Here is a 144,179-nt window from a genome sequence, read left to right as displayed (position 1 = left end):
GGGGAGGGAAGAAGATTTCTAAAAATACCTTTTGGCCAGTCTATGGGTCAGAAGAAGATTGGGTAAGACAGCAATTAAACCTCTGGGTCAATAATAAAAAACCCCTTAACCCGGAGGAGAGTCAGTATGCGGAAGTATGGATAAAAAGACCGGGAGCTAAACTTTACCCACTGAATGAAGTAAAAACTAAACAAAAGAAAAAGCAGGAAGAGTTAGACGAAACCCTTCTAACCCCCCCTCCTTACATTCCTCCTCCTGCTCCCGTAGCCCCTCCCGAGGTCCCCAGAGCTCCCACTCCCCCACCGGAGTCGGAACAAGGGTCTTCCCCTCCTCCTAGACACATGACTAGAAGTCAAAAAGGGGCAGCTCAGATGTATCCTCTAAGGGAAATGCCCATGGGGGGACCTCAGCCTATGATTGTATATATTTCTGTACCCCTAAACTCGGCTGACCTACGAGATTTTAAAAGAACCGAGATGGGAAACTTGATTGAGGACCCACTTGGAGTGGCAGAAAGATTAGATCAATTTTTGGGACCAAACCTTTATACTTGGGATGAGATGCAATCTATCCTTGGTCAATTATTTACTACCGAGGAAAGAGATATGATTAGACGAGCAGGAATGAGACTGTGGGATGTTCAGCATGCCCAGCGACCCCAAGCAGATATCAAATGGCCACTCCAAAGACCTAACTGGGATAATCAGGATCCGGTGCATAGAACTCATATGCAAGATCTGAGAACTATAGTAATTCAGGGGATTAGAGAAGCAGTACCCCGTGGCCAGAATATCAATAAAGCATTTAATGAAATGCAAAAGAAAGATGAGAGCCCTACTGAGTGGCTGGAACGACTGAGGAAAGTCCTTCAACTGTACTCTGGGGTAAATCCAGACGACCCTTTAGGGCAAGCGCTCCTAAAAACTCAGTTTGTAGCAAAATCATGGGAAGATATCAGAAAAAAGATTGAAAAGCTAGAAGACTGGCAAAATAGAGGGTTGGATGAATTATTGAGGGAAGCTCAGAAAGTCTACGTAAGGCGGGAAGAAGAGAGCAGCAAGCGACAAGTAAAAATGATGGTAGCAGCTGTCAGAGAGGATCGCAACGGGCGGACTGGTGAACACAGATCTGCTGGAATAAAACAAGGGAACGCAGTAGTAAAGAAGGAACAGAGATGTTGTTTTTACTGTGGAAAGAAGGGACACATAAAGAAGAATTGCAGAGAAAGGATCAGAGATGAGGAAATATTGAAAGCAGAATAGGAGAGTCAGGGGCTCTATATTTTAGGGGACCGGAGTCATCATGAGCCCTTGATAAAGTTAAAAATAGGTCCCCATAAACAAGAGTTCACCTTTTTAGTAGACACAGGGGCTGAGAAATCGACTATTAGGCAAATACCTGAGGGATGTAAAGCTTCCCCTGAAAAAGTACAAGTAATAGGGGCAAAAGGAGAACCCTTTAAAGTAAGCAAAATCAAAAATGTGATATTCGAAACTGAAAATAAATTTGGAATGGGTGAACTCTTGCTCGTCCCTGAAGCAGAATTTAATCTGTTGGGACGGGATTTAATTGTTGAACTACAATTAGAAATCAAAGTAGAAAATCAAGAGCTAACGGTGTCTGCTTATCCCTTGACCATGGATGATCAAAACCAAATCAACCCCGATGTCTGGTACTCTCCGGATACAATAAGTAAATTAGAAATCCCACCGATTAAAATTCAAATTTCCGAACCCCACATACCTGTAAGGGTAAAGCAATATCATATATCCTTAGAAGGACGGAGGGGATTAAAACCAGAAATTGATCGATTGTTAACACAAGGAATCTTAGAACCTTGTATGTCACCCTTTAACACTCCTATTTTGCCTGTAAGGAAGCCAAATGGAAAATATCGGCTTGTACATGACTTAAGGGAAATAAACAAAAGAACTATCACCCGGTTCCCTGTAGTAGCAAATCCATACACACTGTTAAGCAAGCTAGGACCCCATAACTCCTGGTATAGTGTGGCTGATTTAAAAGATGCTTTTTGGGCCTGTCCATTGGCAGAAGAATGCCGTGATTATTTTGCCTTTGAATGGGAAGACATAGAGACAGGCCGAAGGCAGCAATTGAGATGGACCGTGCTCCCCCAAGGGTTCACTGAGTCCCCTAATCTGTTTGGACAGGCCCTGGAAGAACTCTTAAAAGAATACCAGGTACAAACGGGAAACGTGCTGTTACAGTATGTAGATGATCTGCTCATAGCAGGGAACAATAAGGAGGATGTAAGAAAAGAAAGCATTCGACTCCTAAACTTTCTTGCACAAAAGGGACTACGGGTATCACAAGAAAAGTTACAATTTGTGGAGGAAAAAGTGAAATATTTGGGACATTATTTGTTTAATGGCAAAAAAAATATTGGACCCAGAGCGCATTAAAGGAATTCTAGAATTACCTATGCCTGTCACTAAGAGGCAAATTCGGCAGGCATTAGGGCTATTTGGGTATTGTAGACAATGGATAGAGAACTACAGCTTTAAAGTTAAATTTTTATATGAACAATTGTCTAAAGACAAAATACTCAAGTGGACCCCTCGGGATCAAGAGCAGTTTGCTAATCTCAAAAGGGAGCTAAGTCAAGCACCGGTTTTAAGCCTCCCAGATTTAAAGCGGCCATTCCATTTATTCGTTAACATACATGAAGGAACGGCATTCGGAGTATTAACTCAGGAATGGGCCGGACAAAAGAAGCCGGTGGCATACTTATTGAAGCTGTTGTATCCTGTGAGCAGGGGTTGGCCAAGTTGTTTACAAATCATTGTCGCTGCTGCCTTATTACTTGAGGAAACGAATCGCATTACCTTTAATGGAGAAGTTGTCTTATATGCACCTCATAACATCAGGGGAGTGTTACAACAAAAAGCGGAAAAATGGCTTACAGATAACCGACTATTGAAGTATGAAGGAATACTCATAGAATCCCCTAAACTTTCTTTAAAAACTATTGGAGCAGTTAACCCCGCTGAATTTTTGTACCCAGGAGAAGGTAATGAACTATTACACAATTGTTTTCAAACAATTGAACAACAGACACGCATTAGGCCAGACTTAGAAGAAGAAGAACTACAATGTGGGGAAGTATTATTTATAGATGGGTCATCACGAATAGTGGAAGGTAAACGATTGTCCGGATATGCCATCGTTAAGTTGGAAAAAGGAGAATTTAAGACAATAGAATCAGGCCCCCTGAGTGACAGCTGGTCAGCTCAAGCCTGTGAGCTGTATGCATTGTGGAAAGCATTAGTGTCACTGAAGGGAAAGGATGGAACTATATATACAGACTCACGCTATGCGTTTGGAGTGGTACATACCTTTGGAAAAATATGGGAGGAAAGAGGATTTATTAACTCACAAGGAAAAGAATTGATACACCCGGAATTAATTCGGCGAGTTCTGGGGGCATTGAAAGTGCCGAATAAAATAGCAGTTGTACATATAAAGGGACACCAGCGAGGTACAAATTATCAAGTCAGGGGAAATAACGCAGCTGATATAGAAGCAAAACGAGTGGCAGGCAATTATAATACGATTTTGACTATACAACCAGTACCTGTTAGTAAAAATTTGAGTTTTGAGTCTGCAGAAAAGGAAAAACTAGAACAAATGGGAGCTAAGGAACGGGATAGTAAGTACATATTACCAGATGGGAGAGAAGTCTTGCCGAAGGGCATAGCACTCGAAATATTTTCAAAAATACACAGTAAAACCCACTGGGGAACCCAGGCGTTAGTTGATCATTTCAATCAACAGTTTGCCTGTATAGGCGTATATAATATAGCAAAGACAGTCACAGCAGCCTGCGAGACCTGTCAAAAGGTTAATCGAAACAACACGAGACAAAAACCTCTTGGAGGACGTTCCCCAGCATACAGACCTTTCTCACACATACAAGTGGATTTTACTGAACTACCCAGAGTAGGGCGTTACAAATATTTATTAGTAATGGTGGATCATTTAACACATTATGTTGAGGCTTTTCCTACCTCCAAGGCAACTGCTAACCAGGTTACTAAGGTATTACTTGAACACATTATACCTAGATATGGAGTACCTGATGTAATCGACTCAGACAGAGGAACACATTTTGTGTCAAAAATTGTTAGAGATCTAGCAGAAAACCTGGGAATTAAGTGGGAATACCATACGCCATGGCATCCACAAAGTTCGGGAAAAGTTGAAAGGATGAATGGAGAAATCAAAACTATTTTGACTAAATTAATGATAGAAACCAAACTATCATGGATCAAGTGCCTACCCATGGCACTATTAATACTCAGAACCAGACCCCGAGCAGATATAGGAATATCAGCGTTTGAGATGGTATATGGAATGTCCTATAGAATTGAAAGTCCACAAACAAATGTTTTAATTCGAGATCGTGTAATTAATGAATATGTTTCACAATTAGCAGAGCATCGTAACAAACTTTGGGAACATGGGCTGATTGTGCAAGGACCTCCATTGGACTTAAAAATTCACACTTTCAAACCGGGGGACTGGATATTAGTTAAAACATGGAAAGAAGAAACCCTAAAACCCAATTGGAAGGGACCTTATCTTGTTTTGCTTACAACAGAAACAGCTGTCCGGACTGCTGAGCGTGGATGGACTCATGCCAGTCGCGTTAAAGGCCCAGTGACAAGACCCCACTGGAAAGTAATCAGTACTCCAGGTGACACCAAGATAACCCTGAAAAGATAAAGTAATGATAAAAACTTTGCTTGATCATTTTGTCGCATTACCTTTTGGTATAAAGTGTGTATTGTTGTTTATATTCGCAATAATTATTTCTCTCTTCGTATATTATATATGGAAGCATACAAAATGTACTAAAGGAAATTGTTAAACTCATGCAACCACACAATATTGAATATAGAAAATATGTTGATATAAACACTCTAGATATACGAATTAAGTATAATAATTTGAACCGCAATTGTTATCCGTTTGCTTGTTCCAAGTGTATGGTATGCCAGGATAAATGGTGGACTCACTGTGAATGTGGATACCCTTCAATAGGGGTTTGCACACAGTGTTGGAAAATCCAAAGAACTCTCACTGAGTGAAAATCAAAGCAATTAGAGTCTAAACAAGAAATTATTTAAGAATCCCATGAGTGGTGGGAAATTTTTACCAAAGGAATAAACCCTCAATATTATTGTTACTATTCCAACGAACCAATCCCCTTTGTAACTGAAATCTTGGCTATAAAGTGTAAGAAGGGAAGTACCAACTGTGCCTTGCCTCATCCCATTAGTTAAAGCTGTAAAGTGGGAAGCCTATATAAACAGGCAGAAAGCCCAAAACAGCTGTTCTCCTGAAGAATTCCCTTGCTGCCGAGAAGATGGTACACCCCGTGGCTCGAAGCAACCGAGTCGACGGGCGAGGCAGAGGAGGAACAAACTGTGGAGAAAAGAATCAGAACAATGGGACACAAAAGCAACAATGGCCAAACTTCCCCAGGGATGATAAAAATATACTTAAATTGGCAAAATTGACAGACACCTTTTTTTCTGGTGTACCGCTAGTTTTGTTATTGATAATAACCCAAGCAAATGGAAACCCCCATGAACCAATGCTCTGGAAACTATATAACTTACAGGAATCTAGACTAATACAAAATCAGACCTCTCCGGGAAATTGGAATTTTACTGTCCAATTAGTCTCAATGATTCCGGTCGATATCCAGAGAGGCTGGGAGGCGACGGAAGCCAACTCCAAAGCCTTCTATGTGTGTCCAGCTTCCAATCCTGGAAAGAGTTATTGCAACTATCCAGGCCATTTTTATTGCGGTTATTGGGGTTGCGAGACAATAGCCTCAGACTGGCCAACAAAAGGAGACAAATATATAAGTATCACTTGGGGACCTCCAGGTTGCATTCCACCACAACATGGATCTGACGGCTCCGGGGTCTGGGGATCTGTAAGGGGGGTGAAATCATCTCCATCAGAATGCGACAGAATAGAAATTGAAGTTAAACAACCAGAAGATGACACATGGTTAATTGGCTGTACCTGGGGAATTAGATATTGGGAACCTGGAGCAGATAGAGGAAGCTTTTTCAAAATAATAAAAGAAAGGATACCCCACGATCCTTTACCAGTAGGACCAAATCTGGTCCTGAATCCACCCACTTTTTCTAAAAAAAAGGTTGTCCCCGTGAACATCGCAACCCCTTCCCCAGACTCCTTCTTGAAAACAGCTAATGGTACCATGACTGAATTCTCCTTATCCAGGGATTTAAAGTTGTTAGAATCCAAAGACCCTTTATGGAATCTAATGCAAGCCTCTTATCGTACCCTTAATGAAAGCAAACCAAATTTAACTGAAGAATGCTGGTTATGTTATAATATTAGACCACCATATTTTGAGGCAATTGGAAAACCAGGAAGGATTCGCTGGTCTAACGGTTCAAACCCACGAGAATGTCCATGGGATGGCCGGAGGAATCATACGCAAGGAATTACTATTCAATTAGTAACGGGTCAAGGAAAATGTATAGGTACAGTGCCCGAAAAGTATCAGCCTTTATGCAACCGAACAGTCACTAATACCAATATAGAGAAACACAAAAATCAAAAGGACAAATGGGCTATCCCGACACCAGGAGCTAAATGGGTTTGTTCAGACATCGGAATAACGCCTTGTCTATCTCTAAATGTGTTTGATCAATCTCAGTTTTGCGTGCAGGTAATTATTGTTCCTCGTCTAATCCATCACACCTCGGAAGAAATATTGCATCACTTTGAGGGAGACCGGAATAGACAAAAACGAGAACCAATTACAGCAGTAACCCTAGCTACACTACTGATAGCGGGTGGAGTTGGAGCAGGCACAGGTATAGCCTCTCTAGTACAAGGTCAGGAATTACAAGGTTTGCAAATGGCTGTAGATGAGGATTTAGCGAAAATAGAACAATCTATCCAAAATTTAGCCACTTCAGTAAAGTCTTTATCAGAAGTAGTACTACAAAATAGAAGAGGATTAGACCTATTATTTTTGAAGGAAGGAGGGTTATGTGTAGCTCTCAGTGAAGAATGTTGTTCTTTTGCTGACCATACGGGAGTCGTCCAAGACACCATGTCCGAACTTCGGAAAAGGTTAGACCAACGTAGAAAGGATCGTGAAGCGGGCAGGTCATGGTATGAAAACTGGTTTAATGTTTCACCTTGGCTAACCACTTTGTTGTCGGCTTTAGCAGGACCGCTTATTATGTTGATCCTGGGACTTATATTTGGGCCTTGTATATTACGCTATATTTTTCATTTTATTAAAGAACGGTTTGACACAGCTAAATTGCTTATTTTAACCTCGAGAGTAGAATATGAAAGTGTATCTAATAATGAAGATGAAAATTATTGTGAATGTATTATGCCACGCGAAAATCATTATTGTGAGTGCTATAATAAATGTCGAAATTGTGAAAAAGAAATTGTTTACAAGAATGAAGATGAAAGTAGCACCTAATAAACAATAGGATAAAAAGAAAAAGGGGGGATTGTGAGAAACTGTGGACTAAGGTATTGTTTATTAAGATTTATGTTAAGCTCAATGTAAAATTAGACGACAGAAACCACTCATGCAAACAACCACTGGACGCCGCCTGTGTGAGATAAGATAACTGTAATCGCTCACACAAACTGAACCAGATACTGCTCATGCAAGATAACCACCAGATTTCCAGGAAGCGACAAGAAACAGGACAAGACAGCCCATATAAGGATATATGAGTGAAAGATCAACTATGAGACAAAGAGGGAAGACTTCTTACTTCAGCCTCAACAAATACCAGGAGGCAGGAAACGACCCCCCTAACAACAACTGAAGCATGCGCGGAGTACCTCCACTACCTCATGAGCACGGAAGTAAAGATGTATAAAAAGGGGACTATTTGAACTACTCAGCACGGCAGTTGGCGGAGCGCAGACTCCCCTGCCGTCCAGCGCTGTCTTTGCTCATATTCTACTTGCTATAATTAATAAAGAGTGAATTATAGTCCATTGTGGTCTCAATTTATAACAAAACTAAGATGTAATTATTTACATATTTGTGGTTTGACAGACTGTCCATTGTAATTAAAGTAAGATAAAACCACAGCATTACAGTATCATTCCTACAAAGGAGGATATCATTCTTCCAGATGTCATAAGCAAATGCCAGACTGACTAATATCAGTTCATATGGTAAGGATCAATATTTGCATCCTGCTTTTCTAGTAGTGTGAAATTATGCTAGCTGGTTATATTGCAGTGCTTCTTCTAAATGGCTGAAGAAAAGTATATATGTGTTCTGAAATTGTAATTCACTTTTAGTAGAGTATAAACAAAATAAAGAATAATTTTTAATGATGTGCCATAATCTACTAAACTAATGTCTGTGTGATAGATTGGGTGGGTTTGTTCACTAAAATGTCAGCAGGATAAAGTGCTTGTTTGCTTGGCAGGATATGCTGGGGGCCTCTTGGTGGGTGAGACCCAGATACCGTTAGGCCTGCTTAATCAGCCCCCACAGGTCTGGTCTCCACCCAGATGTCGTTTGGCCTGCTTAATCAGCCCCCACAGGTCTGGTCTCCACCCAGATGCCGTTAGGCCTGCTTAATCAGCCCCCACAGGTCTGGTCTCCACCCAGATGCCGTTAGGCTTGCTTAATCAGCCCCCACAGGTCAAGTCTCCACCCAGATATTGAGAGGATCGAATAAGGAAGATTGAGAACCTCCATCCCTGCGACCCCCTAGTAGCAAAACGAACATGCGCAGAGCATATCGAAAGAAACTACGTCAACCGGGAAGAAGACTGTATATAAAAAGGGACTGTAAAAAGGGAAGAGGGCCGCCGTTGATGGAGCGGAGACTCCCCGGCTGCCCAGCGCTGATTTTTGCTCACTAACTTTGCTTGCTGAAATTATAATAAATTCTGGTTGGGTTGGAAACTTTTGGTCTCGGTTTCTCAACATATAACAATTTGGTGCCGTGACTCGGATGGAAATATAGTGGCTGGACTTGGGCAGCAGGGAAGGCGCCCCACCATCCTTTGGTGGTCCTAGCTGTTCCCAAAGTCTCCACACTTTCCACTGACGAACCCAAAATCTAAAGTAGTGAGCAAAAGGAACCGGTCGACCCTGTAATCTTTGTGCACAAAAAGTCCGGACGAAGACACAGGACGTGTAAGTATATTTGGAAATCCGTTCGGTTGGGGTTGGTGATCCTGAAGCGTTGCATGTGAGTGGTTCCAGTGGAACCAAGCGAGTGCGGACCCTCAGTAGTGCGGTTCCCATAGCCCGCGAGGGCGTGGGCCACGAACCAGGGGAACGTGTGTGAGTGAGAAAGAGTGCGCTTCGGAAGATGGGACAGGGGAAAAGCAAGCCCCCTGGTCCCATGGGTGGAGGGCCCCCTGTGCGGTTGCCCCCTATCCCGCCTGATAGTCCCTTAGGATTAATGTTGAAAAATTGGAGGGATTTTTCAAAAAGCAAAGGAAAGAATAAAGCAAAAATGATCCATTTCTGTATGGAAATTTGGGGAGGTCAGAATATTAAGGAAGAACATGTCTGCTGGCCAATCTTTGGGTCTTTTGAAAATTGGGTATGTGAGGCCCTAAACACATATGTCAATTCTAAGGAACCGGTTAATCCGGAGGAGAGTGATTATGCTAACATGTGGATGGGATCAGGAGCCAAAAGCTATCTGTTTGCCCTAAAAGAAAAGGGGGGTGGGAAAAACGGTAAGAAAAAACGAGACAAAGAAGAGGTTCCCTTATTACCCCCACCTTATATACCACCCCCACCACCTATTGCCAATCCACCACCCTCAGCCCCTGAGGAAACTGAGAGCGACTCTGGAACTTCCTCAGACACCCCCAGAAGTTCCAGAAGGGCAACTAGAAGTCAGGCAAAACAACAAAAATTATATCCACTCCGGGAGACACCAATGGGGGGACCACAACCAGGGATAGGATTTGTATCTATACCCCTTAACTCAGGGGATGTTAGGGAATTCAAAAAAGAAATGGGAAACTTGATAGAAGATCCTTTGGGGGTTGCTGAAAGGATTGATCAATTCCTAGGTCCTAACACCTATACCTGGGATGAAATGCAGTCTATTTTGAGTATACTATTTACTGCAGAAGAAAGAAATATGATCAGAAGGGCCGGAATGAGAATATGGGATGCCCAGCATGTACAAGGTCCTTTTGCAGATGAAAAATGGCCCATACAGCGACCAAATTGGGACCACCAAAACCCAAACCACAGAACTCATATGCAGGACCTAAGGACTATTATTATTCAAGGCATCCGAGAATCTGTGCCCAGGGGGCAAAATATAAACAAAGCCTTTAATGAGAGGCAGAAAAAAGAGGAAAGCCCCACCGATTGGTTAGAGAGGCTGAGAAAAAGCCTCCAGATGTATTCAGGATTGGATCCGGACACCCAAGTGGGACAGGCATTGCTGAAAACTCAATTTGTAGCCAAATCTTGGGATGACATAAGAAAAAAATTAGAAAAGATGGACAACTGGCAGGACCGGGGGTTAGATGAGTTATTGCGAGAGGCTCAGAAAGTGTACGTCCGGAGGGATGACGAAAATCATAAGAAGCAAGTCAGGATGATGGTGGCAGCTGTCCGGGAGGGACAAAAAGGCCCAAGGAATCAGACACCTCCTCGTACACTAGGAAAATATGGGGATTTCCTAAAAGAAAACCCCAGATTCAGGACAGAAAAAACTGAAGAAATGATAAGACGAAGAGAACAGGGCACCTGTTTCTATTGTGGTGCCCGAGGACACATAAAAAGGGAATGCAGGAAGCGGCTGCGGGACGAAAGAATGTTCAAGGAAGATTAGGGGTGTCAGGGGCTCTATTTGCTGGGGACCCAAAAACATAAGGAGCCCTTGATAAAAGTTAAGGTAGGTCCCCAGCAACAGGAATTCGAGTTCCTGGTAGATTCAGGGGCTGAAAGATCCACTATCCAGATAATGCCCCAGGGCTGTAAAGTATCATCTGAAACGGCCCAAGTTATAGGAGCCAAGGGAGAACCCTTTGAAGTACCCATTATCAAAAATATAGTATTTGAAACACATTCCAAATTTGGGATGGGATCATTATTATTAGTCCCTGAGGCTGATTACAATTTATTGGGTAGAGATCTAATAATAGAATTAGGAATTAATTTGGAAGTAAAAAATAAAGAACTAAAGATTAGGTTATGCCCCCTTCGAGTGGAAGATGAAAAGGAAGTTAACCCAGAGGTATGGTATACCCCAGAAACGATTGGTAAGCTACAGATACCTCCATTTTCAGTAACCATTATTAATCCGGAGGTACCTATACGAATCAAACAATATCCAATTCCACCAGAAGGAAAGTGGGAGTTAAAGCCTGAGATTGAAAGGTTACTTGAAAAAGGCCTTTTAGAACCATGTATGTCCCCCTTTAACACTCCCATCCTACCCGTAAAGAAATCAGATGGGTCTTATAGATTAGTGCATGATTTAAGGGAAATTAACAAAAGAACCGTAACTCGATTCCCCATAGTGGCTAATCCTTATACCTTGCTTAGTAGGATAGGGCCAGAAAATCACTGGTATAGTGTAATTGATTTAAAAGATGCCTTCTGGGCTTGCCCCTTGAGTGAGGAAAGCCGAAATTATTTTGCCTTTGAATGGGAAGATCCTGAAACCCACCGTCGACAGCAATTAAGGTGGACGGTCTTACCTCAAGGATTTACCGAGTCACCGAATTTATTCGGGCAAGCATTGGAGAAAATTCTCCAAGAATATGTGGTAAATGAAAATACCATCTTGATCCAGTATGTGGATGATCTTTTAATTGCAGGAAAGGAGGAAGCAATAGTAAGGCAAGAAAGCATTAAATTATTAAACTTCCTGGCTCTAAAGGGATTGAAGGTATCACGATCCAAGCTACAATTTGTGGAAGAAGAAGTTAAATATCTGGGGCATTATTTATCAAAAGGAGAAAAGAGAATAGATCCCGAACGAATAAAAGGGATATTGTCAATACCCCCTCCTACAAATAAAAAGCAGATAAGACAATTATTGGGTCTGGTCGGGTATTGCAGACAATGGATTGAAAATTATAGCAGCAAAGTAAAATTTTTGTATAATAAATTGAGCCAGGATAACCTGCTAAAATGGACTATGGAAGATGAACAACATTTGGAACAACTGCGAAAAGATCTTATAACTGCCCCAGTACTAAGCTTACCTGACCTAAAAAGACCCTTTTCCCTCTTTGTTAATACTGATGAGGGAACTGCCTATGGAGTCCTTACCCAGGACTGGGCAGGGAAAAAGAAACCAGTAGGATATCTGTCTAAGTTACTAGACCCGGTTAGCAAGGGTTGGCCCACCTGCCTACAAGCAGTAGTAGCAGCTGCACTCCTGGTAGAAGAAGCAAATAAAATAACTTTTAATGGAGAATTAAGGGTTTTATCGCCTCATAACATTCGGGGCATCTTGCAACAAAAGGCAGAAAAATGGGTCACAGATTCCAGGCTTTTAAAATATGAAGGAATATTGATTGATTCCCCAAAACTATCCCTGGAAGTCACAACCCTCCAGAATCCAGCCCAGTTCCTGTACGGAGAACCCTGGGACTCACAGTTGATACATGATTGTTTCATAACCATAGAAAGTCAAACTAAAATTAGACCAGATTTGGAAGAGGAAGAACTAGGAGAAGGAGAAAAATTATTTGTGGATGGCTCGTCACGAGTAGTGAATGGGAAAAGAAAATCAGGATATGCAATTATTAAAGGACCAAATCTCAAAGTATTGGAATCAGGACCATTAAATCATTCCTGGTCAGCCCAGGCGTGTGAATTATATGCAGTGCTAAGAGCTTTGGAATATCTAAGAAATAAAGTAGGAACTATATTTACCGACTCTAAGTATGCATATGGAGTAGTGCATACCTTTGGGAAAATATGGGAAGAAAGAGGATTAATAAATTCACAGGGAAAGGACATAATCCATCAGGAATTAATAGTGCAGATATTAAAAGCTCTAAGGGGTCCAAAAGGAATTGCAGTGGTACATCTAAAGGGACATCAAAAAGGAGTGGATATCCGAAATAGGGGAAACAATGTAGCTGACCGAGAAGCAAAAAGAGCAGCCCTAAAAGACTGGACCCCAGTTGATACTCTTAGCCACGATACCTCAGAGGTAAAGAAATACAGATTGTATAGCTTCACCCTGCAGGAGAAAGCTAAATTAAAGGAGATGGGCGTAAAAGAAAACCAGGGGGGACATTGGAATCTCCCCGATGGGAGAACTATTCTACCAAAAACACTTGCATTAGAAACTTTGCAAAGGTTTCACGATCAGACTCATTGGGGAGTACAAGCATTAGTAGACCAATTTGCTACTAAATATATGAGCATTGGAATATATAATTTGGCAAAACGAGTAGTAGAAGACTGCCTAATTTGCAAAAGGGTCAATAAAACCCAAGTTAGAGAAAGACCACTGGGTGGCAGACAGCTTGCCCACAGACCATTTGCTAACATTCAGATAGATTTTACTGAGCTACCAAAAGTGGGAAGATATAAATATTTGCTAGTGATAGTAGACCATCTAACTCATTTTGTAGAGGCTTTCCCCACTGTTAGAGCAACTGCTCACACAGTAGTAAAAATACTGTTGGAAAACATAATACCAAGATATGGAATGAGTGAAGTTATTGACTCAGATCGAGGTCCCCACTTTGTGTCTAAAATAATACAAGAGGTTTTGGTAGCAATGGGAACAAAATGGGAACATCATACACCATGGCATCCCCAAAGTTCGGGGAAAGTAGAGAGGATGAATGCAGAAATTAAGAAACAGCTCACCAAACTAATGATGGAAACCCGGTTATCCTGGGTGAAGTGTTTACCACTCGCACTACTTAATTTGAGAACTAGACCAAGGGCTGATCTTGGGATTTCACCTTTTGAGATGCTATACGGAATGCCTTATGATTTAGAGGAACCCCAAGACCATCCTAGAGTAAGAGACCAGAAATTAAACTCCTATATTATAAACTTAATGAAATATCGAAATGAATTATGGAAAAAGGGAATGGTGGTGCAAAGACCTCCTCTGGACTTGGCTATTCATAAAATCCAGCCAGGAGACTGGGTATTAATTAAATCATGGAAGGAATCATCATTAACCCCTCAATGGGACAGACCTTACCTTGTATTGCTTACCACAGAGACTGCTGTCCGAACTGCTGAACGAGGTTGGACCCATGCCCGCTTAATAAAAGGACCTATCACTAACTCTTCGTGGAAAATCACCAGCCCGGTTGGAGACTTGAAATTAAAATTCCAGAGGACTTAATGGACTTGGACCCTTACAGGATTGAGTATTTACCTAACCCTTATTACTTAGATGATGGACTTATAAGTAATGATGATGTTAGAATAAGGTGTGGAAATAAGTACTGTAATTGTCATCCCTTTGTATGTTATACCTGTAAGGTATGCAAGGAAAGGTGGTGGACTCATTGTGTTAAAGGATACCCTCCCCGAGGGGTTTGCATTTCCTGTTATAAATCGCAAAGGGAAATCACTAATTGGACATTAACCTGCAAAATATCTAAAGGAGAATTAACCTCAGGCTCAAAAGAATGGTGGGATATATTTACAAAAGGAATTGAACCAAATTTTTATTGTTATCACCCGAATGAACCAAAGCCTTTTGTAGCGGAAATCACTGAGAGCCTCTGTCGTAAGCTCATCAGTAAAGTCCGTTGTGACGTTCCTGAAATTAAACATACAAATTGGAGATCCTATTTTACGAGACAGGATCTTAGACGGCGAGCGTTTCCTCCTGAAGAGCATCCTTGCTGCCGAGAAGATGGTACACCTCGTGGCTCGAAGCACCCGAGTCGACGAGCGAGGCAGAGGGAAAGACGACTGTGGAGGAAGGAGCCGTCCAACTGGAGCGTTGCTGAGATGCTGGCAGAATTACCACGGGATTGGTAAAGAAAAATGGGTGAATAACATACTTTTAACCCTGTCTGCATTTCACAGGAATCAACGCAGAGGGAATCTGGTATACAGGGGAACATCATCTCAAACCTTGCATATCATAATTGTAATATTGTTATGGTTAAAATTAAGTTATTGTACTGCAGAACTGGAAACACACCAACCTTTTAAATGGTCCCTAACCAGATTAGATGGTAAAATCTTACGTACATCAACTGTACCAGGGGCTCCAAGCTTCATTGTGGGATTGTGTGATCTAACGGGAATAGACCACTGTGGTAAAATTTTGAATTTAACAGGATTTTACATGTGTCCTAGTTCCAACCGAGGGAAACCATATTGTAATTACCCTGGCCATTATTTTTGTGCCTATTGGGGCTGTGAAACTATCGCTTCTGATTGGGCTCCAGGAGGGGGACCAGATCAGTATCTTAAAGTAGGATTTGGTCCAGCTGGGTGTACACCACCTTGGAAAGGTCCCTCAGGAGAAATGCTCTCTAAAGGAACATGTTCATATATATATATTAATATAAAAAAACCAGAAGACCCAGGGTGGATCCTGGGAAGAACCTGGGGAATTAGACATTGGGAACCTGGAGCAGATCGGGGAAATCTTATAACAATTAAGAAAGAAATTGCACCTAATGAAACCCCAGAACCCATTGGACCAAATCTGGCAATTTCTACTATTAATGTTAAAAACAATACCACTAATTACCAGAGAAAGTATACCCAACCCACTAATTTGACCTCTGAAATCAATATATATGGATATAGTACTCTATGGAAAATTATGCAAGCTAGTTATGGGATATTAAACAAAACCAAACCTGAGTTAACGAAAGACTGTTGGTTATGTTATAATATTAGACCACCTTTTTATGAGGCTGTAGGAATGACTGCTAAAGCTAAAAGAGTAAATGGAACTAACCCTGCACGGTACATATGGAAAAAAGGAAAGGACCAGACACAGGGACTCACTTTGTCCCAAGTAACAGGTAAAGGGAGATGCATTGGAAAGGTCCCCACCCATAAAATGCATCTCTGTGGAGCAAAAATATCAAAAAACGAGAGACCTGCACAGTGGCTGATTCCCGCCGCTAATACGAAATGGATATGTTCAAACATTGGGATCACCCCGTGTATATCTCTTATTGCATTTAACGAAAGCAGTGAATACTGCATTCAGGTATCAATAATACCACGTATTACTTACCATCCTAGCGAATATATTTATGATCAGCATATAACCCCTGAACATCATTTAGTAAAACGAGAACCAATCACTGTCCTTACCATTGCTACTCTTCTCACTATCAGTGGTATAGGCGCAGGAACAGGAATCGCCTCCTTAGTAAACAATCAAAAAGAAATGAAGGCACTCCGAGTAACAGTAGACGAAGATCTCGGTAAAATCGAGCTAGCGATTGATGGATTGGTAAAGTCATTAAGATCCTTATCTGAGGTAGTAATGCAAAATAGAAGGGGATTAGATCTCTTATTACTACAACAAGGAGGATTATGTGTAGCACTCAAGGAAGAATGTTGTACTTATGCAGACCATACAGGGGTAACAATTGATACAATGACTGAGTTACGAAAGAGGTTAGAACAACGAAAACGGGAAAGAGAGGCTCAACAGAGCTGGTATGAATCCTGGTTCAATTATTCCCCTTGGCTAACAACTTTGCTTTCGACTATAGCTGGCCCTCTGCTGTTGCTTATTTTGGGATTAACTTTTGGACCATGCATTTTTAACAAACTAATTACAATTGTAAAAAGTCGCTTGGAAGCTGCACACTTAATGCTTGTTAGAGCTAAATACGAACCACTCCGAGGAGATATGGAAATGGAAGAAAGCTTGAATTTGAGTCAACAAGAATTAAAAAGGTTTAGTGAACAAAATTAAGAAATAGAAAAGGGGGGATTGTGATAGATTGGGTGGGTTTGTTCACTAAAATGTCAGCAGGATAAAGTGCTTGTTTGCTTGGCAGGATATGCTGGGGGCCTCTTGGTGGGTGAGACCCAGATACCGTTAGGCCTGCTTAATCAGCCCCCACAGGTCTGGTCTCCACCCAGATGTCGTTTGGCCTGCTTAATCAGCCCCCACAGGTCTGGTCTCCACCCAGATGCCGTTAGGCTTGCTTAATCAGCCCCCACAGGTCAAGTCTCCACCCAGATATTGAGAGGATCGAATAAGGAAGATTGAGAACCTCCATCCCTGCGACCCCCTAGTAGCAAAACGAACATGCGCAGAGCATATCGAAAGAAACTACGTCAACCGGGAAGAAGACTGTATATAAAAAGGGACTGTAAAAAGGGAAGAGGGCCGCCGTTGATGGAGCGGAGACTCCCCGGCTGCCCAGCGCTGATTTTTGCTCACTAACTTTGCTTGCTGAAATTATAATAAATTCTGATTGGGTTGGAAACTTTTGGTCTCGGTTTCTCAATATATAACATCTGGAAAACAAAAATTCATCTTCTGGGCTGCCAGCCTAACCACAAATTCTTTGTAAAATACCTGGCTCAGCATGTACTGTTTACTTTGTGAGGGCAGGGAATGCCCAGTGGCATTTTTTGTTGTTGTTGTTCTTTTAATAAGAAGGAGACTGAGAATATAAGAGGGTGAGTTTTCCTTGAGCCATATTCTTCTGTGAGTGCAGGTACATACCGGGAGGTTCCTAGCAGGCTGAGACAGGGCAGAATTCCTTTCTTTTTCTCTAATTTTTTAGTGCTGTTATGGTTTAGCCCCTGTCGGGGTCTGAGACCACGCGGCCGCTGCCCCTCCCCCACAAAGGGAGTGAAATACAAAGCCCCGATCTGAGATAAGGACGGGTTTAATACAGCAGTGCAATAGCAACACAACCAACAACAACAATAACAATAAGAATAATAGTAATAACAATGAACAGGGCAAAATAGCTACCAATAAACCAGTGAGAGAAAACCCGGCTGCGCCAACCCCACGTGATCACCGATTCTTCCCGCTCTGGCGCCTGGACGTTGACTTGACGTCAGCATGGCATATGAATAACCCGGCTAGAGCTTCCTCCCCACTGCTGGGGAAACTTAACCCTATCCTGGCTAAACCAGGACAAGTGCAAGCTTATCACAAAGAACTTCTTAGTACTTTTCTGGATGAAGAATCTAAATCTTTTAAAAGGTGTTTGGTTTATGTAACTTTAAATCTGTGCTGTCTTCTTATTCTGTGAATTACATTTTCACCTTCAAAAGCACATTCTTGTGTGCAGACAACAGCCATTTTTCTTTGAGTAAGGCTAGAAGACAAAACACACCAGTTTCTCACATGGCGATGTCTTTTTCATTACTCTCATTTTGCATCTTTCATTGTGCAGGAGAGCTCAACACAGGTTCAGATTCTGGCTTGGAGTTAACACAGACATGCTGAACCATAACTTAAGCAGGTATAAATCACTAATAGGTGCCCTGAAAGTGAGTGGCACAGTATCTCATGTCAGAGAAGGGTCTGGTCAAAAGTTTCTCTGTTGTTTCTTTTAGAACCGAAACCAAATGTAAATTTACTAAAAAACATCCAAACATGAAACAAATCCCAACACTTTTTATTCTGGTAGTTAGGATGGATTCAGCAGGAGGGGCTAACAGGACTGTAGACACCATGAACATGGTCTTGTGTTGTGCACACCACACATCTCCAGATGGTGGGAGAAGATGTGCTTCTGAATTGCCAACAGCAATTTTGTGGCTATGTACAGTCTTGGTAGTAATAAGAAAATTAAATAGAGAATGGCAGGAATGGTTGTTTTTCTGAAGTTCTTGCAATGAGACAAATGTCAGTATTTTTAAATCAAGCTGGCAAAACTAAAATGCTGTCAATATAGTTAAACTGTGTCTGGTAAGAAAAAATGTTGGCCCCTTCCTCCATGTGTGACTCAGAAGTTAGCAGTATTGAGTCTAATAATAACTCAGTAGCACATTTCTTCCAGAGTAGCAATAAAAATGGTTGTTTATTAAACACAGTGTTTGAGCTGTAATACTGTCTGTAGCACTCAGGAAAAGTAAAGTCACTATTTGTTAAGATACATTCATACTATTGAAAGTACAGCATTATCAAGCTTTGCAGGATCCATGTGGAATTATCATATTACAGATTTACTTTCCTAATAAAATTCAATCATAAAACTAAGAAAATCAAATATTTTCCAGAATTTCTTTTAGTATCTCCAGGGACCTTTAAATCAGACCCTGGACTAGTCTTTTTCAGAAAGTCAGGGAATACACTGTACACTGGCATGCTACAGTGTAGGTAGTAACAATTTTTAGAAGGTGCTTACTGTCCCAAATCTTTTTCTTATGTTGATATATAAAATTATTCTTGCAAAAGCTACTAAAGCAGCAGATTACTGTCAGCTGGTAAGTTTTTGCTCTTGTTGCAATATGACTCTGCTAAACTAGTTTTATTTCTTGTTAGAACATTTTTTCAGGATGTGAAATAAATGGAATATGGTTTCTGCATACAAGTTTGGTCAATATTAGCTTGGTGAGGATAAAGCAGTGGACTTTGAGTGTACCACTAAGTAGAAAATAGGAAGGTTTGACCATCAGATCATGTCGTCTTTTTTTTTTTTTTTTTCTGAAGAACTTTCAGCCCAGCATTTCCAGCAGTTTCATGTTAGGATGTAGTCTCAGTGGACCACAACCTTAAATGTCCTACTGTTGCTATCTCTGCACCCTGCCTTTCCTTTTATAGGGTTCTTTCCATCACTGATCCTGTTTCCAGATCTAGGTATTGTGCAGTGCAGCAGAAAATCCTTTGGTGTTGTTTGAAACTTACGGACCCGGAGCCAACATGGTAAAAAATTGGAATTTTTTGGAACATCTCTCTGGAGTTATTTCTCAGGTGTCACAAATGAAACCACTTTCCATACAGTTATTAATTGAAAATTATTTTAAAGTAAACAAAGAACTCAAGGAAGAATAATTGTATTAGCAAAATTAGAACATCTTGAAATTGTATTCTAAGATGCAAAGCCTGTACCTCTACTGAAAAGTAGTTCCTAAAATTAACTACAGTAAATAAGTGCTTTGTGCCTTTGTGTTCTTTGTGATACATTTTAAGAATCCAGGGGTACCATAATTAAGTGCCACTTGCCAATATTTCCCAGCACTGTGTAAAGCTAACTGCACATATAAAACATGTTCTTCTGCTGCTGACTTTTTATTGTCCTGCGTCTGTAATAAATGCTGGACTGGTATGCTTAAGAATATAATTTTGTGCAGGAATCCACAATAAGGTCTAGGAATAATTGCAACACAAGATCAAGATGAAAAGAGAATTTTTCAAAAATCATTTGACATTTTTATCAAAAAGGTTTATCTAAATACAGTGATTCTAATGATCAGTTCATGTATAAAGATAAATGTTAGTGAGATTAGCTGACATTTAATATTGCCACACACCAAAACAGTTATATAAGTCTTGATCAAGGCATGACGTTACCTTGTCATCTGGTTCAACACTCAGCTTGAAAACTATTTTGTTATAATATTTTACAATCTTTCTAGCCATGAACAGTTTGGTTTTAAAGAGTATGTGTTAGATATGGAATTTGGCTCAGTCTTCCACTGATGATGGTAAAGCTGTTCTTGAGGACAATTGCCAGCCCTGGAGATCTATACAAGACATGGTTGAATATAGTCTGTCTTCCATTTTAGGTTGTTACAATGGAGATTTTCTTTCTGATATATGAAGTCAGGAGAAAAAAGTTGTTTTATTCAGAAGGCTTCCTCTTTGTTTTATTCAGAAGGCTTCCTCTCCTTGATACAAAGTGGAAGGTTACCCTAGCCTCCCTGACCCTTGCAATTTTTCACAAAATTCCCTTTGAAATATTTTTTCTTTTCTTTGAGAGGGAGAAGAATTGATTTATGGTTCCAATGTTTCACAGACAATTCAAACCAAGTTCACAGCAACAGAACAAGCAACACTGTGATCCATACAGCATGTGCCATCTGTAGAGGATATAATTGCAATAGTGTTATAACCTCTTCTCTGTGGGACAAACACGTGGAACATTCTCTAGACATTATGTTTGGCAGAAAATGTTTAATATCATGGTATTTTGAATTGGGATGAACATCCAGTAACAATATACTGTTCCTACACATTGAACAACTGTATCAAACACAGCATTTGAAGAGGGGCTTGTAAAACACAGGGGCTTATAAAATCCATACAGACCTCCTTGGGGTCAGAATGGAGGAGCTGCACTTTAGAGCTTTGGTATAAGATTCATGAATTGTGCTTGATTATGTTTAGTTAAACTAATCTCATCTTGATCTGAAGACTGAATTCATACTAGCGGGTCCAGTTGGACCAAAAAAATAAAAAATGAGCAGCTACTTTCTATAGTGGACAAAGAGTAGAAAATATCCATTAGTGCTTTTTGCTATTAAAATGCATTGCTTAAAATAATGGATAAATCAAGAGAAGTCATAATTTTTAATAAGAACACCTTAATTGCTATTTGTTGCCACAGAAGCTCCTGTCAAGATTATGGATGTTTTGTGGAAGGATGTGGTGCATAATAAAGACAGTACTTTTCTTATATAGATTTAATATGGGTTTTCTCCTGTTCTCCCCAGCTTAGGCTGAAAAGAGAATTTCATTGCATCAGAGCCAAATAAAATAGAGGTTTCATATTACTTAACCTGATTTCCTCAATTGAGGTTCCTTAGCGCTTCAGTGATCATATGACTCTAAGAACATGCTGAAAACCAGTTGAAAAACACACTTGTTTGAGGCCCTAAATTCAGCATTAAATAATTGCAAAGCTAAATAGTCATTTTGTAATTAGATACATTTAAATCACATCAGGACACCAGCCTTGGCATCTTAGTTTCAGCATCAAGCAGGTTTCAGTAAGGCATTGTTTATATTCAGAAACCTGCTTTTAGCATGCACCATAATATCAGACCCTCTGTACATTTCTAGTCTCAAAGATAAGCTAATCTTCATACTGCTTCTTCATCACTTCCAGTCCCTCCTGCTCCCCTGTATCATGAGCATCTTAACCTTTTGCTTTACTGGAACAGTGGCAGAGAAAACACCCCAAATGATATGTAGTGGAAATGTTAGCAGATATATTTACAATGTTTTCTAAAACACATCTTGCAGCTGATGATTTGCTTATTCAATAGGCTAACTGAATCTCCCAAGTCTATCACTAAACAACAGAAAATGAAAAAAAACATTTTTGTTAGAAATAGCATTTCTTTTATTTGTTTCTGTGAATAATGTGAACAGATAATGATACTCTGCATATGGAGGATTGACGCTAGAGGCGCAGGTGTAGAAGTGTATGGGGCTGAGATTAAAGAAAAGAAAGCTGAGTAATACATGATTTATAAGACTTACTTGGTGACTTACATAGTGACCAGTTCTGGAGAACAGGTAAACAGGATGGTTTCTTGGCACTTAGCTTTGCAAGTATAGTTCAAAACCTGAATGAAGGATATGAATTCCCTAAAAATTAAGGGGAAGAATTTGGGATGCAGTGGGATTCTTGATGGCCTGCACATCAGTCTGGTGGAGCCCAAGCTGACTCAAGGAAGAGGTGTCCCAGATCCCATTGGTCTCCTGGCCATACATACATATCCTCTGCTTTCAATGTGTGTGTGAGAGTAGGGTTCACAGGGCAGAACCAGTCCCTTATAGATAGAGTCAGAGTTTGACTAAGTGCTTTATACCTCAAATGCCATTGACTTTGCATATACTTTTTCTTTTAAAACCTAGCCAGGGAAGAAAATAGCCCCACCAGTCACCTTTCGTATAATCTGAGGGCATTTACCATCCTCTGGCTCCTAAGAAAATGCCCTAAGCATCAGTTTAGAAGGTATGTAGGAGATGGCAATTTTCCCACCTCTCACCATGAGGATTGCTACTGTAGAGCCAAGGGATCAAATTAGTGTGGCTAGAGAGGAAGGAAGCAAGTGGAAACTTGTATCCATTTCAAGGATGAGGATGTGTTCAGGGACAGAAAGAGTCCTAGGTTCTGCTCCTTGGTTCCAGGACATTCTTTGCATTAGAAAGCAGCTTGATGTAGGCATAAATAGCAGCTATAAATTGGCCCAAGTTGAACATATCTTCATAGGGAGAATGACAGAATGAAATTCAAACTTCTTGCCAACCTTCAAATCCCTTCTTCAAAGCATAACAGTACTAAAGTTGCTCAAAGTAAGCTACTGTAATGTCTTTTTAAGACAGCATGTTTTTACTGAGGAATGTTGTCTGAACAATGTTTTTTCACTTCTGACATTTGTCTTCTTGTTTACTAAGTCTAATGAAAGGTAATTTGCATTTTGATTAAAAAATTTAGCAGAAAAAGATGTTCTCAAACAAAACTTTTGGATGGAATGCAGTGATGAAAACTCTTTTCATTTCTCTTCTCTGTTGAGTTCAAGATAATTATCCTGAAATGTGACACTAATTTTCTATAAAAAGCTTCCAGAAGAACCTACAATTATACTGGCAAATAGGACTAGTAGATACAAGGAAAATAAGAGTGGAGGAGAACAACATGGATACTGTAGAGGGAAAGTTGTGCCTTTATGACAAACCTATGAATAATGAGATTTCATTGATGCACAGTACCTGTGTGGTATGATGTACCTATGTTTCCAAAAAGAAGGACTGTTTTGTTTGACCATGTATGGCTGTATCTTTGCTCTTGTGTTATTTTATTCCATCTTGAAATTTCTGTTTCTTTGAGGAGATCAATATGGAATTATTGCTGGAGTTTTGAGTCCTGTGATTTGTGTTTTCTTATTAAACATAAGAACAACCATGGGCATACTCACGAGCTGTACAGGGTGCATTTCACAGATGTAGTGCATCCTGATCACTCCTGTCCTAAGGCAGAGAGGCAAAAACTAAATGGCTTTCTAGTGCTGACCTCAAGTAATTAACTGCTCATAACTATGACAGATGTTCCTGGTTTTTCTGTATTATATAATATTGGGGATAATGTTCAGAAAATGGCCTGTTACTACAGACAGGCTAACTAGTTATTTCCAGATATTTAAAACATGGTACCTGGGATATGTAGGATTCCTTTAGATTATTATAGATGCAGTTAGCTGTCTGTTAAACACTCAGACTTGGTGAATGTTAGTAAAGTAAGCATGTTACATGTTACATGTTAGAATAAACTAACTAAACACTTGCCTATATGGGTTTTATATGAAAACCCATACAATTTAGCTTGACTCTTACTTTCTGGACCTCAAGAAGCAAACCTGTGAACTAAATTGTTAGAGCAGGAATAGGAGTGGGTAGATAGGAGTCTGTAGACAGTAAGGTTGGTGGGCAGAGAGAGGAGATTCTTAGTTTATATGAATTTTGTCTCTGGATAGGAATTATCAGAGTCTGGGTTAATATTTATCTGCAGTGGTTGGATGCTTTCCATGCAGTCCTCCATTCCATGTTCAAGCAAACTAGGGACACGTGGTCTCAGTGAAACTAATATAAAGTGAGGGCATAGCTAGTCAAAACCCATCTTGCCTATCATTCACTGACTACATGAATGCATATAGGAAATGGGCAAGGACTGGCTTGGCAAATGCAGTAAACAAGATGGGGACACAGATGCAAGTGAATGTTCATTTATAGAAGAGGCAAATGTCATTCCAGAAAGTTATTAAAAGCATATCATTTGATAGAATGAGGATGTGTTTATTTCATGCTACCTGGTATTGGTGAGCACTTCTGGGGGAGGGGACACATTTTTTGAAAGACACAGAAATTGGACATAACTTATAAATAATACGGATGATAAGCAGTTTAGAAAACATGACCTCCAAAGCAAGTATGAAAGAATGTAGCTTGTTTAGTCTGGAAAAGAGAAGAATGAAGAAGGGATATGATAACAGGCTTCAAATGCATAAAAGGTTATTATAAAGAAGATGGTGATCAAGTGTTTTCATCCCTGCAGAAGATAGAACACGAATTAGTTAGATTAATTTGTAGCAAGGACAATTTATATTAGATATTAGGAAAAACTTTCACATCAAAAGGCCAGTTCAAAACCCAAGCAGGCAACTTGAGGAAGAAGCATAATTTCCATAAATAGATATTTTAAAACTGTTGGATGAAATTCTGTCAGAGATAGTCTAGACAAAAGGACTGCAATAGAAAATTTCGTGATCAGTTTTATATAGCCAGCTCACTGATAAAAGTAATAAGTACTAGGCAAATAGAAAATTAACTGTAAATTTTCAGAGAGATTCAGTAATTCATTGCTTGGTTGTTTTACTGGATAAACTGCCAAATTTTGTGACACATTATTAATGATTCATAATCAACAAAACCAACATGGATTTCCTTATTTCTTATGTTGCTACAGCAAGCTATTGTCTTAATGATTAGACAAATAATTTTCAGCCAATTTGCAGATTCAATGGAAATGGAGATGTGAATTTATGTTCAGCAAATTGGGCATATTGATGATAAATTTTTCTTAATCCCTTGGATTCTTTGTGAACTATCTACACAGAATACATTCAAAATTATTGAATTAAATCAGAGTCCTTATATGTAGCATACAAAATTGTAATTCTCATCAGAAAGGCATGTGGGATAATTAAGGGGTATATAAGCCAGACAGCATTAGATAATTCCTGCTACAGGATTTGTGAACCAGAGAATGAAAGCATAGTAATAGATAATAGGCCTCAAAGGAAATTTAGACTTTCTGAAGTAAATTAGACTTTCTTTAATAAGATAACAAGTTTGATAGATAAAAGTGATTGTATAGATATACTAGGTTTTATAAACTTTCCATTTAGCATCATATCATATTGCAGTTCCAAAAATCAACATTACGAAATAGCAGCAAAACACATGCTAAATGATATACCAATTGGCAAAAAGTAGCAATTGGAGAAACTGAATAGAGGGTTTAGACAGTGTCACGTCCTGCTCAGATGAGGGAGACAAGTGACTTAGATTTGTAAATCCCCAATGGAGTGGACAACGGTGAGACAAGTCTCATAGTCCAGACATTTATTAACTTCCCATAATGTACTAATTGGATACATGATAACTGGCTAATGTGGTGGCTTGACCTTGGCTAAATGCCAGGTACCCACCAAGTCGCTCTATCACTTCCCCCCCTTTCCCCTTTTTTTCTCAACAGGGCAAAGAGGGGAAAGAAAATAAGATAGGAAAAAAACCCAACCCTTGTGGGTAAAACAAAAGCCGTTTTAATATAAGCAAAGCAAAGCAAAGGTCCGCGCGCAGAAGCAAAAAAAAAGAAAACAGATTTATTCTCTACTTCCCATGAACAGGCGATGTCGGGCCTTCTCAGGAAGCAGGGCTCCAATACGCGTAGTGGTTGCCTCGGAGGACCAAGGGTGACCCCACCCCCTTCCTCCTTTCTCCCAGCTTTATACTGAGCAGACGTCATATGGTCTGGAATATCCCTTTGGTCAGTTCGGGTCAGCTGTCCTGGTTGTGTCCCCTCCCAAGATCTTGCCCACCCCGTCCCACTGTGGGGGGGGGGAAATGTCAGAAAGAGCCTTGGTGCTGTGTAAGCACTACTCAGCAGTAGCCACAACACCAGTGTGCTATCAACACCCTGCCAGCTCCCAACATAAAACACAGCACCATGAGGGCTGCTACAGGGGAAAACCAATTCCGGCTCAGCCAGACCCAGTACAGCTAAGTATAGAACGAGTTATGGCAAGCAATACACTGTGCCTTGCATTACTTAATGGTAATAAGGGAAAAGTGGAAAAAGGAAAGGAGGGAGATAGAATAGAGAAATAGAGATCACCTATCCTGCGTTGGTCCTGTCCGAGTTCGTCAGGGATGCATCCGTCTTCTTCACTTCTTCATGTCTTCTTTTTCCTTTCTCCCTCCCACTCCTCACCACCCCCCCTCAATTTATACCCACTTTCCTTGGGTCCGTCCCCTAGATCAACCCACATACCTACGTATCCCATGTATGGGGAGGGGTAAGGTGCTTCATGGGATGATGCAATTAGTATGATCTTGTTAATCTTTATTAGCATATTCAGGGGTGTCAACTTTAATATACATTTCCTGGATAATGAAGCGAAGGTCATTCACCGGACAGATGGCCCCTGAAACTTTACAAGATGCACCAGAGCAGAACTGTCCTGCCTTCACAGGGCTCCCTCCTCCAGCCCATCCTGTGCTGTCCAGGCAGCCTTATCAGCTCCAAACTCTACACTATCCACCCTGTGACTATAGTTTCTCTACTTGCGAGTGTTTGAGACATTCCTTGGCTCAGAGGGCCTCCACTTCCCCCCATCCCTTATCTCTCTCAGGCTGTTTTTTTCTCACAGGCCTGTTTCTTTCAGGCCCTGTTTTTGGGGAGTTACAAGTCGTGTCTCACAGACAAGAGTTCCAGAAATGAGTATATTAGGCCTGATGCTATTCAGGATTGTAATCAATGACCTGGAAATAAACATATACTTCCTACATATCCAAACAAAGTTCATAAAAAAGCATTCTTTGGCAAAAGATGGACTAGTCTTATCCTCAGACTTAAGTAAGAGTGATAAAACTAGAAAGTTTTGGTTTGCTTCTGCATAGTAGGATACTGTAGACTCTGTAGATGCTGCTGCACAAAAAAATGCCTTAAATATTATCAGAGGAAGAGTGATGTGCCTTATGCTCAGCAGCTGAAAGAATTCTGTCAATTCAGAAATGTTGAGAGTGACTTGATTCTGGTCCTTCACAGAGAGTAAAACACTGGCTATCACTGCATTTTAGCTCCAGTGGAAAAAAGGTAGAATTGAAACAAAGATTTGCGTTAAAGCCAGACAAACACAAATTTTAAATAAAGTACGTATCTGGGACAAAACTGGACTCACTCTCTCTTCAGGTACTCCTGTCAAGACAAGATCATTAAGAGTGAAACACAAATTAGGCTGTAGTCAGTTACAAACTGATTGAGCTAAATATAGCTACAACTAAGAAATTTGTGAAGGTGAAGTGATATTCCCTTCTAGTTTCGTGCTCTTTGGGTACACAAGAGAAAGATGAACAAGATAATTGTCTTGTTTGCAAGAGCAATTACTGAAAAATTATATATCTGAATATGTGTGTAAAACTATTGGTCAAATAATTATTCATGATTGAAGGCACAACAGTCATGGGAATGTGGAAGCCATGGCTCATTAAACAGTGTCAAGTGTTTGCAGTGAATTATTAGATTGTTTCTTGTACTGATGGAATTCTCTTGGTTACTGCAGACAGTATGTTAAAATACAGATAATTGCACCAACCCAGGTCTGCCAGTCCACTGTGCAGCCAGCTTCCTGCATTTTCTACTTCAGCCTTTTTCCTCTTGTGTCTTGACCTCGTTTGTTTTTTCTGATCTTTTCTCTCCTCTTGCTTATATTGGTCTTTGTAGGAAGCAATATTTATAGCAGAGTGGAGTCCTTACCTGAACATGTCATATAAAACACTGACTGCATCAGCTCTATTTGCCCTTTTTCCACTGTGTAAACTACTTCCATTCTTCCAAAGAGTGAAATCTGATGTTCTGTTAGCTGAGAACAGCTGCCAAAGTGAAAAACTTCTTCCCTAATGGATTTAGTGGTCTTATGATACTAGCTCTGATTATTGCCTCTGCCTTCAGTATGTCTGCAGGTTTTTTTTCATGTTCCTTCCAGTAGACTTAGGAAAAAAAATCCTCCATGTGAAAATCTGTATATTTTTTACTTTATTTTCTTATCAATCACTCCCTGAAGTCCACCTTTTCAGTAAGGACCACAACCCCATCTTCCCTGAAATGGATTAGAGGTATGCATAATGATACTTTCATGATAAAACTCTCATCTATTTATTTTTATCTTTGGCATATTTCACCATTTCAGACAACAGAGGTGTAATTGTACTGGTGTAGCAACATGTCTTCTCTCTTACTTTTATTGTTTGGCACCTAAAACAATGGAGTTCTGATAACAGCAGTAGCTGTAGCTAGCAATTGTACTTTTGCTATGAATAGTAAATTGATAGCTGCTAAATATACAGAGAAATGGGAACACCTGCCTCAGTGACTTTGAAGTACAAGGTTTTGTTGTATAGATTTGTAAGAGCTGTGAACTTTAGAGGTGGACGTTATCTTTGAAGGATGCTGATTAAGTGAACTGCCTACCTAAGTTATAGAAAGTAAGAGCAAGGGATAACATCAGTGCTCCTATGAGGTGAAAAAAATGAAAACAATGTAGTGAGTTTGGCAGGAAACTGCCAGCGGTATAAGTCTGTGTGTGGTATTTAAGACTACAGGGTATAAATATTGTTATATGTTATATACATTACAGTAGAATTAATTTAAGAAAATGGAGTTTAGGATGTGTAACATTATATATTTTATGATATATCCATATCTTGTTAGAGCTACAATTAACTGGAAGAATAATTTTACCCTCTTCACCATGTCTTTTAATTATGCTGAATCCTTGCCACACTTGTGGAGTCTAAGCAGTAACGGAATAGTCATGAACACTGTATATTTTCCCTCTTCCCTAGAACAGTCCTTTTCAGGGCTTGTATAAAATGGTGACACAGAGTGTGAGAAGAAGAAACTGTGAGTGGCTGAGTTGTCCCCAGTATAAATAGAGGGCTCTATATAATGCAGGGTCAGTCTGTCATTTGATCAACTGCCATGCTTATTTTAAAAATGAACAAAAGAAAAGAAACATGAAATGAGCATTACAAATTACTAAGCTGCCAACAGATCAAAGACTTGTATTAAATAGAGCAAATTTATTTGCTGGTTAATTTACAGTGCTGTTAGTGATAGCTGAAATAAGTAAAGGTTCTTGGACAGTATCCACAAGTCAACTGATATTGGAACATAGCCCATTTTGAGGAGGAGTGGGTTAAAGGAGAAATTTATTCACTGTGGGCATTATTCTTTTAAGGACCACTGAAAAATATAGCAATTATCTATGAAAAATATTTGTTGCTTTAACAAGTTACTAAATTTCAAAAGGAGGTAGATACTGACCTTTACATATCTTAACTGTCTGGGTCAGTCTCATTTCCTGTAATCAGTGTGCAATGGAAGCTTGAGTCAGACCCAGATTGCATCTCTTTCTATAATGGTTAGCAAAAAGGGACCAAATATCATCTTGCTGACATATCCTGGACAAGTTTGTGCTCTGCTGAAAAAACTTACACTTGGGCTGCTTTTAGTCACTCTGATTTCTTTTAGTTAGAAAGATTTTAGCTACTTATGTTTCCTTCCTATTCAGCACTGCAACACACTCATGTAAAGTAATTGGTGAGGGGGAAAATGAATGGGACTGGATGTCTCTTTTTTTTTTTTTTTTAATAGGGTCTTTACATGTTACTGGCTTGAGCTTGAGCCTGATGGTAATAATTGAAAGTTATGACTGCAGCTGACTGCCTAGTGTTTTATATAGATGGTTCATAGAATCATAGAAAATATTGCTATAAGGGACCTTTGAAGAGAGCTAGTCCATCCTCCTGTCTGTGGCAGAATCAGCAACCTAAACCATTCCTGATGGCTATTACACACGTAAAACTCTGAAAGGAAGTTGTACAATCTTCCTAATCAATTTACTTCAGAGCCCTTAGTGTTAAGGTTTATCCAGATATTTAAACTTAGGTTTCCCTTACTTCAGTTTGATAATTTTGTTCTTAAACTATCTGTGGTGAAAATAGGGAGCCTTTTCTATTTGCAGAATCTTTTTACATATGTATATATTTCAGGATAGTTACCATGGCTCCTCTCAAGCATTGAGCATTCTTCAACATAACAGAATAGCCCAACTGAACAGGTATCAAAATCAACACCAAGTTTTGACTGGTCTCAACATAGTTGAAGAACTAATCTGATGGTTCTGGAAATAGAACAGCTTTCTCAGTAGTAGGTGTTCTACCTCAAAGTCAGATGAGGCCAGCTATACAGGGTGATATGGAAATGCTATCTGATGGTCACAAGCATTGTGGCTTTTGAGAAGAGCTCAGCCTCTAGAAATATCAATCCAGGATTATTTTGCAGAATTTGTTACTGGATACCTCTTTCATTGCAGTTTGATTTAGTAGTTTAATATAAACATTTTGGGCAGAAATGTTTAAATATTTCTAACATGGCACCATAGTATCTTGGTTTTCTTGGACACAGATATTACATGTAAAGTGGAAGCTGAGGATCTGACTTTCTGGGGTGTGTTGTATGTACCATGTCTATGTTTCACAAGTGACTTGCATATATACAGTCAGTCTGAATGGAGCTGGGCATGCCCAGCTACTGCAGTACTGCTTATGTGTTGATCAGCATAAGAATGGTGGCTAGATGGGCATTTTTTTGGAAGTCTGCAAGCCAAAATGAAATTACTGACATGCTAAATAAAGTATGAGAAGAGTGATATTGTGCCAGACTAAAAATTGTCCTCTAAAATGTTCTGTTTCCAACAGTGAGCATAAAAGTGTGACAAGAGGGATGAGCAGAAGAATGGAGTAATTTTATAGTATTTCCTTAAAGTACACTTCCAAAGTCGAGCACTGAGAACCTAAAGTACTTCCTGGGCCAAAACCTGGTGTCTTGTATTAATAGTCCTCAGTGGACAAGCTGAGACAACTGTCTGAAGCTCACTGAAGTCTTTTTTTTGGCAAAATATATCGCAAGTATAGGGAAAATCTGTTATACGTAACGCTTAACCCCAAGCAGAATACCTGTCACATAAGTGCTGAGGAGTAGTCTGCTCTTACATCTGGTCCCATGTGTCACAGGCAGTTTTCAGCAGTGGTTGTGCTTGCAGGGTTCCACCTGACATTTTTCACTTGATTTCTCCCCACCTCCCCAAGTGAATTTTAATCCTTAGTTCTCAGTATATCTAAGACTTGGTGTTAGAACCTCATGCTGTATTGCATTTCAGGTGCAATGAGGAAAATCTGTATTTGTTTCAGGACTCAGACAGTAAGTCCAGGGAAAATGTTACAAGAGTGAAAGGGAAGAAACACATTAGTGACAGGTGACTTAAACTCGGTTGCTGTCACTTTCTGACTCTGAATAGAATTTGCCTCCCATTCTACATCTGTATGTGTAATCAGTCAAGTTTGTTGTGGCTAATGTGGAGAATGGTTAAGACACTAGAGTAGTCAGGGGATCAAAGGGCCTACCACTGATTCTGGATAGTTGACTTGCTCAGTCTGGAGGCCCAGGCATTCATTTACAACTTGATGGTGGCTTTCAGTATGAATATAGGCTGAACCTTGCTGCAGGATTTTCTATCGAAGTGCTTTAACTGTCCTGACACTGCACCTTCCCACTGCACCTCCCAGTTACCATAGAAATGTAATAATTGCAGCTATCGGCAAGACTTTTCTCTCCCACTATATCATTGACCTCAGAGCATTTAATAAGCAATCGGTTAAATAAATGAGAGACATAAGATTTAATTCATTCAGGTAAAGGATAAAGTACTCATTTAATAGGATAAGCAGAGCCATATCTCTTCTAAAGCTTGAATCTTTTAGCTTACTCCATATTTAAGTGACCATAAACTGTATGCTATATCAGTAGTACTCAGTAAGTCAAATTGGCTGACTATAAGGAAGAGAGAGGCTGACCCTTTTCCAAGACTGCTGATATCTCTGTTCTATTGCATCACTGAAATAAGATCCAAAGACCAGCATAGGTAATATATTGGCTACTGGTTAAGAAAAGCACTGAAGACTGTAAATAACAATAATGATATTGTATCCTTTTGTTCTGTTGCCCTCTCCTTGAGTAAACCATGGAAAGGGAAAGAAGGAGCAAAATAAATTTTCATTTGCAATGTATCTTGTGCATGGTGGTTGTTATAAAAGCTGAGCTATCCTCTCAATGTATATTTAACTTTTGAACCTAATTTGCATTTTTACTATTAAGTATATGGGTAGTTTCAGGGGAGCCAAGGGTTATCAAAACAATACAGAATCACTGGATCTCTGTGTCATGTTCTACATGAAACCAGAAATGAGTCTTATGTTTGTGGCATTAATGACAGCATACTGCAGATACCAGTCCTGCAGGCTCCTTCAGTGAACTATTTATGAATCTTGTTGTTTGGGGGCATCAGTATATGCAAAAGAAGGAAGAAATCATAGGAAGTTACCATAACTGGACAAGAAATATGCTGCATGTACTAGTGTAAGAGTAAACTGAAAACTATCTTTTTTCAAAAAGATTAAATGAAGATTGTGGGGTTTTTTGAGCTGGGAAAAAAAGAAACTACATTTTCACATTTTTAGTGCAAAATTTAAAATGCCTCATGTGAATACTTATGCTGTGAATTTTATTTACACCTAATAATGCCTTCATTTTTTGTTTTGATTTGTTAGAAATATTGCTGGAAAGGTCCCAGCCTATTGGCCTCAACATCTAGAAAGTGCTTACTGAGTTTTTTCAAGATTCTACTGTTCCTGGACAAGTCTTTCTATAACTGAGTAAAAATAAAATAGTTTTTTCAAGTAGTCAATTGTATCTGAAGCATACTGATATCGATAATGGAAGACCACGCTCAAAACATTTTGATTGTCCTGAATGGATTATTCCAGCACAATTTGGGAAGTATGTTAAATTGTATGTATAGGCTCCTGATAAGGCAGTTCCTTTTCTGGGTGCTGTCTCAACTTAAAAAGAAAAGAGATAAAAGAGAAAGCTAAAGTGCTCAACAGTTTTGTGATGTACATTTTGGAAATATGGGGACAATGTGAGACTTCAAGAATATTTCCAATGCAAGAAAGCATGCAAATTAGCTGGGCATCATGGAAATAATGGATAAATGAATTGGGGAGAATGTTTTGCAGCTGCCATATTTCATCCCACTCAGACACGCCTCACTGAATAAGACAGGTTCTTCCATGTACAACATTAAATGTAATCTGGTTTTCAACTATTTATAGATAGATGAAAAGTGCAGATTTGGATGTAGACCAGTGTTCGGCCTTTTCCCAGACTTCAGTTAGCAGATGAAAGGGTTAAAAGCTCATTGAGCAATTAGTAAAACAGTTTCATCATAAAAAAAAATATTTAAAAATCATATAACATCCTTTAAACCAAGCCACAAAATAATTTGGATGGTGAAATAGTACACCTGGAACTTGAATGAATGGCTATGACAAAGATACACACACTTTACATTTCAACAGTAATAAAGAACTGGCAATATCTTGATTCTTCATTTGTTACATTATCTCAAGATAAATAGAGTCTGAGCTCTGATATAAATATAGACTCTGCTTTTTCCACTATGGTATATGGAACGGTCCGATGAAACCACAGTTAATGTCTCAACCATCCGGTAAAGAACTTTGGCAGAGGAAATGGTTTCTGTGGAAACGCCGGGGCTGTGCAGGTAATGGCAGGGAGGCACGGCAAGGGGAGGGGGTCCCGCAGAGGTGGGACCACACTTTTCTGGGGCTGAACTTCCCTATCTTGAGTGACTCTGCGAAGAGCCAATAGAGAAGCCGTTTTCACAAAAGGTCAAACAAGGGTCACAGCTGCAGGGAGGGGGAGTAACTCCCCAACAACCCCACCGACTCATTTCCAGAAGAATCCGAAGGTACAAACTGCGCATGTACCAAAAGCAAGGAGAATTCTAGAAGCACAAACTGCGCATGATGCCTAATTAGCCTAACGAGTCCAAGTGCCCACCCGGAGGAGGGGCAAGGAATTATAAAAGGACACAAGTCAAAGCCCCGCGCGGCTGTGCCCCTCCAGAACTGGACCCCTGGGGTGGCTGGACCAACGCTGGAGCCAGGACCGGTGAAATCTTCCTTTTCGTCTTTCTCTCTCTCTCTTTTCCTCTCTCCCCTTTTCTCTCCTGTTCTTATTCTGTATGCCCGCGTATAAGGCAAGGCTTGTCGGGCGGGGCACGTTTAAGGCTTATCGGGGCATGTTATAAGATCTGCCCCTAGTCGGTGTAAGTTTAATGCCGGTTGCAGGGGATGCAAAGATTACTGACAAAGTTTCATGCCAATTATCTGTTGTGAGCGAATAAAAATTGAGTTGTGTGAACTGAAGAATCCTTGGTGTCGTTTCACCTTAATCCTGACCTGGGAATTGGCGAATCTGAGTCATTGTCCTGAGAAACTGGGACATGACAGTATATTATCTATATACTATCAGTGCCCTAAGTATTTTGCACAGAACTATAGAGTGGGGTACTTCCTGTGCTTTTTTTCAGGTATTTCAATTCTCATAGGCTCATATTTGGACAATGGTCTGATAAGACATGTATTTCTGATATGACCACCAGTGTATCCATTTATTCAATTGCATGAGTTAGTATTTTGCATTAGTGATGCCACTGTATACAGTTTTATTAAAGGTCCAGGTGAGGAATTTCAGGAGTGCAAATTCTCTTCATTTATACTGTAGTAACTTAGAGATCAGTGCTCCCTAATCAGTTACTTGAGGCTTAATTGTGGTTTCTCTATTTTGCCTTTCACAGTAGCATATTTTCTTTACATTTTTGGGGTGGGTGAAGGACATACTACATATTTTTTTTCTGGAGTTAGTGAGTGAAAAGGCATCAGTCAGGTATCTGAGATTCACTGTGCTTCATTAGAAAATGGCAGTCCCAAAATTTAGACCAAGAAAGCTCCTGTATAGTTAAACATGATGTTCAAATATTTTTGAACAGGTAAGCATAACTATAAATCATAATCTGATTGGTCCAAAATCAGTTAATTTTTAATATTCTGTGTCTTGCCTATAATGCTATGGGAAACATAACAGACATATGTAAAAAGAAGTTATTTGCACTGAAATCGTTTCAATGAACTTTTTCTCAAAACACCATCAGTAATCATACATTGACTGCAGCAGAAAATGTGCTTGTGTTGTATTTCCCCAATTCAATAGGAAATTAGGAGGTTAAAATCTACTTTAGGAGAGTAAATAATGATACTTGATACCTCAAAAGAGGAGCTGTTTTCCTGCATTAGCTTCAAGATCACTCCTTGAAGCAGTTACGACTGTGTGGGGAAAAAAAAAAAAATCAGTTTCATCAGGGGCATGAATTATGAAGTTGTGCTCCTACACTTGTATTACTGAAGCTTACTGACATTTAGTGAGCTTTATAATCTGAAATGTCTTGAATGAAGTCTTATATAAAATTTAACTAGTTTTCCATATCTAAAGTTTACTTTTAAAATGTGAATGCATTCTTTTTCCTAAACCCCTTCACTCTTTCACCAAATGCGCTTGTTTTAAATTCATTGCTTTTTTCACTGCATAAACCATGTGGATCTGAATATTTACAGGAAGAATCTAAAGCATTTGGTTGTTATGAGTGTGGAGATAGCTGACTGATACATGCAAAAAATTAAAGAAACTTACAAATGTTCAAGTGGGGTTTTTTGTTTGTTTATTTGTGTTTGGTTTGGGGCTATACAGCATCAAACCACATCCTGCAGTACAACAGATCTTTTCCCTATTTATTTTTATTGTGCAGTACCATTTCAGGTTAATCACAGAATCGTCTAGGTTGGAAAAGACCTTGAAGACCATCCAGTCCAACCATTAGTCTAACATTGACAGTTCTCAACTACACCATATCCCTCAGCGCTATGTCAACCTGACTCTTAAACACCTCCAGGGATGGGGACTCCACCACTGCCCTGGACAGCCCATTCCAACGCCTAACAACCCCTTCTGTAAAGAAATGTTTCCTAATATCCAGTCTAAACCTTCCCTGGTGCAACTTGAGGCCATTACCTCTTGTCCTATCGCTTATTACTTGGTTAAAGAGACTCATCCCCAGCTCTCTGCACCCTCCTTTCAGGTAGCTGTAGAGGGCAATGAGGTCTCCCCTCAGCCTCCTCTTCTCCAGACTAAACAACCCCAGTTCCCTCAGCCGCTCCCCATCAGACCTGTGCTCCAGACCCTTCACCAGCTTCGTTGCCCTTCTCTGGACACGCTCGAGTCATTCAATGTCCTTTTTGTAGTGAGGGGCCCAAAACTGAACACAGTCATCGAGGTGCGGCCTCACCAGAGCTGAGTACAGGGGCAAGATCCCTTCCCTGTCCCTGCTGGCCACGCTATTTCTGATACAAGCCAGGATGCCATTGGCCTTCTTGGCCACCTGGGCACACTGCTGGCTCATGTTCAGCCGGCTGTCAATCAACACCCCCAGGTCCCTCTCTGACTGGCAGCTCTCCAGCCACTCCTCCCCAAGCCTGTAGCGCTGCTGGGGGTTGTTGTGGCCAATCATGCAGGAATCATTGATTCCTTCAAGGAATTTTTTTGGCTGTTTCACTGCTATTCATGTCACAAATAGCTCCTGACTCACTTTCAAAAAGTGATATTTCCTGGTTTTGGCCTCTGAGCAGCATGGTGTTTTGAGTACTGTGATAATGTTTATGCATGATTTTTTTCCTCTGACCAACTCCTCTAGGTAATTCTGTCAGAAGAGAACTTCATTTGTACCCTAAAATGTTCTTTAAGTGGTCATTCAATACTGCATTTGTCCAATCTTGTGTTGAATGTTCAGTGTGGGTGGTCCATTATGTCTTGTCAGCTTTAATTATCAATTACAAATTTTAAACAACAGAAACTTGCTTTTATCATGGTAGTTAAGTTTTACTGTGACTTCCAATTACATTTAAAATCTGAAATTCTTATTTCCCTTTCTAGAATCTTATTTGTGAAGAAGCAAGATAAAGTACCATGAAATATAATGTTAGCTATCAGCTAAAATGTCTCTCAAATGACTTCCTGGTTATAAAACAGGACAGGAAATACAATCTGACCATTTTTGTATTTAATGGGAAAGTTGTTATTTTTTGCTTTTTTAAAGACAGCTAATATTTAAATAACAGATTAAGATTGAAGTGCTGGTTAAACACTGATTTAAATAAGTTATAGAAGATTCCAACACCACCTGCCTTTATAGAGGTTAAACATTCTCAAAAAGACACAGTAAGCAAGGCTCTCCTTTGTGCCAAAATACAGTTTTCAAACAATAAAAATAAAACCTTTTTCACAACAAGAAATATTGAAGATAAAACTGCAGCATCAATATAATCTCATCCTTAAACTATTTAGAACAAAATAATATTATACTAGTTTTGTTTCTTACTACAGATGCTGCAAAGGTTTATTTATTTATTTAGTGGAATAAAATGTGAAGACAGTGGTACAAACTGTTTGATGTACTGTTTTCTATTTATCTGCTCTAACAAAATGAATTTCAATATGGTTACATTGGTGAGCTATCCAGAGCTCTCTAAAATTAAAGCAAAGCGTAAAATAAACCTTATGTACCTTTAATTGAACAGACTTCATATTATGCTTAACTTTGTTATACTGCAGTTGCTCAAGTTAAGCCATGGGACTAGTAACACATCATAAAAAATGTGCTGGATATTATATATTTTGAGCCTTCGGTTACTGTGATGGATATGAAAGGCATGCTAAAGCTGGATACCAGCACGGCATTTTGGTTAGCTCTCATATATAATATACATGTGAGTAATAATCTCTGATAAATGCATGAGCATGGTTTTGGATCTCCTATCCCTCAGTCCTTACTTGGGTATTGTTCCTACTATATGCCTGTGATTCTACAAGCTGGTAACAAGGGCAACTGTGCTGAATGGGCATATTAACTGAATAAGGAATGCAGAACTGTGTTGCCTTCTTACTTACCTTTTAGAGGCCAAGTTTTACACTGGGGAATTACATGCTGTTTAATTTTAATGTTTGCAATCTTAGTGGCTGTCCACATCTAGGTTCCAGCCCAATGCTTGCTGCAGAATATTGCACTGACTGCAATGCATTAGATATTAGTTCCAACTTGAAATCAAAGTCAGATGAATATACACACAGATGCACTGACACCCAAGTACAGATGTAGCCCCTTCTCTCAATTTCAAAATAGCAGAAAGACCCCTTGAACAAAGTATTTCTTGAAGTTTGTTCTTGAGTGCTGATAAGTAAAAAAACCCTCTCCAACATAGACACCTAATACCATAAATCCAAGCACTGCTTGTTTGGTCATTCTGCTTAAGTGCAAGACAGTTCAGGAAAAAAATGGATTATACACATTAAATTCTGTCTTTAAAGCCTTGTCTAATACCTATTCTCAGAGGTTTTGGCATTTTAACCTATCAACCTCTGTGTGAAGTACTGAGAAGGGAAAATAACAAAGAAGCAAATGAGGAAAACATTTCAAATCAAAAAGATATTTAACATCCTATTAAATAAATAACTTAGAAATAAAAAGGAATGAAGTTGGAACATACAAGTAAACTATACTGTTTGTTTTGTTCGAACAGTTTTACACTACTTTTCGTATATTCCTTAATTCTTCTACAAGGCTTCTCCAGAAATGTTATTATTTGTGCATGTGATCCAAGTGCTTCCAGTAAATGCTGATGTGTCTAATTGTTCATTGGATCATTAGGCTTGAATAAGCAATTAAGGTCTTTAAGTTAGTATTCTATAAATAACCTTCCCCATGAAGATCATTCAACAGATTGTCTCAAGTTCCTTAAATTCTGTTGCAGAGATTAAAAAAAAAATTGTTCACACTGGCAATAACTTCCATCCCATTTGATCCAGCTTGTATCTTGATTATAAGATATGATACTGAACTAAATAAAAGTATTTCATGTGCCAGCAATGAGTACAAAACCTTCAAAGGCTTCCCCTGCTCTCTTTTCAAACAACCAGATGTCTGTACTATTTCACTGCATTTACCCTTCAAGAGGATTACCAAATATTCTTGACATAAGAACCTTTGTTTCAACTGCATTGATAAAATAGTTTCTTCATCTATGGCATTACTACCATTGGAAGAAAGTGAGCTGAAGTATTTTTCCTTCTTGTTTTCTGTCCTCTCTTTGTGGCTCCCCTTCCATTCAGGGCCACAAACATTTGTTTTCCATTGTGCTTCCAATTTAAGGATGCATATGTGTTATATCCATTTTCTTCTATTCTTTCCTTCAATTTGCAATCACTGTTAAACTCCTTCTGTTAAAAGAAGAAAATAAATGCACAAATTCAGAATAAATATAATCTTTCAGAGTTGCAGCATACTGAAGGTAAATAATTTCTAAAAATGTTTTGGAAGATTTGAGTGTTCTGTATGTAATGCCATTTTAGGAGTCTACAGTTTATTTTAAATAAAAGTTTCACTGTGTCCATAGCACTTAAAGCAGCATCAGTTAGACTGCAAAAAGTGAAACCGACAAAAGACATGATCAATTATTCGGTGCATAATTATAGCAGTAAAATGATATAATTCATTCACAACCAAAATGAAACTTCCCTGTGTTGGAATATGGCAACAATATTAAATCAAATTCTCAGTTGTAAATTCAAAGTATGAGGTAGCAATCTTGGAATCATTCATCATATTTCAGTTCTAACAAATATAACCCTTAAATATCTTGAACCAGATTATTGATACCATATGTTAAACAAATATGCATGGCATAGGCCTACTTATTTAAAGTAAGATCCTTTACACCACACTGGCTGTGAAAAAGGGCTTTTTTGGATGGGTGCAAATCACTGTTATGCTGCTGTTACAATGGATGTGAGGCCTGTTTACTTTGCTGACCTGAAGTGGGGTTTAGCTTGGAAAAGAATCATATATGATCCTGTATCTTACTAAGTAAACTTGAAAGCAATTTAGTGTAGGGTACCAGGGATGAAGGTTTTCTATTTTAAAAGGATAAACTGTTGTCAGTTTGTTAGAAAGGATAAAAAATACAAGCATGTGGAAGCATGTAGGGGAAGACTTTTTTTGTGTGATGTTAAATGCACTTTTACGCAGATCATCTTCTCTATAATGAAGCCAAGAATGCTTTGTTTTCACAAACAAGTAATTCCTATGTATAAAAAACTAGTTTGATCAAGTTACTTATATTCCATTTAGAAAGCTTTTGAAAGTAGGACACTTACAACATACTTAAATAACAGCCAAAAATTAGCATTTTGTTGTTTCTGCTTTTCAGAAAACAAGATATTATTTTGCAGCTCAGGCAGAAGCATGTCAGAATCTCAGAGTATGATACTAACTACATGTGGCATTTTTAACGTGTCTACAAACAAGATGAGAAATATGTCTGAATAATAAAAAAATTTATGGTACAGATAATTTCAGGGATGTTTTATTGTGATCAAAATCCTTAGATATTCGGCTAATAAAGATATAAAGTATCCACATTAATAAAATGGACATAAGAATATTTTAAAAATGTATTTATCTAGTTTAAAAATTCTAATTTAAATTAATAGGAAATGTTCAGTACTTTGATACAGTAAGAATTTTCAGGTCTATAATTAATATTTTACTTAGTTGCTGCTAAAACTACAGATCACATGCTTATGTTTTTCTAACAGAATTGTGCCTATTCAGACTCAATTTGGCTCCCAAAATGCACTTCAGTTTTGGGATTAGTAGTTAGATGAACAATGACTGTTGGGGAAGACACTATCGAGCGAAGACTCTGCAAAATGACCCTTGATACTGCCTGTATTCACAAAGCTACATACAGATCATTTAACTTGCTGTAATATGCCACCTCCTACTTCAAGGTATTAAGAAGGCAAGTGACCATCACTCAGTTCTAAATTGCAGTAATTTCTCCTATCTATCAGCACCTTATTTTGTCAAAGTAACCAAATAGTGAGTCTTCCTTTGCTCTCTCACTAACTAAAGTCAGTCAAATGGCAACCTATTTGATAAACATAGAAACAGTCTTGACTTGTTTTCCAAAATTCAGAATTGTACTTGAATACAAACTTTTATCTCTATTCTTAGATAATACAGAGAGAACAGATGATGTGATATTGTTAAGAAGTCTTATTGGCAGGGGTCTGAGTGTTAGCTCAGGACTGCTTTGCTCATTTTAAACAAATTTCAGTATAACCCTGCACCAATGTCTATTGTGCACATGCTTAAGAGTGTTTTTAAAATTTTTATTTGTTTTTCATATCCATCTGCAAGCTGTCACACTAGTAATATGAATCTAACTGCAAGTCTTGGGAGGATGGGAAAAATAACAGAAGCATTCTTGAAATCTCTGAAGTATTATGGAACAGGTTTTGATAAGTAATTATGTTGTGATTTTATGTTGTGAATATTGAAATATTATCTCAGCTGGAATAAAAAAAAAGGTTTCCCACATTCATATCCTCCTGTCAACACTATTTCTAATACACTGTGAATTACTGAATCTTATGGCAGCAGTTTCCACTTATGGTACATGAAAGCTGCTTTACCTTCTTTTGTGCACGTATAGGGTTGGAATGAACTCTCGCCACACCAGACGTAGCTAACAACTTGGGTAGGAAAACTTATCTCAGGCTTTGGGATGGATCATCACAAACAACTAAGTTAAACACTGTTCACTGAGAAATGTGAATTGACTATGGTGATTTCTGCTAACACCTTCATCTGTGTCCAGAAGCATACCCATGATCAATGAATGGAGCTTAACTGACAAATGGTAACTTTGTCAGCAACTCAGTATACCCTTATACTTCTCAATGGTGCAGGACTGAGCACCGATCATCCTGTATTTCTGACCAGTATAATTTTAGAAATTAAAATTCACATTTACAGGAGCTTAAGAAACATTTCTCTGTTCTGGTCTTTCCTTGATGTGATTCTTTGACACTGCCCAGGAGTTTAGAAGATCAGAAGTAACCTGATGAACCAGGAGTGACTAGCCACAGTGCAGATGAGGGAGGACAGTTTATATAGTTTGTATGAACTAAACCCACCCCGTAGAAATGCTTCCTTAAAAAAAGAGGCCCAAATGACTTCAACCCCCTTGAGTCTCAGTTGATTCTGCTTGTAGTCTCAGACTGGTGTTACTTCATAATTTTCAGCAGAGGTAGGCTTAGCTACGTTGCATAAGGATAAACCCAGCCCCAGTACCTATCTGTGAAGTGCTCTCTTTAAAGCCTATGGATGTTCTGAATACTGAGCAATCTGAAGACTGGCTCATAACCTTTGCAGATGACTTGAATAATTTTACATTTATGTGGGCTCAAACTCACTGGAACTGGCAAAAGCTGCAAAATTACAAACCAAACCAGATGTAATACCAGAACAATATTTGAACAGTTACTGGCTTTTGTTAGGGTTTGTTTGTTTACTGAAAGTATCAGTAACCCCAAACTTACACAAATACAGAGTATATATGGACAGTTTTCAAATGATATCCAAGTTCTGCTCAGTCAAAACTTATCTGTCTGATGATATATAAGTCTCTGTCTCTCTGTACTGGACATAATCTTGTGTATTAATTAATACAGTCAATTTAAAGCTGGTTACTCTAGAAATCTTCTTGGCAGTTGTAGTTCGATAATTTGGTGCGTTTCCTCCATCAGCTGAAGTTTACAAGATTTTAGGTACACTTTATCCCCCTGGAATTACTGATAAATGTGGCTGTACTGCAGAAAAAACAGGGAAAAATAGCCTTAAAGATTACATTTTGTAGGACCCTCTCCATTGGCCACTACTTAATAAGAAACCTGACTGAAGTAGTAAGCATGATAAATCCCCCAGCAGCTGCTTTGGTATAATATGAGCCTAACAAACACTAGGGAGCTTGTGGAGAGGGGGGCTGCTGGTTTACCACAGGATGAAATTTTGATGAACAGCTCATTTCAGCTCTAATTAGTAGTAATACACAGTCAAGTGGGGTTTTCAGTAGGTAAGAGAGGGAACTGTGCTGACTATTGCAATCCATTTTGAAGATAAAAATATACTTACAGAGCCATAGACTCTTCCTTTCTTGCTCATGGCTAAATAATAGTTGCTTTTAATGGACTTAACTGCCACAACTCCGATTTCTACAGATGTTATCGCCAATATGCCTAAAAAATAAAAATTGAGCTATTTAATCACTTCATTAGAGGATTTTCTTACTATAGAAAAGACAAACCTGGAAAATACTAAACTTCTAATACTCAGAACCAACTGACCAACAAACTTTGGCAACATTCTCCAAATCATTGCAAGAATATACACAAATGTTTCAATTAACATATTTCCTTTGCCAACTCTGCATTTTAAACCCCATAAATACTGAAACAGCTCCACTATTCTTAGCATAGATTTTACTAAAGTATATCAGAAGAGACATCTGAACCACAACATTAAATTAAATCTATAGCATATGTCAATAGAATGTTAGATTTACCCCAGTCTTCAAAAACAGTGGTAAACTATTTATTCCTTGTAGGACAGTTGGATAAACTAAATCCCTTGGTTGCACTGAGCTGATAAAATTAATTTTTGGCAAGTGTGTTGACATTTTGGGATATAGTAAGACTAACCCTAATAGCCACATTATCTTTGTCTTTTGGATATCGGAAACATTTTGCTGTGTTTGTAATAAATATGATTAAGGTTTCTTCTTTAAAACAAACTTAGGGATATTGGGTAGCTTAAGGGGCCAGTAATGGGAGACAGAGCTTTCCATCTCTATATTTTCTGCCCAAGAGCATACTGATTTGGGAGTAGTAGATATTACTACAACTTACATAGTGACTTTAGAGATCCCTTTTCAGCTATTACTAGAATAACTGGATGGCTATGTTGTTTGGGCATCGTGTCTTAATATAGGAGAAATATAGCTCCAACCAAATAGCTCCTAAATGGTTTATCCAGGTAGTATGCCTGGCTCTAACCTTTCTTCTGATTTTTAAAGTAGTAGTAGTCAGAACAATAATCCATCTAACTCAGTGGTCACAACAGGTCTACCACTGGGGAAATTACAGGAGGGGCAAAAGTGTTGAGAAATTTAAAAGAAAAACGTCCTAGACCAAGCCAATAAATAATGTGACAAATAGATCAGCTGGAAAAACATTGATGAGTTGTCAACTCCTTAAAAGAAAAGGAATTGCCTCCTAAATCTGTTCTATGCTTTTTGTCTGAGCAGAGAAGTACTGGAAAATCCGTATGTTTTTTCATTTACTTAAAAATTCCTTATGGTAACCACACACCAACTGAAGCCAACAGTGTAACTTGGTATTCAGTGCTTTTTCTGGAAATGCTGATTTTCTGTCCCTAAAACCTGAGTGCAGTCTGTGGAACCATGTGGACTTTAGTGTGCAGCAAAATGAGGAGGAAGTTTTTTCACTGATTTTTTTTTTAAATGGCTCCTTTATATATGATGCAAAAGCCATTCTGTATGGCCATTATACTGGACTATGCAACTCAGGATTAACAGAGGAGTTGAGGGTGTTACTTGTTCTGTGATTAGAAGTAGAGGTTTGATGGTAGCTGGGCAGTGGCTGTGAAAAAGTAATAGCTGATTTTTATTGGGAAGCAAACCGATGACAGTTTATGCACATGAAAAGAAGAACATCAAACTAAGCAATTTAACATGAAAGACCTCCTTTTATTGTCAAGAAAGGAGAGGTGGCCTTTCCTGGATGCATTTTTAATATATAAATATAATGGGTTTTATATATATATAAAAATTACATACATTTTAATATGAAGATATATAAATTCTAGGGCAATTACCAGAGGCTTCATATTTACATAGCAAGAAGCATTAGGTTGGCCACAGCTACAAGGTCTAGAGTCTTTGCATGATAAAGACTTCAGTGAGAACTGCAAGATAAACAATAGGTCCAGGATCTAGTAAAGTCCTTCAGAAAATGGGTCATATTAAACCAGAAATAATAATTAAAACACCCCATGTTTCTTGTCCAAACCTATAAAGAGCTGAAAGAGGAGGATTATTTTGAATGCCTCAAAATACAAATATTGATATCAAAATGCAAATATAAATGCTGATAGGCACAAATGATCATGTATTATTAAAAACCCCCAACAATTATGAAGCCTTCCAATGTAAGGTTTTTATGGTAAGATTCTTAACTGCAGCATGAAAAATCAGCATTGCTAAGGATGGAGTTGCACATATAAACTAAAAAAACTTCACATGTGCTGTGACAGATCTGAATATCCACTGAGTTTCTTACAGCTGTGTGAGAACATTTCTGTGCTAATCGCCACTCAGGCTTGAAACCCAATGGACTTGAACAGAGTGAAGACACAGTTACATATGATGCTGCAAGTCTGCTACCTGTGAGGGGGTAAGAACAACAGTTCCCAAAATCAGCTCACTTCTTCATCAGTGGTATCCAACTCAGTAGCAGCAAAGGCCCCTCTGATATCTGGAGCTGCCTAACTACTGCCAAGCAGAAAAAGATATGGCCAGTTAGAGAAATGAAAACTCTAAACATAACTTCCATTAGTTGCTTATATGTAATGTTAGCTTGAGAATTAGCACAAGGTGCTTAGGTGGAAATAAGAGGAGCTATAACTTAGAGGAACTCTGTAATCTAGGAAGATCCAGAAAATGTGAGGGAAAGAGTCAGTCAAGACCTATGACCTACTTTTAAGGCTACTTGTCTGCTGTTGCAAAGGAGCCATATATCATTTTCCATATGTAAGATGAAGAGAATTATACTCTCTAATCTCAAGAAAAATTGTGAGGGCTCTTTAATTAGGTCTTGATAGCCAGCGCATATATACTAGTGTCATGCCATTGATACAAGCAGATCAGTGAGTCCATACAAGACAAGGCCTATTATGTATGTATTACTCTCAAAATGTTGTTCATTTTCACAGCCAAAGTTGCTTTCTTGATTTTCTGCAAGAGCATTAATATAGAGCAGTGGTCTTTAATATTTCTCTCCCATGGGTCATCCCCTAAAGTACTTGTTCTTAAAATCACACAATTAAGTGGAGTGCCTTAAGTTATATGGATGACAAGCTATTAGAGGGTAAGAATGTGGTGTGAACACTGCTACAAGCCCACTTCTTTTTACACGAGTGATATGGTCTTTTTGGTATTTTCCATGCCAAAAAGTGATGAGAAGAATTTAGTTAATTTTTTCTACAGAAATCAGTTGCTGTAACTGAACTGTGAAACTAGTAAAACTAGTCTGGGTCTATTTCTAACAACAGCAGTAACAAAAAAAAAAAAGGAAAAGAAGATACTGGCATAACTTTTTCCATTTTTTTTTATGTTGAAATGGATTAAACTGAGTTATATTTTGTCATATTATCCTTGTAACAATAACACCATATTAGACCACTTCACTTGTGAAATTGAGTGCAGCTGAAGGAGAACAGTGCTTAAATAAGAAACTTGCACTGAATTAACTCATTTTAACTGTTTTTCATTTGAATGATGGAGATAGATACACTGCTCTTCAGGACAATACCCAAGTTAAAGCAACAGAAATATTCATATAATTCATGAAAATACAGTAATTTTTTCTGATAAAGTTTAGTCACAATCTCACAGTCCATTATATCCCCAATGGAGCAGATGAAAGGAGGTCATGAGGAGAAATTTTAGTACATTTACATTATATACCACAGTAACTAGCTAGATTATACCTATGTATAGGTATACCTAGGTATAGGTATACAGCCAAATGTAGCTGAATTCTTTGGAATTATTATCGGTTTGATAACCAATGATCCTGGATTTATTCTCACTGAGTGTTTTGTGTATTTGGAAGTTGAAAAGTGTTATATAATTTTCAGTGATAATTTTGCATATCTAACCTCTGCAGTATTTTTTGGGGAAAAGGGGGAATTTTAATAGCTGTTTTTCTATTACCCCTTGGATAACAGGGATCTAATTTGGTACTTATCTACCCTGCTACTATCTGTACACCCCAGAGACTTCACTGGAGTTACATGCTAGTTACAAGCACAGAACTAGCTTTTGTCTAGATTGCAAATTATTCAGCATTATTTACAGATTTTCTCAGGACAACATTCTCTCATGAGTTTGATAGGAATCTTTTCATAGGTGTCAGTGATGTAGACACAAATTTCAGAGGTCAGCATGAGAGCACCAACTCATCTGACATGGATCTACAAGCAAAAGTCATAAGGACTTTCCAAAATATTGAAATAGACTGGATTTAAATCAAATTACTTCGATGTAAGGGTGAAAATACATATTTGCTTATTCTTGAATCATTATTAAATTCAGCAGAAATGTATAAGAAAAGGAAATTGAGACATACAGCATTGACCTGGTTTTGGTTGGGATAGAGTTAATTTTTCTTCTTAGTAGCTAGAATAGTGCTGTGTTTTGGATTCAGTATGGGATTTGGTATGAGAAGAATGTTGATAATAATACACTGATGTTTTCAGTTGTTGCTAAGAGATCAGGGACTTGCCAACTCCTCATGTCCTGCACGTGTGCAGGTGTACAAGAAGCTGGGAGGGAGCAGAGCCAGAGCACCGGACCCAAATTGGCCAATGAAATATCCCATATCATGTAACATCATGCTCAGTATATAGAGAAGGGTCGGCCGGGAAGGAGGGTGTTCTCTCTCACTTCTGGGATTGTGGTTTCAGGATCTTTGTATTTCAGGATTGCTAGCCGGGAACAGGCTAGGTATCAGTGCATTACCTGTTTGTACTTTCTATTATTGTTTTATTTTATTTCAATTATTAAACTGTTTTTATCTCAACCTACGAGTCTCCCTTTACCTCTCCAATTTACGCCCCCATCCCCCAGGCAGGGGAGGGTGGGCTAGCAGCTGCATGGTGTTTGGCTGCCAGCTGGGTTTAAACCATGACAAGCATGAAGCTTAAAACTGTAGTGTTTTCACCATCTAATGAAACAGACTTCTTTGAGGGCACACAAAATTTTGTATTTTCCTCAAGGTTTATATAGTAGAGTCATGGGCTGTGATTGGACTTCTATACTACTGAAATAAAAAACATCATTTCCATGGGCTCTCAAGATTAACTCTGTAAAGTTTCATATTCTTCAAGTGCTGCAGGCTTGGAGGTAAGAGCCTATGTGTAGTTATAGACAATAGAGCTGAAAGGATGACAGACCACTGAGGGTACTCCACTGGCCTTAGTTATGAAAACCATTCTTGACAGATGATTGTTCTCTGACACCTTCAAAAATGAGATTCTATGACCTGGGTAACCTATTCCACTATCTACATTAGAAAGATTTTCTACTATCTAATTTAAATGGCCTTGTTGCAATTTGGGCCCATTAATTCTTGTTTAAACTGTAAAATAACATGAAAAAGATTTTTTTTTTCTTTGCAGAATACTTTTACATATTCAGGAACTATTATCACATCTACCTATCTTACCTACCAACTTCTGCTCTCTATACAAGCCCAGTTTTTCAATGCTTTCCTCAAAGCTTTCAGATTTTCTAGACCTTTGAATGCTTCTGTTCCTTGTCCCCACAGCACGGCTATAATACTCTTATTGAAGTCTTATCAGTGTTGATACATGAAGGAACATTTCATATTTCCTTCAAAGGATTTATGCATACTCATACATTTATGCATACTTCTCTTTTTTCACAGTAATACGATAATACCGATTCATGTTCAATTTGTGATCCACCACCCTTGGATACGTGGAAGAAATGTAAGCAATCATTCCTCATTCTATAGTTGTGAATTTGATTACTCCTAATTTAAATATCATACTTTGCACATTCCCCAGTTAAGTGGCCTCTTGTTTATTTTATCATTTCTCTAATTTGTCAGTGTTGTTTTGCATTCTTATTCCATCCTCCAAAATCCTTGCAACTATTCCAAGTTTCATACTACCTTCAACTTTTATAACCATATTTTCAATTCTTTCATTCACGTTATTAATGAATTTTTTTATTAGGAGATACCTTGAAGAGACTTTTATGGAACTTGATGCCTCTGTTCAGATTGGCAGTGAAAAAATGATAATTCCTGTGTATGGCTTTCCATACTGGTAGACTTTCATTAGTTTCAAAAATCTTTCCCAAATTTATGGTATCTACCGCTTCTCTCCTATACATGAAGATTTTTATCTCATCAAAGATGAAAATTATGTTGGTTTGGTATAACTTCTCTTTGATGAATTTTTTGTTTAATTATCTTTGGTTAATAATTTCTTAGGTGTTTATAATATATATTTTAAAATTACTTTTCCCATATTTTTTCTCAGGATATGCTGACTTGTCTCTAGGTCTTTGGTTTTTTTCCCCTTTTTAAAGAGAGGTATTATATTTACTACTTCCACAGTCATCTGGGGAGTCATTTTTCTCCTCAAGTTTTCAGAATGAATTTCTAGAGGCTTGGCTGACCTATTCAGTAGAGCGAGTAAATTTTATCAAGTAAAAAACAGATAAATCACCGAACTCATTTTCATCTTGTTCTTTTTCTATTCCAACCTATATTAGATTCTCTTTGGAGCTCATGTTTCTTTTCTGTGAAGACTGAAACAAAAAAGGCATTTCAGATACTACTTTGTATGTTTCTTGTATCTGATTTTATACCATTGCTTGGGCTCAGGCATTTCCATGGCTTAAAACTTTTCACTCCAAGAAAATATGTAAAGTAAATAATTTCCATGGTATAATTTGACTTGTAATTAGCCTTAATAATAAGCACTACAAAATCTTAATATTCTTGGGGGGAAAATTCTCATTAGTAGTTAATTGTTTCTGGTTCCATGCTCTTTAGGAACATGGAAAGGAAAAGATAATAATATAAAAAAAAAAAAAGAAAAAAATTTTGTGGCCTCCATTATGGATTTGAAACAGATAGCACACTATTATTTTACAGCCCTAACTCTGTAAACTTCAACAATTACAACTATTCCACTTTGACCACATCCACTTTAAAAGCATGGTTTTCAATACCCAAACCATTTCCAACTCATTATAATTAGAAACATTTTAAATATCAACTTGAGATGTGCCCTGTAGCTATGCATGTGTTCTCTCTACAGGTCCCAAAGTCTACAAACATATTCCCAATAGAACCCAAATATATTTAATTGTATTATTATAGTTTATAAAAATGATCATTATATAAATGACAAGGCAACGGCAAGCTGACTGGCTGTCTTGCTCTGCACAGAGGGACTGTAAAAAATAAAAGTGAAAAATTGCTCTTACATACTTCTGTACGCTAATTCCAAATGTCCTATGTTCTTATAAAAATGCTGGTAATATGAAGCAAAAAAATTACAAAATATCCTAGAACTTGTGTGAAATTATGTCAAGCAATTTGTTAGGAAATAGACAACTTGACAGAGTATCAGATATATTATCAAGGCAGTACTGCACTGGATCCAAACATACCCTGCAATGAGAAACACTGGATTCTGGGACCAAATTTAACTTCTTTGCAGTGTGAGGCAGTGACCATTTTTCTGTAGCTGCATCATTTGTGTAATAAGTTCTTAAAATGTACTTTAAACATTTGCAACCCTAGTTGCAGTCCTCTTAATGTAAAGGAACAGGATCGCCTTACATCTTCCTCCCCCATTCTGAGCATTCCCCTTTCAGAGATGATCCCATATATGTGTCAATCCACAGGCAGTCTGTCCTTCCCCTTGCCTTTTCTTCTGTCTGCAGAAATACCACAGATGAAGAGTGAGTTCAGCTGGATGAAATGTTTCCCAGATCATGACAAGAAGCTGCTGGGGCTGTAACTGGAGAGGGGGGGAGCTTGGTAATGTTCCTCTAAACTGAGTTTTCAGAACTTTGGTTTGGTCACCCTCCAGGAAGCTTCTCTGAAGTGGTTCCTTTCACTGGCATTGGCTTGGGTCAAACAAAGTTGATGATAAGACATAACATTAAAGATTTGATAGTTCAAAAAGCTGCTCTTAGTAGGTGGCTTGAAAAAGGGTGGTTTGAGGCAGTGAGAAGACTGGTTGGATGTGGTTTTGAAAGAGAAGAGTGAAGTGCCACTGGCTCTATTTCCATTCTGTTTCACTATTTACACCTGTGCAAAGCAAGTTGAAAAGGAAAACAAAAAAACCCCACTCCCATCTAGTATATATGGTTAGATGCAGGGTTGTAGTTATCTGATTTGTTAGCTCTTGACAAAGATGGCTTAAGGAGTTTCAGCCCTCCATTCCCCTAATACTTTTTCCTGCCTCTGTGCTGAAGTTCACGAGCCCTTCAAATATAACTGTGGAGCAGCACTATAAACAAAATCATTGGAATGATCGGGCTTGGAAATAGGTTGATTTGTTTTCTGTTGAGAGTTAAAACCCTAAGGACTAAACAATTCAAGTTTTTGCAGTCATTCCTAGTAGTATATGTTTTGTAGACCTATTGCTCTCTTTCTGGTCTCTTTCCAATTGGCTGTTTTTTGAAGTGAGATGCCCAAGAATGGACCTATGGTCTTCTGAGGCCTGATGGGTACTGAAATGAGCAGAAAGATTACTCCATGTGTTTATAAGGAAACTTGGATCCCAGTCCAAATTCTAAGCAAAACTTGGCAGTCCATATATGTTTCCATTTAGTAGACAGGACCAGGCACTCAGGATTTCTGCCAAATCTTAAATTTCTAGGTCTTCACATAAATACACAGGACAGTCGAAAGCCTATAAGACTAGTATAGCTCAGTAAATTTTCTCGGGGGTGTATGGAGCTGCCTATTTCAACCTGGGTGGATTCCTGAGTTATCTTTCACATTCATAATCATTATGTTCACCTCCTGCATTTTACCATTTGTATAAATTTCAATGTGAATAACAGTAAATTGGAAGAAACTGGATGGAGTTAAGGCTCTTCCACTTATTGTCCATCCTAACACACAAGGAATAATATATAGACAGTGACATTGTAGAAGAAACAGTCAAATGCATGGTGACTGTAGCTGTCTATCACCTGCAATCTGGGGAAAGGCAGGTCTTCACTGCTCAGGCAGGCAGCTGCTGTTCAGTCAGAAGCTCCTAGCAGACACAGTACATATATTCACAAATGGGGCACAAATTATAATTAAATAGAGCCAATCACTACTTAGGCACTGACAGGTATGAGCAGACAGAAGTGACCCTGGGTGCTAAAGCAGTCAGAGTATGTACAGATGAAAAAAGGTATCCCTATGAGATGTTGTATGAAAGTTGTGAGACTTATTGTATTGGGTTTGTGTGGCAAGGTTTTGGCAGTGGAGGGGTACAGGGGTGGCTTCTGGGAGACACTGCTAGAAGCTTCTCCCATGTCCAATAGAGCCAATTCCAGACATCTCCAAGATGGACTCGCTGCTGGCCCAAGCTGAGCCAATCAGCAACAGTGGTACATCTCTGTGATAACATATTTAAGAAGGGAAAAAAAACTTCTGCACAACAGCAGCTGGAAGAGAGGCGTGAGAATATGCGAGAGAAACCACTCTGCAGACACCAAAGTCAGTGAAGGAGGAGGGGGAGGAGGTACTCCAGGCACCAGAACAGAAATTCCCCTGCAGCCCATGGTAAAGACCATGGTGAAGCAGGTTGTCTCCCTGCAGATAACGGAGGTCCATGGTGGAGCAGATATCCACCTGCAGCCTGTGGAGGACCCCACGCCGGAGCAGGTTGATGCGCCAGAAGGAGGCTGTGACCCTGTGGAGAGCCCACACTGGAGCAGGCTCCTGGCAGGACTTGTGACCCTGTGGAGAGAGGAGCCCACGCTGGAGCAGGTTTGCTGGCAGGACTTGTGACCCCGTGGGGGGCCCATGCTGGAGCAGTCTGTTCCTGAAGGATGGTACCCTGTGGAAAGGACACGTGGAAAGGACCTACGCTGGAGCAGTTTGTGAAGAACTGCAGCCTGTGGGAAGGACTCATGTGGGAGAAGTTCATGGAAGACTGTCTCCCATGGGAAGGACCCCATTCAGGAGCAGGGGAAGAGTGTGAGGAGGAAGGAGCAGCAGAGACAACAGGTGATGAACTGACCGCAACCCCTATTTCCTGTCCCCCTGCACCACTCAGGTGTTTCACCGCTCATGAATTATTTCTCATTACCCTACTCTGATTTTGATTGGCAGTAAATTAAATTCATTTCCCCAAGTCGAGTCTGTTTTGCCTGTGACAGTAATTGCTGAGTGATCTCCCTGTCCTTATCTTGAGCCTTTTGTCATATTTTTCTCCCCCTGTCCAGTTGAGGAGGGGAAGTGATAGAGCAGTTCAGTGGGCATCTGGCATCCCGGCTGGGATAGAGTTAATTTTTCTTCTTAGTAGCTAGAATAGTGCTGTGTTTTGGATTCAATATGGGATTTGGTATGAGAAGAATGTTGATGTTTTTAGTTGTTGCTAAGAGATCAAGAACTTGCCAACTCCCCATGTCCTGCCTGTGCACAGGTGTACAAGAAGCTGGGAGGGGGCACAGCCAGAGCAACAGATCCAAATTGGCCAATGAAATATTCCATATCATGTAATGTCATGCTCAGTATATAAAGGAGGGTCAACCGGGAAGGAGGGGGCTCGCTCTCGCTTCCAGGATTGTGGTTGTGGGATCTTGGTATTTTTGGGATTGCTAGCCAGAAATGGGCTGGGTATCAGTTGGCAGGTGGTGAGCAATTGCATTGTGCATTAGCCGTTTGTACTTTCTACTATTGTTATTACTGTTTTATTTTATTACAATCATTAAACTGTTTTTATCTCAACCTATGAGTCTCCCTTTACTCCTCCAATTTACTTCCCCATCCTCCGGGTGGGGGGAGGGTGAGCAAGCAGCTGTGTGGTGTTTGGCTGCCGGCCAGGTTTAAACCACGAGAACCACACTTATTTAACTAAACCACAATTATTTTAACTAGTCGTTTGGTGTCATTTCACTTTAATTTAACCCGAGGGGATCACAGAACCATCGTGACTCTCTAGGCTTCCAGTCCAGGTCATGACATATGGTCTTTCATTTGCTAGTCTCAAATACTTCTTCTTGGGGAAGGTAGGAGACAGAGGGAAACTCACTGCATAACTGTACCATAAAACTTGGGAATGTGCATTGCACTGCCTGTGGCAAGTAGGATCTTCTCCTAAAGCTGTATGAGCACAATGACCTAGTTATGGGGTAAAATAGAAAAATCACAAAGTTCTGCAGGCTTCTCTTTAAGGGATCATGGCTAGGTACAGTTCCTAGCAGTATCCTGCTACTGCTATGTTTCTCTGGAAAAAAAAAGATCTTTTAGTGTTTTCCCTGCAAATCAGAAACTTGCCGAATACACTAATCCACCACAGCAATTAGTTGTTGGTTCTTATGGTTTATGTCTGTCTTTGCCTCACAGAGGAAAAAGGAATACATGATATTTTAAAATACAGGTACCACATGTTTATAATGCAAACTACTCCTGGACAGCTATAATGATAGCTCTTTTTCACATAATTATCTTAGGTGGCAGTTACTCATCAACACTTTCAGCAGTTTTTTTTCTACAGTGCCACAAATATTCCTAATATTGCTTGGTCACAATAATCACTTTTTTAAAGGAAACTTCATAATGACTGTGGGGACAGAATGAACATGAGAGAAATGTAGATCAATGCAGCTGCATGGTATGGGTGAAAATGACTGTAAACAGTATTTCAGTATATTATAAAATTCCTAACTGTTGTTTGTCCCTTGTAGCTTTTTTCTCCCCAAATTCTTTTCTTGACTGACCTGGATGTGGTCAAATAAAAGGAAGGTCTCTGATTCTAATGCTCTTATTTACATAGTTTGGGTCAATGTTGTGTATGATTTAAGATGACCAGTCATGGATTATGAGTAGCTCATAACCCTGGTGGGTGCTTTGCAAACAAACTACTGTCTAAACTTTTTCAGACAAAATATTTATTGAAAGACACAATTAATATTGGCACTTGTTATTGGACAGTCTTGGAGTAAATAAAGAGACAAAGTGAATGGACTAAGAAATTAATTGCTAGTTGTTACTGTATAAGATATTAAAGCCAATAGTTTAGCAGCTGAAAAGAACTAGATGACCTCTGATCACCAATTCATTGCTTTGCACATTCATTTTTTGTTTTTCCTGACATAAATAATTCTGTGTACTTAATTCATCCTAAATTACAAGCAATCAAAAAGACACCATTCAATAACTGCATGTATTATTCTTGTTATAATGCTGTGTAATCAGCTTCTCATTTTTTAATGTTAGATTTGTACTTTGTCTTATATATTCTGTATGCTTCCTTCAACATCAAAGGTATGCCGAAACATTAAAGCAAGTAACAAGGTCTGTACTCTAGCACACAGAAGTAAACTATTGCCTGCTATAGTGCAAGCACCCAATATATGTCTTTCACAGTGTTTTCTTCTTTAATACTTGACTGTCTCCTAACCTGGCTGGACCTGGTATATTCAGTCTTCTAGTACAAACAGGTTTTTTTAATCTCTGATGAGCAGTGATAAATGCTGTCATCGTAAACATTCATTCAACACCTCATAAAAAAGCAGGATGACAAAATCATCAGTCTTGCACAGAGCACAATCACTTCACATCCTTCTTTCATTATCTTCAAGTCTCCTTCTATATTGTTTCCCATCTTGCCTGCTGACATCCTCAGCAGCTAACAAGCATGTTTGGCACACAGGATTATGTGATCTAATTGCATGTGCTTGCACCTCATGTCTTGTTCTTTTATACAAACTCTGATTCTGTAGCCTGAGTTGCTGAAGTCTTTTTGGTTTTTCCCTTTCCTTGAAATATGTAAGACTTTTGAACAAATACTTACAAAACTATGCTTGGGATAGTTAATGGACAGTACAATTCAGAAGGTTTGATATATTCTTTCCACCTTTTTTACTCAACCTTTTGTATTTAAATTGGGGTTTCTGCTTACTGGAGTCCAACAGCACAAAATCCCAATCAACTTCAATCAATCACTCAGCTGACAGCAACTCTGATTTCTGCTGTGATCCCAGCAAAATCCTTGTCGGGAACACGTAGAGGGCAGGCAAAGAACCTCCCATCTTCTCTATGTACTTTTAAGTCATGCTCAGAGATACCTTTGCTTACACTACTGTCTAACACTGCAAAGAGCACCTGGCCCCTAGGCCAGTTGGTGAAAACTGGCTAACAATTATATTCACACCTTCTAGAGCTGTCTGGTGCATCCATGAGAGTGCTTGGTTCAATTTTCCTCAGAATATTACCTCTAGAGACTTTACCCATAACCCTCAGATATATCTGTGGTTTTTCTGTTCTGAGTGTCTGACATTGTGAAGATGGTGTGGCAGCCCACCAGTGTGCTGTTTGTATAGTCTGATGCCAAGGTCATGTAGACATCCTCTTGCAGGGCCTGGCGTGAGGGTGTATAAAACCAAAGGAACCAAGCCTGGCTTGGTCTTGTCCATATTCCCTCTCAGGAGTGGTTCCTGCAGTGAACTATGATAAGAATTTTGTGGAGGTTCATCTCAAGAGGAAATAGTTCATGCTAAAAAAAAGCTAAGAGTGAATGAACATGTGTAGTGCAAAGGGCCAGGAGTGCTGGATCCAAAAGCCACCTGGGGAGCTAAGTTATTTGACAGTGTGGACCTAGCCATAGACAGCTATGGAGATGACCAGTTGAAGAACAGAGCTGCCATATTCTTGTCTGGGATTTTGCATGTGAAGACAGACACTTCCGAGAAATGTCAGAGCTATGGTGCATGTGCTGCTTGTACAGCCTGTGCACAGACAATAAATATAAAACTTCCTATGTACAGTGTCTTATTGCTTGTGCATGAACCAACTCCACAATTATATTCCAGGAAGCATCGACTTTTCTATACACATGCTGTGTAGCTGATAGATAGATAACAATAAGTAAATAATGCATTAAAAATAGGGAATAGAAGAAAACCGTTTTCCCAGGAAAGTAATCAGCAAAGTCTTGGCGTTGTCTGTGCTCAATATATTCATTAATGATCTGCAGTAATGGGTGAATACTGCCATGACAAACCCTGCTGATTATACTAAACTACTCAGGATAGTAAATCTGAAAGGGAACTGGGAGTAACTGCAGAAGAATCTCAGGATCCAAGCTGACAGGGCAATAAAATACCAGATAAAATTCAATGTAGATGAATGTTGTAACATGATACATACAGGGAAGAGTAACGTTAGGTTTATAAATGTGGAATGTGTTACAGAATAGCTTATGGCCCAGCTATTACTTCTTAGTCTTATAATAAACAACAAAACAAAAATTAGTAATGTAGAGGAAAGGAGTAGGGAATGTTTAGGAAATGGAAAATATAGCAACAAAGTTTAAATCCATCTGTGCTTTCATTTTGAACACACATGCTGCCCTAGTCTCTCATCTCATAAAAGATGGAATAGAACTGGAAAGGGCAACATGCATGATCAGAAATAAGGATTAACTATTTGAGGAATGACTAAATAGAAAAAATGACTAATCAGCAATAGCGTGGCCAGCAGGGACAGGGAAGTGATCTTGCCCCTGTACTTGGCACTGGTGAGGCCGCAACTCGATGACTGTGTTCAGTTTTGGGCCCCTCACTACAAAAAGGACATTGAATTACTTGAGCGTGTCCAGAGAAGGGCAACAAAGCTGGAGAAGGGTCTGGAGCACATGTCGTACGAGGAACGGCTGAGGGAACTGGGGTTGTTTAGTCTGGAGAAGAGGGGGCTGAGGGGAGACCTCATCACCCTCTACAACTCCCTGAAAGGAGGGTGCAGAGAGCTGGGGATGAGCCTCTTTAACCAAGTAATAAGTGATAGGACAAGAGGTAATGGCCTCAAGTTGTGCCAGGGAAGGTTTAGACTGGATATTAGGAAGCATTTCTTTACAGAAGGGGTTGTTAGGCGTTGGAATGGGCTGCCCAGGGAGGTGGTGGAGTCCCCATCCCTGGAGGTGTTCAAGAGTTGGGCTGACATAGCGCTGAGGGATATGGTGTAGTTGGGAACAGTCAGTGTTAGGTTAATGGTTGGACTAGATGATCTTCAAGGTCCTTTCCAACCTAGATGATTCTGTGATTCTGTAAAACTTAGGGCTTTGCAGGGTGGAACAGAAATGGCTTGAGGAAGGGCAATCTATAAAATTGTAGGCAACCTCGAGAAAGTGAAGAAAGAACAACTATGCACTATTTCTCAAATTAAATTATTGGCCAGATGTTTAAAACAAAAGAAGGTATTTTTTCACACTTGTTAGATTAAAGCAGTCATTGGTGGGATGTCAGTTTACATGAACCAAAAAGGAATCAGAACAATTAATTCCAAAAATATGTTCCTTTGACAACTAAATAGGTACCATCATTAGTCCCTGAATTGCATACTGATGGACACCAGGCAAGTATAATAGGCAGTTCTTCTCCTCTTCAGGTTTCTGCTACTGCTACTGTCAGACAGAAAACCAGACTGACCTTTAGTCTGAAGAGGTGGGGTTGCCCTTTAATTTCTTACATATACATCCCCTCATATGGGGAAATGGAACAAGGCAGATAAACAGCCAACAAAGATTTATAAAGAGCAAATTCTGTCAAATCTAATTTCATTTTATGACAACGTAACATGTCATATCATGAAAAGAGCTATGTAGTTAGGCTTTTGACACTATCATGTTACATTATCATAAATACACTAGTGTAATAAAACATATATGGTATTTGTTATTCAAATCTCAAGGGGAAAAAGAAGTTGTAGTCAGGATGTTGTGGCCGAACAGTTTTGTAATTCTCTTATGTAAATAAGAAATAAGATATATGTATATAGTTTATATTGTTAAAATCAGTTGTTAGAAGGGAGCTAAAATGGCCCCCATCTTCAAGCCACTACAAAAACACTTGTGCTGAGTCATCCCCCCTTCTGTGACGGAAACCTGAGAAAAGCCCGCGAAAACCTGAGAAAAGCCCGGGAAAACTTGTTTACACCTTTGCAGACCCCTCAGGGTACGCCCATCATGAATATGGATGAAGCCTACACTATAAAGGGACTCGGTTCTGCCGGGTCAGGTGTGTGTCCTGGTAGAGCAGAGACTCCCGGCACACACAGCGCTGTTTTGCTCACTCGCCGCTTGCTAATAAATTTATTATTGATCACTAAAAATTGAGAAGTGGTTATTTCCCACTAAATTACTTTTAATCTATAACAAATTTGGTGCCGTGACTCGGATCCAGATCTTTTGGTGCGAAACCCCAGATAGGGGAGGCGCCCTATCTTCGGATAGCCCCAGTCTGAGGATCTCGTGGCCAAAACGCTGGATATCCGAACCCCTTTTAATTCGGACTCGGGAGTGAGCAAAAGAATCTGCAGAACCCCTTAAATTTTGTGCACGAAGACCGATCGAAGACTCCGGGGAGGAGTAAGTATTTGCGTTTGTGCGGTTATCCGTTCGGTTGGGGTTGGTAATCCCAGAGTGCGAATGAGTGAGAGGTCTCGAAGAGATCACCCGAGTGCGGACCCTTTAGTAGTGCAGTTCTCGTAGCCCGCGAGGGAGCGAGTCACGAATAAGGGGAGCGTGTGTGTGTGTGAAAGAAGGCACTCTGGAAGATGGGACAGAGGGAAAGCAAGCCCTCTGGATCCATGGGTGGGGGCAAGGAAGAATTGCCGGATATCCCACTAGGAGGTTGATAATCCCAGAGTGCGAGTGAGTGGCACTCTGGAAGATGGGACAGAGGGAAAGCAAGCCCTCTGGATCCATGGGAGGGGGCAGCTGAACTCCTCCCGCTGCTGGCTCCAGCTGGCACAGGGCTTGTTCCCGGGGCGCCACCGCCCGACCCGAGCAGCGTGCCCAAGCCGAGCCCTGGAGCAGTGTCGCGGAGCCTGGCCCAGCGTGGGGGAGCGGGGGGGCAGAGCTGCCCACTCCCCAGCCGGGAGGGCCTGTCCAAAGCACCCAGCTGCCCCGGGGTGGGGGTTGGGGCTGGAGCAGGGGGCACCGAGCGGCCCCAAATTAGCCCCAAATTAGCGTTTAGGCTTCTGCTCAGAGACAGGCTGCAGTAAACTGTCTCGAGGGGGCTCTGTGCTGAGCACCACCCCCCCCCCCCCTTCTAACCCGCTCATACTTGTAACCAATGATTCTGACCCCGAATCTCCCGGACCCCCTCAGCGGGTTACCCGAAGCAAAGTTAAGGAAGGAAGATTATACCCCCTTAGAGAAATGCTTGTGCCAGGAGTGGGGGCACAAGGGGAACCGGGAGCGGGGTATGTCGCTGTTCCCCTCAACACTGGAGATGTGAGAGATTTTAAAAAAGAAATGGGGAACCTATTAGAGGACCCGCTTGGCGTAGCCAAACAGGTGGACCAGTTTCTTGGCCCAGATTTATATACCTGGGATGAATTACAATCTATCCTAGGAATTCTATTTACTATGGAGGAACGAGATATGGTCAGGAGGGCAGGTATAAGACTTTGGGACCAGCAACATCAAGTGGGTCCCACAGCAGATCAGAAGTGGCTGTTGGTAAAACCCAACTGGAATAATCAAGACCCAGGCCACCAAACCCACATGGCAAATTTAAGAATTATCATAATTCAAGGAATTAGAGAGTCAGTTCCCCAAGGGCAGAATATTAATAACAGTTGTACTCAGGAATAGATCCTGCCACCCCTGTGGGGCAGGCATTATTAAAGACTCAGTTTGTGGCTAAGTCTTGGGCAAATATTAGGAAGAAGCTAGAAAAGATCGAAGATTGGCAAGGGAGAGGAATAGATGAATTGCTGAGAGAAGCTCAGAAAGTTTAGGTGGATTCCTACTTGAAGTGGTGGTATTGTTCTCGTTATCAATTTGGATACCCAGATAATGATCTATTTAAATGTCGTTTCACTTCTTCCTGACTCGTTTATTATTCAGTATACCTTTGCCTGCTTGACTTGGTGATCAGAAGGTGACATCTTAGAACTTTCTATCCTCTTGGTATTTTGAGGACTGTAGACAAGGATCAAAAGATACTGTGATAGATACAAGCCCTTGGCTAGCTTCAGCAGCTTTTTTTTTCTTAACAGTGATGAATCAATTTAAATAAGAAAATCGGAGTAAAACATTATCAGAGTGAAAGCAATAGTCCAAGAGGGAAAAAAGTGAGCAGATCTGCAGCTTAATCTGGCTGCCTGTTCTTCAAGCAGGCAGCTCTCTTACATCATTGGCAGGAGTTGGAAGAAAAAAAAAAAAAAAAAAAAAAAGAATCAGGGTTCTAGCATACAGGCAGGTATATGGGCTGGGGAGCCAAGTTCAAGCTAATTTGCCCCCAGACCACATTCTTTTGGAGCTGCTAATCTGGTTTGTACTTCTTAGCCAAAAGATGGGGAACTGACATAATTGTAGCACACTGACTAGGCAGCTCATAAATGTTGTGTCTTTTCCAAAGAAGGAGGATGCTGCTGTGCCCTTTGCAGACTTTCTCCTCACAGGCCATGGCCTAGAGCTTACCAGTTTTGTAATTTGTGATGTGCTATGTAAACACCGCGCAGCGCGTGTGTGGTATAGCTGCCCAGATGCTTTATTTGATTGCATCTGGAAGTACATGGGCAACAGTCTCGGTAGATTTAAACTGCCCTTGCTCTAAATGTCTAGACCCAGGAGTAGGAGTTTCAGGTTGAGAGGAGGCAATGCAGAGTGTGTAACAGCTCAAACATGCAGCAAACTACATTATTTTAGCCTGAAAACTGTTCTGTGCATTCCCCAGTGCCTGCATGTAATAAAGCTGTGCAGAACATGGATGTTTTATGTGATGTTTACCTGGAGGCCATGGTTTCTTTGGGATCAGAGATTTTCATTCATTGAATGGTTCTGCCTGCTTTAATATGAAGGAAGTGGAATGTTTTTATTGCAAAAGGAAGGGGCATGTGAAGAAGGTTTGCTGGAGGAGAATCCAAGATGAGAAAATGTTTTCTGAAGATTAGTGGGGTCAGGAACTCTATGTGCTGGGAACTCAAAGAACAAAGAGCCCTTGATAAAACTTAAAGTGGGTCCTCAGCGACAAGAGGTAGAGTTCCTTGTGGACTCAGGAGCCGAAAGATCTACCATTCAGGCTCTGCCTCCAGACTGTAAAGTATCATCAGAAAAAAATCAGTGTAATAGGGGCTAAAGGTGAACCGTTTGAGGCCCCGGTTCTTCATGATGTGATTGTTGAATCAAAATGCAAATATGTGATTGGAACATTTTTATTATTACCAGAAGCAGATTATAATTTACTTGGACAGGATCTGATTATAGAATTGGGAATTAATCTGGAAGTAGAAGAAAGAGAACTCAAAGTCAGATTATGCCCCCTCACAGTGGCAGATGAAGAAAAGATTAACCCAGAAGTATGGTATACCCCAGAGACAGTGGGTAGATTGGATATCACCCCCTTCGAAGTCACCATTAGGAACCCAGAGATCCCGACTAGAATCAAACAGTATCCCTTACCGCAAGAAGGCAGGAGAGGCTTAAAGCCTGAAATAGAGAGACTCCTTAATCAGGGGCTATTAGAACCTTGTATGTCACCTTTTAATACTCCAATATTGCCCGTTAAGAAGGCAGATGGGAGTTACAGATTAGTGCATGACTTAAGAGAAATCAACAAAAGAACTGTAACCAGATTTCCTGTAGTGGCGAACCCCCATAACTTTACTTAGTCAATTGAATCCTGAAAATCAGTGGTATAGCGTAATAGACTTGAAAGATGCTTTTTGGGCATGTCCTCTAAAAGAGGAGTGTAGAAATTATTTTGCTTTTGAATGGGAAGACCCAGATACCTTTAGGAAACAACAGCTGAGGTGGACAGTTTTGCCTCAGGGTTTTACTGAGTCCCTTAACCTCTTTGGACAAGCCCTCGAACACATCTTAAAAGATTATAACTTGGGGGAAGGTGTTACTTTAGTACAATATGTAGATGACCTTCTGTTAGCAGGAGGCAACCCAGAGATGGTACGAAAGGAAAGCATTAAGTTGTTAAATTTCTTAAGCCTCCAAGGATTAAAAGTATCCAAATCTAAATTGCAATTTGTAGAAGAAGAGGTGAAGTATTTAGGTCACTGGATTAGTAAAGGGAGCAAGAAATTAGACCCAGAGAGGGTAAATGGAATTCTTTCTCTCCAGGCTCCCAAAAACAAACGACAGGTTAGGCAGCTCCTTGGACTACTGGGGTACTGTAGACAATGGATTGAAAATTATAGTACAAAAGTTAAATTTTTATACCAGAAATTAACAAAAGACGGGTTGCTTAAATGGATCCCAGATGATGAGGAAAAATTAGAAAAATTAAAAACTGACTTAGTCAACGCTCCAGTATTGAGTTTACCAGATATAAGAAGGCCCTTTTATTTATTTGCCAATACTGAAGATGGCACGGCATTTGGGGTATTAACCCAAGAATGGGCTGGGAAAAGGAAGCCTGTGGGATACATATCTAAATTGTTAGACCCCGTAAGTAGGGGATAGCCAACATGCCTCCAGGCGATAGTGGCAGTGGCCTTGTTAGTAGAAGAGGCTAATAAAGTTACATTTGGGGGGAATCTGAAGGTGTTGACTCCTCATAACATTAGGGGAGTGCTTCAACAAAAAGCGGACAAATGGATAACAGACGCCAGGCTCCTCAAATATGAAGGAATATTAATACACTCACCAAAGTTAGAGATTGAAGTAACTAGTCTTCAAAACCCAGCACAATTCCTATATGGGGAGCCAAGCGAAAGTTTAAACCATAATTGCCTCCATACCATTGAAGAACAGGCAAAAATCAGGCCAGACTTAGAAGAAACAGAATTAGAAGAAGGGGAAAAGCTGTTTGTGGATGGATCCTCTAGAGTGGTAGAAGGAAAAAGAAAATCAGGTTATGCAATTATTAGTGGAGCCACCCTAGAGGTAATAGAATCAGGACCACTGAGTCCTAGCTGGTCGGCTCAAGCTTGTGAACTATATGCAGTACTAAGAGCGTTACAGATTTTAAAGGAAAAAGAGGGAACCATTTATACAGACTCTAAGTATGCCTTTGGAGTAATTCACACTTTTGGAAAAATTTAGGAAGAAAGGGGACTCATTAATTCACAAGGAAAAGGGCTAATACATGAGTCTCTAATTATCCAGACTCTCCAAGCATTAAGAGGTCCTAAGAAAATAGCAGTAGTGCATATAAGAGGACACCAACAGGGAACCTCACTACAGATCAGGGGAAATATTCTAGCTGATCAAGAGGCAAAACGGGCTGCACTACTAGCATTGATGGTAACAGAATCAAACACAAACGAAAGAACAGACCCCACCAAATTAGGATTCACGTTTACTAACCAAGAGAAAGAAAAATTGAAACAAATGGGAATTAATGAAAAACAAGGGGAATGGGAATTACCTGATGGGAGGAAGGTTCTCCTGAAGACAGTGGCTTGGAGAGTTATGAAGGATTTCCATACTAAAACTCACTGGGGAGTACAAGCGTTAGTAGATCAGTTTGCTATTAAATACATGTGCATAGAGATTTATAATGTTGCTAAGGAAATAATAAAAAGCTGTTTAACGTGCCAGAAAATTAATAAGCACCAATTAAGAGAAAAGATTCAAGGGGGACGGGATTTGGCATACAGACCATTTGGAAGAATTCAAATCGATTTTACAGAACTACCAAAAGTAGGATGGTACAAATACCTCCTAGTGTTGGTAGATCATCTCACTCATTATGTGGAGGCCTTTCCCACTGCTCGAGCTACAGCAAATACTGTGATAAAAATACTCTTGGAAAACATCATCCCTAGGTATGGAAATATGGAAGTAATTGATTCGGACAGGGGTCCCCACTTTGTGTCTAAAGTAATCAAAGAGACATTGACTTCCCTGGGGACCAAGTGGGAATTCCACACTCCCTGGCATCCACAAAGCTCAGGAAAAGTAGAAAGAATGAATGGAGAAATCAAGAAACAACTTATCAAATTGATGTTAGAAACAAAGATGTCTTGGGTTAAGTGTTTACCCCTAGCACTTCTGAATATCCAGACCCAGCCCCGAACTGATACTGGAATATCCCCATTCGAAATGCTATATGGTATGCCCTATGATATGGAATTTCCCACTGATCACCCAGTATTGGAAAAAGACAATTTGCAACCATACTTAATAAACCTCATGAATAGGAGAAAAGAACTACGCAAAAAAGGGATGGTAGTACAGAGACCTCCATTAGAAATTTGTATGCACTCCATAAGACCTGGAGACAAGGTGTTAATAAAAACTTGGAAAGAATCCTCTCTTACCCCTCGTTGGGAGGGACCGTTTCTTGTTATACTCACAACAGAGACTGCTGTCCGGACTGCTGAAAAGGGATGGACTCATGCTACCAGAGTGAAAGGACCCTTAACGCCTGATCACTGGGAAGTAGCTGAAACATCAGGAGATCTGAAGCTAGTGTTGCGAAGGAAGAAGGACTAAATGAATTTTGTAAAACCCCTAACTGTGTTTGTTATCCTTCTGTGTGTTTTAAATGCACTATTTGTGAGGAAAGTTGGTGGGCACACTGCGTCCACGGCTATTCCCCAAAGGAATACTGTGCCCAGTGCTATATAAGAGAAAGAAAATTAACCAGTCGAACCTTACGAGTGGGGGTATCAACAGGAAAAATTGTAAAGGAGTCCCATGAATGGTGGACTATATTTATAAAAGGGATAAATCCTGAAAAAGGGTGTGTGCATACCAATGAACCTAAGCCCCATAACGTGAATATAGTACAAACTCTTTGCAAATTCCAAATACTCCAAGTGCCCTGTACGATCCCACAAGTGAAAGCCTGGAACTGGGAGGCGTTAAGGTGTCGATAACAAGACCCTCACCCCACAGAATACGACTGCTGCCGAGAAGATGGAAAGCCCCGCTGCTCTAAGGAATGAATGGAGTAGGCGGAGGAGGCAGAGACGTATGGAGAGGGGAAAATAAGAAAGGCCTCGAAGCAACCAGTGTGAGAGACGAGAAACCAGGCCTGTGAGAAACTAAGAAAAACAGCCTGAGAAAGCAAAAGTTGAGGCTGATCGAAGAAATGCCTCAAACACTCGCAAGACAAAACTATGAGTCACAGGGTGCATTCTGTGGAGGTCGAAGCTGATAAGGCTGCCCGAATAACACAAGATGGGACTGGAGGAGGGAGCCCTGTGAAGACAGGACGGCTCTGCTCTGGTGCACCTGGCCCAAACTTCAAGGGCCATCTGTCCGGTGAATGACCTTTGCTTCATTATCCACGAAATGCATATTAAAGTTAACACCCCTCAATATGCTAACGAGGGCTAACATGATCATGCTAATTACATCATCCCATGAAACACCTCACCCCTCCCCGTACATGGGATACGTAGGTATGTGGGTCGACCTAGGGGATGGACCCAAGGAAAGCGGGTATAAATCAAGAAGGGGGGGTGGGGGGGGTGGCGCGGCCCCGAGGAGAGAAAGTGCAGTGAAGCGAAGAAGACGGATGCCAGCGAAAAAGACGGATGTCTCCCGTGCCTCCCGGAACCCTCGTCGGCAGGAGCTGCGCAGAAACCCAGACCGGTGATCTGTATTTCCCCATTCCCTCTATCTCCCTCTTTTCCCTTTCCTATTAAGCAATGCAAGGCATATTATATTGCTCGCCACAACTTGCTATATACTTAGCCAACTATCGTGTGTTCAATTAGTACATTGTGAGTAGTTAATAAATGTTTAGACTTGGAGACTTGTTGTCCGCTCCATTGGGGATTTGCGAATCTGAGTCACTTGTCCCCCTCGTCTGAGCGGGACGTGACAACCAGTTCAGGTGATTGTTGTGGCAAGGAGAACTGGAAAGTATGGGGAAGGAAAAGATCTGAGCATGCAAATCCTGTCGCAAGACAGAAAGGGGACACGTTTGTACAATTGGCTAGTAATTGGAAGATGAACCCACCAACTCTTCTCACTATAGTGGTCATTTGGGCTGTGGGAGGAATCGCAATTTTGATGTTAAACCTCCATTTTATGAAACCCCTAGTGTTATTATTAATTGGGTTAACTTTCGGACCATGTATATTTAACAAGTCTGTGATGTGTTAAGGAGAATTGAAAAACAAAATTAGTTAAAAGAAAAGGGGGGAATTGTAATAAAACATATATGGTATTTGTTATTCAAATCTCAAGGGGAAAAAGAAGTTGTAGTCAGGATGTTGTGGCCGAACAGTTTTGTAATTCTCTTTATGTAAATAAAAAATAAGATATATGTATATAGTTTCTATTGTTAAAATCAGTTGTTAGAAGGGAGCTAAAATGGCCCCCATCTTCAAGCCACTACAAAAACCCCTGTGCTGAGTCATCCCCCCTTCTGTGACGGAAACCTGAGAAAAGCCCGCGAAAACCTGAGAAAAGCCCGGGAAAACTTGTTTACACCTTTGCAGACCCCTCAGGGTACGCCCATCATGAATATGGATGAAGCCTACACTATAAAGGGACTCGGTTCTGCCGGGTCAGGTGTGTGTCCTGGTAGAGCAGAGACTCCCGGCACACCCAGCGCTGTTTTGCTCACTCGCCGCTTGCTAATAAATTTATTATTGATCACTAAAAATTGAGAAGTGGTTATTTCCCACTAAATTACTTTTAATCTATAACACTAGGTTCGTATAAAACTGTATTTTAAGTGGGATGAAAAACAGGCTAGAAAACCATATTTAGAGACTCATTCTCAATGATTCACTGCCAAAATGACATGATGCATTGAGGAAATGCAAATACAGGATGGAGAAGAATGAGATAACCATTTTGCAGAAAACTCTGGGTGGCTAGTGATCCACAACCTGGGCTTGAGTGAATGTCATGAAAAGCAAACATCTTCCCAACACATGAATATAGTGTGTGAAACACAAAAGAAAATCTTTCCACTTCATCCAGCACTTGGAAGGCCTCATTTTAAGATATGTTTTAAGAAGAGCAACTAGCATGGCCGTAGGTCTAGAAAACACTGTTTGCAATGGAAAATTAAATAAATTCATCCTGTTTACCTTAAGAAGAGCTGTCCTGGTTTTGTCTGGGATAAAGCTAATTTTTTTTTTTCCTTCTTAGTAGCTATAATAGTGCTGTATTTTGGATTCAGTATGGGATTTGATATGAGAAGAATGTTGACAATGTACTGATGTTTTTAGTTGTTGCTAAGAAATCAGGGACCTTTCAACTTCCCATGTCCTGCCCATGCACAGGTACACAAGAAGCTGGGAGGGAGCAGAGCCAAAGCAACAGACCCAAATTGGCCAATGAAATATTCTATGTCATCTAACGTCATGCTCAGTATATAGATAAGGGTTGATTGGGAAGCTCACTCTGGCTTCCAGGATGGTGGTTTCAGGATTCTCTCTTCTCTGGGATCACTAGCTGGGAAGGGGCTGGGCATCAGTCAGCAAGTGGTGAGCAATCACACTGTGCATTACTTGTTTCTATTTTCTATTATTACTATTATTATCATTATTATTTTAATTTTATTTTATTTCTATTATTAAATTGCTTTTATCTCAACCTATGAGTCTCCTTACCATTATACCCACCCCCCCAACTTCCCTGGGGGTGGGGGAAGGTGAGCAAGCAGCTGCATGGTGTTTGGCTGCCAGCCAGGTTTAAACCATGACAAGAGGATATTTGGGAACAGAAATCATATCAGTAACTTTCAACTACTTAAAAAATATCTGGAAAGAGGAGGGGAATATTCCATGCAAGAGGCAATGGAAATGGACTTAACGCTACAGAAGAGAAAAAGAGAGGATATTAAGAAAAGATTTTAATAAGGGTGATGAAAACTCTCTGTATTCATTAAAGATGCTTTGAAGTCTGTGCAGTCTTTAACAGCAGGTGATAAAAGTGTCTGGCTGAGCTGATAATAGGTATTATCCATATGTACATTGTGGGACAAGGGGATGCACCACATGATCTTTTGAGATTTCCTCCAGCCCTATAAAGCTGTGTTTCCACATACAAGAAGTCAGTCAGATGTTTCTGAAAATGTTGGACTTCCTGTGCTACATAGCAGTATGCTGTACTTCCAGAAACGTATGGACTTACAGTGTGTGTGGTGTGCAGGTGAGAAATATTCAAGATTTTTAGTTACCCAGTCAGAACTACTGCATGATATTTCTGATCAATGCATTGGAATTCCAAAAGAAATGCAAAGAATCATTAAAAGCCCCATGCAGCCAAAGAGGTCAGTTCAGATACATAGTAGCTCTAGGCAAGAGTAGGAGTGCGATCATTTAGCTTTGTCTCACAAAAACTTCAAGACCATAAGTCTTTGCACAGTGCATAGTCTTTACAGATGATGTATAAACTTTGGAGATCTTTCCTCTACATTGTGAACTTTACTCCCCTCATCCTCATGTTCTTCATTTGCAGGTTTGTGCTTATTAATTGATCCAAATTGATATCTGATTAAATGCAATACTAACAATAATTCTTTTTTGTTTTATTAGAAACCATCCAAACACTGTAGTCAGTGGTGTTTAGAAATGAGACATCTATTTATTTCTGTAATGAAAAGCGTAATTATGACAACAATACTAGGCCTGTTATACTGAAATTTGAAGGGACCTCTACTTAAAAAAATAAACACTGAGTTTGTATACTGGTAAATCCTACAGAACTTGGGATTCAGTATCTGAAAGCTGGACTTCCAACTGTAGTACCTACAAGACTTACAAATTTGTGGGACTCCTTTCACAAATCAAAGCAAGGCATGAAGATCACAGAACCATATCTGAAAATCTGATTCTCAATGCCCATATTCCTTTGACCGCCTCTGGTGAAATATTTTTTTTTCTATTCATCATTTTTGTGGTGCTTCTTTTTCCCCTCAAGCCCACACTGTAATTTCCTCTCTCCTTGTAGCCACTAACAAAACAGCTTGATAGAAAAAGAGTAAGTTGAAACATATGACTAAGAATCACAGTGGCTGCCTTTAAACTGTCAGTCTATTTATTTACTTTATTTATTTTGCTGGTTTGAAATCAGTGTGTGCCAAGACCATGCTCTGGGATCTCCTTGCTGTGTATAAACTAACACAATAATCAACAGTGTCGTGGTTTGAGCTCAGAGAGCAACTGAGCACCACGCAGCTGCTCACTCACCCCTTTCCCCATAGCACTGGGAAGGAGGTAATAAAGCAAAAGGATCAGGAATCAAGATAAGGACAGGGAGGGATGAATCACCCATTATGGTCATGGGCAAAAGACAGACTCGTTAGGGGAAGGAAAAAGCATAAATTTAATACAGACACTAACAACAACAACATTTAACAGAGAGAAGGACAGCGAGAAGCGTTACTACATCTTAAAAACACCTTCCCCCCACCCCTCTCTTCTTCACAGGCTCAGCTTTCCTCCCGATGTCTCTACCTTCTCCCACCCAGCAGCACAGGGGGCAGGGAGTGGGGGGTGCAGTCAGTCCTGCCTCTTCTTACACCTCGGGGGGGGAGGGGGGGAGGGGGGGAGTCACACTCCTCACATTCTTCTTCTGCTCCAGCATGGTTCCCCTCTCTCAGGAGACAGTCCTCCACAAACTTTTTCCGACATGAGTCCCTCCCACGGGTTGCAGTGTTTCCCTAGTTGCTCCCATGTGGGTCACCCCCACCTGTTACAATCCCCCCAGTGCCGAACTACAACAGCAGGGGCTTCTTCTTCCCAGACTCACAGCCTTCTTCAGGAGCAGTCACCTGCTCTGGTGTGGGGTCCTCCACAGGCTGCAGGTTGGCATCTGCTCCACCATGGACCTCCATGGGCGGCAGGGGGACAGCCTGCCCTCTCACCACAGGCTGCAAGGGGGCTCTGCACCGGCACACCTCTCCCACCCTTCTCTTCCCTTTTTCCACTGACCTCAGTGTTTGCACAGATGTTCTCCTTGCAACTCCTCCTCACAACTCCAACTCCTCCTGCCAAGTTCCCCTTCTTAAATACGTTATCGCAGAGGCGCAGCTAATTGACCCAGCCTTGGTGCAGAGGTGGATCCAACTTGGAGCCGGGGGAGCTTCAAGAATTTTCTCACAGGAGGCCACTGCTGTAGCCCCCTCCCCCGCTACCAAAAACCCCACCACTCACTCAAACCCAGCACAAACAGTTACAAGACACTAAATCTATTGTCATGCATCTGCACAATCATAATCCACTTCCATGCCACTTGGCAATTGGACTGCCTGACCCCACTCAGTCCCACCAGTTGCAACATCAGCTGCCTATGAAACAATGAAAACCCTCAGAGAATGCAGAAGATAACAAAACCAGTCTCTGGTAGAAAAGAAATTTTTGTATCAGGATAGAAATTATATTGCAAATATTTCCTTCTTTATGACAACAGAGTAACATCAATATATTACTGACACTATTTCCAAGTGATTTATAACTTCCATGTCCCATGTTTCACGCAACAGCTAGTGCTCTGTAAAATCTTTAATAAAACCAAGATTAAGAAATCCCAGTTGGCAAACCACCTTATCAATTCTCTAGTATCAAAGTGGAACAGTTCTGGTGCAAGGAGTTCTAGCAAGTTGCCTGAAGGATCTCAAAGCTGTCAGTGCCACTGCTGCAAATGTCAGCTGACAAGACCCAGTGCCCGCTGACCTCAGCAATCATGCAGACCTTTCTAATTAATCTTAACTCTTTGAATATCTATCTCTGATTTCCAATGTAACAATTCTAGTGGTGTGGGACACATAAAAGGGAGATCCGTGGCCACATTCCCAAATCAAGGCAGACTACTCGCAGTCAGGAAGACTGGAAGTTTCCACAGGCTGACCTAAGTTTATGCCAGATACATCCTTCCTCCTTAAATCTCATTTCAACAGGAGATGTCAGATGAATTGATAAGTGACCAGACTGGCACAGTTCTCTGCTGGCTCACCATTATTTCTTTGAAAACTTAAGTCCAGTGCTCAGAAATAGAAAGATTTTAATGAGCAGTATGCTCTAATTTATGAAGCTTTATCACTTAGTTAATGTATGACCTTCTTAGTTAATGTATGATGTGTAGAGCCAGTGATCAGTACTGTCCCAAAATATACTGTAATCATCAGCTGATACTTCAGAAATTCCTTATTGCTGTGCTGCTTCTGACAAAATATAAAAAGCTCTGAAAACTAACAAAAAAATGTTCTTGCAGATCTGTGGCCTGTGGTTGATTAAATCTACCATTTTTCTTAGCGTAGAACTAATAATTTGTCTCCTCTCTGCTTGCTTGCCTATTATCTCATAAGTGCTATATCTTTGTTTACATGAAAACTCCAAGCTATTCATTAACAAACCTGAATGAAAATTTTCAGCAGATGCAGAAGTTATTAGAAGGCAACTATCATGAATGCATAAATCTTACCTCTTAGTAACAAGTGGGCTAAAGCAAATCGCTGATGAATTTGTTATAGGACCGCTGTATAATGTCTTCCTACTCAGCCCTCATAAAATATTTCTTATCATATATGTTAAAAAGAGGCTATTATTGTTTACTGTTAACAGACATACCCCTGAATGCCATTTCCCCTTTATATACATATTAGTACACATATTGCAATACCCTGAAAGAGTGTGACCCTCATTCCAGGATCATTAGGTATCAGAGCCAGTAAGATCAGTTTGAGAAGCCAGTAAACCTCATTGGTTTAGGAGACTGACAGTTTTGCAATAGTGACCTAGCAGAATAATAGCAAAGCTTGAAATAGGCTCTGCAGAGAGACCTGGACAGGCTGGAGCGATGGGCTGAGGCCAACTGGAGGAGTTTCAATAAGGCCAAATGCCGGGTGCTGCACTTGGGCCACAACAACCCCCAGCAGCGCTACAGGCTTGGGGAGGAGTGGCTGGAGAGCTGCCAGTCAGAGAGGGACCTGGGGGTGTTGATTGACAGCCGGCTGAACATGAGCCAGCAGTGTGCCCAGGTGGCCAAGAAGGCCAATGGCATCCTGTCTTGTATCAGAAATAGCGTGGCCAGCAGGGACAGGGAAGGGATCTTGCCCCTGTACTCAGCTCTGGTGAGGCCGCACCTCGATGACTGTGTTCAGTTTTGGGCCCCTCACTACAAAAAGGACATTGAATTACTTGAGCGTGTCCAGAGAAGGGCAACAAAGCTGGAGAAGGGTCTGGAGCACATGTCGTATGAGGAACGGCTGAGGGAACTGGGGTTGTTCAGTCTGGAGAAGAGGAGGCTGAGGGGAGACCTCATTGCCCTCTACAGCTACCTGAAAGGAGGGTGCAGAGAGCTGGGGATGAGTCTCTTTAACCAAGTAATAAGTGATAAGACAAGAGGTAATGGCCTCAAGTTGTGCCAGGGAAGGTTTAGACTGGATATTAGGAAACATTTCTTTACAGAACAGGTTGTTGGGCGTTGGAATGTGCTGCCCAGGGAGGTGGTGGAGTCCCCATCCCTGGATGTGCTTAAGAGTAGAGTCGACATAGCGCTGAGGGATATGGTGTAGTTGGGAACTGTCAGTGTTAGGTTAATGGTTGGACTAGATGATCTTCAAGGTCCTTTCCAACCTAGATGATTCTGTGATTCAGGTATCTGAGTTCCATTTCAGTGTTTTATCCAGTGAGGCTACAATGTTTAATAAGAGCAAAGTTTTCTAATTATCTTAACTGATTTGAATATCAATCTCTGATTCTCAGTTTAACAATTCCAGTGTTGTGGGACATAGAAAAGATTTCCAGATGCCTTTTTGATTCATACAATAATTTAAGTTGGAAAACAAGGTCATCTGTTCTGAACCCCCTGCTCAGAACAGGGCCAACTTCAAAGTTTCATTAAGTTGCTCTATTCCTTCTTTTTGGTATCTGTGTTATGTCTCACGTGGCTGTCCTGGAAAAGAATTAAGTGACTTCCATGACTGAGGATCCTTAGAATCCATCTCTATCAACAATCTCTTCCAAAATTGGATCTGCCATATGCAAACTGAAACCTCACTGGAAGTTACCAGAATCTGGTCCAAATTCCACTGAACATTAATTAGAAGCATTAATCTTAGAGAAGATCACTAACTTTTGACAAGGTGGCGGCTAATGGGGCACTGTAAAACATATGCAAGAATACAGTGACAGCTGATTCTGATTTCTCTTCCAACATGTGGATTACGTTACATCCACCCAAGCACTAAGCTTTCATCTCAAACAGTTGTGAAGGTGAAGGCTTCTGTGGGTCTCATTTTCTAATTATGCCTGACTTAGAATTCATTTAACTTAGACTAACATGCATAGGAAGTCAAGTTGTTAGCTGTTCCACCTTTCACTTTACCACACATCTGGGAAATATTCAGATCAAGATCATAACCTTGCATTTTGGTATTAGCTACCTAAAAAAACATTAAGATATCACCAACAATTTTCCCTTGACTGGGAAAATTAGAAGCATGTTTGAGATGTAAACACTGTTGTGGCACTAATATCACTGGTAATGATTAAAGGCTACTACTTTAACTATAATGGAATAAACCAAAACTGACAGTCTTAGTCCATGCCCATTTTCAGTTAAAACAAGATAAGGAAATCCCAGTGGTATATCATATTCTGAAAGAGGAGGAAAGCTGGGAATATTTAGAGATGAGTATTTTCAATGAGGTCTACAAATGAAAAGCAGTATGTGTAAAGTACTATAAAAAATTTATGGTTGCAAAGCAGAAGTGGGTATAGGACTCAGATTTTCCTGCTATAACAGGTCTCTCTATCACTTGAATTTAGGAAGAATTGCCTTTAAGTGTAAACAGGCTAGACCTATGCATACCCTAGAGTCTATGCAGTAGAGGGCAGCATTCATTAGCCAATTTATTAGATTATCATCACCATCATTATTGTTTTACTTAAAGAAAAAGTACTGGAAGTCAGATGCAGGAGTTTGAGGGGAAGAGCAGCTGGGGCTATCCACGTATGGGAACAAGGAGATCCAAACTCCCTTTCCCTTTCTGTTTCCAACTCAAATTTCAGAACTCAAGTCTAAAGTTGGGCCTGTGTTAGGAAAGATTTGCTGTTACAGTCATACTGGCAAACTTTCATCACTTTAAGTTTATTTCTGTGTTTAGGTTTCTGCTCATTTTTTTAAAAAAACAATGACTGCCTAATGTAAAATACTCAGAGACTGAGCAGAGATCAATTTGTAGAAGCTGAAGCCAGGAAAATTCATTAAGAAAGCAAGCACAACATTTTAATTAAAAATTTTGATCAGCCTTTGATACCAGCTATCAAAGAAAAATGAAGATTCTCCATATATTGATGTGTCTAAACCAAGACTAATGCCCTTCTGGAATATATGATTAGCCAAAGATTAGTTATGCTCAAAGTGCAAGTTACTATTCTATTTGTGGGAAATGTAATAGGCTGGGATATATAAGCAGTCAGACTAGATGTTATGGATCTTTCCATACAATTAAGAACTCTAAAAATTGTTGTATATTAGCATTTTTAAATATATTTATTTATGTGTTCTTTTTCTTCAAAGTTGTACTTTCAGGTTAGAATTGTTGTAAAAAAATGAGATTTTCCTCCAGAAACATGTGTTTCCTACTGTATCAAATTTTCATATCAATAAGCAGCAAAATAGTAAGTTTCTCAAATCATGAAGCTGTATATGCTGATAAAGATGGTGAAATGAGATACAGCACAGGTTAACAAAAGCATCTGTCTCATGGTTAGTTTCTTAAGCCTTTGATGTGCTTCAGATATCAGTAGAGCCTTTTCCTCATCTTCCCCACTGCAGTGCAAGTTCAAAGAAAACATATTATATAAAGGCTGAATTGTAACAAAAGCTTCCTAGCAGTTTTGAACTGCCACATACAGTTTTAGCATAATTATTTATAAGAAATGCTATAATATCTGAGCTAATATCACTAAACATTTTTTGATAGTTGTTGACCATTTATCTACTACAGGAAAAATAAATTAGAGTGTTGGAAATAAAATATAGATGCTTGAGGACATCAGGAGCATACAGACTGTATACCAGCTATAAGATTTATTGTGAAAAATTCAGTTGTATAATCAAATGTAACAAGCAAGTTTAGCCAGAAGAAAACAGAAAGCCCTAAGCATGCAAAAATTTGTTTCAAGATAAAAATAATTATTTTACCTACAACAGGATTTGAATATCATTGTTCCTCACAAAAGTGATATACCTAACTCATGTACGAAGGAACTACTAAATGTAGGTAACCCTCTAGGAAAGGCAAAAATAGATGCAAAAATTTGAAGCCACTGTCAAATATCACCCCACAAAAGGAGGTGGAAGAGAGAACATAACTTGCAAAATCCAAGAGGCAAGGCATTTTCAGAGCCTCCTTCCCCAAGTGTACATATTTTTAAGTTAATGAAGTTAATAAATAACTTATTAGATTTATCTAGTCATTATATGACTAAATTTTGATATTAAAATTAAAGATGTTTGCTCCTTTGAGATAAATAGAAAGTGTGCACAATTCTGCCATCTTTACCCCTTGAGATTCTCCTCCATTCTCCCTGTGTTGCTTTGCCTGAAACCACGGGATGAATCAGTATTGTAAACAAAGCAGCACATCTATAATTACTTCTAGGTACCCAAGGCTAAAATAGTGAATACTGACTTATACTTAACTAAAGTAACTTTGGCATTCATTTCCTTCAAACAAGCATTGGTTTCAAATACAGTTTTTTGAACATCTGTGACAATAAAAGTAATACATATATACGATATGCAGAAACAACATGTAAAATCACCTGTGTAGGTGCTGGAGGTAGGAGTTTGCCTGCTAGAGAGGAAGGAAAATACCAGAGTGTAAACTGAAAACAGCTCTTCTGAAATCCTTGGAATTCACTAGTGTTTATGACTAGAGAAACTTGGGTAATGTCATTTACCAGAACAATTAAAACAACACTACAGAGGTTTTGCAACAGTTGAGGCAGTACAGAGTTTTTAAAAAGGAAATGTGATTTGTCAACTTTTAGACAGCTCATCATCTGAGAGCACAGCCCTGTCTGTGTGACAAACTCCCACGCAGGCTAGGAGCCTGCACTGATTTATCTAAATCATTTGATTTGAATGTAACACCCTTAGAGGCATTACACTGTATCTGATAAAAAATAAAAACCAGGCAAATAATATGTTCAATGCCATCACATTGTTCAGAGGAACTGTCTCCTATTTTGTATTTGTACTGTGGTTAGCATAACGGGATTAGCACCACAGATTTCTAAGTGCTCAGCACACAATGTGTTAGCTCTGCAGAGGGATTCAGCCCAGTGGCTTGACTGCTGCTGGTACTCAGGCAGCTAGTTTAAAGCTAGTTTGAACACCTCTGTAATACTATGGTGAAGAAACACACTGTCTCTTCTCCAGAATAAACCTCACCCTTTCTGTTTGACTCATTGTGATTCTCTGTGCTTAGTCACTCTCCTGCATTAAATGCTATCTTTTTGTGGGCCATTGGTCCAGTTGACCAATGATATTTGCACTTTTGTTCCTATGTTATCATGTCTTCAGATAGTATTTATAAACTGGCATCTGGTTGTAAAGACTAATTTGCCGTGAACAGTTTTACATGTCCCTTTACTTAAAAGATGCCAGAAAAACAAATGACTTTTAGGTTTAGCAACAAAACTAAACTGAAGTCAAATCTTTGTCTAACTTGCAAATATCTATATTTATCTTGTTCATAACATTAAAGTGTGTGTAGAAAAAAGTTTTTTTCACATGTATATACATGTATATTTTTCCACATGTACTAAACATATCATTGTATATATACATATCTCACTGGATGTAAAAATCTAGATCCAAACATATGAATGTTAGCTACTGAAATACTGTTTATGAAGGCTTCTTATATATATTGAGCATTTCACATATAATTTACAAATTTATTCCTAAACTCTGAAGTACATCTAACTGGATGTGAAATCCCTGGTATATTTCCCATCAGAAGACATATTGTTGCATAGCTATCAAATTGCTCATACTCTCAAATTATATTGAACACTTATAAAGCGCACTAGCTAGTAATGAATATTTCTGATATAGAAAATGATGTAGAAAAATTGCAGAATCATACATGCAGGCAAAATTATAGTGACCTCTTGTAAATACTTCATGTAGTCCAAGGGCACAGGGTGAATTTGCTCCTCAAATTTTTATATATTTCAGCACAGGCATGAGACACCATTCATCCTCCCTTCTCATATTTCTACCTACAAGACAGATGTCAATATTATCTAATGGATAGATCTGGTCTAAGCTATTTCTCATCTGGAGGCCAGCAACACAAAAGAAATAACAGCTAGAAACAGAGAAAGATGTCTTTCAGAAAATATTTGAAGATTTTTCACTAATTATGAATATCTTTTCAACTCAGCTGTGTTTAGCCAACTTTTAGCAAACATCTATGAAAAACACAATTTGGTTTTAGTGATGTCAGATTAACACATGTTTACATCCACATATCCCTAAAGATAATATCTACTAATAATAATCTAATTTATTAATATTATGCTCATTAATGCAGGTGTTTGCACACTCTCCATGCTACAGAAATTTTCTGCCACATATCTCAATGCATGATTTTTCACTAATCCTATAAGTAAGCAGAAACATGGTCAAGTGACATAAAAGAGAATAAATAATGAAAACTGAAATTGATGGACTGCATTGCAGTGTGTACTTCAGCATGGGGCTGAAACGTATTCACACAGTGTGCTCACAGACTGACTGCAGATACATCACCAATGCATCATCAAAAAATTGGTCTGTACAGGGACACTTCATTAATAAAGAAGAGATTGCAATGAAACATTTGGCTGGCTTTGCTGAAAAGGAATTGTGAAATGTAATTATGAAATGCAGCATCTGAAAATGGCTGTACAAAATGGCTGGAGTTTAAGAGTTTTTCTTCACGTGAGCTACAAGCAGGGCTGGCAAATACAGTGGTGACAGCAGTTTTAATAGAGATAGATGTGTCAGCTATAGTTAAATCTCAAGTTTGCTCTCTGACTTCTCCACATAAAATATTTTCACTTTACAGCCTGGAAGTGTTTACACAGTGCTGGCAGTGCTTACACAGAGTCAAGGCCTTTTCTACTTCTCACACCACCCCACCAGCGAGTAGGCTGGGGGTGCACAAGAAGCTGGGAGGGGACACAGCTGGGACAGCTGACCCCAACTGACCAAAGGGATATTCCAGACCATATGATGTCATGCTCAGCAATAAAAGCTGGGGGGAAGAAGGAGGGAGGTTGGCCGGGGCTGCTATCGCTCGAGGACCAGTTGGGCATCAGTCAGTTGGTGGTGAGCAATTGATTTTGGGGGTTTTTTTGCATCACTTGTTTTTCTTGGTTTTGTTTCTTTTCCTCTTTATTGGTTTGTTGGGTTTGGTTTGGGTTTTTTTGTTTTAATTATTGAACTGTCTTTATCTCAGTGTGATGGTCCAATGAAACCACAGTTAATGTCTCAACCATCCGGTAAAGAACTTTGGCAGAGGAAATGGTTTCTGTGGAAACGCCGGGGCTGTGCAGGTAATGGCAGGGAGGCACGGCAAGGGGAGGGGGTCCCGCAGAGGTGGGACCACACTTTTCTGGGGCTGAACTTCCCTATCTTGAGTGACTCTGCGAAGAGCCAATAGAGAAGCCGTTTTCACAAAAGGTCAAACAAGGGTCACAGCTGCAGGGAGGGGGAGTAACTCCCCAACAACCCCACCGACTCATTTCCAGAAGAATCCGAAGGTACAAACTGCGCATGTACCAAAAGCAAGGAGAATTCTAGAAGCACAAACTGCGCATGATGCCTAATTAGCCTAACGAGTCCAAGTGCCCACCCGGAGGAGGGGCAAGGAATTATAAAAGGACACGAGTCAAAGCCCCAAGTGGCTGTGCCCCACTGGAACTGGACCCCTGGGGTGGCTGGGCCAACGATGGAACTGGTGAAATCTTACCTTTTGTCTTTCTCTCTCTCTCTTTTCCTCTCTCCCCTTTTCTCTCCCATTCTTATTCTGTATGCCCGCGTATAAGGCAAGGCTTGTTGGGGCATAAGATCTGCCCCTAGTCGGTGTAAGGTTAATGCCTGTTGCAGAGGATGCAAAGATTACTGACAGAGTTTCATGCCAATTATCTGTTGTGAGCGAATAAAAATTGAGTTGTGTGAATTGAAGAATCCTTGGTGTCGTTTCACCTTAATCCTGACCTGGGAATTGGCGAATCTGAGTCATTGTCCTGAGAAATTGGGACGTGACGCTCAGCCTGTGAGTTTTGTCACTTTTACCCTCTCCGAGTCTGAGCAAGTGGCTGTGTAGTGCTTAGCTGCCTACCAGGGTTAAACCATGATAGTTCTGAATCATTTAAATTGATTAAGTAATTATTATAAGCCATGTTACAGCACTCCCCATTATTAAACTGTCAACCATGTCTCTCTCGTATAACTGGAAAAATGCAACTCTGTAGCATTAGATTTGTTTTAATTAAAAAAGAATCAGTATTAACATTTACTTTTAACATGATATTTACTTATCTAGTTTATTTTTCATTTAATAAATATTATTAAATAAGATTTTTCATCTGTACGACAATATATTAAGGCTAACACTAAAATCATGATATTAAATGAAGTAGTACATTTGCTAATGAAGTTAGATGTCAAACACTTGAGTAGTAAAAGGACATGGATGAAACACCTTGCATCAAAGTTTTAACAGAAAATAACTTCTTCATTATGATTTGTTCAAATTATTCATGCAAGTCATCCATTCAAAGTTAAGAAGTGATTGGGATTTTGAAAGAAAGTAAAATCTGTATCAGGAAATAAATTATTAAAAATAAAGTGTCAGAAGATGAGTTCTACTACTTTTCAAAGCCCAAAGGAAACAGCAACCAGAAACAGCCAGTTTAGTACACTAACTGCATACGCTCCTTTTACTTAATAAATTAGTTCATACTAAATGCAAAGTATGTTTTGACAAATTACTCTGTTTCCAACATAATGTCATTTAATCTAATTTAACTAACAAAACAATGTTAAATTGTTGGGTTTTATTTTTTTTTAGTTACATGCTAATTTCTTTCCAAATGTGGCTTGACAAAAGCCATATGTAAATAATTATCTTGTAAATAACTAACTTATCCTCTAGCATTTTCTAGTGAAACCAAAAAGGAAAAACTAAGAATCTGAATAATTGTTCATTAAGCTGTATAACTACACATATACAAATCTGCAGATACTTTGTGGTTAGCAAGAAGAGTGTTAAACAGTACCAATCAGTGAGAACCAACAAAATGACTAAACCAAATGCAAAATGATTGTTTTTAAATTAAATGTTCCTGTTAGATGCTTTAAATCATGATAATATAGAGTGGGGTAGTAAAACTGAGTTAGGTTACTTGTAATGTGAAGCAACTGCATCATATATTCAGTACATAAACTGATAAACCATAATTCCTGCTTAGATTTTTGCTGAAAGTGCAGCTCTAAAATCTCATGTATTGTACAGTTAAAAAATATGAATTCCAGCAACATTTTTAAAGGATTAGTTTTTTCCTATTTCCTTCTTTATCATTAGTCTCTTATTGTAAGCAGTCATCTTGTCTCTTTCCATATCTGTAGGGTTACTCCTCTTTATCTTCCTGCTTAGATATATTAACAGAGAAGCCTTACATCCTCTTTCAGCCTTTCTTTTGCTTGGTTAAACAAGTCAGTTTTTTTCAGACTCCCTGGTAAAACTGTGCCTCTCCATTGCAGATCTATCCACAGATTCTTGTCTGCCTCAGCTCCCATTTCCATTTTTTTTCTTGACTAGAATCGTGCATTTTGTTTCAGATGAGCTCTTAACAGTGCTTTGTAGAATGGACCCACAATTACTCCACCTCTACAGGAAATCTCTAATGCAGAACACTAGAGTCTTGCCTTTATATTTTCCATGGCTGCATCACATTAGAAATTCTTATTCATTCTGTGATGAAGCTGTATGCTGAAATCCTGCTTCCAGATTAATCAATTGTCGCCTATAATATATATTCTTGTTACTAGCCCATAACTGTGTCTTGCTCTTTATACTATCAAATTTCCCCCCACCTCTTCACTCACCAATCTCATCAAATACTTCCCATATACTACTACTGCTTTATATTTTCAAGATTTCCTAATGTCACAGTGCTGAGACTATGCTTTCTTAAGCACCTCACAAAGTGGCCTTTGTGGTCCCAGAATCCAACTTCTTCATACAAAGAAAATTTAAAAAAAACCCCTCTAAATAAATAGAAACAATGAAAGAACAGCCTCAAATCTTTTGGATGTACTTTCAAAAATATTCAGTACTTCTTTTTAGGGTAAGACTAAATCAGGATAATGTTACTATAGAGGAGAACCTATCTAATGTATCTAGCTTGCAAACAACATGCACAATTTAGGGCAATCTTTCTTTTGATTGCAGCAGCAGCAAATCATTCTTTTATTGGCTTTTATTAGGGAAAAGAAAGTTGCATTCACTAGGTGCTTGCTTACACACACACTCACACCTAGTTTTAATTCACAACTTTGGTTATCTAATGGTTGTGAATGTAGGGATAACTTATTGACATGAACCAAAATAAAATTAATTATGAATTACAACTGATTGATTTGCTTTGATGTACTTTAGTAACTAGTCCTATTTATTTGGGTTTTTTGCTTAAACATGTAATTTTAAGCAGTTAAAGGAGAAAAATACTTTGAAGGCAATCATACAATTAAAAACAAAAATCCAGACTTGAGCCAGATGATATGTATTGGTGTGCCATTGTGAGGCTTTTGCATGGATACCCACACCTCTAACAGCTTTTACATTTCATATGAGATCATATAATATTGTTAGAAACTACTGTTTTAAAAAGAAGTTTGGTCTGTGGAAATGAAGCCTCCAATGAGCACCATGAAATGAATTAAAACTCAGTGATGCCTACAGTCTACTTAGGCCCCATGAGTATGATGGGAGTGGGATAGTAGTACTCCATGCACCTTATAAGAGAGAGGTGAGTGCCTGTTATCTCCAGCCACAACATTTGCCTTTGGACCAGGCTGCAGTGGAAATCCACAGTGTGCATTAAATGCCTCTCACATCAAGTCTATCAAGTGAAGACAGGATATATGAACCATGCCTTATTCTTTACCTTTTTCCCCACAATAGAAGAACAATATTTCCTCAAAGTAAGAGAATAAGCAGTATTTGCCAAGAGGCATCTTCTAACTGAGCTAAGATCTGTGTCTATTGGACTGGGATCAAAAGACTTCTCAGCCCCTTGGATTATATTAATAACAAAAGACAGGTACACATCTCAAATTACTGGATTCAGATCACAAATTAACAGGGCAAGATATTTGACACTCAGTCTAGTTCTAGCCTATCTTTATATAATGGAAGACATTTTCAAACTGGTATTTATCAATTTCAGGGTGACCCTGTTGCTCTCATTCTTTTGTGCCATGAATTTCTGAGGAGTGCTTACTTCAGAACTGACAAATATGTCAAAAGTTGACTGATGTCTGCCCCCTGCTATGTACAGAGGACTGCAATGCTCTCATCTACAGGAATCAGCCAGAGGACTGTGCTTTTGTTGGTTCTTCTCCGCTTTCTGCATGGCTGAGGTTTTCAGCCCTCAGAGTCACCAACTTGCCTCCAGGCTGGAGTTTGTAATGAAAGTCTTGGTGCCAGGATTTTGTACATTCTATTTTACCTCTAGTCAGGATGAGGAAACTTTCAAAATAATTATCCAATTTTAAAGAAAAAAAGTAACAAATGGGTATCCAAGGAGCTATAGGGTTCAATATAGGCTATTCCCTCATACAGTTAATACAAACACCAGGCCTAAGTTTAGCAGTGATTAAGACTGAAAATTCTGCAGAGCAAAAGAGAAATAAATCTGTATTGGAGAAAACTGCTGTGGTGGGAAAGCTGCCTTCTACATGTTACCACCCACAAAGCCATATGGGGATTCCATGGATAAATATGTGACTGCTAGTGAGAGCTGAATGGGAAACCATCTCCCTAGCCCAGGAAACATTTCAAGATTTCAAGTGTTCTCACTCTGCACCAAGGAGGCTGACCAAGCCACTGCTACCACTGGAATCAGACGGGTGAGTATTTGTGTCCAAAGTAAAATATGTTACAAAGCAAAACAGATAGTGACAAATCCACAGAATTGGGGAAAAGAAATCACACTTTCTTACTACTAGAGTCTGAGAGTAAAATGAGAATAGGAAAAACCTAATCGGAGTCCCGGTAGCCTGGCAAAAATAATGTACAGGAGAACAGACAAAGCCCAGAAGAGCTACAGCACACTTCCCCTTTCTCTTTTCAAATGTAAATTCTTTAGTGTGATAGCATCTGGTCATTGGATAGTTTAAGACTGGGGTAAGGAAATCCCAAATAACATAGGGCACATCCAGACCACCATAATCAAGTTGGTGGCCTGCACCCTGCTACCTTCTTTCTCAATGGCCCTGTGACAGGAGCCACAACAAAATGTGACTGTTCCTGACATACACTCTTGATCAAATCATAAATTCAATTCCATTCCCAGGTCAAAGAGATGGTGATGTGAGGTCCTTCAGTGCCTCTCTACTTTTCGCTCAATCTAACCAAAGGTTTTCATCATGGATTGACAACTACAGTAGCAGACTGTCCATGAAGTATTTGATAACTACAAACACCCTTGATATGCAAATTCCATTCCATACAACTTAAAAACAATTAAAATATTTCCCTAACATGAAGGCAACATTCAGACTGATATGAGAAATAAAAATTTTCTATAAGAGCTTCACAAGGCTACTAGGTGTTAGAGGCAAATTCCCATGACATCTGGCATAATCCTATGATTTTTCATTGATAGTAGATAGCCCGAGGATGTTTCGGAGCAGAATAGGACATAAGAGAATAATGGAAACAGCAATGATGATAACAGGTTAATTTTCTGCATTTTAAACAGATACTGACAGTAAAAGCATCAAATTTGAAAGACTTCGTAGAGAAAAACGATGGCTTCACTTACTACACTATTACTCCAGCTAATATTCAAGACTATTTCTCATGCAGACATGTAAGCCAATTATGTTATCCTGCTACATCACATTCAAAGCACTACAGGACTTTTATTGCTTCCTGTGAGTCCAGAACATTAATTAGCTTATGTTGCTATAGCTCTGAAAACTTGAAGTACAAACACTAAATATTATTCTGTTCAACAGGTTGATTAGCATTACACTTAATTTCACAACTTTGATACTTCAGATAATATAAATGTAAAATTCAGGATGAAGAGGGTTTTTTGGCTGGTGAAGTGTGATTGCTCTGTATTTCTTTGGTACACCTTGTACAGAAAACAAAACGATACTTTCTCCAAAGCCTCCTGATCTATAAAAAGGAAGAACAGACTGAAGAACAGTCTTCTCTAAGGATAAAAGACACCTTGGAATGCTGTGTTTGAAGGCAATGCTGCAACATCATCTCAACTAAGTGTTCCTTCTGTATATATAGGAAAGAAACCATCGAAGCATGTTGATGAATTTAAGTGTCTGATGTATACAATGCAAATATTTTAGTAGCAGTGAAACATTGTCCAGCTGTCTCTTCTAAGCTTTAAATCCAGTTTAGCAGGAAGCCAAATGGTCCTAGGCTGTTACAAAAATTTGGTGACATCTGAAAGAAGTGGTGTGCTCAGTTGGACAGACAAGTTTTGCATGGGAATATGTCATATGAGGAAAGTTATAAAGCAGCTGGAGATTAATAGAGAATCTGTGATGGATAAAATCCAGGGCTACTGGCTGTGCTACTGCCTGCCCTTAGTCACACCATCTCTACTTAACCAACACATGCAACATATTAACAATGCAATAATTAGTACACATTCCTGTCTGATACTTAAAACTTCACTCCCAGATGCTGCTTTGGTCTAATCTCAATCTTATTACCTTTGATGATTCCCTGCACTTCTTAATACCAGGCTCCATTGCTATTCATTAGACTCAACAGTAGTTAGGCAGACATTAGCTGAAGCCAAGTTTCTAACAGGAATGCCCTTGATTTCATCTCATGTGGCTAAATTCTGTAAATTACTCTAAATCCTTCCTCCAAATCTCCTACAATGTATGTTTGTGCATGTGTGTATATAGGCAAAACAACTGTAGCCATGACAACAAAACCAGGCAGCTAAATAACAAGCCAAATAATTAATTAATAAATTTAAAAAAGTTATTTTGCAGTAAGTTATTTTTCCACTTTGAGCAAGATAAGATAAGATCTGTTATTTAATCTATTATTGGTAAATACACACACACTCACACATACATACCTATTCTTGTCATGGTTTCACTACACCTGTAGCACTACAAGACACCTAATACTCTCCTACAGCTGCACAGTCAGACCTGGTCATCTTATATAAATATTTCTGCTAAGAAAATACTCATGAGATGCATGACATTTTTGTTTAAAATTGTAAATAACCAGATCTCTCATCTCTTATCTTATTCTTCTGGGCCTTGTCTCACCTTTCTTATCTACTTCTAACTATTTTGTTGCAATATATGTGAGCAGAGTGAAATTATTTGGCATATCTTTCTGGAGAGCAGCTATAAATGCTTGAATGTGCAAAAAACTGTGCACATTTGGACACTATTAGTGGATACCCAAAGGCTTAGCTTCCAGCATCAAAGATTTTAAAGTTCTTTTAATTTAAAAAATATGAAGGGAAAGATTTCATACAAGCTGTCAAGGTTTGTCTTGAATTGATCCAAACAAAATAATACTTTAAAACATCTTTACCTGCCTCTTTGCTTTTTGCCACAGCAAAATATGCTAAGTAAAAGGGGGAAAAAAAATTACCTAGTTTGCAGTAACTGGAAATATTCACAGTAAAGCCAGAAATTGTGAATCTTAGCAGACATTGACTTTAATGAACATTTTAGGATTGAGTTTGTTGCAAGTGTTTATACAAATCATTCAAAAGGGAACAGGGCTGGTATTTTTGAGAACTTGTTTTTTCTTCTTTCTAGAACTTGAATTTTCTTTTAATATTTTTATTCAGTGAAACCCAAACTAGAAAACTAATGCTCAGAAGAATGGGTAGTATACATCTAGGCTGACAGCACAACAGGTGCATGAGCCCTTTACAACTGCAGTTGTTGATTTTCAGACAGTTTTATTTGAAACAGGCTTAAATACATTGTATTTTCAAATTCTGTCCTGCTTTCTTTTTTCCTAGAAGAGAGTTTAATTTTACCTTCAAACTTCAGAGATATTCCTAGGACAATTGCAATCTGTCCCTCTCCTTTTTTGCTATGTAATTTAGAAGAGTGTTGTCTCATTGCACAATCAACATGAATTTAAGAATGGTGCAATGGTTTAACTTCTGTTACCCATAACGAGCAATTTTACAACATGGACATTTCACATCACGTTCTGTTTCAAGATATGTCTAACACTGCTCTACTTATTGATGGGATGGAATAAACAAACAAAAATAAGCTACTCAAATTTCTCAGATCGGACAATGACTAATTAAGTGTTAGCATCCAGGAAGGATATCAAACCAAACAAGGGATGAATGGAGCTTGTTTGCCACACTCAATCAAAAAACTATTTATGAAACGTATGACTGGTGATCTTGATAATGGAAAAATAAAAACCAAACATAACTCATAAAAGCTAGGGTGTGCAGATTTTGTCCAACTGAAAGTGTCTGGGCAACTTGCAAGGAGACCAAAGCTGATCCTGCAAACTCCTCCATCCAAGTGATATTTATCCACAAGAAAATTATCCCAGTGACTATAATAGGGTTTTGATATAAAGAATGAAATCTTTTAAATTATACACATACACGTGGGATTGAGTGCACCCACAGCAAATTTGCAGATGACACCAAGCTGAGAAGTAGCTGACACACCTGAGGGACAAGATGACATCCAGAGGGACCTGGAAAAGCTCAAGAAGTGGGCCCATGTGAACCTCATGAGGTTCAACAAGGCCAAGTGCAAGGGCCTGCAACTGGGTCAGGGCAACCCCTGGTATCAATACAGGCTGGGAGATGAAGGGATTGAAAGCAGCCCTGTGGAGGAGGACTTGGGCATACTGGTGGATGAAAAGCTGGACATGAGCCAACAATGTGCACTCACAGCCCAGAAAGCCAACCGTATCCTGGGCTCCATCAAAAGAAGTGTGTCCAGCAGGTTGAGGGAAGTGATTCTGTCCCTCTACTCCACTCTGGTGAGACCCCACCTGGAGTACTGAGTCCAGCTCTGGAGTCCTCAGTACAAGAAAGACAGGGATCTGTTGGAGTGGGTCCAGAGGAAGCCACAAAAATGATCAGAGGGATGGAACATGTCTCCTATGAGGAAAGGCTGAGAGAGTTGGGGTTGTTCAGCCTGGAGAAGAGAAGGATCCAGGGACACTTCATTGTGACCTTTCAGTACTTAAAGAGGGCTTATAAGAAAGATGGGGACAGACTTTTTACTAGGGCCTGTAGCAATAGGTCAAGGGGTAATGGTTTTAAACTAAAAGAGGGTAGATTCAGACTAGATATAAGGAAGAAATTTTTTACGAGGAGGGTGGTGGAACACTGGAACAGGTTGCCCAGAGAGGTGGTAGATGCCCCGTCCCTGGAAACATTCAAGGTCAGGTTGGGTGGGGCTCTGAGCAACCTGATCTAGTTGAAGATGTCTCTACTCATTGCAGGGTGGTTGGACTAGATGACCTTTAAAGATCCCTTCCAACCCAAACTATTCTATGATTCTAATTTACAAAAAATGGAAAAGCCCACTCATGTTTTGAGAACCAAGATCTCATTTGAAATAAGGTAATAAGGTGTGCTAATTCTCATGGGCCAACTTCTACCATGGAATATTTAACTCTCATTTTTCAACTTGCACTATGAGCTAAAAGACCCTTTTCCCAGTGCATGGTTCTCCTGGGACCGGCAACATCTCACCTGACCAAAAGGGAAGTCAGCTACATAGATTCTTGCTTACAGGGAATAAAAGCTCCACTTCAGACTGTTCCATTGTAAAGCAAACTCTTTCCAAGTTGTCTTAGAAAAAACAACCGTCACATAGCAGTTAATTGCTATTTACAGGCATTATTATATCAAAAACAGCTTAGTCTGTTTCAGTTAATATGAAGTAGTATTCAACTCTCCTTCTACCCACTATCCCCCAAAACAATATTATATGTAAACTCAATTTAACACCACTCTGCCAAAATTTAATAATTTAATTAACTGGACTACCTAACACACTTTTATTACACAACATACTAGATATAAACATAATTTTTGGCATATATGTATTTTAATTCAAAACCTGAGTTGGACAGTACAATGCAACATTTGGCAAATGACAATCTTTTTGTGGCTTTTATAATGTCTAAACAAAAGTAGATATTTACTGGCAACAACAAACAGCAGAACTTACGTCTCTTCCTTTTCACAATTCACAGTATCATGCTGGCATTTGTTATACATTTCTAAGCACATTTTGACAGTTAAAAATGTCCTGCATATCTCAATGTAATGGCTGTTTTACATTATATTTTTGTATCTAATCCACTTCAAAAAAATGATGATCTAATTATTTTTGGTACAAAAGAATTCCTTAGAAATTCTGGCAATTAAATCTAGCAACCTGGAGAATTCCTTAAGCGTCCTATGATTTTTTTTTGCTGTTATATAGACAAATTCAAGAAAGCTCCTATGCAAGCAGTGTCCAAGTTGCTTCAAGCATATGAGCCATATCAAACAGATTTAAAAGATTATTGTGCTGCTGCTCTGAAGAAGCAGAAATGAGGTGAGACAGAAGTGAATTGCCACTCTTTAAGCTCACTGGCTGACCTTCCAACCCTTCCTCAACTTGTTCCTGCACACTCCAAAGCATAAAGCTGCCTCTTCTCTTCAAAAAGAGTAAAGAAAACAGCATTGGAATGTAAGAAAGCATCGTAACAAGAGATGGAGGGAAGCAGGTACTTGCACATTCACTTCTCTGTTCTGCATGGGAAATAACTAATTCCATTGGAGTTTGAGTTGAAATAAAATAATCTTAAATGAGACATGATTGTCCTGAGGACTGCTTTTTGTTTGAAAACCTTTTTTTTTCCTGTTTTTAACCTAACAAGGATTCTATTAAAAAGAGAGCAATGATTTATCAGTATGTTTACACTACACTCAATGACACTTCTGTTTAATCAGTTTTACTATTTTCCCAATGAAAGTTAGCTTCCAGGTCAATATGAATTTTTCACAGGACAACAGAAAAAATGTTTTTTAAACTAGCAAAATGCAATCACAGAACCTCAAAAGTTCTTGACAAGTACAATATATGCAGGTGTTCTACCAAAATTTCTTCAAGCTATTATTAAAAAAAGAAAGATTAGGTACTTTAAATAAAAAGAAAGCTTTTAGAAAGGTCTATTTAGGTGTTAAATTTTTTGAGGATAAGTAGGAATCTTTTTTCTTATATGAAAGAAATATCACACACAAGATGTGCAGCTGACCAATGAACTTATTTGAATGCATAAATGACTCGTCCAAAATACACAGCCATATGTGAAGGCTTTGAAATGCAAACAGTGCAGGGGCTGGGCAAGCACAGTTCTCCTGCTTTGCTAATGATAGCTTCTCCTAGATTGTTTATGTAGTGTGATGAGAGCATCAACTGATGTGGATAGTACTGGAAACTTTCAGGCATAATTAAACTCTTGCAGCCTCTTAATGCAGTTTCACCTATAATCCACAGATCCATATCAGAGAAGAGCAAAGAGCTTGTTCAGGCCCAATTGCAACATTTCACAGAGAAGTCACTGATTAAAGCCAGACATGCAGACAATAATCACAGAATCATCTAGGTTGGAAAAGACCTTGAAGACCATCCAGTCCAACCATTAGCCTAACATTGACAGTTCTCAACTACACCATATCCCTCAGCGCTATGTCAATCCGACTCTTAAACACCTCCAGGGATGGGGACTCCACCACCACCCTGGGCAGCCTATTCCAATGCCTGACTACCCATTCTGTAAAAAAATACTTCCTAATATTCAGTCTAAACCTTCCCCGGCGCAACTTGAGGCCATTACCTCTTGTTCTATCACTTATTACTTGGTTAAAGAGGCTCATCCCCAGCTCTCTGCAACCTCCTTTCAGGTAGCTGTAGAGGGCAATGAGGTCTCCCCTCAGCCTCCTCTTCTCCAGACTGAACAACCCCAGTTCCCTCAGCCGATCCTCGTACGACATGTGCTCCAGACCCTTCTCCAGCTTTGTTGCCCTTCTCTGGACACGCTCAAGTAATTCAATGTCCTTTTTGTAGTGAGGGGCCCAAAACTGAACACAGTCATCGAGGTGCGGCCTCACCAGAGCTGAGTACAGGGGCAAGATCCCTTCCCTGTCCCTGCTGGCCACGCTATTTCTGATACAAGACAGGATGCCATTGGCCTTCTTGGCCACCTGGGCACACTGCTGGCTCATGTTCAGCCGGCTGTCAATCAACACCCCCAGGTCCCTCTCTGACTGGCACCTCTCCAGCCACTCCTCCCCAAGCCTGTAGCGCTGCTGGGGGTTGTTGTGGCCCAAGTGCAGCACCCGGCATTTGGCCTTATTGAAACTCCTCCAGTTGGCCTTAGCCCATCGCTCCAGCCTGTCCAGGTCTCTCTGCAGAGCCTCCCTACCCTCGAGCAGATCAACACTCCCACCCAACTTGGTGTCATCTGCAAATTTACTGAGGGTGCACTCGATCCCCTCGTCTAGATCATCAATAAAGATGTTAAACAGGAGCGGCCCCAAAACCGAGCCCTGGGGGACACCACTCGTGACTGGCCGCCAACTGGATTTAACTCCGTTCACCACCACTCTTTGGGCCCGACCATCCAGCCAGTTTTTTACCCAGCAAAGCGTGCGATCATCCAAGCCTCGAGCAGCCAGTTTTGCCAGGAGAATGCTGTGGGGAACGGTGTCAAAGGCCTTACTAAAGTCAAGGTAGACAACATCCACAGCCTTTCCCTCATCCAATAAGCAGGTCACCCTGTCGTAGAAGGAGATCAGGTTTGTCAAGCAGGACCTGCCTTTCATAAACCCATGCTGACTGGGCCTGATCATCTGGTTGTCCCGCATGTGTTGTGTGATGGTACTCAGGATGAGCTGCTCCATCAGCTTCCCGGGCACCGAAGTCAAGCTGACAGGCCTGTAATTTCCCGGATCATCCTTCCGACCCTTCTTATAGATGGGCGTCACATTGGCCAATTTCCGATCTGTCGGGACCTCCCCGGTCAGCCAGGACTGCTGGTAAATGCTGGAAAGCGGCTTGGCAAGCACCCCAGCCAGCTCCTTCAGCACCCTCGGGTGTATCCCATCCGGTCCCATAGACTTGTGTGTGTCTATGTGATGCAGTAGGTCACTGACTATCTCCTCCTGGATTGTGGGGGGGTCGTTCTCCCAGTCTCTGTCTTCTGGCTGAGGAGGCTGGATTCCCTCAATACAACTAGTCTTGTTATTAAAGACTGAGGCAAAGAAGGCATTAAGCACCTCAGCCTTCTCCTCATCACTTGTTACCATGTTTCCTCCTGTGTCTAGCAGGGGATGGAGGCTCTCTCTGGTCTTTCTTTTGCTACTCACATACTTATAGAAACATTTCTTGTTGTCCTTGATTGCTGAAGCCAGGGTAATTTCCAGCTGGGCTTTACAACTCCTGATTTTTGCCCTGCATAGCCTCACAGCCTCTTTGTAATCACTGTGAGTGGCTAGCCCCTTCTTCCAAAGGCTGTAAACTTTCCTTTTCTCCCTGAGTTGCAGCCAAAGCTCCCTGTTCAGCCAGGGTGGTCTTCTCTGTCGCCGGCTTCTCTTACAGCACCTGGGGACTGCCTGTTCCTGAGCCATTAACACTTCCTTCTTAAAGAGTCTCCAGCCTTCCTGGACCCCTATACCCTTCAGGACTGTCTCCCAAGGGATCCTTTCAAGCAGGTGCCTAAACAAGACAAAGTCAGCCCTTTTGAAGTCCAGGATGTCAGTTCTGCTTAGCCCTCTCCTGGCCTCTCTAAGAATAGAGAACTCTATTATTTCATGATAAATAAAATAAATAAAAGGAAAACAGGAAAAAAAAAATTGTCATGTGGTGACCATTATCTCCATATATCAGCTGCAACAGCCCACACTTCTTCTATGACATCTTGATGCATCAGGGGAACGCTAAGAATAGCTTTGGTTGATATATCTATCTTAGAACGGCAGGAACAAGTGAAATTATACCTAAAGGCGTCAGGAAATACTATAGTGAAAAAATCTATCACAACATGGAAAAAAAAAAAAAAAATGTCAACACATCCTTTTCATCCCTCCTCAACACAGAAACAAGAGACCAGTGTGGTTTATATTAAATTTAAATACACAGCCACATAAAACACACTGTTTCCTGAAGTGCTTTTCTAAATATAAACATGTGTTTAGCATAAAAAAAGATACAACTTCATGAATAAAAGTCCTGGTTTCTCAGCTTGCACTGTATCCAGAACAAATGGTAGCTGTCTTGCTACTCCTGAAAAAAGTCAGGGGAATCAATGCTTTGCTTGGGAAGGAGAAAACAAGCATATTTCCTAATGTTTACCCTAACACCATTGATAATACTGGGGAATGAAGCCAAGGAAGTAAACGTAGAGCACTGCCTGTTCCCTTCTATGTGTAAGACAGAGATAATGACCTATGGGCAGGTTTTTGCATGGAAAGCAACAGTTCTGCACACAGTGTTAAGCCATTACGGGTACGCCCCCTAATTATCTGGTATTTCTAATTCAATAATTCAATAACTCTTAGGGACTGAAGCTACCTAAGGACTGGCTGGAGCTGTCTATTCCTTCAGTTGTATAAGACATCAGTGCCTTGAGCCTCAAGTATTAACAGACATTTTACAGACTGTCAAACTGCAAACTGTCCCAGCTGAAACCAGGACACTGGATCAAGGACTTGGACACAGGCCTGTGCAAAACAGAACGTAGTCATTCTTTGTGTTTAGCATCATGTCAGTGAAGAGCCTGATTATTTTGGCAAAGAATACTATGACTCTCTGAGCATTTATTTACTCACACTCCAATTCCTTTCTTATTTTGAAATTAGCAAACTATATATATATATATATCTTTTAAAACCAAACATTATTTCATTTGAAAATATCACATTTCATTTTCCTATAGAAATAATGGGTTTCAACCAAATTTTCAATTTAACTTTCTAAAAATTATAATAAAATTTATTTTTTATACTTTTAAAAGAAAAATAGAAATATCTTGTTAAGCTTAATATAGTAAATAAATATTTCAATTTTGACAGTTTTCATTGTATATTTCTAACTAATCTCCACAAAATGCCCTGCTTAATCTAAACTGACATTACTTTGGACTTTGATTTTGTAGGAAAGTCTGTTTCAGTATTTCATATTCACTCTGGAAAATGCTTTGACAATTCAACATCTTTCAAAAAGTGGGAAAAATTAGTTCCTTCCCAAAAATGCCCATAAACCAATACTCTCCTCTCAAATTTAAAGAGAAGCCTCATATGCAAGTCAATGAGAGTAAAACATTATGTGATAAAAATTGTTTCAATTCACCTTTGCCTACATCAGCTATATTCCAACCATCACTCTTAACAGAGTACTTCAACCTTTCCAACACTCTGCCCTGTCAAACACACTGTAAACCAGGCCCATTTCTATAGTCCACATTTCTTTTATTTACTGGCCAGAGGGTGGCCTTTGCCAAGTGGCACATACAAGGTTTTTTTGGGGGATTTGTTAGTTTTGCCAGTCTTGGAATTCTTATTGGGCCTGGGACGTGGTGTGCAGTTCTGGTTTAAGACTAGGCACCTAGAAGCAGTTCTAGAAAGTCAGAATGAAAGCATAATCTTACAAGAAAAGGGCATGCCTACACAGAACCAACCAGAAAACCCACAACAAATGCTTCAAATTAAACTGTCCCCAAAAAGATATTAAATTTGGGTTGGGAAAGCAAGACAGCTATGTTTCCAGGGTGACACACAGGAATTAATATGCTCCACCAAGATGCATAGCTTATTAGCCTATGTGGATGTAGCTATGTTGCTTCGTGTCCAGAACCAGCAGGAAGATGGTGGGCTACATCTTCCCACACTGTTCTCTGTTTAGCAATGAACTTGGCCTATTAAGTGTAGCAGAAGGAAAAAAAAAAAAAAAGGAAGAAAATATAACTGTTCCTCACATGTGTGCTGTGGTGGTGAACACTAAAGAAGAAAAGCTGTGGGGCAGTGAAGGACACTACTGGCAAAAGAGCAGGAAGAGTAGCACTGACTATGAATGCATTTTGACTGAAAATAAGAATTATTTGTAGCCCTTAGAGGAGTGAGATTGTGGAACATCCTTCAGCTAAGTAGTATGGTGAGCAGAACCTACCTGGTTTTAATTGAACTCGATAAACTTCTGAACAAATTTATATGATGAGCGCTGGTGATAACAGGCTATTTTAGGATTCCCTGAAGGTTTTCTTTGGTCCTGCTTTCCTGTGCCTTGACTAATTTTTAATTAATGGACACACACCAACCAAGTGCAACAAATGTCCATTGTGAGGCTGTGCACGCAGCAGAGCTCCCCCAGTTGTAAGCCACACAGCAATGCTGGCTGCTTCCTGATCCTGGGACACACAGCCTGCTCAACCATGTTGAAGTGATCCACCAAAAGTTGATGTTAAAAGAAGCAGCCAGAGAAAGATGAGTAGAGACTTTTTTTTTGGTACCGTAAGTTCACTGGTTACATATGACACAGCTTTGTAGGACTTCCCTGTTCTAGGCCAAGAGCCACAAACCACTCCCTGCCTACCTACAGCTAGCTCTCAAACTGCCACAGACTGGATGTCTGCAGGTGAAAGAGGCTGTCTGGAAGCACCCATCTTGTGGAAGAGGGAGCATTCTGGAAGTGTAGTAAAGATGCCGCCGATACCATGCATAGACTGCTGTTCCACAGAAACTGTCTGCTGAAGATATCCAGTATGAATGGTTGCAATACTAGTGTTTTAGCTTTGAAGTTTATGCAGATAAAGAGAAGACACAGTTTATAAGGTAGTTGCAGGGCACAAAAGATGAGGAGCTTATTGTGTGAATTCAGAGTGCTCCTGCCTCCCCACAGCAGCTTGCAGTACAAAGAATTCTTTTTTAATTTTCTTTTCCTTTTTATCCCACAACTGACTTTTTCCTTTGGCTATTTCAGCCTTCTGTAAAGCTGATATCTGCAACTTTTTCCAGGATTGGCACAACCCATAAAATCAACTGGTGTTTTCTCCTGGACTAGGTTCTAAGGTGGTATTATTACTTTTATAAGGTGCTGAAATGATACTCTTGATAGAAATTGAAATCACAGTGTGAATTGGCTACTTTACATTGTCAATTTGAGAGAAATACAAGGAATACATAACCAAGATCCTGGACTGCTGCACTTAGGTACAGGGTCAAAACTCCATCCTCTCTGTTCAAAAGTCTAAATGATTTTGGTGATTTTATACCAAATGTCACTCCTTCTAACACTCCCTTTACTTTTTTCCTTCTAAAACATCCAGGATCTGTTATGAATAATGACTAAAGGGAAAAAAAAAAATCTATACCAGCCAGTCTTTACATGATTTCATGTCCTACCTCTCTCAATGGCAGTACCAGATATTTCAAAGGACTGAAAAATTCTTCTGTAAAATTCTTCCTGGCTACACCTCGATGAAGTCTGATCTCAGCATCCATAGAAACTTTTAGATCTCAACTGCTGGAAAATCCAGATATTCAAATACCCCTGATTTCAGTATGAATGAAGATGTTCTTTCCTGCACTGGCAGAAAAGCCTCCTGTCTCCAGCTGCTCATCACTGTCCCTATATGGAGCTTAGCTGTTCTCCAAACACTCCAGTGTACACTCGCTTTAGATGACATCAACCAGGATAGCTGAAATCTTGTATTTAAACTAGTAAAACTGATCTGGGTGATTTTGTACGGAATGCTCACATGAGCTGGTGAGATTTAGTAACCTCCAGCAGAGGTACTGGTAGAGGCATCACTTTCTGATAGAGGCATCCACAGTCTTAGATTCCTCAGTGTCTTTGCAAATAGCTACTCAAATCCCTGAATTCCCGACTTCAATAGTCTCTTAATTTTTTTTTTTCAATGTCAGACCTGTTTCTCCTGCCTTTCTGTAGGCAATTTTCTTTTGTTCCTGAGTGAATACCTTTTCTTCAGTTAAAACTCTCCTAAACACTAACTCCTCCATAAAAGCTTAACAATGTGAGAAGGAAGCAATTAAAATTATGAATTTAGAATCCATATTAAAAATCTGCTGGCTTTCAGACTGTGCACTCCCTAAAGGACAGACTGTCTCCAGCTGGTATCAGTAGCAAATACATTAACAGCACTTGAAACATTTAATCTTTCATGATAAAACAAAGTCAGTTCCCAAACTCTTCCAAATGATAGCTTAGGGGTTAACCAGCAGCTCCTACCTTTGCTCATTAAGAACAATTAATTTTCAAACATTGTTAATTTTCTTGACTCCACTGGCTGAAGGGCATTTTACCAAGAGAAGTCACATACCTCTATATTTAGACAGAATTGCATATTGTCTATTTTCACTTCTGTAAACTTTTCTTCTATTTTCTGTATCTTTAACTACTGTTAAAGTCATAATTTAATCTATCATACATATACATCTATGTTGGAGACATACTCTGCTATAAAAAATAAACAGAATTACACTTTACCCTTTAATTCCCATTTCTATTATGAACATGAACGTCATCCTTTGTGCTGTGAACACAAAAGAAGGAACAGAGTAGAATCATCAATCCAAGGATTTATGGTGGAATAACTTGAATAATAAGAGAGAGAAAATCCAGGTCTTTAAACTCTCTGCCTCAGTCCCTATCTCTGAAAAAGGGGAAAACAACCCAGCCATATTTCAAGGTTTGGTTAGCTAATGTCTGTAGAGATGAAGTCTAACACTGAACAGCAAATCTAAGATCTGTAGCATGGTATTTGTTTAACAAGTGAGAATTTTGACTACTTGTTACTTTCATTTTTGCTGCAACTCAACAAGCTTTCTACCACTACTTATCAAAAGTAAACATGGAGTTACTGCTTCAAGTATAGATGTATCACTACAATAAAACAGTCTGTTGGCCTAACACAGGACTATCTAATACTGTCTTTCTATAAAGAGCTCTTATCCAGTTGAAAAGTTCACCTTACCATATTGGTTATCTTTGTTTAGAGGAATTTTAAATTTTTGTTCCTAATGAAAGCCAATTAGAAAAATGAGGACAAGAGGTTAGACATGCTATCTGGTCTCCCTATTTAACATAGAGGTTTATCTTTTGCATGTTGCTGATGAGAATTTAGACAGGGGCCACAAAGGAAAAGAAAAACTTCCTTCCCCTACCACTTTTTTTCTGTTATGAAAACGGCAGCCTCCATTTCTCATTTGACATATGAAATAGCTTTGCCATAAAAACCTGTATTTTTCAGCTTTGTGTTTAATTGTTGGAGCCAAGAAAAGGAGGTGAAGAAATAAGACAGATCTTACTTGAGCTGACACTGTTTAAGAAGTAGGCTATGGCAGGCATAGCTCTTATAGTTAAGTGAATTAGTCTGTTTCCTTTAAAAAAAAGGGGGGGGGGGAAGGGGGAGATTAACAAGCCACCAAGGGCCTGCTGTAAGATTTTGATCCTTTTAGTGGGCTTGTGACATATGACTTATGAATATCAGTTCTCCTTCAAAATCAGAATACAAATCTACCATTTGAATAAGGAATGAAAAAAAAAGTAACAACAAACAACTCTGCTACAAGGTCATGTTAACTATCATTCATTAGCAAGGTATTTATTGGAACAGGAGAATAAGATAAATTCTTTAACTGACTAAACTCTGAGATTATTATTAGATATCTAGAAGTCTCTAACATTTGTGATCCTTTGCTGGGTAAAGCATATGCTATGGTCCTCCTGAAGGCATTAATCCAATGTGTCCAAATATTGCAATAATGATACAGATTTCTACTTATTCTCAAGATGTTTCACATCATGAGAGGTTTTACATCATACACTTGATAGAGAGAGCTCTTGGAGGTGCTCACAGTAATAGCAACATAAGAATTACACCTAAAAAATATAAGTGTGCTTTTTAGTTGTTCGGGCCCTCACAGATTCTTTGAAAACTTCATTTATGTGGTACATTAGTTACATTGTCATGCAATCTACTCTTGCATTATCAGTATGTCTGTAAGTGTGTAACAGGAGTTTTACACTTAGAACTTCCATAGCTTGGCACACAAAACACATCTATAAATGAAGAGGTTATATATATTTATGACCAACTACTGTGAAAAGCAGAAAGCGTGATCTGGCCGATGGTCTTCTAATTAAATACTTCTGAAAATTATTAGATCTCATGCACTGGGAGAAAGATAGATTCTGAAACTACCATTACAAAATATTTAGTTGAAAAGCCATCAATACAAATATTAGAAAATGCCAGATTGCAGTTTACTCAAACACCAAAAATATGTTCCCATCCCCATTAAGGGCTTAATGAGAAGTCTGGTAAGCTCAGCTATAACTTCTTGTATTAAGCATAAGGTAACAGAAAGTAGTTAGATGTTTTTATGTACTGGTTTTCCTGCTCATCATTACAGATATTTCCTGAGTCTGTGTTGGTGTGTGAGCACAGATACTTGTACCCCTCACATCTGTGGCTCCCTTTTTAAGGATTTTAAACTGTGATTAAGGTCTGAAGGTCCCCAGCTAAGAGCGCTGACACCTCCTCCATCTGCACAACAGCAATTATTTTGTAGAATTATTGAATTTAATAGTTCAGACAACACTAAATATCTTCCTGAATATAAGCACCATGGTTTTCTCTTTTTATTTATTTCATTTTGGACACGGGAGTTACTATAATTCAGTCTGTACTGAAAAGCTAGATGAGGCTTTCATGCCCCAAGTACAGTTGAAAACAAAAAGGTTATACCTTGATGACTTTATGGTCTACTATACACATTCACAAAATCAGCAAAACCAAAAAGCAAAGAGTTCCACAGAAAAATTATTATAGATATTTTACAATAGTGTTAGTCTCCAAATCCTCATCTTTGCAAAAATGTTTCCTGATTCATAAGCAGAATCAGCTGCAAGCAGAGTCCAGCAGAACTGAAGGAATGAACTAAGCATGGTGAATTTTGAGCAAATCTGGATAATGCTTTGAGGAATTATTTAGTGTGTTGTCTAAGGCAAGAAGCCACAGAGAGGTGGAAGTTAATCTCATGTACTCCCCAGCTGCAGATATGCCTTCTTCAGAGCAGACTGCAGCAGGAGACCCAGAAGTGACCAAGAGACCAAATTAATACCACATGAGCCAAGTGTCAGCCTCATAATATGCGTTCTCACTAAAATTGAAAAGACTTTAACTTGGATGGCTGTCATTTCAAAGAGAAGTTTTGACATGTAAAAGTAACTGTAATAAATTAAACCAAAAAGAATAATGTCTGTGACACTAAAGGGAAGTATCAATAATAAAAAAAAGATAGGAAAAGAAATAAAAACCAAACAAATAATTCCAGTAGCTTAACTCCAACACAGATAGCATTTCAGGGAAATTAAGGCAGTCGCAAAAATGTATAATAGGATCAAATACTATAAATATTAGGTGGGGATCATGCTCAAATTTCTTTGATAGACCTGACAGTAAAGAGTGAAATTGCAATTATATTTTAACTGTTTAATCATGGAAGTTATATAGATCCTTGAGCTGAAACATCCTAATGTTTAGCAAAGTCAATTTTGACATCTCTCAACTATAATGGTCAAGCAGCACAACCAGATCTAGAGCTCAGCTTGACAGGACAGATCCAATTTGCACCTACAGCCATGCTGTTTGGTTAGGATCTATTTTGCCATTAACTTTTGTATTATGCTATGCAACAAATTTGTTGAGTAATCTTGACAGAACACTTGCAAGAGAAGATATGCTTTTTTTTTTTTGGGGGGGGGGGGGGGGGAAATCTTAAGGTGTTTGCCCTTTGACTAGAAAAAAAATAACACTGCTAGATTTAAGAAATACTTTACTCTTTCCCATTCTATAGTGAGGACAAAACTACCTTTACTATTCCTTATATCCAAACCTTTCTGTAAAAAGATGATTATTGCTCTCCTGGTGGGCTTTTTTTGTGGCATTCATCACAGTGTTACTGGTGTTTCACAAATAATTTGTGAAGTATTACTATCCTCATTTTATAAGTATCAAGGAGTCAAAGAGATTAGAGTCAAATACATTTATAAATTTTGGGGTACAACAGATAACAAACATATATAGGACCTGATATTTCATAATACCTAACACTTTATGGCACTTCCTATACTCAAAGTTTAGCTCCCACAGACTATCCTCGTGCCAAATTGTTCAGTCTTCTTCCCTTTCCCTTTAAGTAGATTCCTCCTCTGTGTTGCTTGACCATCAGGAGGAGGAGCATGGAGAACTCAAAATACTCCCCCAGTTCCCTTTATGCCCATGATATCTTCACAGCTCATGGTGAAGGACATGAGCCTTTAGTTTCCCACAGTCCCAGGTCATTATTCCAGCCCTTATGTATTTCAGTCTTGTTTTGATAAAAAAATTCCATCATGGTCATTAAGAACCTTTCTAAAGTTCAAAAAAGCCCCAAACTCTTCTACAAAGAATGCTGGCGTTGGACCTTTTCTTTCCCAACCAATTCAGTTGCAGCCTTGAAGGAGTAACTGCTCTGTAAGGTATACCATCCAGTTGAAATGTATTTCCTCATCCAAAGCCCTATAGCAAGGTATTTTACACACTACATTTACTAATAGTAATCTGCGTCTTCCATATAGTGATCTTAAAAAGTTTTTAGCAATGTCAGTGGGTTCAGTCTTGTAGCTCCTTAATATACAATTATCATCAGCTTTGAAGCAATCAGCAGTCACTGTTCTTGACTGGTTTATGAGAAAAGGAGGTACCAAGGAATAACTAAGCAATATATAGCTGTTACATAGTCTAAATGCAATGGGATGTACAGATTGGGTTCCAATTACCACTCCTCAGATGATTCAGGCACAGGAAGCTGTGAGAGAAATGGTCCATTTCTCCACATAGTACTTGGAGCAGAGATTTTTGCTAGTATTGTCCAACTTCCCGTCCTGCAGCATCTCCCACAGTATGTTGGCAATAGGAAGCATCATCATTGCCAGGATGGATAGAATTGCCAGTCTGCATGATCTCAGCATCTCCCTCTTCTTGGCCTTCTTTGCCCACAAAGCAAAACCCAAGGGAAGTGGCAAAGTCCAAATTAAAAGCTTTAGCATCTCCTAAAATGTCAAAAATGTATGAAAAGGTGGCACTAAAATGGTAGTCTTATAAAATCCACTTCATATTAAATAGTCATCCTGTATCTTATTCCAGACCATATATTACCTTGCTCACTGTAGTAACAAACAGTGAATACATGAGCTTGTAACTATGTAACTACTTCAAATCTTAAAGATAAGCTTACAAAATATGACATACTTAATAACACTAAACATATCAGTCATAAAAATACCTTATTCCATCCTCAAAAGATTAAACCACTTAGAAGTCTAGGATATCTTGATGTCCTTCAGGTGTGTGTTTCTCATAACAAATATAGTAGATAGTACTAGCATAATGAAAAATTACTTCCAAGGGCAAGTTTGCCCACCTTTCTGCTTGCATGTAGTCTGTACTGACTTTGACATTAGGAATAAAGCAGGTTATTAATCCTCTTGAAGAGGATAATCTGAAGAGAATCCCAGAGCACCTATCAAATAGTACCTCTAGAATAGGATCAGAGAAGATACAATGAAGTTGGGGGTGGGAGTAGGAAGAGTTTATATCCCAACACCAATTACATACTTTTAGATAAATTCAACAGGCACCTTAATGGCTTCATAAATTCAGGCTGTGAGCAAACTGATGGTGCAGTGAGATGAGACAGGACAATTCAATATCACTGACAGTTCACTGCTGCCAAAATGGGTAGGCCACACTCCCCCTCTCCCCACTTCTCTCCCACTCATGACACATGCTGCCCCTATTTATCATCCTTTCTAGTGTTGCTCTGGCATTCGTCACACTTTCTATCTCCTTCCTCTAATGCGGGCACAATATCATTGATTTATATCCAGCCTCCATTTAGCACCATGCCTTAATCCCAATTAAACAACATCCTGAATGCTTTGGCTTTCCCTCCCCAACTCCCCCACACACTGACTACAGCTGCACAGATGTGCATCAGGAACCTGAAAGAAAACTTATATTTCCTTTATTTCTAGGCAATGTTTTGAACCTCTAATATCAGTGGGAGAAGGAAGGGCAACTAAACTCTTCAGGCTCCCCAATTTCACCTCTGCTCCCTGTGTAGGAAGAACAGTCAGGAACTGCAAAAAACAACTAAGTTTACTGTTCTTCACATATGTTTTCCACCATGAAAAGAGTAGGCATCATATTGCTTTACTAAATCAAGGTTTATGAAAGATCTGATCTTTGGTTTTATATAAAATTCATGAGCATTCATGTTTCTAGAATCCATAGCCTTTTCCTCTCTTGCACAACATTAGAAATTGTGAAAAGGAGGAGGAGGAAAAGGAATGAAACTTTTTGGTGTAGTCTTTTTTTTTTTTTTTTTTGAAAGTCACCTTCAATGCATGTGAAAATTCCTCTTTAACTGTAGAAGATACACACTACTGACAGATTAGAGGTAAACGTGAAAGGGGACAGGCTAATAATTCTTTAGGCTAACTATAAAATAGAGGAATGGCTAACAACTGACACTGAGTATATCAACCCAGTAATTGGATGCACATGTTAGTAGCAGTAAAAAGGCACTGTCCAGTTGCCCACTTTACATGGGAACCTACTTTGAATATATTCTTTGATTTACTGTTGCAATTAGAACTGAATGTTCAAAGAAAAGTGTGACCTAATTTAAAAACAAAGAGTGTCTTTAAAGCCATTATTTAGCATGTGATCTGGCTCACTTGTAACCATTTCTTTCTCCTGAAACTTCCATTTGTTGCACTGTACTCATGAAGTAGCATAATCAGTTTTATTAATCCACTCGGCTAATGAATTCAGCTTTAACATCCATTCAGTGATTAAAGTGTAAGCCACTTCCTCCTCACTCCTCCCCTTGAATATTTTCCATTTTCTTCATAAACACAGAGCGTTTTCCCAGGCTGACTCTTCAAAACTTAATGTAATAGCATTTCCTGTCTCCTTTTTACTATGTTGTAACTAACAGAGACATTTTACAACAAATTGATACTAGCAACAAAAGCAATTAATACTGCAAGAATCTTTCCAGTTAACAGAACTAATGGTTGCAAATACCATTGACTACTTCTTTGTGTTCAAAGTATCCAAACAATGAAAGGCTGCAAGATATTAAAATATTGCATCAAAATAAGTTGTTGAAGCAAAAGAAGGAAAATTTGTTTGATAAGTACATACAGTTAAACTAGTGGTACTAGTATACCTATCAATCAAGAAACACATGTGCTCACATTACCTAAATGTGTTGTCCATTTCTGATCTGATAATTTGATTTTCATAGCCCAAAGCAAGCAAAGCTTACTTCTTCATGCAGTCTCATCAAGCTGACATTGATTGGTAATGCTGATAAACATTTAAACTATTTGTGCTGTCAAAGAGATCATTAGATGATAAATCCCAAGATATTAGTATAAGGTAGTTCAGGGTCTTATGGTGACTGCAAGCAGTGGTAGCAAGCGTTCAAAATGTGCAAACTGAAATTTCAACTCAGTGCTATTTGGGGGAAGAAGGGACTGTAAGAACTTGATTCAGAAGGTGCTTCAGAAAACTGAGAAAAACAAAAACAGGCCATGAAGGGAGCATTATAACAAATCCCAACTTTACCAAATAATTTCTCTGCTTTGCTGACACTATTTCTATCATCCCAAATATTAATCTTAAGAATAAAAATACAATATTGTTTACAAAGATTTTTTTTTTTTCCTATTTAGAACCTTCCTTCTGCAATTATATCATTCGCTCAGAGGAAAAGTCAGGAATCCTCCATGAGAGGAGATGCTGTCTTATGTTCATACAGGTACCTGCTATTTTTAACTAAAGACACACAGGTTAACAAGATTTGCTCATAGAAGGGTTTTTTTTCCTTTTCCAAAATGAAAGGCTCTGTGGAAGAAAACTCCTTATTGCAGGATCTGATCTGACTCCCATTTGAAGTGAAAAGACACCTATTCACACACACACAGCTCAAAGACATCTGAAAGTCATCTTAAAATGCCTTATTTCAAAACAGAGTCTCTTATCCTACAACTGGATGCATCCAAGATGTTTCAAAAGTGTAAGCACATTCTATAGTGCTCGCTCAGCTAAAGCCATCTTCGAAGGAAGCTCTGACCAAGCCACTACCTGAGAACCCTCCCATTAAAACAGCAGCATGGCATCTATAAGCCTGTATGCCCACCCCTTGGTCTCATTCTTCTGAGGTTTCAAGAAGAATAAACTTCCAATTGCCCCTAACTCTTTCTTTTTTGCAAGTGGCTATAAGTTAGATTTATGAAGACAAAAAGACTTCTTACAACTGTATATTTTGAACAGATTTATGACAGGGCTACAATATCAGCATGGAGGATCCACAAGTTGGGAATATAGTAAGGGGAACAGGAGAGTGTCATGTAGACAATTCTTTCCACAATCATAAATCCTAAGTGCCTGAGGTTGTAAACTCCTGGTTATGAAATATGTAACTGAGTTCTGCAGGGGAAAGAGAAAAAAAAAAAAGACTTAAAGTGAGAAATCATCTCCATAAGAACATATAAATTTCATATTAAAGGATCTAAGATTCAAATTACTTCACTAAGTATTATTTCCTATTTTAAGTCTTTTTAATTGGTAAAAAAACCCCACCAGATCTCTATGGAGATTAAAACAACAACACACATACACCCACTAATCAGTCTTTAGAAAAATGGAGAAGAGTTCTCACATTAATTTACAAACATCAGCTTGTAAAGAGTTGATAACCTCAAACAGCTAGCTTAAAAAAAAGTGTTCAGTAGCAAAACAACATATTTTACCAAGTATTCTAATCTGCTTTGAGCTGTACATCTGAGGTTAATGTACCTATCAAGCTTTTGATTATACCTCAGGTGTAATAAAATCATAAAAGCTGAGTACACTTAATCAAAACACTTTTAATGTTATTTCTATATATATAACCCAATATGTAGTATAAATCTGCATTTATGTCATGTATATGCACACACTTAAAACCCTCAGTAGTAACATTCAACATTTCTAGCAATGAGTGGTTGTTTACAATCTTTTGGGCTACAGAATAAGGCTCAAAACTTTCTTGCTATTAGTCACTAAGTTGCTAATCTGATCCCACACTAACTAAAAAAAAAGCCAGAGACTATCAGGGACTTCAGCCATGTATAAAAGATAATCACATACTCAGGGGAAAAAACCTGGGATAGGTTAGCTTGTGAGAAGCTATATTTCATGCTAGCTCCTCCAGTAAACACACTTATTCTGCAATTACAGTGCCTTTGCACTGTTTGAATTAAGCCACTGCGGATGCTCAGAAGGCAAATTAATAGCCTCTCAGCTGGTGTAAGCCCTTTTAGCTTTGCTTGAGCTAAATTAGCTCATACAGCTGAGGATCCAGCCCCTTCTTGTCCACCTACTTCGAGCAGAGGTGACACCAGACAGTGGCTGTGCCGCCATCTACCGTATGTTTTGCATAGCACTGCTTGGTCTAAAGCCCGCAGGAATTGGTATAGTTGAGAACTGTCAATGTTAGGATAATGGTTGGACTGGATGATCTTCAAGGTCTTTTCCAACCTAGACGATTCTGTGAATCGCTCCAGAAATTCTTCCCACCAATATCCATTCTCAATGACACAGCCTCCACTCCCTAAACGCATACCTAAATAACGGCCTGATCCTGCAAAACTTGCTCAGGCAGAACTCCCTCCACAGACTGCAGGCTAGCTGCTGCTAATTAAGCATTGCATATTGTGTTACTATTCTTCAGCTACTAAGATCTGTCCTGTAAATTTGAAGCATGCTTCATAATACTTAACAATTGCCTTAAAAGTCAATTAAAAATAGCATAACACTCAAAAATATGTTCAAGTTTTCCTGAACCAGCTTATCACATATCATGCTGTTCATTAAACCCAAGGAGTTTCATTATCTTCAAGAAAGCTTTCTGGGTGCAAGTAAAGTCAGAATCTGTACACATGCAGTTTTCTCTCAATTTTTATATATGGCTTAAGCTCCTCTTGGTCAGCCCAGATCTCAAGGTATAACAAGAGCTTTTGTAATTACTCTTTGGAGGTTTTTTGGTTTTGTATTCCCCTCCACAAGTACTTAAGTCACCAGAAAGCAGTACAGCTGTCATTATTCATGCATGCAAATGGCTCTATCAAGAACAGGGGCAAGGGACTTCACAGCTGTGGTGCTGAGGGATGAGCTAGTACTGAGTAGTTGCATTTTGAGGACAAAACTCCAGGTGTAACAAACCTCTGTTTCCATTACCATAGGTAGAGAAAGGCTGATGGAAGAGTTTCAAGCAATCAAGTTGGAAAACATCTGACAAAGTAAACTCATTAAGTGCACTCAACAATGTTTATAGAGCAAATCTATGAACAATACTTGAGCTATTTCAAAGGCTGGGGACTAAGTTCTGTTTTCTGAATGTTTATTCTGACTTTCTCTAACTGTTCTTCTTACTTGACAGTGCTTAATTGGCTGCCAGCCATGAAAGCTACTGTCTAATTACAAAACATATCATGATCTTACAGCCCTACAGATAAGGCTTTACTGCAGCATCAATGGATTTTAAACATTAGCATATGAGTAAAAGAAAATTAGCCCCCAAATTAGAATATTTCAAACAAAGTCTTGTGTGTCAATAGTCACTATTATTTGTTTAGGAAAGTGTGGTTTTGAAAGAGGACCTTACATTAGAGATTAAATAGCCTTTAACATTAAAGAGGCTACAATTTAGTGGGCTGGCTGACTAGCCTTTTACGCATGGCAGAAATTTGTTCACATGTAATTACATATTTTAGACTACCTTAATGATACCACATATTTGCACGGAATCAGTCCATCTGGGGATTACAGCAGCATTCTGATTGCACAGCTACATGTGAGGTTATGAAAAGCATAGATTTTGTGAATCACTTGCAACATTTTGCTACACAGACTCCCTTGAAATTAAGGCACAATAAATATTTACTTAAATGGTCTCAGCCTATGTGCTGAAAGCATCATTGCCCACTGCAAATTATAATGACTATTAAAGAAGAACATACAACTGTTTGACCTATCTTCCGCTAGCAAGATCCTAATTGTTCTGTATTTAAAGATGTCGTACACTACGTCTGACTTCATGATGTAAGTGTGGTTTGCAAGTTTTAAGACAATGGGAGTCTTTTCTTCACTGGACATAAACCTGAGGGACAAAATACAGTTATGTATAATAATGGCATTTGTTTGCATTGATATGAAAAAAATTACTTCCTTCTCTCTTTCAATAGATACTCTGCAGACATGACAATAACCATGACATCACCAAGAATGCCAATTCTCTTTCTGGAGAGCACTGCCTGGAAAACTAGGAAAAAAAAATGAAAAAAAAATAAATCGCACCCTATAGTTACAGGGCATTGTTCTTGCACATAGACTGAAAGAGTAGAAAGATTTATATGTGCATTTCAGTGTATTCTACCTCTTCTTGGCAAGATCTGACAGAAGCTCATGCATGTGTACAACTTCACTCACTGAACAGTTCTGCTGGCTAAGTAGGACTGCTCAGATGAGTAGTTCCTTCTCTGGATACACTGTTGTCAGATTGGGCCCCTTATAGCCTTTTTGGCAGCAATATTCTACACAGAATGGCTTGGTGTTCTCAGAGATGCACACAAAGTTTCAGAATCTTATTTTAGGGGAATGACGCTGTCCTCTTCCACAAACAAAAGTAATCTAAGAAATACAATTCTAGGACCTAGTTTCACACAAATTCATCAAAGTGAAGCCTTCATCATAGCTCTGTTTTTCAAGAATTTGGCTTTCTATGAAATATAGAAAGGGAGGTGGTAAGAATCAGCTGCTTTGACAAACATTAAGTGCATGATAAAGTATGAAGATGCAAGGTGGAACAAGTGAAGTAGTGGCAATATGATACAGCAGCCCTCTCCTCCCTGTTTGCAAGCCTATATTATGGGTATATATACACAGTGGAATTAACAACAATGTCTATCATACAGCATGGCAACCTGCTGAAGTACTCCATACTTTAACACATTAGCTAACAAGGGATCTACTTAAGTTACTTTAAGTTGTTTTCATTTAATGGAAGATTTATCCCCAGGTTTATCTGGATTTATGTAAAGCAGTACGAACCAAAACATGGTTCCTCCACCAGTGAGGCAAGTTAGAGTTTCTTCTAACGCTTGCGTAACAGAGCTTACTTTTTCAGCATGCTACTATAGTGGAATACATTCACTTAAATTACAATGCAATATATTGTGATTTACTACAGTTATTTCAATTTGAGATTGCACAGGCAGAAAACCCGAAAAAGCCTAATTAGTACTACAAAAAAGCTTGAAACTGCAGCCATGTGACTTCTAATTTGAAATAATTTCTTAAAAAAAAAAAAAAAAGAGACAATGAAATGCGTGTGAGGTCTGTGTGAACCCAGCCCCAGATGTTTACAATGGAGCGAGTAGCGGTATAGCGGCGCTGCAGCTCGGGAGCGGCGCGGCGCGCCAGGGACGCGGCAGGCCACCGCGTCCCGCTGCGCGGCCGCGCACCGGCTCCCAGCGCCCGCCGGATACCCCCACAGCGGAGAACAAACCTAGGCAAAATCCCAGCCCGAAGGAAAAAGCCCCTGTTCGGGGCTCGGGGAGGAGGGAGCGCGGAGCGGACAGCTCTTGTGCAGCTCGGAGAGAAGAGTATGTGAGTGCATGGGGGAAATCGATGCATTGTTTCAATACAGCGTTCTCGTCAGAGCACTTTAATGACAGGGAATAATGACTTTCAGGTTCGGAAGACAATGCTGCTCCCCCCCGCCACATCGGTACAAGTCATTCTAATTTGCTCTTCTGACAAATAAACAAACGGTACTCAGCGAAGCCATTCGCAAAACAAATGTAACCGGAGAGATTTATAGATAGGGACCGGCGGAGAGCGGCGTCCTGGAGAAGCCCACCCCACCTCTGCCCCGCGCTCCCTTCACCTTCCCCTTCCCTCCCCAGCCAGAGGGCCCGGGCGCTCCGAGGCGAGGAGGGCGGGGCAGCAGCCGCTGCCCGGCAGCCCGGCAGCGGAGCGGTACTTACTGAAGGGGCAGTTCTCCTTCTTGGTGCCGCTGACCTTGCCGTTCTTCTCGATCTTGAGAAAGTACTTGTTGTAAGAGTAGAGCTTCCTCTTGCGCACGTCTCCTTGGAGGTGATTGTAGCTCCGCACGTGTCTCCCCGCACTGGAAGGAGAGGAGGACGAGGGGAAGGAGAATGATGATGATGAAGAAGAAGAAGAATAGTTGGTGGCCTCCGGGGACAGCATGTCCTGGCCGAGGTCATGACAGGCGACAGGCACAGAAGACACCAAGAAGAGCAGCAGCAAGCAACAATAAGGCAGGTGGGAAAAGGCTGAGGCACCATTTGTCAGTATCCATTTGCACATTGTACTGAAACTCTGGGCGCTGGAAAACGTCTTATGAAATGAAACATACTGGAAGGGTAAAACCTGGTAAAAGGCAAGTGGAGAGCCAGTGGTTGCTGCTTCTGGTTAGATCCCTCTGAGCTCTGATGTGGCCTGAAGTAAGTGCACCAACATCCATAACTCAGGAGACAAATCGCCTCAGAGGTTGCTGCTTTTTAATCCTTCAAGTTCTCCTTCAGAAAAAAAGAGCTGTTGGTTGTTTTGTTGGTTTTTTTTTTTTGGGGGGGGGGGGGGGAGAAGGGAGGTGGGGTGTGCGTGTGCTGTGGTTAATCCTCTTTCCTTTTCCCCACCCCCACACTCACTCCTCAACCTGATTTGAGACTTCCCAGTAGTTTTGTTCTCTTCCTCACTCTTTTCTTCACCATCTTAGATGCAGAAAGGTCTGAAAAAATAGATGACAGCAAAGTCAACAACAACAAAAATAAATAATAACCAGGAGAAAAGGATACTAGAAGGGATTTTTCACACACCCCTTTATCCACATGCACTCACACTTTGTAGTTTCACACTTTCTTCTGATCCCCACCCCCTTGCCTTTTTGCAAATCCTAAGCCAGTTGCACAACTCATCCTTTGCTTACTAACAAGCCTAGAGGAGATAGTTTCTTTTGTTATGAACTCTCCCGAATGGCATTTTGAAAGAAAGGAGAAAAAAAAAGAGAGAAATAGAAATCCCAACTTGTCTCTCCCTCTTTGGTTGTAAACAGGTTGGAAGCTGTAGTCTAAATACCAGCAGTAGGATATGGCTCTGGTGGTCAACTCTTATTTGCAGGGGGTCAAGGAGGGGTGGGACATCTGAAACTCTTTTGCAGTTGGAGCGAGCAGTGCCTGCTGCTGTGGAGGAAGTTTTGGGAGTTACTTTCCCTCCCACTCTCTCTCTCTCTCCTTAGCAGCAGCTAGCTCGATGCTAATTGATCCTAAAACGTTCTTAGAGCGCCGGCCACCAGCATGGCTTGGAGACTCATGCTTTACTAATTTCCCTTTCTTCCAGGCTGAACCAATCCCCTCTAAGGAGGCTTCCCTCCCCCCATTCACACCCTACTCTCCCACCCCCAAAAGAAACTTGTTTTCTAGGGGAAGATTTTATTTTATTATTTTGGCAGTGAAGTGCTTGAGAAAGCCACCTGGAGCTTGTTGCCTGCTAGATCTCCCCTGCCCCCACCTGCTGGAGGAGGGGTTGGGTGGAGAAGTTGGAAAGAAGTATATACAGGCAGACCCTAGAAAAACATTATATGCTGGTCGGAGAGAGTAAAAAGGGAAGAGATGTAATTGGCTTCTTTTCCTTATTTACCAGCTTCCATGGAGGTCTTTCTCTTTCATTTAATGAATCAGTGATTTTTTGCTTCTGTTGCTGAAATAACAAGTTCATACTTTAGCCTGCTTTCTTTTAAGTCTCTCATAATTTACTGTGTCTTTTTCCTCACTCTCCTTGTCTGAAAAGAAATCAGGGCCCTAAATGACCATTTTCTAATTGCTAACATGAGTCATTTACTGAATCATGCATCTGACTTCAAAGCAAAAGGGGCTTTATTGGGATTGCAAAGGTTTCCCCATAAAATCTGTCTGAAAGTTTTGCTGTTGTTTGTTTGTTTTGTTTTTTTTTTAACTAATACAGTTTCCTTTGCCAGAAAAAAAGTTTTCCATTTTTAAGGCTATTTTAAAGTGATTTTTTTCAAGCTCTTCTTTTCTCAGAGAGGCATATGTTGGTTTTTCCACCTCTCCTAATGGATTTGTCATTTTGCATACTGAATGTTATGACAGTTTCATATTTCTAGCCCATCACTGAACTGTCTACTTTCCCAGTAATTAACAGGCATCTTCCATGTGATGATTTTTTAACACCAGAATAAGGGATCAGGGACTGACAGGATATGGGCAGCATGCAAGATGTTAAATTTTGGTTCAATATTTAGTAAAATAACTAGTTTGGAATGCAAGTGAAACATTCGCTAAGAGAATGGAGTAGCAGAAAAGTGAAGTGGTACAGAAACACAGTGAGTTACTCAATACATAAAACCAGAACTTTTTTGAAGTAGAGGCAGTTTAATAACACAGATCAGTGGAATGCAATAGAAAACCACCTATGCAATTATATTTGGTGTTTGGAGTCAATCTTAATTTAAACAACAGAAAATGCAGAAAAGAACAAATAGTTCTAAAATTAGACTGATTCATTAGATTAGGGTGTTAAATATATTGTTAACTTCACAACAGAAATTAGAAATTATTTTCTCTAGTTATGGTGTTTTTTCTGGAGAGAGCTCCTAAATTTATGTGTTCAGCTTCTGGGGGGTGACATTTAAACAACCTTAAATATGAAACCATTTAATGTTAGAATCAATATGTTTTATGATGTTTATGGTACTTCAGAGTATTTATTCTGCAGATATTTGCACTGAGTGCAAAGCATTTCAGAAAATTTTTGGTGAATCTGATTTAGGCTTTCCTTTTGTGGCAACTAATAAAAAAAAAGAAATAAAACCAAAATGAAAAGCAAAAGCCTCCTCTTCGATGAATGCCTGACAGCTTACATGTACATCTGCAAAGCTGATGCCAGTGTTCGCTTGCTGTCTAGGTCAGGAAAGGTACAACACATTATTTCTAAAATTTTGATTCTAACAGCTTAAATCATAACTAATTACCATAATGTCTTAAAACTATACATTTGAAGAAACCTTTCATTTTTTTCTCTTTTCCCTGTCAAATGCTGGAAAATACAATTAATTGGCATTTTAGGATCTCTGGTGGCAGGAGAAAATAGCAGTGTGGGGGTCAAACAGATATATTTAACCCCTAATCCTTTAAAAAAAATGGGTACTGTCTTGAATTTACTCTTCTCAAGAAGAGTTCTGCTTAGACCTATTTCTAGCTTGTCATTAGCTGTGTGTTGGTTGTAAGATCTTGTGGTGATAAATCTGCTTCTGGCAGGTGCAATATTCAGTGCGGTACTTAAAACCACTGGAACGCATATAGTCCTTTTCAATCCTGTGTGATGATAGGGAGGGCATTTACAAAACAGAGTCCAAGTGAAAAGCTGACATAGCTTTTTAGATTATATCTCATTCTTTTTTCTACTTTCTGTATAGCCTTTCTTTTATAGCACAGTTGAATCCCTAAATACCCCACTACTTTATACTGTCAGGTCACCTCTTAGGTTAGCCTGAGAAAGCCTGAGAAAAGTTCCACAGGGAAGATGCACTATTTAACGGAATTCAATCTGTCCCAATAGATTTGGATCACTAACATAAATGTATGAATGTAGATTATATCTCTGTAATGAGGCCTGAATCATTCTCAGTTACTTCAAAGGACTGAAATTCAACCTTCCTTTTTAGCAGCAACAATCAGACCTTAATGGGTTCCTTTATTAATTGTTCCATTGCAAAGTTTTGACCTTCAGTACAGGTCCTAGATTAGAAATGGTACCCGTTGCTTCTAAACCAGTGTTTATATTTTATCTCTTACCACTCTAAGATTTTGTGAAAAGTTTCCTGCACTACAGTTTTATAAATGCTGAATTACATTGACTCATGAAATAATGAAATAAAGAAGTCCTTTTCTAAAAAATGTTGGGCTACTTTCTTTCCAAAGAATGTTCAGGGAAATGAATCTCACAGGTGGATTTTAATGAAAAATAGTCTAAACAAAATATTTTTTTATACTTTTAGCAATCACTTATGTTTTTGTCTTTTGATCAGCAAGGAGGGATGTTTTAGAATTGTTTTTTTTTCCCCTGTGGTAAGTAGATAACTTGAATCAGAGAAGGAATATTTTAAGGTAGGTAGGTAGAATAGATTTTGCCTTGTATGATTTCCCTTAGGTAAGGTGTTATCTTTTCTGGTGTTGTAAATAAATTCTGTCTATGCCTTTGAGCGTTAATATAATCAACTCACCCTCAGATGTCACCTGCCCCTCAGTTTGGATTACTAGATAGCAATCATGACTATTTGCTGCTTACAGTGTGATGAGAAATGACATGCATCTTCTGGTCATGGGACCCAATTCTGTTCTTATTCAAAGTGTTGGGAAATTTGCCAGTGATTCACTGAGAGAGATTTGGGCCAGGAATGTCACTGCCAGAGAGGCAGCTCTGCCAGAAATGAGGCAAGGAATGCCAAATGCCAATGATGGCTCAGATGCCTCTGTATATATGCTAGTTCCGAACTGCAGAATTTAGCAGTGTTGTAAAACACTAATCTCAGTTATAAAGAAAAGGTAGTGGCACATAATGTCCAAAATCACTAACCAGCAATGAGATAAGCCATTTGATTTGAGATGCAGTGCTACTTGCTGAAATCTTTAAATTGTGGAGTTCATGCCCACCAAAAACAGGGACTGAAGGCCATTGCATTTTATCTGAATTAAGTGTGTTTTAAAGCTTGAAAAAAAAAATCATCATTACAGTTGTTTTCTGCTGAGAAATCTGCAAAATCACCATCGTTGTATTTGTCTTTATTTTTCACCTTTTCATGTACCTCCGTGTCATTCAAAAAGTGTCCAAATACTAATATTATTCTCATTTCATGTATAGAATGAGGTATAAAATAAGCCCTTAAGTTGTCAAAGATCAAGACTGAAGGAGGTGTAAATCATTCGTGTGCCATATGTAGCTGGAATAAGACATATAAAGCCGGAATACTATTTTAGCTGCCTGTAGTGGGGTTTGGTAGTGTGTGGAACATACTCCTCGGCTCCTCTGTGCACACTCCTTTTCAACTAAGTATCCAAAAATGGAAAAGAACTCAAGCAGAGTTTAGCAGAGGTTAATAAAATGCTTGTTTCAGCATTTTTTTTTTTTTTTATTTCAAAACCACTTGCATTTCTAGGTCAGATATAACAAGACATGTGCAAAATGAGTCCAAGATATCCAAAATTTAGTTCAGCCAGACCTGGTTCCACCCAGCCTACAGAGTCGCTAGTGAGAATGGCCAGTGCCTTGCCCAGGCTGAGGCTAGTCCTCAGGAAGAATAAGATGGTACTCACTCCCTGAGATCTAGTAGAAGAATGAAGGGTTGGCTGGCCTAGCACTGCCACTGGCAATAAGTAATGATTAGCTGGAATATATCATGTTTTATGCTTTTCTTTTAAGAAACACAGTCAAAATATGGCAGCTCTTAAGACCGCACAGATCATCTTGTGAACAGACATATAAATTGTGGGACCAGGCGGGATTTGGTTGTTGGGATTTGCCCTGTTACTTAGATTAGTAGGATGTTTTTCTCTCTCATGGATGTACTGGAAAAGCTGTCTGAATGCTGCACTTCAAGCAGACGATTAAGAAAATTGTTTATTCATCTTAAAATGCTAATTACAGCTATTCTCTTAGAATATGTTTATGGTTATGATATGTCTGACAAAGAAATTATGGAGAGATTTGTGAATAATGTGTATATGACAAATTTGAAAATATCTGTGTGATTTTTGTTTGATAAATACAGCTATTAAAAGAAGAAGAAGAAATAAGTAAAAAAATGAATTCTACAGAGGTCAGCTAGAAGAGACTACAGACCCCAAGACATTGAGCTGCAGTGCCATAAATAGCTATGTGCATGGGTTGGACACCGACTGTGTTTAGTAATGGTCTGCTTGCAGCCATTTTTGCATACTCTGCAGCACAAAAATAATGAAAAAGGCAATATTTTCAAGGAGTTACTTTAATATTAAAGATTTGTTTTTCTTTCTCATTTCATACAGAACTACCATGAATGCAGACCACTTAAATACTCCTATAAATATGAACAATTAAGAACAAAACTGTCAGAAACTGCCAGGAAGAGTCAAATGTTAGTCAGTTCTATGCAGAATTCTTTCTTTTTTTCCCCCCACTCAATCTCATCTAAGCCTACATTTTCCATGGGGAAACCTACCAGGGCTCAAGAAATTCTCTGTTCATTCTGATATACACTCCCTCCACATAAACTAATACACCTGTGGATTTTCCTTGTAATGGATAATGCTGATGGTAATAAATTATTTTTTTTTTCCCCATACTGGTTATTCTAACTGTTTATACAACTTCCTCTCTTCTTCTGAAGATACTATAAACATTTTCACTAATCATTCCCAGGATCCAAAACTTCAGCTGAAATAAGGTGTTGGCTTATTTGTGACATTGAACCTCCTGTTCCCTGGAGGAAGCTTTCCAGAAATAAAGATAATTTGGTACTTATATATGTAAGATCATCTTTGTATCTTTGAATTGTATCTATTAATTTACTGGAAGAGGTCTTTGTATGGGATGTAACCAAGGCAAAACAAAAAAAAAATGATACAAACTTTGTTATGAACAGGGGTGTGTACTCTGAAAGGTGCTAATTATCCAGTACCCTTTCTGGATTCAACCAAGATCCCTTTTACAAAGGCAACAAAGCCAAACCAAAACTTTGCAGCTCTGCTAGGCTCCATCCTCCTTAAGTGCTACTGGAAGGGAGTTGAAGAAGTCACTTCTAGGCATTACTTGTGGAGCTATTTGAAACAGAGCTCTGTTTCAGCTAGGAACATCAGCCCAACAGCTGAACATGCTTGCCTCACCACAGGCAACCAGGCTAGCCAGCTGGGCTCCCTCTGAGCTAGTTAATAGCTCATACATTGCCTCTTCTTTGTCAGTTAATTTGTAGCAGTCACTGGAATTACGTTTGTGAGTAAGCACCTCTCAGTGTGAGGAAGAGTGATGGAAGGGAGCCCTTTGCCACCTGAGAAGTGTGGGGCAGGGCTGGGAAGCAAGGGACAGCTCCCCATGCCTCCTGCTGGGTGGGCAGTGCCAGAGCTGCTGCAGGTCAGGTTGGGCACCTGTCAGCCTTCTTATGTATGGCATAATTCGGGAGATATGTAGCACTATCTCTTATAGGGTGCATTCCACCTGTGTTTCCACAGAAGTGCTGTGCAGGGTTGGATACCACCTTTCCTAAGACTTTAACTGTACCTTTTTGCATATATGTGACAAATATGTCTCATTGAAGATACCGTGAAGACAAAAAATAAATGTGAATGGAGTCAGCTGAAGTATGCAGGATTTTTTCTTAAGCACTTCATAGCTTAGGGCATACTAGTACCCTTAATGTTATTAGTAAGAACACTGTGACTCATATATAATTGCCCAGCTAGATACACCCTTCTTATTTAGTCCTGGATTTCAGAAGGAACAGCCAGGCTGTACTGCTGTGCTAGGCTCTGTATCAAAGAATGGGTCCCTCAAAGTCAGCTGATTGCTGAATTGTGATATTTTTAAAGATTATTTTCTTCTGTTAGAAGGTGTTCTCCAGCTGCTGATTATGGTTTTGGAAATGCAGCTTAATTAGTTCTATATTTATTAGCAGATTTTTTAGATTTTTATTAAGATCAAAACACAGAGACAAAGGATAACAATATGGTCTCTTCTTTCTAGCATTATTTAAAATGTTTACAGTATGTTAAAGATTTAAGCAGCTCTCTGAAGAGCAGTCATCCATTCTGCTAGGTTTAAAGAGATTATTTTTCTTTACAGCATGTGGGTAACATTTGGCCACACAGATCCAAATTATTGCAGATTTTAAACATGTTGCCAGTTACTGATGATAATAATTAGCTCCTAAATGCCAGATTCCCTAAACCTGACATCATGTTTCATGTACCCTACATGCAGTTAAAAGCAAGGACCTTTGAAAATGACACACATTGTTTTTTGCATGTTAATAATTGGTAAAATACCTTCCTCGGATATTTCTAAATATTAAAAAAACCTGCTGCATTTTTTTTCAGTGCAGCTCAGAAATATGTAGCCCCTAAACCAGGCTGGAATCTGCCAAACCAAGAGATGTTACTGATCATAACAAGCAGTAGAAGCCTGTATATATGATATAAACTCATTCTGAGCATTTTTCAAAAGCATACAAGAGTGTCTTGCATTCAAAGAATGGAGGGAGGAGGCAAAAAAAAGAGAGGCACCTCCATTTCTTTCTCTCCTACTCTGCTCATGATGTTGCCTTGCCTCTGTTATTCCTTCCAGCCCTGAATCACCAAGTTATGCTATTCATGTGATTACTGGGAAAAGAATATAATCTTGGAGCCTTTTTTGTGTATCTGAACAATAGAAATATAAGCAGCAAAGAGCAAGTTACTTAGTTGTGGCAAATGTTGACTGTTTTCTGTGGAAAAGCACTACTTAATACAAAATGTTGTCTAAGCAGAGGGGAGCATATGGAAGGGCTGAATAGATAGGCCAACCTACAATTTCCACAGATGATACAGGGATAAAAATATTTGCTTAATTTCTGAGGCATTCAACACTGGTTCTTTTAATGTTTTCTGAAGTTCTGTGAGTCTGTTGTACAAATGATTTAACAAAACAGTAGTGACCCTTGCTTCAGCCGGCCCCAAGTCAGCTTGGCTTGTTGGTGCTTGTGTCAGGCATACACCAAAAGGTGGCAAAACTCTTCAATTAATTAACCATTTTATTATTTATTTAGTTAGCTTGTTTTTAAAGTGGCAAGAAAATGATCCCTACAAAAAACTCTAGGCATGAATCAGCTAGTTAGATTCATGGTAACTGAATGGCAATTACTCAGAAAAATTAAAAAAGCATTTAAAAATAATATATTAACTCAGACCATATAATTTAATTACCAGACAGTCTTTTTGGTCCTGGTTCCCTATGGACATGCATTCAAATTTGTCAGCAAATCACATCATCAGATAAGCCACCAGAAGTCAGCTCCCTTCTCTCACTGCTGAAAGGAAAAACATTAGGCTCTGAGCTGGGGGAGGGGGGGGGGGCAGGGGGAAACAAAGCTCTTCTTTCTCTATAGTTTGCAGTAAAAGGTGCTCCTCCAGAAATGTAAAACTGGGAGCTTATGAACAGCTCCATTGGACAAGTTGCTCCCTGGTGGCTTTCAGAAGTATCGTTCTATTCTCTTGCAATTGCTTAGTATCCTCAAATGGGAGCTAGGGAAAAGCCATACCTGCTCCAAAATGGAAACTTGTCCTTGATGGTCTGTTCAGAAATGCACAGTTCTATGGACCCTGAAAACAGTCTATCCTATTCCAGACATGGAGCATCTGCAGAGAAGTGATGGCTGGGATGTCCTCTCTTCAGTTTTTTGATTGACGGCTGACACATGTAGATCTCCTTTCTGAACACTGAACAGATTTGGGGGAAGGGAGTGGCCTGGTACCAAGAATGACTATGTCTAGCTTGTATTTCTGACAAAAGCAAATCAATGAATATCAGCTAATGTGTAAAAGGTATTGTCCTCTACAACAGGAGCAAATGTGAAGAGATAATTATTGAGGTTAATGTCAGGGAAATAAATGCAAGTCAACTCACCAAAACGTAATGTGTTCTGCTAAGTAAAATGACATAGAAAACACTATCCATGAATAAGACCCTCTAATCTATTAGAAGTCTTCAAGAAAAACTGGGCTTGGCCCTACAAAGCATTGAGCCCTTTTCCAGCCAACCAGACAATTTCTTATGCATGTGTTTAAGCATCTGAATATTACAATAAATTTCAATATGACTGTACATATATTTAAAGCTACGTGTGTGTTTCAGTACTCTTAGGGCAGGATTATTCAGCTTTTCCTACTTAGACTTTCAGCTGGCTTATAAAAAGTTCCTCAGGTGTGGAAGTCCTCTTCTAGAAATCTGGATATCAGGAGTGAGATTATCAAGACATTTAAGGGATTAAAAACTACACAAAATGTGAGAAGAAAAACCTATTTTTCCATGGTACTATTTCAAGTCTAAAAGACACTAACTGTGGGAGAGAAGCAAGTCGACATCGTCCTGTCAGCTCTGTGCAGCCCCTGAGAAACAGCCAGGCTTTGATGAGAAACAGGCCTTGGGAGAAAGATAAGAAACTGCTGAGTTGTGCCAAGGTGTCAGGGAAAAACAACGGACAGCTGCAACACTGAACTGTGGGAAAGTACTGAACTGTGAGAAGTTACCGCTGCGTGAACAGCGCGTGAACAAGAAGGTGATTGGTCTGCACAGCGCGTGTTAGAGTGGCCTTATGCTGATAGGAGAAAAGGTTGATAGCTGTCTAATTGCTGATTTGCTAATTATGAAGTAAGAGCTTTAACCAGAGCATAAGTATGTACTATTGTAATAATAAAGGGTCTTTCCTTCTGCACTTCAATGGAGAGTCCGTGCCTCAATTGCCACAAATGGTGCCCCGTGTGAGCGGGCGATAAGTGTGACCAACTTGGATCACTCCGGTGGCAAACCCTGCAGAACTTAAGAGCTGCTGTGAGGAAGCAGAAGCCGGCATCAATCACCGTTGCAGGGTGAGCAAGGTGAGCTGTGGGGAAGCGATGGGTAGTTTAATATCCTCGGAAGAAAAGTCAGTGCTTGCATTGATGGAAAGACTGTTAGCTAAATATAAGTTGCATAATAATCTGCATGCCTTGAAGAGAATTTTAAAGTGGGTAGCAGCCGCGGTTACTATATTCACTGTTCTGATATGGGATACAGCAGGAGGAAGACTGTGGGAGTGTGTAACGTGAGGGAATGAGGTTGCGGCAGAACTCTTACTGACATGGAGAACTCTTTTTGAGATAATAAAAAGACAAGATAAGGAACATGACCAGTCTGTTAAGACAGAGGATAAGGACACAGAGGGCGAGGACACATGTTCTGAACCCCTGCGGCAAGCTTTATACCTAAAAGAGAACCTGGCCTGTGCCCTCCCTTAGCTGGGGATGATCCGTGGGTAAAAGTGAGGCAAGAAGCCTTGGCGCAAGGGGATATGGACATGGTGAGAAAGATTGTTGCTCCTGTAATCTATGAGCCGGGACGTCAGCCACGTTGGGAAGGACTGCATTTTTCTGTTATTAAAGAACTACAGAAAAGCGTTAATGAGGACGGGCTTCAAAACTCATTTACAACAGGTATACTGGAGGCAATCACTCATGGATATCAATTGGTCCCGTGGGATTGGCTGGCACTTTTAAAATCAGTACTAACGCCGGCACAGTATTCTATCTGGACACCGAGTGTGTGGATCTCTGTACTCAGCATTCGCGCCCCCCCACCTGCAAGCGCAGAGTTGGTGGCAGTGGCCCGGGGTCTCCCCGAGCCCCCCCCGCCACGGGGCGACTGCCTGCGGCCGAGCCCGGTACCGCGCTCTCGGCCTGCGCCTGCCCACCCTGCCTCCCCCAAACTCCAAAAGCGGCAGTTTTTACAGAAGGTGCTGACACTGGGATGCGGCGTCCCTTCTCTGACACCATGAGAAATAAAATGATTAAGGCTGCCCCACCGGCATATAAAAATGTAATCATAACTCTTTTGATTAATAAGACAGGAAATCCCCTTACTAATGTGGAAGGAAAAAAATACAGCAGCTGGGTGACCTTGGAGAGTGCAGCCACCTGAGGCAGTGCCGGCGTGGACCTGGCAGCCTCCGAGTCAGTGACTATTAGATACCACGGTATCCTTGATACCAACAGGAGTATATGGACCGTTGGGAAATGGAAAAATGCATTATTACTGGGAAGATCATCTACAACCTTACAGGGGTTGTTCGTTTTACCAGAGGTCATAGATGCTGATTATAAAGGGGAAATCAGAATTATGGCCTGGACCCCTGGACCCCCCTGTTCAGTAACAAAAGGGTCAAAAATTGCTCAGCTTGTTTATTTTACTGCGGCTCCCCCTAATAGTATGCCGAGAAGCCGGGGTGACTCAGGATTTGGATCAGCAGGTACTCCTCAAATATTTTGGGCTTGGAGAGTGACGCAAGGTCGACCTCTGGTAAAATGTGCCCTCACCAAAGCAGAAGAATCTGTTGAACTGACGGGCATTTTAGATACTGGCATGGATGTGACCGTAATATCTGCGAGCAGATTGGCTGTTAGCTCGGGTAACTCAAGTGCTTTTCGGAGTTGGTGGTCATGCTGTAACGTTTCAAAGCAAAGATCTCATTCATGTAAGGGGCCCAGAAAACCGGGTAGCAAATATTCATCCATTTATATTGGAAACCCCTATTACATCATGGGGTCGTGACTGTATGGCTCGATGGGGAACTCAAATGGGATCAAATTTGTTTTAATCGCCACTGCAGCACAACCCACCCCTAAACCCACCCTGAAACTAACCTGGAAAACAGAATCACCTGTGTGGGTGGGTCAGTGGCCCTTGCCAATGGAAAAGTTGTGCCACCTTAATGATTTAGTTCGGGAACAATTAAGTGCAGGACATGTTGTACCTACCACCAGTCCTTAGAACTCCCCGGTGTTTGTTATTTTAAAGAAAAGTGGTAAATGGTGACTTTTACATGATCTCCGACACATTAATGATGCCATGGAGGATATGGGTACGTTACAGCCAGGAATGCCCTCCCCAACAATGATTCCCCGAAACTGGCATCTTGTAATAATTGATCTAAAGGATTGGTATTTACCATTCCCTTACATCCAGATGATGCACCTAAATTTGCCTTTTCTGTTCCCAGTATTAATGTTAGTGAACCTGCAAGATGGTACCACTGGGTTGTTTTGCCACAAGTCATGAAAAACAGCCCCACGATGTGTCAGTCATTTGTTGCAAAGGCTTTGAGCCCTGTTAGAATGCAGGTCCCCCAGACTGTTATATATCATTATATGGATGACATCCTTAGAGCAGCAGAAACACAGGAGATTATGGAAAAGGCTCTTGCTTTAACCAAAGACTCAGTATCTCAAATGGGGTGACAAATAGCACTGAAAAGGTACAGAGATCATCACCGTGGCAGTACCTGGGGTGGAGAATTTGTGAACAGACCATTGTCCTGCAACAGGTTAAACTTAAAACTGATGTTAAGACTTTAAATGATTTACAGAAACTGCTGGGAGCCGTAAATTGGATACGGCCGTTGTTGGGCCTAACTAATGATGATCTGCATAGCTTGTTTGATATTTTGCGAGGAGATCCTTCACTGACATCACCCAGAGTACTTACAGAGAAAGCGAAACAAGATCTCCACTGTGTAGCTAACGCCATGTCAGAAAGACAAGCATTGTGATGTGTGCCCGGCCATCCGTATCAACTGGTATTATTTAACCCTCCAGGACAGCCCTATGCTCTGCTGTTCCAGTGGGATGAAACACTTAGTGACCCTCTTGTTATTAATGAATGGATTTTTTTGTCACACCAAATGCACAAGATGGTCACTACTCGTCCAGAAATGTTTGCCAAACTGATCATGAAAGGTAGGCAGCGCCTACTATGACTTGCTGGTCAGGAACTGTGTGTATCATTGTTCCGGTTACTATGCACATGTTACAGTGGCTAATACAAATGTCTTTAGAATTCCAGACAGCGATCTGTGACTACCCCGGACAGCTTTTAGTACACAGCCCGTCACATAAATTATTACAGCAAAATTTTTTATTATATGCCATGCCAAAGTGCAGCGACGTACCGTTGCAAGCCTTGACTGTGTTTACTGATGGATCTGGAAAAACAGGAAAGTCAGTCATAGTACGGCAAGACCCGCATACTCAAATTTGGCAATCAGACATTACTCAGCCCCCGGGATCGCCACAGATCGTTGAGTTAGCTGCAGTAGTCCGTGTATTTCAACGCTGGGACACCCCAATTAACATTGTTACTGATTCTGCTTATGTTGCCGATCTTGTACAGTGTATGGAGAATTCGTGTTTGAAGGACGTTAATTGTCGCTGTAGAGACGGACAAAGCGACACACAGACACTCACATGGGTGAACAATCGGCTAGTTTTTTTTATTACTGAAAGCATGCTTTTTTATATAGTTTAGGTGCCAGAGTGTTACAATATAATTGGTCAAAATTGCTTTTAACATTCTCATTGGCTAACCTTTATCAGTTTCCTCCCTGCTTGCTTCATCGTGCTATGTAGTCAGCAGCTCCTTCGAAGTTATTTGCTTTAAGCATAGATTCCTTATCTCAAGGGTACACTGGAATCTTGTCAAGGTTAAACTCTTCTTCAATCAGGTTGTCGGCACACCAGCTACTTTCCCCGACAGTTAATAATCCACTGTTATATTCATTAATGCACACCCTTTTACGGTTGTTAAATAATCGCAAGACTTCTTACTTTATTGTACATATTTGAGCGCTACTGCACTACCTGGACCTTTGGTTGAAGGCAATTGACGAGCAGATGCGTTGACTCTGGCGGCTCAGGTGGTACCTAATGTCTTTGAGCAAGCACGGTTTTCACATGCATTTTTCCACCAAAATGCCAGGGCAATACAAAACCAGTTTTCTTTATCAAGGCGTCAGGCTAAAGACATCATTGCCACTTGCCCTGAATGCCAGAAGGACTCCCTCTCTTCAACAGCTAGTGGTGTCAACCCTCGGGGACTCACCTCCTCAGAATTATGGCAATCTGACGTCACTCACTTCGCTGCATTTGGAACGTTAAAATATGTACATGTGTCTGTTGATACCTTTTCTGGAGCAGTGTTTGCGTCCTGCCATACAGTGGGGAGTCAAGCATCTGACCGGCATTCCCCACTCACCGACCGGACAGGCCATTGTGGAGCGTACGCATGGCACGCTAAAGCGTCTATTGCAACAACAAAAAGGGGGAGATGGAGGGTATCAATCTACACCTCACGAAAGGCTAAATAAGGCATTATATGCCATGAACTTTTTAAACATTTCCCCTGTCTCACAGGTGCCACCAATATTGCATCACTTCTCATCGCAGATACCAGATCAACAAGAAGTCCAGGGCAAGGCTCAAGTGTTAGCAAGAAACCTGGAAAGTGGTAACTGGGAAGGACCAGATCCTTTAATAACCCGGGGAAGAGGTTATGCTTGTGTCTCCACAGGTCACAGTCCCCGGTGGTTACCGGCAAGGTGTGTGCGACCATACCTGAGGCGTGAGAGGCAGCCTTTGGTGGACACTCAGGAGCCGGCTGTGGGTGCTGTGGATGCCCCTGTACCGACAGTTTGCGGTCTCTTCGACTGATCATTTAAGCAGAATGTATGGGTAATGCTTGCTACTGCAATAGGACAAAATACACTATCTCTGTCCTTAATCACACTACAGTTGCCAACTCTTTTAAGAGAAAATGCTGACAGTAATTGCAACTCCTTAATGAAATATATAGGCTTAGTAGTGTGATGGTTTAGTCCCTGCCGGGGTCTGAGACCACGCGGCCGCTGCCCCTCCCCCACAAAGGGAGTGAAATACAAAGCCCCGAGACTGAGATAAGGAAAGGTTTAATACAGCAGTGCGATAGCAACACAACAAACAACAACAATAGGAATAACAGTAATAACAATGAACAGAGCAAAGTATATCTACTAATACAGGAGTGAGAGGAGCAGATGTATAAAACCATACGCCCCGCGCTCCCGCGCCAGGATGTGACGTGCCAGGATGTGACATCCGCATGGTATCTGAATAACCCAGCTAGAGCTCCCCCCCACTGCTGGGGAAACTTAACCCTATCCTGGTTAAACCAGGACATAACCCACCCCTTTATTCTATACCATGTGCGTCACATCCAGCTGCCACTTAGCAATTGGCATTAACAAAGAAAAATTAACAAAAGCACAGTATAACTCACGGTGTGTTTTCACCCACAATCAAGTCCCCTTGTGGTACGCATCGGACCTCTCCATCCTTCTGCATCACCCACCAGGTGCACCCAGGTCCTTGAGCAAAAACAATCCCGTGGATGGGTTTGCCTTTGCCCAGCACAGGACTAACCCAGACCATTTTTCCCAGCAGGTCCCTCATGCGCACCACAGGGACTTTATCCTCGTCTACAACACGTGGGAGTTTTGACTGAGCCGGGCCAGCTCAATTGGCAGATCCTCTTGTGTTGACTAACCAAGTGGCCTTTGTCAGATGTGTGTCCCAGTGTTTGAAGGTTCCACCCCCCATTGCTCTCAATGTAGTTTTTAACAGTCCATTGTAGCGCTCGATCTTCCCAGAGGCTGGTGCGTGGTAGGGGATGTGGTAGACCCACTCGATGCCGTGTTCTTCTGCCCAGGCATCTATGAGGTTATTTCAGAAGTGAGTCCCATTGTCCAACTCAATCCTCTCTGGGGTGCCGTGTCGCCACAGGACTCGCTCTTCAAGGCCCAGGATGGTGTTCCGGGCGGTGGCGTAGGACACTGGATAAGTTTCGAGCCACCCAGTGGTTGCTTCCACCATTGTGAGCACGTGGCGCTTGCCTTGGCGGGTCTGTGGCAGTGTAATGTAGTCGATCTGCCAGGCCTCTCCATATTTATATTTCATCCATCGATCTTCATGCCGCTGGGGCTTCACCCGTTTGGCTTGTCTGATCGCAGCACACGTCTCACATCCGTGGATGATCTCTGCGATGGTGTCAATGGTGAGGTCCACCCCTCGATCTCGAGCCCACCTGTATGTTGCATCTCTGCCTTGGTGGCCCGAGGTCTCATGGGCCCACCGGGCTATGAACAGTTCACCTTTACGCTGCCAGTCCAAGTCCACCTGAGCCACTTCGATCTTAGCAGCCTGGTCCGCCTGCTGGTTATGTTGATGTTCATCAGTGGCTCGACTCTTGGATATATGGGCGTCCACATGGCGCACCTTCACAACGAGGTTCTCCACCCGGGCTGCAATGTCCTGCCATACTTCAGTGGCCCAGATGGGTCTGCCCTTGCGTTGCCAGTTGTTCTGTTTCCATTGCTGCAACCACATCCACAGGACACTTGCCATCACCCACGAGTCAGTGTAGAGATAGAGCCTCGGCCACTTTTCTCGCTCAGCAATCTCCAAAGCCAATTGGGTGGCTTTCACCTCTGCAAACTGGCTCGATTCACCTTGTCCCTCAACAGCTTCAGAGGTTTGTCATGTGGGATGCCACACTGTAGCCTTCCATCATCGATGTTTTCCCACAATGCGACAAGACCCATCAGTGAACAGGGCATATTGTTTTTCTTCCTCTGGCAGCTCGTTATATGGTGGGGCCTCCTCAGCACGTTTCACCTCTTGTTCTGGTGACATCCCAGCATCTTTCCTCTCTGGCCAGTTCATGATCATTTCCACTAATCCTGGGGGGTCGAGGTTCCCTATTCGAGCCCGTTGTGTTATCAACACAACCCATTTACTCCACGTGGCATCTGTTGCATGATGTGTGGAGGGAGCCTTTCCTTTGAACATCCATCCCAGCACCGGCAGTCGGGGTGCCAGGAGGAGCTGTGTCTCAGTGCCGACCACTTCTGAGGCAGCTCGAATTCCTTCGTACGCTGCCAGTATCTCCTTTTCAGTCAGGGTATAGTTAGCTTCAGAGCCTTTGTATCCCCGTCTCCAAAAGCCTAGAGGTCGGCCTCGGGATTCCCCATCTGCTCTCTGCCAAAGGCTCCAGGAAGGGCCATTCTCCCCGGCTGCGGTGTAGAGCACGTTCTTAATCTCCTGCCCTGTCCGGACTGGCCCGAGGGCCACTGCCTGGGTAATCTCCTGCTTAATTTGTTCAAAGGCTTGTTGTTGCTCTGGGCCCCATTTAAAATCGTTCTTCTTGCGGGTTACGTGGTAGAGAGGGCTCACAATCAGGCTGTAGTTTGGGATGTGCATCCTCCAGAACCCCACAGCGCCCAGGAAAGACTGAGTCTCCTTTTTAGTGGTTGGTGGGGCCATGGCTGTTATCTTGTTTATCACCTCCATTGGGATGTGGCGACGCCCATCTTGCCATTTTATTCCTAGGAACTGAATCTCCCTTCCAGGACCCTTAACTTTCTGTCACTTGATGGCAAAACCAGCCTTCAGGAGGATTTCAATTATCTTCTTTCCTTTCTCAAAGACTTCCTCAGCTGTGTCCCCCCATACAATGATATCGTCAATGAACTGCAGGTGTTCTGGAGCCCCACCTTTCTCCAGTGCAGTATGGACCAGTCTATGGCAAATGGTGGAGCTGTGTTTCCACCCCTGGGGCAATCGATTCCAGGTGTACTGGATACCCCTCCAAGTGAACGCAAACTGTGGCCTGCACTCTGGTGCTATTGGAATGGAGAAAAACACATTAGCAATGTCAATTGTGGCGTACCACTTGGCTGTCTTCCACTCCAGCTCATACTAGAGCTCTAGCATGTCCGGCACTGCAGCACTCATCGCTGGCGTAACTTCATTCAGGCCACAGTAGTCCACAGTTAGTCTCCATTCGCCATTAGGTTTTCTCACTGGCCATATAGGGCTGTTGAAAGGTGAATGAGTCTTGCTGATCACCTTCTGGCTTTCTAGTCGACGGATCAGCTGATGGATGGGGACCAGGGAATCTTGGTTAGTACGGTACTGCCGCCGGTGCACTGTCTTGGTGGCAATTGGCACTCGCTGCTCTTCAACCTTAAGCGACCCCACCACCGAGGGGTCCTCTGAGAGGCCGGGTAAGGTGGACAATTGCTCAACCTCCTCCAGGGCAGCTATACCAAAGGCCCACTGGTACCCTTTTGGGTCTTTAAAGTACCCTCTCCTGAGGTAGTCTATACCTAGGATGCACGGGGCATCTGGGCCAGTCACAATGGGGTGCTTATGCCAGTCCTTCCCAGTCAAGCTTACTTCAGCTTCTAATAGGGTCAGCTGTTGGGATCCCCCTGTCACTCCGGAGATGCAGATGGGTTCGACCCCACTGTGGCTTGATGGCATCAGGGTGCACTGTGCGCCAGTGTCTACCAAGGCTTTATATTCTTGTGGTTCTGATGTGCCAGGCCATCGGATCCACACCTTCCAGTAAATCCGATTATCCCTTTCCTCCACCTGGCTGGAGGCAGGGCCCCTCTAATCCTGCTCACCATCACTCCCTTGATCTAAGAGTGACTCCTGCAAGAATGACTTCCTGGTCCCCTCAAGAGGGTCAAGCATACTGTTGGCCATTCTATTCTGTCTGGGGGATTTCCGACTGGACACTGGAGCTGCATCTCTCTTGGAAGACTCCCCTTTCATGGTGGTCTTCCCTTTCAGTTGCTCTACTCGTGCAGCTAGGGCGGAAGTGGGCTGTCCATGCCACCTTCTCATGTTTTCCCCATGGTCGCGGAGAAAAAACCACAGGGTGCCCCGTGGTGTGTACCTTCCACTGCCCTTCTCTTGGGTGGGGAAACGCCTGCTTCTAATAGCTGAGACATTGGCCCGTGCAGGTGGAACATAGGACATGTCCTGTTACACTTTCTGGAGCCTCTGAGACAGTTCCTCTACAGCTGAAACCAAAGCATGCTGGGAGGAAGGGAGACTTCCCTCATATTGCCGGAGCTGGATAATCACTTCGTCCACTGTCTGAGTCTGGGTGTCTCGCCACCAGGACGCTACTGCTAATGCTTTGGAATGTCCCTCTGGTCCACTTTGCAGGAACTTCCGCCACATCGACTGTGTGCAAGGGGCCTGATCTGGATCCAATGGTGACTGCTCATCATTCAGATCACCATAGATCATGTCAAACACAGCCATTTCCCTGAGGTTTTGAATGCCTCTCTCCATGTCGGTCCACTTGCCCAACCGACATAGAACATCATCCTTGTAGGGGTACCTCTCCCTCACAGCGAGCAGGAGTCGCCTCCAAAGGCTGAGGGTTTGAGCCTGTTTCCCTATTGCCTTGTCAATACCAGCCTGCTTGGCTAAAGGTCCCAGCTGCTTGGCCTCTCTCCCCTCCAATTCCAAACCAGCAGCTCCAGTATCCCAGCACCGGAGCAGCCAGGTGCAAATTTGCTCGCCTGGAATGCGGCTGAAATCCTTCCGCATATCTCGCAACTCACTCAGGGATAGGGATCGGATGATTACCTCCGGCTCTTCCTCCTGCTCTCGTGATGGGCCTGGTTCATTATCACCCTGTGCACTGCGAGGGGATTTTTTGGTATATTTGGTTTTCCGTATCGGGGCGACTGATATTGGTACTGCTTGTCCCTCTGGCTCAGCTGCTGTGCTGGTGGAGGCGACTGGTACTGGCGCTGCCTGTCCCCCTGGCCCAGCTGCTGTACCAGCAGGCTCACTTTCAGACCCTGCAGCTCTTTCGCCCCCTTGAGGGCAGTGATCAGTGTTAAGGACGATGCGGTAAGCGTGGGCAAGCCCCCAGCACATCGCAGCGAGTTGCATCTCCCGGGGTTTGTCAGATTGGCAGCACACCTTTTCCAAACACTCCACCAGTTTATCAGGACTCTGCACTTGTTCGGGAGTGAAATCCCAGAACGTTGGGGGTGACCACTGACTCAGGTACTTGCCCATCTTTTCCCACACACGTTGCCATTTATAACTATCTGCCCTCAGGGCAGGTTTCCGGGTGGTGCTATTGTTGGAGAAATACCGCATGGCCCAAAACAAGATCTGGCAGACATTTAGAAAGCACAGAGCCGCAAGCACACTGGCCTGGGTGCTCCAGGGATAGCTGAAACTCTCAAAAATTGAGAGAATCTCTTCCCCTGGCTCACCCACAGAGGGGGTGAGACCCTTAACAAAAGACCAGGCAGCAAACAGGTACCGGTTCACCCCCACAAGCAGCGAAACGAGCGCATTATAAGCAGACAGTAACCAGTAGAGCAGAACAAGACCCTTGATACATTTTCCACCGAGAACAAACACCAGCACTAGGAGCATAGAGTGGAGATGAGGATTAATCCAGCCCCACCACGCAAGCAAATTGCCCAGCATTGCAAACATTTCTTATCAAACAATACAAGTAAAAACAGAAAAATTACACCTAACAGATTGCTCTAACACACCTTCTCCTTTTGTCCTTATTTCAGTCTTCTCCAGCTCCACGTTGGAGCACCAAAGTTGTGATGGTTTAGCCCCTGCCGGGGTCTGAGACCACGCGGCCGCTGCCCCTCCCCCACAAAGGGAGTGAAATACAAAGCCCCGGTCTGAGATAAGGAAAGGTTTAATACAGCAGTGCAATAGCAACACAACAAACAGCAACAATAAGAATAATCGTGATAACAATGAACAGAGCAAAGTATATCTACTAATACAGGAGTGAGAGGAGCAGATGTATAAAACCACGCGCCCCGCGCTCCCGCGCCAGGATGTGACGTCCGCATGGTATCTGAATAACCCGGCTAGAGCTCCCCCCCACTGCTGGGGAAACTTAACCCTATCCTGGTTAAACCAGGACATGGTCTTATGCTGATAGGAGAAAAGGTTGATAGCTGTCTAATTGCTGATTTGCTAATTATGAAGTAAGAGCTTTGGCGAGAGCATAAGTATGTATTATTGGAAATATAAACGGCTTTGCTTGTTATAACTCTCATAGAGTTGTGCAAGTCCAATATTCTCCCGCAACACAAACAGGCACTGAAATTCAAGTTTCTCTTCTCACAAGTAGAATTGTTAACACTCACTGGATTGAATCCCTCATGGAAATAAGCACATTTAGTTTCAGGATTACAGTAGGAAATATGGTTGCACCATGATATATGGAATGCACTTGTGTGCTGACTTGCTTTGTCCTGTCCAGTTTTAGGTGCTTAGGTGCTTTTGTAGACACTAAAAGTTGATCTGTAGGTGCCAATGCACCTCTGTTGAAGCTTGAGGCCCCTATGAACTTTAAACAATCTCTGAGCAAATGTTTTCATAAGCTCAGTTGATTAGATGTATAAGTCTGCCTTAAATCCCATTTTGGATACTGCAAATAACCCTGGGTTAATATTATTTGCCCAAGGGTAGTGCTGTGGGATAAATTATATCCCACATGCCAAAACTACTTTTTGCCTTCAGAAAGTATAAGATCACAGTAAGGGCTCAGTTTTAGGGCCAGTGCTCTTTAATATTTTTATAAATGATCTGGACACAGGAATTGAACGTACACTAAGTTTGCCGATGATACCAAATTAGGAGGAGCTGTGAACTCCCGCAAGGGTAGAAAGGCCTTACAGAGAGATCTGGATAGACTGGAGAGCTGGGAAATCACTAGGTGATTGTCCCAGTCTACACTGCACTTGTGTGGCCCCACCTCAAGTACTGTGTGCAGTTTTGGGTGCCTCAGTATAAGGACATCAAACTATTAGAGTGTATCCAGAGATCAACAAAGATGGTGAGAGGTCTCAAGGGCAAGGCTTATGAGGAGCGGCTGAGGTCACTTGGTTTGTTCAGCTTGGAGAAGAGAAGGCTGAGGGGTGACCTCATCGCAATCTACAACTTCCTCAAGGGGGACAGCGGAGGGGGAGGTGCTGATCTCTCTCTGCTGACCAGTGATAGGACACAAAGAAATGGCATGAGGCTGCATCAGGGGAAATTCAGACTGGACCTTAGGAAAAGGTTCTTCACTGAGAGGGTGGTCGGTCAGTGGAACAGACTCCCCAGGGAAGTGGTCATGGCACCAAGCCTGTCAGAGTTCAAGGAGCGCCTGGACGACACTGTTAATCATATAGTTTAGTTTTATGTAGTCCTGCAAGGAGCAGGGAGTTGGAGTTGATGATCCTTATGGGTCCCTTTCAACTCAAGATATTCTATGATTCTAAAATATGAAAACAATACAATTTAACTATGAGAGCATTACCAAGATATCTAAGAATGCTTTACAGAGGAAATCCACATTACATACTAGGAAATAGAGGTACAAGCTATGGAAGTGGCTTGCTGAAGGCAACCCAGAAGGCCAGTAGAAGAGGTAAGAGCCAAATCTCCAGAATCATAGTTTGCTACTCCATCTGTGCAGCAAATTCTTTCTTCCCATGTAGTGTCCACTTACCTTGGATTGGACAAAATATGGTTTTGCTCATCTGCTTATTTGTTCATTTGCTATTTTGCTCATCTGATATAGTTTAAAATTTTAAGAAATAAACAATTGAATTTGCTTCTATATTTCTCAATTACATCTTGCCTTTCTTTTTAAATTACTACCAGCTTTGTAGCTCTGTAGCTTTGTACATGATAGGCTTTCTTTAAAATATGCAATAAAATTTACATCCGTTATTGATAAAGATTCTTTTCTTTTCACAAACATTAGAGCCAGGAATAACTATTGTGGCTATCAGATCCAACTTGCTTTCTAATATATGATACAGAAAGCTTCTCTTTCTCATATCTATCATCTTCCACACAATTCCTGCAACTTTCCAGAAGCCTCCAACAGTGGATGCTAGTCAGCAGCGTGAGGAGGAACAAGCCCTGAGTATGACATCCATTGGCTTAGGGACTAGAAATTCATGAGTCTATACAATAGCCTTATCCCCCAAAAATCAAAAACAATGAAAAGATGTTCCAGTTATATAAAAGTGAAGCAATTAGTGTTTAAGTTCAGTACATTTATTTTTGGATGAAATATTGAAGAAACTGCCATATTTTATTTTCTGCTCTTATTGTATTTTTGAAATTTAAAACTTTTCCATCAGTTAAAAAGGACAAAAACTCATCTAAATTTGTGCTCATAACCAACAGATGCATTCAGAAATAATTTTTCTCTCTCTTTCCTGTTTGTGCTATGGCAAATTAGCTTTTAGCTCTGACAAAAGAAGGATGAGTTTTGTGAATCTTACAGAATGCTGAAGTTTTTCTTCATTAAACCTAAAGATGATAGAACTGATCCTGTTGTAATTTTTGTCTTAGAGTATCAAAGCTGTGGAAAACATTAATGTCATATAAAATGAGGGCTTACATTTCTACATCACTGGTCTTCATGTTAGAATGGAATGAAAGAAGAAGACATTGCAGTGAATCAGATCTTACAGTGCCAAATTTTTCATATGTCATTTTCTTTAGAAAATCATACTTGCTTCATTTTTGGGGGAAAAAAAAAGTAAGAAAAGAAACGGACATGTCTAGGCTTATGGGTTGTTCTAGAAGTTTGAGATGTTAGATTTGTTTTTTATTTTCTTCCCATGAAAACTTTAGAGGATATTTCTGAATAGTGAAAACAAGTCCAAACAGCCAGTTTGTCTTTATTTAAAGCTTCTTGTTGATGTAAGGTTAAATGTCAGCAAACTTTAGAAATGAAGAAACTATTTCAAGAAAAAAAAGCACCCTGTATTAATTCCTTGGTAATGCTTTTGGCTACCATATCCCAACATGAACCAGGTAGATGCTGCTGTCATAACTTTCATGATTTAAGTTCACACAGTGAAAGAAACCTTACTCACACAAACAAGGCTGTTCACAATTCCTGAGCCAAAGGTCTGTGATATCAGCTGAAAAAAGGTCTCCGTCTTTTCTGGATCAGGCTAACAGTGTGTTAATTTGAGGTTGTATGTCTTTGCAAGAGTAGCGACCAGATTGCGGTATCCCAGCCTGTTGTTAGTCATTGCAGTAATGTAACTCTGTTGGCGTTTTGACATCTTTCTGTGTCAATCTCAAGATTTCACAGAGTTTCCACTGTATGGCTGGCCTGCCATTCTGTTGGCCAAGGTCCCCTGTAGCTGCAAGAACAGTAGCCACAGAAAAGGCATTGACAGGGAATCTGAAAGATTTGGAAAGGAATTTGTTGTGAAGAATGGCTATTTTTACCCTCCTTCTCTCTTGTGGGTAGTTGATGACAGATCAACTACTAAGCAGTTTAGTAGAGGGGAAGAATGTCTTGCTTGAAGATTGTCCAAGACGTTACAATATGCTAAAAGTTGCATATCCATATAATAAATGATAGGTCTTGTCCCACAGAGGGACCTACATTTCCTAGGTGGATGACACAAGCAATCATTCTTTAAATAGTATCTTCCACCTCCATTAAAAAAAACCCAAACAACTGACTTACTTAAACTGTTACAGTCAGATTTATCCTTGAACCAATATCGTGGCCAAAGGGTCTACTGTGTACACCTTCTATGGTTTAGGACTGTTTTAAACAAACCTTAGACCACACTACCAGGCATCACTGTTAGGACAGCACCTATAAATCTTTGGAGAGATTCAAGATACCAGAGGTTGGAAACACCACAGCATATTCTATTTCTTTCACTATTGGTTCTGTGCTGACAGCCTGAGGAATATTTTTTTGTTGCTTGTTTGAAATACTGCCCAACTTTCTTTGTCATGCTGGCACAGTTTGTGTCAGAAGAGCCATGAAAGCTTGACTCCTTCATTCTAGGAAAGATGCAGAGGTAATTGTGCAGCTTTGGCTGTGACATTGGTGTCACTATTGTCCAGAAGAGTCCCTTAAAGCACCTGTTGTAATTGATGGCTTATATGTATTCTTTTATACTTCTCTTAAGATAGCAAGCAGAATCATGCTAGCCTCTGAAGCCTGTTACTGGTTTAAAATATACTAAATCAATCTCTTTGGTAAGTTTGTTTATAACAATATACCTTAAGTCACAAAGTATTCAGTAAAAGCTGATTCATCTAGAAAGAATTGTCTGTATCAGTTTTAAGAATACACCTTTAACTGAATGGCTGCTGGTCACTGTACAGGCACAGATTTTTTTTCAAGTTTCTTCCAACTTTAACATGAAGGGGCAATATGCCTTGTAACAGACTAACCCAAGTGGGATTTCCTAGAGACTGTTTTTTCTTTTCAAACAAATAAATAACTAGACAGTACCAACACAAAAAAACATTTGAAAAGCATCACATGCATAGAGCTTACTAAGTGACTATAAGTCTTTTTTGATCTTTCAGCACAGACCTCTCAACCCAACAAAATAAACAACCCAGATTATGACCTAATTGCTCCTCCCAAGTAGAGCTGCAACACCTGGGTGTGTGGTTTCCCTTTATAAATTAAAAGGTCAAAGTAATTCATCCTCCCCTTAGGAAAACAATCTATGTTTATGTTCTTAGGGGCCTTAGGCAGCTAATCAGTTTTGTGCTATTGGGTTAGTTGTGGGAGGGTGGGGTGTCTAATTTGAGTGTATTTTTTTCTTCCCTTTTGGTTGGAAACTTTATTTGCTGCTTTCCTTTGGAAGTATTCTTTTTCTTTTAAGCATTAAAAGGTTGATGCTTAACAAATGGGAGCACTGTCATATCAAGCCCTCATTTTCTGTAGAGATACGATGAGTCTTCTGAATAAACTGATGTGATCTGCATAGTACATAAGGTGCCTTTCCTCCCTAGGTCTGTAAGCAGAGACTTACTCAGTGGGGATGAATTCCCAATTATACTGGCCTGCCATAACAGAAGAAAAATAAGAAGGGAAAATAGTTTCTTATTCAGAACACAGCAAAAAGATAAGATACAAACTTGCATTTAAACAGAAAGTTGAAAAGAAAGCATTCTCTTGGCTACCACCTCATAGGGTTTCTTTTCTAGCAAGCTCAAAATAAGCAACTGGAGGCAGAAATTGAGTTCTGTAAAATATCTGCTATATCTCCATTTCCACATTTCCTTTAGACTCCCTTTCAAAGTGCATGTTGTTTCTTTCTGTTGGTAGGCCTAAAGTTAGTGTGATTGTACTGGAAAACATGCAGCATGCTGCCACCATTTGTGTATTTTATTTTTTTTTTTCAGGGGTGAAAACATTTTATCAGACTAAAGCGTTGACACTTTGCTTTTTCCAGTTCTTTATGTAAAACCTGCTGTTCTCTTTGAAAGTACTGCAGATGTTATATTTCTAAAATAACTATTCTTACAGGGAAATAGCACTTCACACTAGGGAAAAAATGTGTTTCAGAGAAATGCACATTTAATTACTGTGTTAGCAACACACAGTTCAGGTCCTGACATGGAAAATGAGAAAAGACAAAGAAAATGAGAATATTGTGGATATGTGCTTAGTGTTTGTATCTAACTCAGCTGAATGCTCTGCCATAGTTGAAGCTCACAAAAGTTTATGTAATACCAGTTGTAATAAGTAGACAATAGTAAAGTGGGGGTTTTGATTGGTAAAAGGCACTTGTTCCCTGAAAGCGAATCACCTAAATAAATATCTAGGTATAGTACTTTTCTACTGAGGCTGCTAAGAGAATGATGATTTTGAGATAGTTACAGGTGACTTTACAGTGTCTGCCAAACAGTTATATTGACATAACTTAGCTTATTTTTTTTCATGTAAGCCAGATGCAGAATGTTATATTAAACTCTCTTGATTGGTTTGTTTTGTGCATGTTTCTGTGGAAACAAACTTCACTGTGGTGTGTCACAGACTGGTCTCATTGGTTATCTGAACTGGGTGACTGGGCACCTAGAGTAAGTGGGGTTAATTTTGCTCCAAAAGTATTTGTTTAAATCTTTGCACGCTATTTCTGTTTCTATCCCAAGAAAACTTTCTTTGCTGGGAAAAAAAAAAAAAAATTGTTTCAGGTATGGAATAATCTAGAGTACTGCAAGCTGTATCTTAAATTTGCAGTTTTAATTCGTGAAACTTTTCTCAGGGAATGTCCACGCAAAAATGCACAGGAACAGGGGAAAACAGTGGAAGATGAAATCTGTTTGAAAGTCACCAAGGCATTAATAATTTTTTACAATGTAATGGTTTTTCAGGGGCTTTCAACTGAAAGATTCATGTTCTAATTTCCATGCCTATGATATAATTAATTTCTCTGTTTTATGCAATATAGAAATGATTCTTAGCTATGGGGCAAAGGTGTGTGCCTATATCTGTATCTATACACTGTTGTGCCAAGGGGCTGCTATGGCTGAGCTTGTAATAACTCCTCATCTCATTTCTCTTTTTCTGCAGCTCCTTATGCTACACTGTCTTCCCATCCTTGTTTGCACTCAAGTTCTTCCTAAAGGCTCTCTCCTAACAATTACGATAACTAATGATTGTGTTTCAAGGCTTCCCAGTATATCCTGTCATTTCAGAGCCTGTCTTCTATACTGTAGGCTCTGAGAGGCAGTATTTGTTTTCATGTTTTGTCTTATGCAATGCCAAGCAATTCATTCTGTTCAACAAGCAATAAAAATGGGTGAAATTTCACTCACTGTTACACTTTTGCAAATCTTAAGCATTTTAACTCTATATAGAGAGGAGCAAATAAATATATTCCATATGGATTCTTACATGTCAATATATACCTGTGCAAAGCAGAAGTCTATTAGATTTCAGAATGGGAAATTCATTTATTAAGCCATGCAAAGCAGATGTTTCTCTTTACTGCCATAAGCAAATATTTTTCTCTGGTCATCTAAAGCATTCTACATATTCTATATTGCTTAAGGAAGAAAACCTCTTGCTGTTCCTTCTTCCCATCTTTATCAGAGTTTTATGCTATCCACGTGTTATAACCCAACATTGCATGAGTAAATGCAGCCCTCTTCTCCCCAGTCTCAGTTCAGCTCTTTCAAAGGCTAAAGTTTTGTCTGACACTTTTATTGTCCAGATGGTTTGTGATGTGTACAGATGTTATATTTAGTAATACACTGATTATCAAAACATGTCCTGTTGCTCACTTGAGGGTTACAACTTGATGTGTAGATCTATTACAAACATTGTTAGTCTTAATAAATGCTAACCTACAAATTCTGTAAGTGTACAGGGATTTTGTTGTTGGGATCTTTTGGGATCTTTTTTTTTTTTAAAAAAAGATGCTAGATGGCACTGCTAGTCCAGGCTTTATTTTGAACAGCTGGGTTTCATAAAGCTAATTCTGCAAGTTACGAAAAGGGCATGTAAAGTATTACTTAAACTTGACAGCTAGCACGTTCTGAGAAATATACACCATGATGCATACAATAATGTTTCCACTGCAACAGAATTCAGGTTTAGTTCTATAAACTCTAGTTAACTGCACTTAAAACTGTACAAGTATCGTGTTTGCATTTTGTCCTCTGTGTATCTTCTTCACGTGCCACCTCATTTCACAGTTGTTGAGTTATGATAGCATGGAGCTTGTTACATATTTAAATTTTTTATTCAAAATGTCAGCCGTGGGTTTTTTAAGTGCTTTTTAAAATTTAAGAATTGGAGATCAAACAATGGAAAAAGTATACATTATTTTACTGGAATCTTTTATTTCATAAACATTATGCCACCCATGTTGAAAGTCATAAAATAATTATTTTGCAGTTCTGCAGAATATTTAAGTATCTCTGTAATCATAGTGCTCTCGGTTTCCTTCATTTACTTTAACGTCTATTTAATCTATGGTTTGCCTTTCTTTTATAGAAGTTAGGGATGTGATGCTGTTATCTGCCAACAGGTGAGGGTTTAATTTTAGAAAAATACATTTTACAACTAAAAAATGAGTGGAGGGAACAAAAAAAGCAATCTTTGCAGTAAAAGACTCCAGTAACATGCAAAGTTTTTCCTGCTGCATAAAGATTTGTGACTTGAAAAAGCTTATACAATGTTATTGACTATTCATTCTCTGTTTAGTTAGTATCAAATTCCCTTCTTCTGTTTATTGTGCAGTAAGCTTACAAAGAAACTACAAATTCTCACCCTTTTGGGCAGACAGTTGGATACCGTGTCTAAGCATTCTGAGCCATTCTGACCACTGGCTGGGGTATAAAAACTCACCTGAGTAACTTGAGAAATCCCTTCAATCTCCCCTTTTGATTTGCCTTTCACAAGCCAATACTTTTTATTTCTTCTCATCTGTCTGCTATCATGTTAACAAGTAAAGGAGAATCTTGGCAATTCATTGACAGCATAATACAATGGGATTTAGATTTCAGTATTTAAAGAATGGCTTGCTTTTAGGGTTTTAAGCTTTCATCTCATACTTGTATTGCCCCAGTGATCAAAAAAGCCCCAAACCCCACAATGTATGTAGTTGGCCCTATGAATTGTTCACCTAAGTTGTCCAGTCATAACTGGCAGAACATACAGTGTTACATATCTGTAATACTATAATATTAAACAATGAGTATTCTGTGGGGCTTTTCTCAGGTAATTACTTCCATCTAAATAAAACTGAATATGCAAAGTCTAATTCAACACAGCTGAATAGAGAATAGCCCAAATTCATTCCAGACATGAATTAAGTGAACTGATGAGGTGAATTTGGCCTTCTGTATTTGCATAGGAAAACTCATACTTCCTCTTGTAAACCCAATGAAAATGTAACCTAAGATTATTCCTTTGAAAATCTCTGCTAGGTGATGCTCTCAGGTGAATATTGTGCTAAATACTTCATGACTGTTGAGAGATGTTGCTTGACAATGTTGAGTTTAGTTCCTAGATGAAAATAAACACAGGAGTGAGCATTGGTAGATTATTTATTGTTGATGGAACAACTATAGTGTAATGCAGTATTGAGATATCTGCAAATTAATATACTCTAAAATACTGCAAAAGTTTTGATTTTTATAAGGCTGACTAAAAGCACTAAACTGCATTATTGCTTTCAAATGATGCTTCTGTATATCTCACAGAATCATCTAGGTTGGAAAGGACCTTGAAGATCATCTAGTCCAACCGTTAACCTAACACTGACAGATCCCAACTACACCAGATCCCTCAGTGCTATGTCAACCCGCCTCTTGAACACCTCCAGGGATGGGGACTCCACCACCTCCCTGGGTAGCCCATTCCAATGCCTAACAACCCCTTCTGTAAAGAAATACTTCCTAATATCTAGTCTAAACCTTCCCTGGCGCAACTTGAGGCCATTACCTCTTGTCCTATCACTTATTACTTGGTTGAAGAGGCTCATCCCCAGCTCTCTGCACCCTCCTTTCAGGTAGTTATATGTTCAAGTTGCTTCTAATAGGTTTTATCTGAGCAAAAGAGTAATAACAATGGTATCGATCTGGATGCCAAACATTGTTGTGGCATCTATGGAAAAAAGTCCACCTATATAGGTTTTACTCAAAACTGCAGTTCACCAAGTATGTTGGCAACAAATACAGTGATATCTACTAGGATAAAGAGTTATATGTATTAGTTTGTCAGCTGTTCCTAATTCTGCATAATTTAGATTCTGTGAGCTGGAGTGCATTATTTATCAGCAATGTATGTGTGGATTAGTTTCATGTGAGATAAAGTTGAGTAAATAAAACCACTCTAACGTGCTCTATTTATTATTAATCAGTGCAACAGAATAACTCTTAGAAATATCTCAGTGCGCAATAGACATCAGTAACAATTTTAAAGACTTCTGATCTATTCTGCACTAAGTTTTTGAGATCCTTGTTATGACGCTGTGTCTAAAGATACTCTAATGTAGGATTTGATGTGATTTTTAAAATAAACTACTTATTCATTTTACCTATTCTAATTTTAATCCATGTCAGCAAGGGAGAATTTCAAATTAGGGCCTCCATTCTTCAGAAACTCCTATAACATGTTAAGGCACTTGCTGAGAATTTAATTGGCTTCCCATACGGATATAGGGTCTAGCCAGGAGGCTTTCAGTGCAAGGTCAAGACTGAAATTGGCAGAGGTTGAGCGCATCTTAAGGAAGCTGCATTCTTCTTATCAAACTGATGCCTGGAAAATAACCCAGAATTAATATCAATTCCATACAGAGAAAAACCTCAAGATGGAATCCAAACCAGCTGATTAGAGTCACGCAAGCTAGTCTGGGTGAAATGCAGTGAACAAAGGTGAGTTTTGTTCTCCTCTTGGATGTTTTATATGTTTTATTCAGGATTTCAGAGAGGGATCTCAATTTGGAAACCTCACAGGGTGTCAAGTGGGTGGGACATTCAAGCACAGCTATCCCACGAGAGGTGGGAACATGGGCTCGTGCTGAGAGGTAGGTTTCCTCAGAAAAGAAAGGATGCATTCACTTGCTTCTGGAGTCTGTTCCAGGAGACTGGGGTTTTGTGCATCGTGCTGCAAAAAGCCTTGCTCCTTCTTGCTGTCTTCTTCCACATCAATAAATTTTGATTATTTTTTTGTTTGTTTTTGTTTAGTGGATCAGCTTCATCACAAGGGTATGAAAGCATCTATTCCTTACCTGACATAGTCATCAGATTAGCCAATACCTGGAGGGATTAGGCACACCTGGGGACATGAACTCAATTGTCATTGGGTAGAAAATGATTCTTTCATAATCTGCACATCTGCTCTGATCTCCCGGTATAAAAGAAAAGACAGTTCTTCCAGGCATCTTCTAAATGAAAGGAATTGCTACTGCATTTTATGCAGATCCTGTTTCAACTGGTACTCAGCAAATATGCTCAGAGAATGAGTGCTTGATAAGAGAAATAGGGAGAATGACTCCAAACACAGAGCTCTTCTTACCTAACTCTATCAACATCTGAGGTACTTGTCCTGTTGACGATAAAGTGAATGGAATCTATAGCATAGTTCTGAGCAAATCTTGGGAGAAGGTGAGTTATGACCTGAACTCCATTAACTACGGTGACTCAATCTCACTTGACCATAGAAAGAATCTTGTTGACAATATCAGAATGGGGCACCTACATTGTAGACCCCTGCAGTTCAATGGAAGGGTCTTGGTCCCAGAGCTTTGGGTCTACATCTGGCCATGGGTAAGTTAAGTAGGGAGCATTATAACACTTAAGAAAGAAGCTGTTTAGTCTGTGCTGAACTGGAAATAGATCTTTATGATAATAGAGGCACCTGCAAAGTTTAGGAAGCTTTTGAAGAAGAATTTTCAGGGCTATTATTTTGGTATTAAGTGCCTAAATTGCTCTTAAACTAGCATCAGGCACCTAAAGCCTATTTTTTAAAAACCTGAGCCACTATATAGCTCTGAAACTGAGGTGTCCTAGAAGTGGGATTTTGAGGTTCAAGATCCATAGAGTATATCAAATGTTTGACCTAAAATATAAGTACATAAAAGGCTATCCTATTTCTTTCAAGGTTTAAGACTAATGTTACAGGCCTGAGTTGCTGGCACTGGAGTTGGACTTTAGCCATTACCTTCAACATAAGCAAAATTGGCTTTCATTTGTGTGCATGCATAATAAATCTGAGGTATGAACGAGCCCTTCCTGACACTACAGTACTTTTTAAAAATCTGTTTCATTTTTAACCAAGTTAATTAGTTTCCAAGTGAGTAGGATGCTTTTATACCCTCTTAATATTCTCTTTGCA

General features: G+C 40.0%; 1 protein-coding gene across 1 annotated transcript; it reads right to left on the bottom strand.

Annotated features, from left to right (window-relative positions):
• Window positions 1–39,840: 39,840 nt before the first annotated feature.
• On the bottom strand, window positions 39,841–111,422 carry LOC141917601 (fibroblast growth factor 10-like). The gene is made up of 3 exons (XM_074810940.1): window positions 111,080–111,422; window positions 43,799–43,902; window positions 39,841–40,038 (listed from the first exon to the last, which is right to left on the bottom strand). The coding sequence occupies exons 1-3, from the start codon at window positions 111,420–111,422 to the stop codon at window positions 39,841–39,843; spliced, it is 645 nt and encodes a 214-aa protein (XP_074667041.1).
• Between the last annotated feature and the right edge of the window lie 32,757 nt (window positions 111,423–144,179).

This window comes from Strix aluco, chromosome W (assembly GCF_031877795.1).
Source record: "Strix aluco isolate bStrAlu1 chromosome W, bStrAlu1.hap1, whole genome shotgun sequence".
In the NCBI taxonomy this organism is placed as follows: domain Eukaryota; kingdom Metazoa; phylum Chordata; class Aves; order Strigiformes; family Strigidae; genus Strix; species Strix aluco.
The sequence above is the reverse complement of the archived record's forward strand: the minus strand, read 5'-3'. Positions and strand labels throughout refer to the sequence as shown.

Excerpts from the sequence above, each read along its gene's own strand:
- LOC141917601 (XM_074810940.1), bottom strand. The coding sequence starts at position 111,422 with ATGTGCAAATGGATACTGACAAATGGTGCCTCAGCCTTTTCCCACCTG. Across the intron at positions 43,903-111,079 it reads GAAGGAGAACTGCCCCTTCA|GCATATTGGCGATAACATCT; the intron begins GTAAGTACCGCT and ends TTTATTTTTTAG. Across the intron at positions 40,039-43,798 it reads AAGGAAGAGTCTATGGCTCT|AAGGAGTTTAACAGTGATTG; the intron begins GTAAGTATATTT and ends TTCTTTTAACAG.